This window comes from Ammospiza nelsoni, chromosome 1 (assembly GCF_027579445.1).
Source record: "Ammospiza nelsoni isolate bAmmNel1 chromosome 1, bAmmNel1.pri, whole genome shotgun sequence".
NCBI lineage: Eukaryota > Metazoa > Chordata > Aves > Passeriformes > Passerellidae > Ammospiza > Ammospiza nelsoni.
In genome coordinates this window covers 142,470,565-142,614,743 of record NC_080633.1, presented here as the reverse complement: position 1 = coordinate 142,614,743, position 144,179 = coordinate 142,470,565, and the positions used below count along the sequence as shown (strand labels likewise).

Below are 144,179 nucleotides of genomic sequence, written 5' to 3'. Positions count from 1 at the left end.
GTACTGATAGGAATGGAGCTGTATCCATGAATCTCCATCCTGCCTTCTTTCCTGAGGTGGCTGTGGACACACTGTCCCCAAGATACACTCTGTGGGTGTGTGTACCTGCAAAATGACCGAGACTGTACCAGTTTGTGCCTGTCTACTGGCTCCATTTTCTTCACTTTGCAGCTGAACACTGAGCATTGTTGATTCTCTACACTTTTCCTTTGGTAAAACATATAGAATAGTTTTAAATACAAAACCTGAACCCATTTTTTACCATGCTTGAAAGAAGTTCACCCATAAAATGATTCCTTCTACAGTTGATTATTATTAATCAGCTGCTAATCAAAAAATAACATGTTATATAAACAGACTGCTACCACCCCCAGCCTCAAAAATTATCTTTTGAAAGATATTTTTGCATAGAATTAAAATACTCCTGTTGATAGATTTTCACTTTGCCTCCTCTACACTTCACAGATATCAGTGGAGTTATATATAGAGATGGAGTCTGGCAGTAGGGAGGAAGTATTTCCCAAGGAGTGTGTTGCTGCTGTGTGTTAGGTAAGAGCTGCATACACAACCCTGCCCCTCCAGCATGGGCAGTGGGAGTCTCAGTGGCCTGGGAACACCATGACAGTGTGCACCTTTATCTGCCTGCACTGCCAAAGACAAACTGGACAGCACTCAAATGGGAGAGAAGTCATCATTTCCCATGGGTGGGAGCACTGCAGTCAAGGCAAGAGGCACAAATTGTTGCCAATTCTGCCATTTTCTATAGGATCACAGGTATATAAATATTGAGCAGACAGTCAATTGCTGTGAGCTTTTAGGAGCAAGGAGCTTTAACGTGGTTTACAAATTGTCAATCAGAGTGGGAGTATCAGCTTGGCAGGGAGCTATACAAGATGAAGACTTTATTTTATAGCACAACTACAGTGGACTTGGGAGAAAAGATGGGCAAGAGCAGAGCCTCAGTGTTAATTCAGAGCTCTTGTTCCTCCAGGCCAGCATGTGGTAGAGGGAGATGGGGGAGTGAAATCCCACTGAGGGCAAATAAGAAAACAGAGGATGAAAGTTGGAGCAAAGTGGTGACACAAAGGTCAGAGAGGTCATTTCCATGGGACCCACAGAGGGTTGTGAAGAGATAGTTCCTATCAAATTGATACCATCTATTGTCACATTACAAGCATTTCAGCTGCCCAAAGGCACCCTGAACCCAAACTGATGCTCCAGAGGAGCATCATCCTGAGCCCCTGCTCAGGAGAGACAAAAGTGCATTCACAAAGCATTTTGACTCTTCCTAATAATGAGGTTATAAATAAGGCAGTGAAGTGTCTGCCTTTTCATCTGTGCTTGATTAGGGCTTATTCAGCTTCTACTTTGGAATGGCAGCAAAGCTTTAGTACTAAACAATCCTGCTGAAGCTCTAGGTGAGGACTGGAGGTACTGGGGTACCACACACGTCTGGCTCTGGCTCCAAGATGGGAAGAAACAACTGCAGCAAGGGCCCCAACCTAACATTTCCTCCCCTGCCACAGATTTCTGTGGCCCTGGGCAGTTGCTTAATGTCATGCCTGGATGAAGCTAAAGGCACCTGCCTGTACTTGCTCCCTGATGCTGAGCCCAGCTGCTGAGGGCAGGCCCATATCTTCAGGCAAATTTCAGATGCTGTAGCCTGCCCACATCCAGTTTGTGTGTTGACATTGGTGTCAGCTCCAGCCTGTGCCATGTCTGGGCATTATCAGAGATGGTGTTTGCCAGCACTGAGGTAACAGTTTAACAACATGGAAAATTGAGAACCTTGCCAGGGAATGTTTCCTCAGGGTTTTCAGGCTGAGGCACATCTTTACATCACCAGAGGTGAAATTGCAAAGGTGCACACTCATGTATATGCATAAGTTATATTTAAGGCATAGTTATGAGGTTAAATATAGGAAGTTTTTCAGGTGCTTGGATATATAACAAAGATATTTAGGCTCTAATGGTCAAAGAAATGTCAGTGGGAATGCAATATATCTGTGTATTTGCAGATCTAGGCCACATTGCCTGTCCCAGAGGGATTTTAGTCCCACTAGATGCTTCTCTGCAATCAGGAATGAAGAACCAGCATAAATGATGATGTTCATTTTCCTTTGATCCTTCCCCTGCTTGGCATTCTCTTCCTTTGATAAGGTGCCAATCACTCCCACCCCCCTCCCCCTGTTCCTTTTTTTGCCAGACCACACAGAGGAAGCACAAGAGGTGCTTGCAGTGATTGGAGTGGGCTGATTGACCTTCACAGCCCTCCGTGCCCCAGGTACAGAGCTGAAGGCCATAAATCTCATTCACATTGCCATCTTAATGTGGTTCCTTGAGGCTCTTTAGGCTGGGGTTTGGATGGAGCTGCTCACTGAGTTAATTCATTTTTCTTACTCTGTTGCAGATTTCACCAGCTTACTGATCTATATCTAGGTCAGCTTCATAAAGCATCATTTCTGTTCTAGGGCTACATAAAGTAAGATTTCTGTTCCAGTCTTCAGCTGGGAAGACAGTTGGAGGAGGCTGGATGCCAAATGGTGAGACTGCATGGATCTCCAAGTGAGTGTCAGTCTGTGGCTTTTACTTAGTCCCTCATATAGTGCCTATATATTTGCAAAGACTTCTGAATTGAAGAAAGCTGTGTGTAAGAGACTGAAATTGTTAATGGCTTAAACCTTCTAAAATCATTGAAGGACTTTTTGACCACCATAGCAAACTGCAAATACACAGCTGAATATCTGGGAACACTCAAGGCCACCCCTCCCCAAATATGCCCAATACCTGGAATTTGGATTGTGACAGGAACCTGAGATAAGATGAAGGGGTATTATTGTCCAATCATCACTGGTCTAGGGAGGAGAATGGATCCACAAGTGAGACAGGAAGAGAGACTGGAATGCTGATGGTTCAAATATTCAGGAGAAGCTGCTGATGTGCAGAGGCACAGAGGGTGAGCACAGCCCTCCTCAGGCTCCAGCTGGTGTTGAACGAGGTAAGGAAAGAGACAAACCCTGTGTGGTGGGGAATTAATCTGTCCTTACTCCAGTGACTCAGCTGTGTTACTGCCCTGCCAGGGAAGCACCAGAGCCCTCCCAGGCAGCCTGGAGGTGTCTATCCCTGCTGATGGGCCCCCATGGCCACAATGGACTCAGCTGCACTGGTGTCACAGGCAGCTGGATCTCCTTGGAAGGTGTCAAAGACTCCCCAAATGTCCTGTGGTCCACAACATTACATCACCCAGGGGAAACTCCCTCCTCCAGGGGAGCTATCTGGGCATTCTTATTTGAGCCTGAGTGCATTTAAACCAGAGTTTATATTCTAGGGGTTCCCTCACCACCTGATGGATCCAGTCTGTGACTGTCACTTTGACTGAGAGTGTGACCATCACTTTGACCAGCAAACATTGAAATGGCAGCAGCTGAGCCTCTTCACAAGGCATGTGGGTGGTGAGATTCTTCCTCTCTTATAATTTCCTTCTCTTTCTTATACATTTTCTGCTGTGATGTTTTTATGCTTCTTTATTGTCATATTACTGTAGATAGCAGCAATCAAAATGCCCCCATACCTGTTTTCCTGTGCAACCAAACTGTTCTACAATAAACCCTACATAGGTATAATTACAAACACCCATCATTCAGTGTTGTTTCACTCTAATCCACCCCAAGTGAGTCAGACATTGAGCTATACTGATGGGATGGGCTAAAAGTGTTCAAAATTAATTGCTTTGAGGGGCAAACTCTCCTTTAAAGGTGTGGGGGCTTGGCTGCTGCTGGGGAAGGGCAGAAAGTGAAGAAAAGCAGGTAGAGTCTAATGACAAATGTATTGCTGCTCTGCTAATCATGAAATGAAGAGCTGAAGTGGAATTCTCAGCAGCTGTGAGGTCAGACCTGGCTGCAATACAACCTGTGCCATGAGTGTGACAGGGAGGGAGATGGACTTGGGTGAAGAAGAAGAAAAGGAAGGCAAAGCACGCAAAGAAGAAAAGAGGTTTAAGGCGGAGTGGGAGAGACAGAACATGAGAAATTATCATCAACCCTGATTTACATTTGGTGTAGAAGATGTATGGCTTTTACAGACTCTCAGAAAAGAGAAAATCTGCTCAGAAACAGCTTTATCTGTCACTTTGCAGAACAAAGTTCTTTTTGACACTAGAAGGAAAAAGCCATGAAGCAGCAATTTGCAGAAATGAACTGAGTTCCTATGATCAGCTAGACTGTCAAACCTGTCCTCACCAGGCTCTCTTTCTGCACCATGGACCTCTTTCATGGCAGTTTTTGAATCAAGCAAAGTGTAGCCCTTCAGTGAATTGGAAGGGATGAAAAATTAGAGGTCAGAACAATCTTATTATACATAAGGAAGGAGATTTATGTTTTCTCTGGATCCAATAATCTGATTTTCCATTGTAGCTTTTCTCCATACATGAAATCTTCAAGCAAAAAATTTAGTTTAATGACTATGTAAAAATTTTCCAGATGGTATCTATTACATTGGAAAGTGATAAATATCTCAGTTAAATAAAACAATAAAAAGCCATTCCTAATAAATTCCAGCAGACATCTGCCAATAAGGCAAATCTCCTGCAAGGCAAGTGTTTGAGTTGCAGGAATATTGAAAAATAGAGGGAAAGTCTACATGTGCACCACTATGCACACACACAAACAGCAACAGATATGAACATGTAGGCAGCCATCTTTTGGGGTGTTTGCCAACTTAACCAGCTCCAAATCTGCCTATAATCCCAGCATGCTGAGAAGGGATTCAGCTTGCAGCAAAGATTTCAAAATGTCCCCTAATCCTGTCAGCCTGTCCTGTAGTCAGGGCCAGTCAGTCTTCACAAAGCCCCTTGGTGTGGGAAAGGTAAGTCAGGAACTTACTGAGTGAGAAGGAGTTGTGAGCTATTTCCCCATGTGCAACAAATCATGGTGTGTCTGCAGCAACTGGCTATTAGGGAGGAAGCCTCATTTTCATTATCATTCAAAAATCTTGGAACAAACCCCAGACAAGGATTAAATTTCCTTTCAACAATGCTATCTTGCCATTTTATGAGTCCCAGTAGGTGTTTTGCCGTTGCATTTTTGGTGTGTTTTGGATTTTGTCTTTTTCTGACTCCCATTCTAATTTTCTTGAGTTCCCCCTCTGTAAGGCCATTTTCTTGTTCTTGGCTCTGCTGGGATGAGAGACAGGTCAAGTGCAGGGTCCAGCTTTCCCATGCTGTGTCTGGTCTGTGCATCTGCAGAGGGAATCCCTCTGCCAGGAGCCTGGAGATTGTGCAGGATCCCTGGGGAGAGCCTCTGCTTTCCTTCCCCACATTGCTACCTGCTTGCTCAATTCCCTGAGCTGTGAGGCTGGACAGGAAAACAAGCACAGTGCTTGCTGCTAGAGCCTGCTCTCATTTAGCAGCTGTGAAGATATTTTAGGAACCCAGGATGTTTGAGATGGTTTGCCTCTCTGAAATGTGAATGTTCAGGGCCTTGTTGCCTCATTAAATAATAAAGTTACTGACTGTCAAGTGCATTGAAGACCTGGGATGAAAACTGTCTCCTCTTAAGCTACCTCTGGTTTTATTGTGCTGGTGCTGGCTGCTGGCTAATTACATGGCTGTCTTGAAATTGGGAACTCAGCTCCCCATGGGGACATGCTGTGACTCCAGACACGTGGTCCCTTGATTTTCTGAGAGCAGCAAGCAGCTCAGTCAACAGCTTGCAGCTCAGAGGACAATGCTGCAGCAAGCAGGAACTGTGACTTCAGGATATTGTTCAACAAGAAACAAACCCAGCTAACTGGTTTTCTGTACAGTAAACAGCCTGGTTCCTAATGATTTACTTATTCTGCAGCTACATAGCACTGTGGGCTTGGGTTTGCTTCTGAAGAGGAGCTGAGTGCTCCAAGGTCAGGTCATGGCACAGAAGCACCTGCAGTGCCAGGAGAAGGCTACAGGGATATAGAAGCATTTGAGTCTAAGACACCACCTTCTTTTGGTAGAGTACAATTTCCTTTCTGAATCTATTTCCAGAAAGCAAAAGCTGTATGTCACTGCCCCAAAAGGTTCCTGCTGGAGGAGGGAGTTACCTAAACAGAAGGAATGCTCAAAGAGAACTGTGAGGACCAAACCAGGGTACTGGTTTGTCTGAGCTCCCACAACAAAGCGGAAAGATCCCACCTCAGATGCCAGCCTGTGCATTTCCCCAGGCTCCCCCTTTCAGGTGTCTACTCATGCTTCATCTGTCACCCCATGGCAGATGAAAGAAAAATGCTGCTGGTAAGTTTTTCTCTCCACTGCTGCTGACAAGCAATCTGTCTGTTCCTTGTCTTTAACACTGCTGGAAAGCCCTGCTTGTACTGCTAAAGGTCTTGCAGCTGATATGGAGATGTCTGACGTGTCTGCATTCCCTGGACCTCACGTTACAGTGGGGTTTGACATTTCCTTTGGACTTGAGGTCAAAAGCCATATAAAAATAAAAACCCTTCTTAAGATGATATAGATGAACTTGCTCTGCAGCTGGCCTGAACCTCCTTAGTCTCCACAGCAATCAAGTTAGTAATATTTTATTAGATAATAAGGTTCTAGAATAAAAGCTTCTCTGTTCCCAGAGCCCTGCTGGAAAATAAAACCATCCCCTTTTATCCATCAAAGATCCAGGACTTTGTTCCTGCCCTGTGAGCAGTACTGGCATCTTCCCCACAGGTCAGTCCAGCTTTGAGATCCTGATGAGTGTTACACTACAGATTTGCTGGCACTAAGCACTGTTGGCGTTCAGGCTTTGTTGTCTGTTTTAGGTGGCAAAATGTGACCTAAGGGTGTTGAGAACATCTGGAGGAACTCAGGATAAAAGCTGGATGGAACAGCCTTGTCCCAGTAGCAGCCTACCTGCCAAAGACTCTTCTCCCAAAGCTTTCTCAGTGTGCTGTTGTCTGTTGTCATCCTTATCATCACAATTATTAATAATTTGAAGCACTGTACTGCTTTGAGTACATGTCTGTTCTGGGAAGAGGATCTCCCTGAAGCAGACAGAGTGCACCTGTCTGTAGCAGGAGATGGTCCATGCAGTAGAGAGCTTACAACACAAATGTGTGGGATCAGAGGCTGGGAGAAAGCAGGTGGCAGATCCTCCACTCAAGGCTCCTGTCCCTATATTAAGCTCTACCCTAGTTATGAAACTCAGAAAGCTTTGGTGACCATATGCTGTTAGTAGGAAAGCTCAATTGTTCTCAGATCCTCACAGGATGTTCTCTGCCCCTGTTGCTCAGCTGGTGGGAGTGAATCCATCCATCCCCAGTTATCTAACAGTTAGCCATCTCCTCTAAACTCGTTTTCCATGATCCCAGTATAGCTTTGAGATAGAGATAGGAACATATGGACTCTGTATTCCCTGGCTGCTCTCTTCAAAGTTTAATGAGTGCTTCCTTTGGGAGTGCCCCCCAGCTCATAGAAGGTGCTTAGGTAGGTCTCTAGAATTTAACATCCATAATCAGATTAATTGAGATTATAAACAAACTTGTAGAATAAGTAACAGAGGAAAATGCTGAGCTGCTGATAAGCAAATAATTGCAGAGAAGTTTCAGGAACTCTGGCTGTATCATTTTAGGATGGCATAAGATGAGTGAATTGCTCATGCTATGGAGAAAGGGATGTTTCTTCCCATGTCTTTATGGAGGTTATCAGTCTCACCCAGCAGCAGATGTAACTGGAGCTTTGGACCTTTCCCCCAGGACAAAGCCTGAAGGTTTAAACTGCCTGAAGAGCCCCACTGACGAGTGGTGAGTGGTGGTGGGCAACAGACAACATTAAAAGCCTTAAAAAAAAAAAAAGAGAAAATCTGCAGAAAAAGGCAAGAGCAAATATTAAAATAACCCCAACACTTTAATCCCCATCCCCTTTTAATCTAGGACTGCACTCTATTAGCATAAAAATACCAATTACATTTATTTTGTTAAGGCTTTGCTGAGTAAACTGACCCCTGGCCTAATGCAGTTTCCAGGTGTATTTGTGTTCTACAGAGAGGTGAACAGATGGCTTTTTTGTGTGTGACTGTGTAAGAAAACCCATTTCTGCAAACAGGAGATGTCAGGTGAGTTAGTGAAACAAACTTCTACTTCAGTAATAAAGTTAATTGTGCAGCAAAACAGTGCTTAGTGTCAGGTTGGTTTCCACTCAGCTCAGGTAGATTAATGAACTTTCCAGTGTGTTACTGGAAATCTGAAGGATTTGCTTGTGTTTCTGGATGTGCATCAGAACACATTGCAGGTGGAACCAGGAGCTTCTTCTTCCTTGCTGATGTCCACAGGAGCTGGTTTGATCCAGCCCATGGCAACCCCTGTCCTGCCTCAGTCTGGCTTGGATGGCAAAGAATCAATGATGAATATTTGGAAAAATATAGCTGTGAAATCCCATTCAAGAGTAAAGTTTTTGGGGCTAGGAAAAGCCATTAATGACCATCTCAACCTTCAGTAAGGCAGAGGGAAAGATTTTCTGTTGATTCAGATGCATTGCATTATATCTGATTTTACTGGTAAAATAATGAAATACAATTTTGTTGCTGATTGCTATTAAAATGTATATTTGTATAAAAACATTTAATCTTATTATCTAGAATTAAAATACATATACATATATCTATGTGTTTAAAATGGATATGTGCTGCTGAATATGAGCAAAGATATTGTGATTACTCTCATTTGGCTGCACACATCTTTGATGAAGACTCCGTCTAAGCTTTAGGAGAGGAACAAAAATTTCAAGGGCTCATCCAGCTAATTTTAGGCATTTGCATTATGATGAAATGGCCAACATCCTGAAAGAATCTGTACCTCTGTGCTGATTGAAATGAGGAGGTAGTGATTAACACAGAGATAAAAATCTGCATTGAAGGCATCCATATTTCCTAAATAAATCTGACTGGATTTTTACTGGAACTTTTTTGGTATTAAAAAAAAAAAGGCATTCCTTAGAAAAACCAACTAATGGCATAATAGAAAAGCAAATGCCCAGTTCATGAAAACTGTCCTGAAGAGTTTATAAACTGGCCAGGTCATTAAGGTGAAATTCCCAGGCTCATTTGCCATGCATCAGAAATTACAATGGGAAAAACTCAACTTGGAGTGCTCTGTGCTCCTGGGATTTACTAAACAAGGGCATGCAACTGCCACCTGAAGACTGCCATACAAGCTGCATTTCAACTACACTTCATAGCAATTAACATTTCATTGAGTTAGTCAGAATCAATGTAAATTTGGGTTGCTTTTTTCAGATGTGGAAGGGGTGGGGAGCAGAGAGAAAGCAGTAGAGGCTATGAACAATGGTAAATATACATTACGTGTCCTTGTTATTGTAAATAGGATTATTTCTGCCAAAATCAGTGCCCTGTCTTAAATTAAATATTCAGTCAGACCTATTATTATACTGCACAAAAAACCCTTTTCATTTGTTTGATGCCTCTCTTGAAGGGCAGGAAAATTCAGTGAGAGAGTGGCACAAACCACAAGCAGAACAGTTTTTCCTCTGACTCAAGATAGCCATGCATCACCAGTGTTCCCAAATAATCTTATTAATCTTCAGTATGCAAAGATATTTTTTAAAAAAGGGTTGAAGTGGAAAAAAAGAAATAAAAATTAAAGAGTTGGTGAGATGCTGAAATGCAACATTTTCAAGATACTGCTTAGAACATTTCACACACAGAAGGAATTTTGATAAAATAGAGCTTTGTCCGATGCTGCTTGCTCAGGCCAAGCAGAATAACCTCTTTGTGAAGAGAAGGTTTCAGTCTCATCTGCAGTGCTGAGGTTTTGTTCTCCCCTCCACAGGGGCTTCAGGAGCTCCTGGGGCTCAGAAGGTCAGGAATGTCTCCTGTCCTGCCACGAGTGCAGTGGGCTGGCCACAGGGGAGCTGGGGTGCTGGAAAGAGATACCCAAACCTGCCCTGGTCACTGCCTGCAGGCTGTGGGTGTGAGCACAGAGATACCCAAACCTGACTCTGTATGAACACAGAGATACCCAACCCTGACCTGACTCTGTATGAACACAGAGATACCCAAACCTGACTCTGTATGAACACAGAGATACCCAACCCTGACCTGACTCTGTATGAACACAGAGATACCCAACCCTGACTCTGTATGAACACAGAGATACCCAACCCTGACCTGACTCTGTATGAACACAGAGATACCCAAACCTGACTCTGTATGAACACAGAGATACCCAAACCTGACTCTGTATGAACACAGAGATACCCAACCCTGACCTGGTCACTGCCTGCAGGCTGTGGGTATGAACTTACAGGAGTCTTCTCATTGGTGGCACCCTCAAGAGATGTCCCATGGATCCCAGAGCCAGGAGAGGAGGAGGAGAGCTGGGCATGGCCTGTCCTGGACTCCTCAGCTCAGTGTGGAGCTGGCTCTGGAGGACATGGGACTCTTTCACCCTGCTGTCTGTCCCTGTCCTTCCCTCCCCTGGGCTGGGAGTGCTGTGTGGGCAGCATCCCTGCAGGAACACCTGAGAGATCCTTCCCAGCTGGAGTCATCCCCCTGCTCTGCACATCAAGGATGCTTCTCCTCATCTCCTCCTGCTGCACAGGAAGGGTAATGATGCCAAGTCACTTGTGAAACTTCATATCCAACAATTTTTGGCTTCTTTCTGCTTTCATAAAAAGCCAAGTGTGTCTGACCATTTTCTCTGTTTATAGGCAGAACATGGAAACAAAATCAGGGCCATGTGTTGTGTTTGTTCCAGCAGCTGTGCAGCTCACATTGCAGAATAAACCATATTTATTTATTTATCACTGGCACACAGAGCTACATATGGCAGAGGTCCAGAGCCCCACACAGTAAAGCCTGTATGATATAATGATGCCAAGTCCTATAGCTCCCTCTGGAAGCTTTGGGTCTGTCTTTCTGTGCACCCAGGAGTGCTTGACCTCATGTGCTTCTCCTTTGTGCCTTTTCTTCCACTTACTGCTGATGATGAATTGCTGTCTGACACAGAGAAATAACTAGGCCAAAGTACACTCAGGCAGGAGGGAGCAAAGGAAAATGTGTGTTATAGTTCTGTACATTTTACAGCTGCTGCAGAAGCACAAGCTTTGATGTGCAGTATTTTCAGGAGTTCAAACCCTAGTAATAATTGTGACAGGAGTGGTATTTACCATGTTTTCCTTAAGAGAGATAATGTGAAGTCATCACTGCCATCCAGACTGGCATTTTTGGAAAAGGGCACCCTCTGTCACACAAAATCCCTTGTGCCTTTTGTACACCCTCCCTTGTGCTGGTGGCAGCAGCCCAGCTGTGTACCAAAGGTGCTGCTGAGTCACTGAACCAAAGCATCCAAACAGTGCCTTACTTGAGAGCTACTTGCTAGGAGTGGTGATTCACTTATTTGAGGTCTCTTTAATATGAATTTGAGGGCAATTTAATTACCCTTCTTTCATGAAAGATTTTTTTTTCCATTTTACACTTTTCCAGGAACAGGAGCAGCAGAGCAGCCAAACAATGCTGGATGCTCATCTTGGCAAAGTGCTGTGAGCAGAGTATGCCAGGAATCTCATTTCTAAACAACCACTCAAGGTCTTCTGCCTTTGTTAAAGCTTCCAGACCCCTTATTCTGAAAGCTAGAAAGCTTTTCCTGTGCATAAATATATGTAACCTCCCTGTCCAAACTCGGGCTCTTTGACATATCTGAGGAAGCTGCCCCAGCACTTCCTTGACCTGAATCTGCTTTTCCCTGCTCTTGCTCCACAGACCTTCAGTCACCAAGTCAGTCATCCTGCCTGCTGTTAAATGTTGAAATTCATCCCTTAGTTGTTATTTTGGCAGCATGTGTCCTTTCTGACATGTCTTTCAGCTGGGAGAGAATCAGCTTTATCTGAGCTGGGAACTGCCTGGAGGAACTCAATGTGAGCTCTCAGAGTATTCACACACAGTGGATGAGCATGGCTTGGTAACTCACAGGTGACTGAGTCATTTAGTGGAAGAAGCAGCAACAGAACTGCAGCTTCCTAATTAGCACAGCTTGACAGGACTTGGCAGAGGGCAAAATTCTGCTTATTGGTTTACCCAGGCCCAGATGCATTGTGCAGTGAAAGGTAATTATTGGGGCATGATTGTGTACAGGCTGTGACAACAGTCTCTCCAAGGTCTTGGAGTTCAGACTCATTTTTTCATTTCATATCTGTCTGGTACCTTGCACACTTGTTTTTTCTTATCAAAGAGATTCCAGTGATAACAACATCATCATAATTCATGGCAGCCCCTGCATTTTCTGACATGTATTTCTCTTGCAGATTAAATATCTAGCCACACAAAAAATGTATAAATACATAGTCTCATGGATTAAAGGTGCAGGGAGCTATCAGCCTGGGATGGAAGAAGAGAATTATGCCCTACTCTTTTGGTTTTCTGAATTGCAATCCTGCTGAGCACAGCTGGGAATTGCAGTAAATCCAAACAGAGCTGAAGATTTCAATGTGCACTTTGTCAAACACTGCCTCACATGAGAGAAAGTTTCCCTGGCTTGATTGGAAGAAATAATATTCTGACTGTTTCTTTTAACTCACACAGGGAAATGTAAATAGCCCAGGCCAGGGGTGCCCATGTATGGCTACAGAGCAAATGAATGAGCTGTAAGAAAAGCAGAGAAAGAAGATATTTCTTGCAGCATCAGATTGGAAGTTATAGACTATATATTTTGTGTCCAATAGAGTTGAGGAGTGCCTGCAGATATGTTGAGCAGGATCTGACTGATCCTGAATCACCAGAATTCCCTGACATGGGCTCAGGGGGATAGCTTCCCTTATATTCAACCAACAGAAACAGTGACTTCTACACAGGTCCCCTAACAGAGACATCCACACTGACTACAAAGGGATTTATGGGTGACCAACACGACTGTACCTGCATCTATAATTAGATCATGCATTTAATTTGTGATTTCATAGCTGCTCATACTCAAGAGTCCAACCCCGCCGGCTCTGCCCTCCAGGTGGTCACTCAGGGTGGATTTCCAAGGAGAGTCCTGCCCAGCTGGTTTGTCAGTACAGATCCTGCTTCACACTTGCCTTGGCTGCATGAACTGTCTTACAGATCAAGAGGTGCAATCCTGATGTGGCAATTCTGTCTGTATTCCTTTATGATTTTGATTCTATTTTCTGAACTTGCTCCATGCATTGAATTGGACTGAATGTGTTCAGGCTAACAAGGGAGATTACTTGGACTACATGAAGATTTGGACAGTGAACAAACTCTTTGTAAATAGGGTAAATACGTGCTTCCCATGCAAGACACAAGCCCTTAGGAAAAAAAAGGGAGAAAAAAGCAGTTTTTAGTCTACTTTCTCTTTCATCCTCATCAAAGTAGCTAGCAACACTTGTTACCACTATTTATGAATTGAACTTGATTTAGTGATTTAGCAATCAATTGCCTCCACATCCTTGGAATGGAAGTGGTTAGAAATGAATCCAGGTGGTTTACGCTTCTGGAACTGGCAACCCATCTTAAACAAACTTCCAAACACTGGAATCTTCTTGTGTTATTGGCCACTCAGAAATGACAGAATTATTATTCTGGAAATAATCTCTTAAAACAGAACTGAATTTTCTGCATTAACTCCTCTGTTGAGGTCCTTATCAGCCAGTGGCAGCTTGAGTCAAATATAATCTACAGCAGTCTGAAACTTCAGAGCATCTGACACTTCTGTGCCTGATGGGAGGTATTTTGGGGCTGTGAACTGATGTGAGTTTGGACTCCTTGAACTCAGTGAACTGAGTAGAGAGGAGTGTCATGGAAACAATGCCAATGTCCTTGCTGCCAAGAGGCTGGGGCAGCAACTGAGCATCAGGATAGGGCTTTCTGCTGCTTTTAGGTGTGGCTGAGAAGGGTAAGATTTACTGTGGCACAGAAAAGTAAATCTGTGCAGTGATCACCCAGACCTACTATCACAGATTTTAGTCTCTTTTCAGCTGCTGCCATGGTGTCTCAAACCCCAATGGAGCAATGGAGCAATTCTGTCTCTGCCTTACAGGACAGACAGCCTGGACTCCCCATCAGCCAGATAAACCTGCTGGCCCTTTGTGCAGGAATGCATTCTTTCAAACAATAATAGGGGAGCCACAGCAGTCCTTACTGCTCTCAGTGAGACACCAAATGTAGTATTTAACACTTTAAATGTAAAATTGCTACTCTCTTTTTGTTGTATAGCTTGGTAATGAGAACCTTTTTTGCCAAAATCCCTACAAAAACACTTTTTGCTAGCTTGCCCTGACCTTGCTGTTTCTCCTCTGAATATCATGCTGAGAAGTGGGAGAGCTGTTAGAGGGCAGGGAAAAATAAACAAGCAGCACTTTTCTGTTGGCTGGATTGCTGTGGTGATTTATGCACAGGGTTATCTGCTGGAGCCTAAGGGAACAGCAATTACAGATCTCAGGTCATCAGATTAGCTCTCAAGGGGCCAAAGCTCCCCTAAGAGTGGTGACAGATTCAGCTACCAAGTGCTGCCTTTCATGGAGCATATGCAGTCACTTCAAAAGGCCAAAGGTTTTACTGCAAATGGGATTATTTTTTTACTCTTCTGCAGAGCAAAGCACCAGACACAGCAGGACTTGCCCCAGGGAGTGTCCATTGCTGGGAGGGGATGGAGGAACCGAGCTGCTGCAGAGCCAGAGGGGCTGGTCCCAGCTCCCCCAGCCCTGCCCAGCCCAGCACTGGTGCCTGCCCTGCCCGGGTGTGTTTGCAGGGGTGCAGCAGGATCCAGTCTCTGCCTGCATGCTCTGTGCTGGGCCACCTCCAGCTGGCACAGCTTCAAGGACCCTGAGGAGCTGTGCTGCAGAGCATGGGGAATAAGCAGAGCTTTATATCTGAGTGTACTCAGAGCTCCTGGGCTTCCCCAGCACCAGTGCAGCCAAAATTCATCCCAGGTGCAGGACAGGATCTCTCTGCTGTGCCTTTGCTGTTTGGAAAGCAAAATAGTGCAGCTTTGTCTGTGTGGCCCAATTGTGTAACTGACTGAAAGGGCAGCAAGAGGCTGATAGAAATTATTATTTCTACATGTGAAATGAACTAAGTTAAACCTGACAGCAGTGATGCTGTGAGCAATAATGGGCAGCATTTTCCTTGAAATTACATTGAATTTTTACCACTGCAGCTGTTGAGTTTCTATTCTTACGAGACCCATTCATGCAATGGGCTGCTGGTAAATGGGAGCCACCATGGCCCAAAGCTGGTCCCATCAATGACACTGCAGACATCAGTGCAAAACAGCACTGTGATTTTAAAGCAAGGAAATGGAGCATTTTATTTGAAATAACCAGCTAAAGTAAAAAAAAATCACTTCATAATCATTGGTTGTTTAGTAGGCAATTAACGAAAAGAGCTGTTCATTAGATAATATCATTAAAAGCCAAGGAAACCAAGCATTTTACAGGCACCTATGCAGGCTATTAATTTGCTAATTTCCATTGATTTGTCTCCTTTCACATTTCTGGAATGGTGATTGCCATCCCTTTCCTTGAGGTCTATAAATTATGGTATGCACAGTGCAAACTCTATCAGAGAGTCTCTAACACACAAAATATTCTCTTACTTCATTAAACAATCTAACATTGCCCTAAGCAAACACAATACCTTATGATCTTCTCCTTCATGAAGTCAGGAAAAGTTTTATAGTACATATGGAATTTCCATAGGCCAAGGAAGATGAAAAGCTGGCTCTGATTTTGGAATAAAGTAAATTATTTTCTTTATTAAGCAGGATAACTTGTGTATTGACTGGGCAATTTCAAAGAGAATTAGAACTGATTTCACAGAGGAATCCCACTGGGAATGCCATCTCAGTCTGTCCTGCTCTAACCATTGGTGCTTTTGCAGTTGAGGTTGAGGCTCCTCAGGCTGTTGCAGATTCAGTGTCACCATTCAAATGTGGCATCTGAAGGTGACAAAAGCCACAATGTGTGGACCCAGGGCCACGATGAAAGTTTCCAGCTGCTATAACTGTCCTGATTGATGCAGAATAAGCATCCTTTATAAGTTTACCAAAAGAAAAAGAAACCCCTGTGCTTTTCTCTGTATTTGTGTCTGTGCCTTGAATTCTCTCTCAGACATTGCCTTTAGTAGCCCAAAGCCAAAGAAACACCTTTTCTACTTAAGTATTACTCTGTGGTGACTCTAACAGATGATATGTTTTATACCTGCTATAAACTCTCAAAGTACTTTGGATTCATTATTTCTCTGGGGGTTTTTTCCCTCCTTTTTTTTCCCCCCCAGTGGATAAATTGCAGTTGTCCTGCTTGGTAAAGCACAGAATTTAGATGGTGTCTCTTCATTCAGGCTTGTGATGAGTAACCCCACAATCCCATTTTCAATATTGACTTGAGTAATTTATATCCAAACATGGTGCAATATCTCTTGCAATGTGGATCTAACTAATTTGATGAAGGATGTATGATAAGTTACTCTAATGAATAAGTTCTAAATTCAGAAATACCTGGAATCTTGTCTTGGTCTTGCCAAGATTGTGACCTAGAAGAGATTTGTGGTGACTGGCAGTACTGTGGGAATAATCATTAGCAACACCTTAGGGCTTCTTAGGACTAAAAGAATTATCTTGAGTAATTCAACTTCACAGCACATCTGAGGAGGTGAGTGATGATTTGCCAGTCTCTGAGACAAGGAAAAGCTGAGCTGTGCTAGTTTACCTCATCCCTAAGTTTCAGAGCCCAAACACAGCCCCAGTTTTGTTTGCTAACCTCTCAGGGCACTTCTCACTTACAAGTGGAGTCCATTCATTTAGCTGGCCATGTGAACAGTTTTGTTGTTGACTTGAATGTTTGTTTGGTTTGGAGGTTTTTGGTTTTTGTTTCGTTTTTTTGATCAAATATCTGATCAGAAGCATTTTCCTGCATTAGATGTAAAACTCTGGCACTCAGAACCAAACTCTCTGAACTACATTCCCAGCATTGCCTGCAGGAGTTTGGCAGGGAGCTCAGTGGAAACAGAATAAAATGATATTTCAGCTACTGTAGATTTGCAATAAATAGACAAAGTATGCTAAAAAAAGTGGTTTAAATGCAAATGAAGCTCTGCCTGAGTACAGTTATGCATCTTGAGATGCCAAACTTCTCTGCTCTAGCCATGAAATAACAATAGAACATTTGTAGCATTACACACTTGCCTTGCAGTCCCAAAATGTCTGTGGAACTCAAGGAAGAGCTGGAGAGAAATATGGATCCTTTCTGAATGCCTCATGAGCCAGAATGAAACTTAACACCTCTGTCATACTGGCCTTTTTAAAGGCAGTGGTTTACTCAGAGCTTCTGATCCCAACCAGGGGTGCTGCTCTGTGGTGTGAATACAACTATAAACCAATGAGCTTACTTCCCCTAATCCTTGAGTGGAAACTAATTAATCTTTATAAAGTGAACATAAACTGGAAAGAAATAGAAATACTGGCTGTTGGGACTTTTAGAAAATGCACTATATTTCACTTTTGAAAGCATTGACTAAAATGCAATTTATCAAAATGTACAACCACATTATGAAGATAAATGTCTGTGCTATTTGTGCACATTAAATATCTCCAAGCACATATTGCAAATACAGTAAAACAGATTTTGTTCTGAAATGTTCCCCAGAACAATTTCATAGGTGCTTTGTTCCTATGTCTGAAGAATTTAAGAACAATTCTTTGGTGAAGGTCATTATTCATTTACAGAAGATGTATATATTTAGAATTTGAATTAATAAACAGCTAAATAAATTAATACTCATCAACACTGAAGTTCTTCCCAGAAGAACATTTGCCTTGGCAGGTGTTTCAATTTTAAAAGATCTTGTAATATTTTTAACCCAAAATTATGATATTTATGGCTCAATATGGCTTTTAATTATTTGAACTAATATTTTTGGTGAATGCAATATGACATCAAACCAAAATACTTTCCACTGTCATTGAACTTTTTTTGACATACAGTTTCAAGCTTCCAAGATTTTCAATTATTGCCTTAGTCTAAAAATTACCTTTTTTTATCCCCAAGATGAAAATGAAACTTCATATTTGGTGACCATGAAAGCATGGCTTGGGGGTTCATTTCCCTTCCAGCATAATTTCTCCTGGGAACAGTAAATCTGTTATATGAATATCCTCAGACGTCCAGCAGTGGTTGTGGTGCTTGGCCTTATGTGCCTTGATAGTGGTGTGTGATTTGGGATTGTTCAGTGCTTTACCATCCTTCCACACTGCTCCTGGAAGCCCCTGGATATTGTTCAGCCTGCCAATGACATAAAAGACATGTTTTCTAATAGTATTTAATGTGGAAAACAGAGCAGCTGAATTACACAAAGCAGTGTAATGAGGCAGTAAATCTTATCAGGTATTGCCTTAATAGGTAATGGAAGGTAATTACCTCCAAAGGGATCCCCAACTAATTCATGTTTAGCCAGGCAATTCAGCTCAGGGGCTTTTCAGAGAACCCCAAATGGTGTCACATCCTCCTATGGGCTAACTCAAAGAAACTGCTGCTATCAGCAAGATTTGTGAACAGCCAATGGCTGGGCATCCAGACAACAAGAGTTTGTAGAAAATAGAGTTGCAAAGCTGTTGGACGCAAGTTTTTGTACTGTATTATCTGGGTGTTGCACTTTGATTCTGAAAACAGCCAAAGCAGCACACACTTGGTTGGCTGAAGGGGTGTAACTTGGCCAGGATTACAGCTTTTTGTCATTTATAAAGGTTGTGGCTTTTAGCTCTGCTTTGACAATTTTCACTTCATTTGGAAAAAGTCTCCTGAGCTTTTCATCCATCAGCTGATGTTTGCTCGCAGCCTGGATGTGCACACACAGAGCTGCCCTGCTCCTGTTGTGGCTCAAGGGACTTTTCCTACACAAACCTCAAGAGATCTTGGAGAGAAATGATTCTTGAGGGACAGAAATTGCAGCATGGTGGTGGTGGGCAGCCACAGGCTGTGTCCCACATCTGTCTGCCAGGCTGCATCCCCTTAAGGCATTTATCCATCATACTCTCCATTGCACACCAGAAGGTCCATAAGTGCTCTGTGTTTCTCTGGGGTCATTCAGCCCATTCTGGCAGAGCCCAGCAGGCTGTTCTGGTGCTGCAGGCTGTTCTGGTGCTGCAGGCTGTTCTGTACTCCCAACACCTCTGCTGGTTCCTGCCTGTCCCTCAGGGCTGCTGGGGGTCAGCAGGTGGCTCATCCCCACGTCCCCAGCAATGGCACATCTCCCTTGGCTGCTCAAACAGCATCTAAAACTCAGTGTTCATTGATAACAGAACTGTTTGCTGGGCAGTTTCCATCCTGTTTGTACAACCTTTCTGTTGGTCATTTAAATTGCCAGAGGCTCACACTGTGATCACTTAGCATCTGGTCCTTTAATAACATATTCTTTCCCTGCTCTAGGGCAGTTGTTATATTTGATAGATTTCCTCATTTTCAAGGAAGGGATAGTATGGAAGATTTTATGAAACACATTGAACACAGCAACACTGCCAGGATGAGGATGTCAGCTTGCCCAAAGCTTTCAAAAACATTTTGTTATACCTGTGGTCACTAGGACATAGACATCACTGGTGTCAATGTCACATCCCTGATTATCTGTGCCTCTGCTGGGTTGTGTGGCAGAAGTCTAAAATCACCAGACAAACAGAGGAGGTAAATACAAAACTGAAGGTGAGTTGTCTTCACAGCACAAACAAGGAGAATTACATAGAGGGTTCAAAAGAAACAAGAGAGATTATTTGAACACACAGCTGAATGGTGGGGCTCTCCCTGCAGAGGATTATCTCTGGAACTGGACAAGTGTTTCATTGCAGATGGGAGAAATGGGAATTACAAGCCTTACTCAGCTCCTAGAGTCCCTGGAGCAACATTTCCCTGGAGTTCTCCAGGAGAGTGTTACATTCTGCTTGCCTGACCTTTATCTTACAGCACCTGCTGCTTTTATCAGAGATGGAATAACAAGGTTTCTTAGGGTTTAGCTTCACACACTGTGCTTGTTCTCACCTGTCAGTGCTGCACTGCCATGGCACTGTGCACTGAGAGCCAGAGAGGGAGGAGGAGGCAGGGTCAGGAGATATTTCATCTTTTACTCTGCAATGAAAAGAGAAATCCAATTCATGGGCCTGGTCTGTTATCTGTGCCCAAAATGATGATGCGGTGCAGCCAGGTACACCACGTGGCTCTGCCTGCCTGGTGATGGCTGCACTCACTGGGAACTTGTCAAGGCCCTAAATCAGCAATTGTGGCTGAGCTCTGGAGCAGAACTCTGTCATTTGTTTGCCTGGAGGCCCGTGGGGTGAGCTGGGCACACTGGCTATCAGCATGGCCTCTGCAGCACGGAGAACTAAGGAATTATACATTCCCTTCAGTATTCCAGGAGAACCCTCACCCTGGGAATTCCCACTGCAGTCATGTCCCAGGCAGGTGGCCTGCCCATGCAAAAGGGAATCAAGTGAAAAACATGACATCACAAAAAAGGATGTTGAAAACCCTCTACTGGCAGCATTTCACCAGTTTAGTGCAGACAAGCTCTAGGGTTTGATGCTGCCCACTGCTCTTGATACCAGCTGGGGGGCCATGCCTGAGTTTGGCTGGCTGAGCCCATTTTGCTTCTGAGCTGGCTGGGCCTTGTAGAATGGTACTTGGCATTTTTCCTTTGTGTCTCACTGAGAGTGCTGGATTGTGTGGTTATTTCTAGCACACATTCAGGCTCTCAGCAGCTGTAGGACACAAGCAGTAGCACATGTAAGGAGACTGGGTAATGTGACCTTTTGTTTGTGCCAGGGTATGGACATGAGTTCAGAGGTACAGAAATTACCTTGGACCTTTCTTCCCTCCCTTGTTCTATTTACAGCCTGAGTGTATTTAGGGTAGAGGGAAATGAATCAAAACTGACTTAGACTTTATTTAGCGCTGTAGTTGCAATTCTTGCTTTGACCCCATTAAATATTTTCTTGGAAGATTGATTTCCTTTGGCTCATTTGTTGATTGTTTCACATGAGAAGTCTTCAGGAATTTTACTGATTTCCTTCTTTTACTGCTTTGCCTCTACAGTTAATTTTATAAACTGGTTCTTTAAAACTGTAGGTGGACAGTCAGTATTTCAACACAGCTGATACATAAAGGTGCATACCTGATGTCATCACGAAATGCTATGAGGACTCACTCAACCAGTATCTGACATGTGTGAGCTGAGCAGGCTCATTAAAGAGCCTCTTCACATGCTTTCTTTCATAGGAAATGATGATATAAAAGATGGAATATGAAAGTAAACAAAGCAGTAATATATTTAGGAAGCGTGTATCACTTTTCACCTCAAGATTTACAAGTGTTTTATAAACTACTAAGACCCAAACCTAGTGGGGTGTTATTGTAATGAGTATTGAGACATCCTACTTCACCCTGAGCTGAAAATAGTCCTGAGCATGCTAATAAGTTTCTGTGATAGATTTCCCTGTGGTCAGTGTTAACAGGGGTTGAGATATTATGAACAGGATGGACAGTCCAATATTAAGTAAAAATTATTGTGGTTTACAAAGACAACAAAAGTAGTTTCTTTTCTAAATGCCTCTGAGGAAAATAAGATTTTGGGGTTTTTTTTATTAATACAAATGTTTATTTACCTAGCAAGGGAAAGGATCCCCTTCTTAAAATTCCAATTGTAAATCAAATTCCAAAGCCCATCATATGAATGTTTTCATAGTTTAATTTGTGGGGGAGAAGCTTTCTTTTTTTTTTTAAAGCAGAAGTGTTCACATCATCGTATGATTTCAGAAGGTCTAGTTCTAAGTAAAACACCAGATATTATGACTTTTGTGATAAAATGATAAGATGTAGCAAAAATGACAAGAGAAATATTTATTGAACCTAAATCAAGTCTTGTTCATTATTTTATTCATGGATCAATAGGAGTTTTAAAGGAATATGAATTGCTATAAAACCACGTCACTGGAGGGGTAGGGAAGGTGATACAAAATTCTTGCATAGAAAAGAATGAAATCAGGAGCATTTTAAATTTCTGGATGGGATGTGACATTAACTACATTGTAAAGAGCAAAGGTGTTGTGAAAAAGTTTTGGAAAGTTTGCATTTTTAGTCTCACTGTAAGCAAGACTAGTATTTCTAACTTTGCTATAAATATCTCATCCCAATGGCACTGAACTTCAACAACTGCAAATATGAATAAGGTCACAGAATGATGTTTCTGTCAGTATTTGTTGGTAAACTCATAAGGAGCATGGAACTCTGTCAGAAAAGGGTTTTGAAGTGCCTTTAATAATCACATGGCATCCTTCAGAATTTTATCCAGGCCCAGGTCATTACAGCCTCTACTTGCTGGATTCATCACAAATTAAACTAGTGATAACCCATCAAACATACTACTGATTTTTATTAATGGGTTTAGTACAGTGTTCTCATACACATGATGGGCTTTTCACCCACTTAGACGAGGATATATTTTCTTTTGGAATTTGCTGTATAAAAACTGTAGCTCTTCTACCTATATAAGCCCCTGAGGTTTCTAGCTAGCCAAGGGCTTTTTGTTTTCTAGTTTGATGGATTTTTCTGGCTTGGTCTATCTAATCATGCCTTTCCTGTTACACAGCAGAAAGATCAAGGAATGAGTTTCAAAACAATAAAAGGTCCCTTCTGTCTCTTGACTCAACAACAGAAGTAGACAGCTTGAAAACCTGGAGGCTAATGCCTGTTATTTTATTTTTTGCTTTTTGTTCAGCTGGGAACATTTTTCTTATGCTACTTGACCAAACAAGGATGATCCCCCCCATGTTGTAGTGTGTTCATTAAGTTCATTTAATTCCTCCCCCATTTTATGTATCTGCTCCCCCCCCCATTTTGTGTAAAATGGTTCTGCCCTCCTCAGTTTTCCCGCCTGTTCTATTGTCAATCTGTTCGGTTATATAATTCCTCCTCCCCTTTTTCCCTTATATGTATGCTTTTTCTCCTCCCTGGGCCAAGTCAATCACCCCCCACTCCACCTAGCATTCCAGAAGTTTCTCCTCTTTGGGGGTTGTGGTTGGCTGTGGTCCCGGGGCCCCTCCCATACCCGGTACCTATTGGGCTCTCCACTATGTCATTTGTGTTAAGTTCATCCCCTCTTCTCCCCCCATTGGTCTTCTGTAAACCCCTCCCGGGTCCACTCCTTCCCTTTAAAACCCTTAAGCACCCATTGTTCTTTGTCATTTACTGGGACATCGTGGGCTTTCCAATAAACCAAGTTTAGCCCCCCAGCGAGTGTCCAACTCCTTCCTTCTCGTCGTTAGCAGCGATCCCGTCCGCAACCAGCGCAGGCCGAGGCCTCCCCGCAACTGAGGAGGGCAGAGCCATTTTACACAACGTGGGGGGGAGCAGATACATAAAATGGGGGAGGAATTAAATGACCTTAATGAACACACTACAACACCCACAGTATTCAGTACTTGCTTATTTTATGTGCTGTCATAAAGGCAGTAGGTTTGAAGTGCACACTTTATTGCCCATTTCTCGGTAAGACATGACTCATCCTCAAAGATTACAAAAACTCTACTCACTGCAATTATTTGTGCCGCCTTTCCTCTTTCTGTAGCATTGCTGGGACAAGTCTTGTGCCCACAGCCATTGCCAGCACCAGGGCAGTCAGATGTGCAGCACTGATCATAGCTCTGACTGATGGAATGAACTGTTTAAACCTGCACTACAGCTTTCAAGTTTGCTAGGAATCTTTAATATCTGTGTGAGGTGGCACAGACAGACAAATCTTTTTCATGAGAAGAGGCCTCCATTCAACAGTTCTTCTTCCCACCTAACTTGGTGGCAAGTTCATGGTGCTAATTTCATGGTGTTGGGTGACAGAGATGTGGTACAACCTTCTCCATGTCACAGACAGGTGATACAAGTCTTGATTCAGCTCTGAAATGCCTGTGTTTTTTATATGGAAATGAATGAACCCAACCACAGCATTCCTGTTTATTTGGCTGAACCTTTTACCTCTAAAGAACAATCCTGGTAGCCAGTGATACAGGGAGCAGCTGAAGAGATCCAGTGGTTGGACACCAGTGAAAGGGGCAGCCCCAGTGCACTGCCCTACAAGCAAATTCTAACTTTAGAATTATAACAGAATCACATTCATTTCTTAAAGTGCTTCTCTTGGCAGATGCTTGTGTTCCAGCTTGGGAATCCACCAGCTGTATGGTACTGTTCTGATGGATCTAGCTCTGCCTGTAGCTTGGGGAGGGTTCACCATGGGTAGCACAAGGACCTTGAAGGAGCACACCAGGAATAATCCTCCTTAGTCACAGCCATCCAGCTCAAAGGAGAATGGGAGTCATCCTGAGAGGGAGGGAGGAAAGAGGGGCTTCATGCAGCCTCCCACTATGAGCTGTGGGTTAGCATTATTTCTAGAGCAAATGCTATTTAATCTTCTTTTAGTCAATACATGGACATTTGCTTTCTGCTTCAGTCAGGCATATTCCTCAGGAAGATATAGAGAGCTATTATTCTAAAGCCGCTTGGTCACTTTTCCTTGCACAGACAAAACAGTCAGGAACAAAATATGCTTGGATATTTTGGTAGAAAAATTTTTGAGGAATGCTGTGGAAACTTAAAGTAGCTGTCAGGAAAATACACCAGCTCTGGGCTGCCTACAAAATCCCTGCATATTTGACTCTTTTATTGATGTCTCTATTTTTTTACCATAGATATTGATTCTGTCAATTCTGATTTCAACCAGGCTGCATGTGGGAGAAAAGTGAGGTCTGAGCAGATGACTGACATGAAATGGACAGCAAAGAACTGCATAGCTGTAGAAAGTCCAGCACATTCTGCAGTGCTCTGAGTCTACATGTTATACAGATGCCAAAGCAATCAGGCTTGAGGGACACACAAACATTTAGGAATAGATGTAAAGTATATAGCCTAAAGACTGAAATCCTTGATCCTATGAATAGAAAGGCTTTATTGAAATTTCTATAGATTGGACTTCTTGTTTCCTTCATAATAAAGCAATATTGACAGCATATGTTGGGGGAATATGTAGAAGTCCAAATTTTACTTGTTTCTGCAGTGAAGCTTTCTGCAGAGGAATAGACCAGAGCCCCCAAGGCACAGGGCTTGATTATTTTAAGTGACTGAACAGGAGCTAGGAAAAGATGAGACAATTGTCTTGATAACAGCAGTACCTGTAACCAGAATAGACAGAGTGGAAGCAGTTGTGCAATAGATTTTTAGTTTATAGTTTCAGGTCACAGGTTAATCAATACCTAAAAGGACTTCGAAGGAAAACATTTTTCAGAGCAAATCATTCATGAAAACCCTGGGGACAGCTCTTCAACTTCTGGGTCCTCCAGAAATGGCTTTTCTCAGAGATGGAGGACCAGGCATCAAGCACTGCATGGGGTGAAGCTGATCTGATGGTCCCTTGCTTGCTGTATGTCCTACCCAAATGCCTGATGGAAAAAAGCAGTTAAAATTGCGTGTGCTCATCATGAGAATGTGTTGTGGTGGCATCTAACTTGAGTGGCTCCATCCCACCAAGTAGTGCCCCTCTCTGCTTCTGGGTAGGAAGAGAGAGAACACAGTTTATGGTATCCTGCTTTTATGTACACACCACCTGATTTCTGTCATGAGTGAAGTGAGCCCAAGTTATCCCAGCAGTTCCTGACTTTGCAAAATATTTTAAAACCAAAAAGTTGAAACATATCAAATGAGTGCAGAATTTTCTTATTAAGTTGAAAATAAAGTAGTTCTTGGGTGCTCTGGCAGTTCTAAATCCTAACAGTATTTTTTCTGGCCTGAAATGTTTCTTCCCCAGTTTATCTAGGTCACAGAAAAAGCTAATTCAATATTGCAGCCATGAGTAATCTGCCTGGGTGGATTAATGGACTGAACTGAGCTTCCACCTCTTTCCCCATGATACTGTGTCAAAGACCTTAGTCAGTAATTATTAATAATATTGGCCTACATTCCTGTCTCCTTATGTGTGTATGTGTATATATATTTATATATATGTATGTATAGTTTTTTTTCTGTAAAATTAGCTACTTTTTCGCCTGGTGAAAGGGTTTTTTGGTGTTTTCATTCACAGGCAGACAGCTGGATTACAGGCCATCACATAGAACTAAGGCTCTTGGGCTGAACACAGCACTGCCTGTCTCCTCTAAATTTCAGCCTGATAAGCAGCAAAGCATTTCCTCCATGCCAACCTTTTAAAAGGCAGGCAGAGAGATGTGGGGCTGAAAATCTGGATGGCAGCTTTAACACCCTTTAGGTTCTGCAGTCCTAGGGGCTGGCACAGCGTTAACCCTGTTGGCCTAGGCAGAGCTGAGGAACTGGAAATGTTTCAGTGCTGACTACAAGTAAAATCAGTGAGGCCTTCTCTGTCCTTTCCTTCCAGTGCTGTTTTCCATCACCATTCTTGCCTTTTTTCCTACAGAAAAATGGGCTGATCTGCTTTGCTTGCCAAAGCAGTTGTCAGAGTGTTCCAGGACATGGGCTTATGCCATATGAGCATTTCAAACAGCTGCACTGGATGGAATAGAGCATTCCTTGGGATGGAACAAGTCTTCAAAACAGCCACACAGCTAATATTGAATTTTCATTATCATTAGTGCTGTAACTCCAGTGCTCTATAGGGAAACAATGGCCAAACTTTACAGGTGCCATTTAGTAACAATCAGGAAGGAGATCAGCTTACTACTTGCTGATCTTTGTGACAGTTCACCTTCTCACACACTGCAGCTTCAACCATGGAGAAGGCATGGGACCAATTTCCATGTTTCCTCAACTCTGACAATTATTTTCCTTCTGAAGGGCCTACATATACCATGAAGTTTTCAATAGGGATTGGGGAGAAGTTAAACAGAGGAATTTGGCTAATACTGGAGGTTTTAGCAGGGTGTCAAATTGCTTGACTTTTGGGTCATTCACTTTGGAATGCATTTACACTAGTTGTTTATATATTTTAAGGGACTGAAAAATTAAGCGCAGTCCTTGTGACACAGAAATAAAATCAGGTTTAATTTGATGAGGAAGCAGGTGCTTTCTAGCACTCTTATGCACCAGGGACATTGTGTAGGTACATTGACAGCATGTTGAAGTGTAGCACTCATGACTGTTGTGGCTCACAATTAACTTCATAAATAAACACTCAAATGTCTGTAAATAGGAAGATGATTTATTGTGACATCAAAATGCCTATGAAGAGCTTTGATACAGTTCTTGCATGAAAGAATCACCATTATCAAATGCATGTTTGGCTGCTGCTGTTTCGGGCAGCTAATTTTTCACAATCTGGATGGAGAATTGATGCATTTTTCAATGTTACTAAAAGTTTTCATCACCAGACAGAACCATGCTTTGTCTGCTCTTGGGAGCACAGCCTAAATGTCCTAATTATGTATTTTCTTGTAAACTGGACAGATTTTGGTCACTTGAAATACAGAGGGAAACATCTAACAACCTCTTCAGACTCTTTTGCTTTATCTTTATTTTTGATCTTGTTTTGGAGTGACCTTGGTAATAACAAGAAAGTTATGAGACAGGATTTTTTAAGCCTTATATCAAATATGGCAAAGTTTCTGGAACTGCATTTCTGTCTGTTTGTCAGTGAGTTATTTACTCAAAATAATTCTAAAATCCACCTTTTTCATCAGCTTTGACAAAGATAAGGAGCCTGATATTTAGTAAGTGCCAGTAAGCTTCAGAGAGGTAGAGAAGAGAGAAATCAGTCACTCTCACCTCAGCAATAAATTTGTCTGTGAGAGCTCCTTGGTTACATGCTTGGTTTGCCTCACCAGCTGTCTGCAGGAGCAAGGACATGGGGCAGCAGGAGTGTGCTGCCTAGGGCTTCTCCACTGGTAGTTTTGGTTTTCTCCATCCCTGGAGCAAATTGAAAAATGATGTTTCTGTCTTGTATTCTGGATGAGCATGGCCAGCTTCAAAGCAGTTCCTTGTGCATGGAAGGTTCTGTTAAGGTGGGATACATCAAGCATTTACAGCACCAAACTAAGAGGTAACCTGTCCAACAAGCAAGAAGTGATGTGCCAGAATAACTCCCTGGTAACACAGGCTGGTTTTGTTGACTATCCCAAGCTTTTATTGGCATCATTCTGCTGACAGGCTGACAATTCAGTGACTTGAACAGCAACAGGAATGAGCTGGACTGTGACACATCTGTGACAGCCCTGCCTCCCTGATAACACATGTGGTCATCACCCTTGGTCTGTGACATACTGGCTACACTGAGCACCCTGCTTTCTCCTCACTCACCTTTCTAGGCCTTTCTTCCATAAGCACAAGGGCTGCCCTTTACTCCAGGATGCTGAAAGCCCCAAAAAGGTCACAAACAAAAGGAAAATCTCCAAAGGAACCAAGGAATGGTGTTAAAGTATCTCCAAAGTGGTTTAATGTCTATTTTGTCCATATTTTTGTCCCTAAAGTTTGCAGGCTCTCAGGTTTCCAAAATGTGTCCATGCAAAGGAGTTTGGGTGCCCCAGCTGCAGTTGTCACCATGTAATTCAGCTGAGTCTGGTTACTGGAGAGGGTACCAGAGGTCACCCCCCAATGTGACTTGTAGAAAAGGAGCTCTGTGTTCCCTTGCTCCTTTGATCATCCTCCAGCCCCAGATGTCTCTCTCCAAGAAGTAAGGGAAGTCAGAAAAAAAAGTCCTCTATTTCCCAGATCTGCACTGGAAAAGAGCAGCCTTTTCCTCCCTGTTTATTCTCAGCTTTATGTGTTCAGAGACAGAGCATAAGTTCACATAGAAAGCTCATGTGTTTTCCCTAGGAGAATAGGAAGGAAGGATCAAACAGAGCTCTTCCATGACGCTGGGCTCTCTCTCTCCTTTGCTGTAGTCTGAGTCGGCTGCTCTTCCAGATTTTCTGTCCCAGTATCATGGCACAGTGGCTAAAGCAAAGCCCTGTTAAAATGGTTGTGTTAGGTCTGGCCAGGGCACACAGCTCAGGTGGGGGGATCTGCAGCAGTGTTATGAAGCTGAAGCATTTTGATTTCACTTATAATGCCTTTCCAGAGGTGAGTTTAGCAAAGCTTTATTCCTTCCCTGCCTTCATCTTTCCTAATGGGATGTGCAGCCTGCAATTAGGACCCACCATAATTCTGGCCCATATCCATCAGGTCCATGGATGTGCTGCAAATAACACCACCAGCACGGGGAAGCTGCAAGTCAGCAAAGCTATTTCCAGGAAAAGAAATTTCCCCTTGCTCTTCTGCCCTCCCAAACTGTCCTCCCAGAGCTCCTTCGAGTGGGGTGGCAGAGCCCTGGGGCAGGCAGCCAGAAATGCTGTCAGCTCTGCAGCTCTGCCCTCTGCCAAAAACAAATCAGGAAACCTGCAGTGAGTTCAGGAGCTCAGAGCTGACACAGAGAGCTGAAAGGACTTTGCAAAGCAGGGATTAATTTCTGGCAAAGGATGTCTGACATTCATGAGCCATTAAAGCTTTTAGATATAAAAAGCACTGGCCTGTTTTATTAAGGGTGAGCCCAGCTAGATGGCTTTCTTTGCTGTGGGAACTGAAATGAACCCATGAGTGAGTTTTATAACTCTGCTTGATTGCCGTTTCTTTGCTTGCCCTCTTCACTGCATGTGCTTGGGTCAGAGCTGAGTGACATGAACTGGCATTTGTTCCACATCTGGATCCTGTCACTAGAAATGAAGATATTTTTAGCCTGAGTTGAATCATTGCTATTCTTAGATTTTTTGGCTGGACCTTCTGCTGTATTCTTCCTTCTTCTCTATTTTATATTTCCTGAAGGTTTTTTTGCTTTGTTTCTCCCAAAGCTCACTAATGAGGATATTGGGAATATATCATAGCTAATAGAGGAGGATGTCTTGGGATCTTGGGATTGCTCTGAATTTTAAAAGACAAGAAGAATAATTTGCAAGTCTTTCTGTAAGGAACCATCATCACTGAATTACTGGGGAGGTGTGTGTGTGTGGGGGTGTTACTCTTAAAATCTGTCCCCAGATTTTTTTCTTACAGGTAGGGTCTAGTCTTGACTTGCTTGGAGAAGGAAAAGCATAAAGGTAAGATAGATATAGATCCTGACCTCTTAAATGATGAAAAGTGAAAACACAGGAGAAGTGAAATTATCAGAGAACCCCGAATGCATCTGCACCACCACCAAACCCAGCTCTTCTCAGCTGGGAGTGAGGTTGTCTTTGCCCTGTGTCTGCAATTGTTCTTGCTCCTATTTTGCCCACCACTCTGCAGCCTTCTGAGAGAGCTGGTAGTTTGAGACTGTGCTGTAGGGGAAAACAAATAATCTGATAACATCTTTTCTTTCCCATTTTTTTAGAAGCAGATATCTTAAATTAATGCCAGAGTTGTTATTTAAGGTCTTTTTTTGGTGATAAGGTGTTAAGCATCCTCTAAATTATCTAATTTAAATTAGTTGGGGGGAGAGATAATTTTACTGTAACTGGTTATAATAATATGTAATAATAAAGTTGATAATAATAGTATGCACTGCTAAGGCATGAACAGGAGTTTTCCTGAGCTATTGCCATGCCATGAAGCTGCCAGCTGCGTCCATCCCCTGGCTTTATGGCAGCCAAACACTAACAAGGAAGCACCTGGGTGCTGTGCTGAATTTTTAATGCAGAGGCACAACAGCTGCTCCCTTTTAGCTGCTCAGCTCAGTGGCTGTCTGGGGTCACTCAGGCTGGAAGGCAAGGAGAGAGCTCAGGCTTGCCCTCCCTCCTCCCACAGGGCATTTGGAGCCTGGGGGTGATTATGCAGATCCCCATAAGAAAGGGACTGAGCAGCATGGTGACCCTCAGAGCTGCCTGTTTCCTACCCCTTGTCCATTCATCAGGAGATTCACCTGCCCCTACCAGGAGCTCTGGGCAGTTTGTATTAGCAGCTACAGCTGCAGGAATAGCACCATACCCAAATAAACATCTCCTTTCTCTGGCTTCCCCATTTTATGCTCAGCTGAGATGCACTGGTGTTCAATCCTTTCCTGTGCCTAGGATAGAATTTCCCACAAAATCCACAGAACAGAAATGGGGAAATTATCCTTGTGGAAAAGTTAATTTTCCTTCAGAAATTAGGAACCAAAGAGTTTGTTGGAGACACAGGTGTGTGCAAGTAACTTGGTCTATGTAGAAGAAGAGTTTTCCGAGCATTATAAAGAATCAGAACACTGAAGATGAGAGGTCTCTCTTGGCCTCACAGGAGGCTGTCTGGGAGCCCCTTATGGCTTCTGCAGCCTCTGCAGCTGCAGGCCCATGTGTGTCAAGGCTGCAGATTGCACAGGCAGCAGAGCTGCTTGGCTGGAACAGCCTGTAGGGCTTTATCCTGCTCCTCACAAGCAGCTCTGTGGCAGCTGCCTCCAACTCAATGAACCTCCATGCAAAATCTCCAGGTGTGCTGGATGTGGGTCGCTCCAGCTTCAGCAGCACCCCAGTACATCACCCATCCTCTCAGAGCATCCACTGATCTGAGCACAGGGCTGTGGTCTCCCCTTAACCTGTTTCAATCTGACAGATTGAAATTGTTCTTCATAGGGAAATGATGAAAAATGACACCCCAAAAGCAGTCTAAGATACCAGTCTTCCTTTCCAAAAGGCTGTTACAAGCAGAAAAAATGAGAACAGACCTTGTACTGACAGTCACGTGCTTTTGAATGTCTGCAAAAAAATTCAAGAGTAACTAGATTAACAAACACATCATTTTAAGCAGTGTGCCTGCCTATGTGCATATGTAGCTGTGTGCATTCTTGTTTTCAGGTTTCTAAATTACAAAAAGTAGCAGAAAATAAGAAAAATCTTACAAGTTTTTGTGTTTACAACATGACAAATGCAGATACTTTTCTTCAATTCACATTTCTGCTTCTTTTGTTATCCTAAATAGACTTTCTTTCCTTTATGCTGTAACAGAAGTCTATAATCTTACCAGCTACCTGGACCAGAGAGGAGAGCACATTAGCTGCCATTCCTCATCAAATCCCAGTGGCAGAGTATGGAAGTAGGCTGTTTCTTGTGCCACAGCAGTCCTTTCAAACAAACTCTTTGAGAAGGAGAACACAACAGTGCATTACATGAAATTGCTTTCAAGGTAGGAAGAGCAAGATGTGCAGCTAAACCAAAGTGTGCTGCTAAACATAAGAATAGATTTGGTGCTGTTGTGTCACCTGACATACCACTGCAATAGAATAACAGTGCATCACTGCTTCCCTAACTGGCCAGCCTGAAACAGATGTAGCTGTAAGACAGCTAGCTGCTCTGTAAGACAGCTGCACAAAAATAGATCACTTATTTCATTTTAATGCATCTAAAATTATAAAGAGCTGAGCTTCAGGAGGGAGGCTTCAGTTCCACTTCTCTGTATTGGAGGGGATCAGATTTCTGTGCTTCTGAAGGTTTGCTGCCCACTTATGACCCTTAGCAATTTCCCACACCCTACCCCAATCAGCTGTAGTATTTCTATGTGTGAAGATTCATGAAAGCTTGGGATTTTCAGCTGGTGTTTGATTATTCAGCCACTTACTCAAGAAGGCAGCTGGAGAGAAGCCTGAGGGCATTTGGGACTGAGCTGTGACCTGACAGATTTCAGATGCTCACACACAAATGCATCATCTTAATGTGGGCCTTGGTTTGATGGGCAGGGAGAGCAGGCTTCTACCAGAGCTGCAGCATGGGAACAAAAGCAGAGGCAGTTTCCATGCTGAGTTAGTGCTGAGCTAACCCTGCACACAGCAGCAGAACGCAGGTTTCATTCATTCTCTCAAAAACTCCATTTCCAAATAGAAAAACAACAGAAAAAATTCAGCCAGTCTTGAAGAGAAAATAGATCTTTATAGTGCTATTGTCTATCCTCTGTCCTCCCACAGAACCCACTGGGAAAGCAGCACTTCTGTAGGTATCACAGGTCTCAGTATGAGGAGCCTTGGGTGGCCCTGGGTGGCCCCGTTTGGGATCTCTGAACTCTCCAGTGATCAGATGACCGCATTAAACACAGAAGGGACACACCAGCTCCTGGTCCTTCTCTAGTCACACAGTAAGCCCTGGCTGGTGGCCTTGAAATGTCACCTGGTCCAGCCAGGGAGCCTCGATGCAATTATGTGCCCCTGCCCTCATCACAGCCTGAAACCCTTCAGTGCTGGGCTCCCCACAGCCCTGCAGGGGCTGTGACTGTGTGTGATCATTCTCGCTGTAAAAAATGGCTTTGTTACATGGAGATGAAACCTCTTCTTGTGCAACCGTACCTGCTGACCTCCTCTCCCTGGGGTGCCTCTGTGAAGACACTCCCATCCTCTTTACAGCTTCCCTTTAGCTATTCAAATAGTCTGATGAGTCTCCCTCCGAAGACTGAGCCATCTCTTCTTCAGGGTGAAAAGAGCTATTTCCTTCCACCTTCCTTCACAGGACAGGTTCTCCAGCACTTTGAACATCTCTGTGGCCCTCCTTTGGACCCTATCCAGACTGTTCATGTCTTTTTTGACTTACAGGAACCAGAACTGGACATAGTAAATGATCTCCAAGCACAGGTCCATCTCATCTTTAACTATTGTCCTTGCTTTTGTTGTTATTCCGTTTATGACATTATCCTCCATGTACAGCAGTATTTCATACACAAGGACTGCAAATGAAGATGAGAATTTGAAAAATTGTCCACTTGAGGAAGTTTTGAAAGTTTGCAGAATCTGGGAAATACTCAGTACATAATCCCTCAGAAAGTTTGGGTGAAAGGTTATTGTTCTTAGCTGTGAAATGACACTTCACAATTAGAGCTGTAATGGCTCCAATTTTAATCTTAATGTGCTTTTAAAAATGCACATAAACATTTTCTCATACTTAGTGTCAAGTAGTAACTTCTGAAGCAGCTTCAGGGTGGTCTTGATAATGCTTAAAAATACACTAATCTCCATTGCAGAATAAGAAGAGTGAGTAACTTGTGATAAATCAGGAGAAAGCACAGAAATGCATCTTGAACTTGTCAAATAGCTGAATTATAAACATCCTTTTCATAAGAAGTTAGGATTTGAAAATGTTCCTGAGAAAATATTTTTAACTGATGTGTCTTGAATGTATTGACAAAGACTCTGCTTATTATAAAAGGACTGAATCTTGCACTTAATGAAAATACATTAATTTGGAAAAGATAATTTCTCTCCTCAAGTCAGTTCCATAATATTTTTGCTGCTGCAGCATCTTGTTGTAAAGAATTTCAGTAAGGTTGAATGTCAGGTTCAGTGCTTGTCTCTTTCTTTAATACATAATTTGGTGTTTCAGTGCTGAGAACGTCTCTAATTAAAAGTTATTTATGTGGCATAGAAAGCTCAATCACCAGATTTTTTTTAATAGATAAATTAATTCAATCACTTGCAATTTTGGCAATTAGTTAGCATGGAAATTAAGATGATCCGCAGACTACAAATTCACCACTTTGCCTTCCTACTCTTCTCTGGCTTTCCCCAGATCTTTTAATCATCAGGTTGTGCAGGCAACCCTCTTGTGCTTGTGCCTCTGCCTCTTTCTTATTTCAGGCTTTGAGGGTTTTTTTCTGGTGTTCTCTTGAAATCCAATGTCACAGTGCTGCTGTGCTGCCAGAGATACCAGTGCAGCAAATAAACACCAAGTGAGGTTTTCTCCACCAGTTTGCCTCTAATACATCAATATTTGGGATAGTGTGTGTGGATCAGGTCTCCCAAAAAAGAGAATACAGCTTGAAACAGAACTGAGAAAGGCAACAAGGACAATCACACTGCTTTAGGAGGAAAGGCTTTAAAAGGGATTTCAGTCTGGAATGAAAACCAGAGTGGACGTGACAAAAGAGGAAAGGATTCATTCCTTCTCACAATCTATGCCACAGGTAGGACTCAGCTAAATTACTAGGGGTAGGTTTATAACAAAGAAGAGAACAAACTGCTTAATAGGAAATGCAACTTCACAGTTGGGCTTCCTAAGCGAGGTCAAAAGTTAAAACAGGCTCTGAAAGGGAATAGATAAACTGGCACAACAATGAGCTATGAGCAGGTACTAGACATGCTTATCTGGGTGAAGCTTCTGTCTAGGACATCATCAAAGTACTGCTTAAAAACATTAAAATTATTTCAGGATGGTTAATTTGGACTTGCTCCACTCTGGCTCTGAAGACTGAACACCCACCAGCAGTGGGAGTGCTTGGGGAGCTGCAGGAGAACAACTCAGATTTTATTTCAGCTGAAAAGCTCAGATCCTGTCCAGCAACACTTGGGGACACAGACTGAAGCAGAAAAGACAATCAAGAAATTTTTTTTCTGCAGTGCTTAAATGTGAACGACAACACATGTGAAGGCTCACCATTATATAGTTATGGACAAAGCACCATGACTTCAGTGGATTCACTTTCTTCAGGAGGAGAGCATGGAAGAAAAAATATCTCCCCTCATCAGTATTCAGATGGATAAATGCATGAAATGCACTAAGTGCAGCTAAATATAGGAAATGGCCTAAACATACATTAACACTGTGGAGCACCCACAGAGGTGCTCATAATGACCATGTGGAAAATGGCCTTTGAGTGAAAAATTATTTTCACTCTTATGGGTGAACAGTGGGTTTGGCTTTTAAGGCTGTCACCAAAGTTTCAAATGTTGTACCTGCAGGAAGCTGCTTTGCTGTTATATGTCTCCCTCTCTTCCCCATGCAACAGCAAAATTTTGAAGGGTCACATACAAATATTCACTGATTAACAACTGACTGAGGATTAATTGCAGGCTTAGAAATTCCCTTATTTTAAAACAACACAGCACATGAAAGCTTCCTTGCTTTGATACACCAGAAAAGGAGAAAGAAAACAAAGGAATTTTGAAATTCTGAAATTTAATCCTCTTCGATAGGAAGATATTGCTGCTGTTCACAGTTAGTTTACCCCACATGTTCTTGGAGCATAAAAAAAAAGTGTTTGAATTTTAAAATTCAAAATATATGTAGGAAAACATGTTTTCATCAGTTGACTGGCTCCTAATGCCATAGTGACAGTGTAGGAAAAAAAGCTGGAGATTTTTCCTGCTTTGTGAATTCTGTTTTTCTGGGTTTTTAGTGGGCTGCAGTGACATTGGTTGATGAACAGTTATTTCTCTCTGAGCATCACTCTTTTTCTAGTGAGGGTAAATTGCATTTTGAGATGTCAAGAATCTGTCGACTCTTCTGATGTTGAATTTTATGGTGTTGATCCTGGTTTCCAGTTGATGTTATTTAGGACATTTTATTTCTTGTGTATTTATAATATCACCCTTTTTTTCTGTTTTTATAAGTCTCTCCTCCATGATAGAGGAAATTGTAAATACACAATGTACAGGCTCAAGCAGCAGAAAGCAAGCAAAGAGATGTTAAAATATTTATATGAAGTCTTGGAAGAATTATGTCAGGGACTAACTTTTTTTTTTTTTTTCTGGAACAAAGATTTTTTAAATGCAGCCATTCACTTCCTGGGAATGTTCTCCTCACCTGGAAATGTTCTTGGCAATGTGCATTTCTAAGAAACATGAATCCTTACAGGAGTCTCACTGGATTTGCTCTTAATTTGCTGATCAGTTAACATGAAAAGGAAATGCAGGTAGCAAGCTAACATTATTCAGTTGATTGCTATACATAATTTTACATTAAATTGATGGTGTTTCTATAGAAATGTTAGGAGGTGGGAACAACATATGAACAGCTAGGTTAAAAATAATCAAAAACCATCTTAAGCTTCAGAACTATAATTTAAGCACCCAGCTTCTTGTAATAAAATGGTAAATAAAAGCAAATGAGAACAGACCACAAGGCAGTGTTGCAAGACTCCCGTCTGCTTCTTAGTGAGCAATCAGTCAAAAAAGCATATTAAAGATTGCTGATGAGAAGCAGTGTTCAGAATAACTGGTTTGCCAGAATTATTTCTGTTCTGTACTCTTGTCAAAACTAATCACAAATGTTATTGCAGTCAGGAAGGAGGGAGAGAATCAGCGTTAATTTCATGGGGACAGAACTGTTTAGATCCACAGATCGTGTCAGTTCACTTCAGTCTCTGGGAGTGAGTAAATCTATTTCGTTTTTCAGCTTTTTCACAGAGACAGATCAGTTTAACGCTTAGCACATATCCCAGCTGAATTCTGTAACAGCTCCCTCAAAGCACCAGGTACTTCTGGAGGTTCTTATTAATTTGCTTTATGAGCACTACCAGGGAAACAACAATTCTCACTGCTGTTCTGCAGGTGGGTGGCAGTGCCACAGGCAGGGGAGGGACTCAGACACACAATCCAGGCACTGTTTCAGCAGATCCATGGTCCTTCTTCTCACTTTGGAGACTGTGCCAAATGTGATGCAATTGGATTTTCCTTGATCCTGACTCAGACACCAACCCCTTTGGGACTGTTTCACCAGAATATCTCTCTTGCAAAGATGTATCATTACACATAATGAAGCTAAGGCAAAATTGTTCAGTGGTCCATTAGTGCTGGAAATAACTCTTCAGGTAAATGCAGCAACTGGTCACAACAGTAATGCTCTTTTCAATCTGCCTGGTAGGACCCTGATGGAACAACAGCCAATATTTTTGCAAGCCCTTTCCTGCACCTTTTGGTAGTACTGCTGGATGGGAAAGGCCAGAGAGAGCAGCCCAGCCTTGCAGGAGTTTCACTGTTCTTTGCAGTTGTGTAGACATCAGTGAAAGCTGCACGCCTTAGATCCTTGAAAATGTGGGTCCTGGCTCTTTGCAGCAAGAATCTATAGTTTCAGTTGAATTTAATTAAAAATACAGATCTAATCATATCCCTTTCTTTCTCTGTCTGTTTTCCCATCTGGGCAAGTCACAGACACACTTTTAATGCCTTTTTGGTTGTGAAGTCCCGTGTCTAATTCAAGTAGATTGATTCCACGACTGGAGAGATGGAAGGAGGAATCCAGCCTGACCTGTCTGGCCTCTGTGCTACCCCTTCGCTGCTCATCCATCCTCATCCTGTAAGCTTGCTCAGAAGTCCAAATGAGAAATATGGTCAGGAAAAACAGGCTAAGTTTTCATGGGTGATTGATAGAACTGCTTTGACTAAACAATCCATTCAGAAGGGCTGGGTGTTTTCTGACTCATGCTGGCTGCTGAGATGCATAAAGAACTTCAAACTATTAATTACTGAAGAATCAGTCAAACTGAGAATTGAAGTTCCCACAAGAGAGACAGCAAAGAGAATATAATAAAGGAGCTGCATGTCCCCTGTTGATATGTGTGTTTGAAAGGAAGATGTAAATGGGTTTTATATTAAGAATAACACAAAATTTCCATCATTTCATGTCTGATCAGAGGGACTGCTCCAGCTTTTGGCAGTTTGATTCTTTTGTCATCTGAGTATATTCAGCCCTTCAAATACACAAAATTGGCCCAAACAGAGGCAACATGCAGAGTGACCCTGTCTTTCTACCATTTTGGCTTCATGTAGGAGAAAGGGCCTTTTTCTAAACTGTCAGCATGATATTGTAATTCATTGTCTGAATGAATTTATTCTCTGCTGGATATTCAGCATTTCTAAGGAGGAACTGAGGGAAATAATTTTCCCATGATTAAAGGATTCTGAGATGTTGTTGAACATCCACTCCCACAGTGTAACTTGTCAGGCAGACTGTAAACAAAGACTTAATTGTTGTTGACTAACTCAAACTTTTTTGAACATCCATACGGGATGAACTTTTTCCATGCTGAAAAGGTGACTGTAAAAACTAGCAAAAAGGAGGCAACGCCACCATTCAAAATGCAGTGTATGTAATTCATCCATGTAAAACCATGTGCCTCTGCCAATGAATCCAGCACCCTGCACCCTGCACCTCTGACCTGAAGCACAGGCATGATTTTGAGCTCTGTGGAACATTTCTATGTATCTGCTTCTAAAATACCACAAGGATTGACCATGAAGGTTCATGAGACAGTTTTATCTGTCTCAGTAAGAGTTTTTTTGGAACCTCATTGCCTATAAGTCTCTTGCTCTTGCTAGTACAGGATAGCTGGGAATGTAGTGTACCCACCACAGGCTATTAATTTAATAAGTTTCTCCTGAACAGAACCCAATAGATTTTATTTTTTTTTAATAAAGCAATAACATTGTTGAAATCATCATTCCATATGCCATTTCATAGCAGCTATAAAACATAGTGCTAAAGTATAAAACTCTGGCTATAGAGTTGGGGAAATGTACATCATCACATCCTAGGTTGATAAGACTCTAATCCTTGTTGTTGATGAGTTTTGGATTGCTATAAACCTTTCATTTCCTGATAATCTACAACTGGATGTTGTCATGATTTATATAAAATGCAGGAAGAAAAGGATGTAATATTAGCATATTAAAATTTATTTACCGTTTGTTTCCACTCAGTTCCACACAGTGAGAGTGTTGTTTTGGACTACTAGATACCATTCACCAGGGATTTTTATCCCTGGTGAATGGTACTTAGTAGTCCAAAACAACATTCTCACTGTTTTGATCTGGGTCCTGAACAGACAATTGATAACAAAGTGGTTGAAGGCATTAGAAAAAGCCAAAGGGGAACTTTGTATCAAAAGTAAGTGCAAAATTTCAGTTTGTTTTCAGTTATTATTCAGAAAGATGTTGGAAATGATTGACTAGTTCTACATCCCATCTTCTGGTGGCTGTATTCACATACCCCTAGTTCCTGACTTGGATGGTTGTATTTGACACAGACCAAGCTCCCTGGTCTTTGCTGCTTGCAGTAAAACTTAAAAAATAATGTAATGACTCTAGTATCAGACAGAATGTAAATTAAAAGGACATTTTATTCCTAGATGTAATAGCTAAAAGACGTTGTTTGTGCTTATGGTTCTTGGGGTTTATTTGGTTTTGTTTTGTTCTTTTTTTAACTTTTGGGACTAAATTCAGAAAAATGGTCCCAAAGTGTTAATTTGGAAACCATTTGGATGAGAGCTCTTTATCCAGAGACAGTGTATGCAGTGGTTATAAGCTCTGATCAATTCTTCATTCTATGAAAAATTCATCTTGCTGCCTAGAAAGGACCACAGAGAGCTCTGCTGGTGGTGCCAGATCCTCTCCTCCCAGTCTTGGGGCAGCTCTGGAGTGCACAGCCCAGGGGGTGACACTGTCACTGGAGCTGTTCTGCATTCTGTCTGTGCTCACACGCCCTGCTACATCCCAGCTGAGGACTCATACACAGGCAGGCAGGAGGAATACATCAGGGCCTGGGAAGACACTTGCTCCTTTTTTCTTACCTAAGATTTTGGCAGGAGAAGAGCTTTGTGTCAGTTTACAGCCTGGTTTGTTTCCAAAGTGAAATCTAACCCCTTCAAAATGATGAAACCACCTGTTTGTCCAAAGGCTGCCTGGGACATTTTTGTATAAATGGCAGCCTCTTAGTGAAACTAGGCAGGGTACCAGCACCATGAGGGGCTGCAAAGCCCCCCATAATGATGACAATGAGGAGGTGATTTGTTCCTGACACTGGCATGGCACACATGGCTCAGGGCAGCCCTTTTTAGAGCCTGTGGAAGCAAAAATGTTTGTGGAAGAGATCTTCTAGGGGAGGCTGGGGTAACACAACCAATAGAGAGTGGGGAAACAGGGGACCAGGTGCAAACTCATCAGAATTTCACCCCTTCTGCTGCCACCACACAGCACAGAGGGAAAAACCTTAGCACCAAAAAATCTGATCTTCCAAATTGCTTGCTACTGCAGTGGTTGGTAATATGGGCCATTAAATGGCCTCAAATGTCTTAAAAATCACATCAGCTCCCAGCTGTATGTAAGACTCAATGACCATAATGATTTTAGTACCTTCTTAGTACCTTTTTTCCCCATCTGTAAACCAAAATTAGTAACACTAAGCCTAACAGAAGATGTTGTGAGGCTAAATGAACTGTTTCTCATCAAAGGATACAGTTTAGGGCCACTGCCTTTGATAATGCTGTGCTTATACTCCTCACTAGATTTATCCCAGTGGCTTTTTTATCTGATCTCTTTGTGTTGTAGATGTTAGATAGAAAATAAATGGAAAAATATTTGCAGCCTGAAGAGTAAAGCCATTGTCAGTTTTGCCAACCATTTAATAAACAAGAAAGTGATAAATCCCCAAAAGATTATTTAGAAAACAATAACAAAAGCTAATGGGATTATTTTCTCTTCCCATCTAGTTTTTATTCTTTTAATGCATAAATATTAAATTCAGCAAAGACCGGTAAATAATTTGTTACGACAGTCTGAATGGATGGAGCTTAGACTTCCTCCTTTGGTGCGCGAGGGCGTATCTGGCCCGAGTGTCCGGCTAGCCGCTGTTACGAGGGAGGTGGCCGACACCCCCGGCGCATATACTGTCAGCCCCCCTCGGCGTCTTGGCCTCGGGCTGAGCTGGCTGCGCGGTGCGGACAGAAGCGCGAAGGAACGAAGTCAGAGGTGACCACAGGCTGGGGGCTAACTCCGATTTATTGAAGGTTCGGTGACAGGAACAGGTAGGGAGGGTGCCAACCAGCAAGTGGCAAGGTATGAGGGGGGAGGTACAGTTTTAAAAACAAGGGGTGGAGAGAAGAGGGGAGCCCAACTAGCCAATCGGGGAAGGGTACAAACATAATTGGCAAGGAAAACGAACCAATAAATACAACATAAAGGAGGAACCCCGGGACCACAGCCAACCACAGCCCCCAGAGAGTAGAAGATTCTGGAAACTTGGGAGGAGTGGGGGGTGATTGACTGGGCCCAGGGAGGAGGGAAAACTTACTTATAAGGGGAATGAAGGAGGGGTGATTACATAATAAGGAAGATTGACTGTTGAGGGGGAAGGGGGTAACCAAGGAGACCAGCAGTCAGGGGAGGCAGTGGCGGGAAAACCAGGGGAGGGAGGAACCATTTTACAGAAAACTGGGGGGAGAATACATAAAATGGGGAAATAATTGGGGAAATTAAACAACACACCACAACATCTCCCCGTTTCTTAACAAATAAAGAAAAGGAACAAAAGAGTCCATATAAACTTAAACTTCGAGGACCCGCGGCTGGTCCGGCCAATCTTCGCTTTCTTCGAGCTGGGGCTCGTCCGCCCATAGGTGGTCAGCGGGCGGCACGATTGACCCCTCCTCATCCGCAGCTACTTCGGCCTCCGAGGAGAGGTCCCCCAGCTCGATGTGCTCCTCTGCGGGCATTGTGGCATGGTTGACACTGGGCGAAGTGGCTTTTGATATCAGTCTTTGGACCAGACCGCGGATCACCATGATGAAAACTGAAAAAGCAACCAAACTCAAAACAACCTTAATAACAGATTCTAAAATAGATGTGGCCCACCCGCTCAGGCCCCAACCCTTGAAAAGGTCCCCCAGCCAGTCTGATGTCTCTTGCTGGACTTTATGGACAAGGTCTTGCAGCTTGCGTATGGATTGTCTGGCGTCCTCGGCTCGGGTGGACAAGTTCAAGCAGCAGAGGCCCTCAAACTCCTCACAGTGATGGTGGTGGAGCAGCAATAGAAAATCAATCGCTGCCCTGTTCTGGAGTGTCGCCTTCCTCGTAATTTCCTCGTCTGTAAGGAGGTCGTAGAGCGCGGCTGAAGTAAAGTTGGCTTGTTTAGCCACCCAACACTCTAGGCGGCCCAATTCACCTAGAGCCTTCGCCACCGATACCCAAGGCAATAAAATGGTAAAGGCGACGGACTTTGAATGTGACCAATGAGTAATTTCGTCGTCACAATTCTCTGTGAGATCCTTAAGATCTCTTTTGGCTCTGCCCAATTCATCTGTGACATTATTTCTTTTCCAATTAACAATTTGGGTCATGTTGGGGGTAAACAGCGTCAGCCGGCCAAAAGTGCACGGCCCTCCGACCAGGCCAGAGGGGATGCCTGCCCACGCTCTGTCTCCGCAAATTAAAAACACACCCCGAGGAAGGGAGTAAGGGGTCCGGCCAGTAGTGGTGGGGCCAAGGATTTTCAAAACCGCCTGACACCACTGCCTGGCCTGGTATTCCTTTTTCGTTTGGAGGACTACCTCACTACCCTTCTCTACGGGGGTGATACCATAATCAAACTGAAAACAAACAGAGGCATTGGCGGAGCCGAGCAGGTGTAATTCAGTGGGCTCGGAGGTTGCAGGAGCCAGCCTGAACACTCCGTCTCTCCAGGCATTTGAGGCGTCAAAACTTGGGAGGATAGTGAGGCTCCTGGCCAAAATCGGGTAAAAGGGACGTTGGAAGGTGGGAGGGAACTCGCCTGGAGAGAATGGGATCCCCACAAGGCAAGACGACATCGGGTCCTCTGCTGCGCCGGTGTCCAGGCAAATACTATCTTGTCCAAGGGATTGAGCCAAGGCACGCCAGACGTTGACCTTGGGCTGGGGGATGACCCACGGCTCCACGGATGGTGTCAGGAGCCAGTAGGTGATTACAAAGATGGTCAGCACTCCAGGGCTTAGGGCCAGCGGTGGCAAAGCGGGGGCCATTAGGGAGATGGAACTGAAACGACAAAGAAAGGTGAGAGTATATCAAAACTATAAATATGGTTCCTCCCCGAAAAGCCAACTTAAATAAAACATACGAGGGGATAAATCAGGGAGAGGGGGAGAACAGGTGGAAACATGGAGGAGAAGGTCCAATGGTGGAGGAGAGGCCGGAGGGGAAGGCTCTTCCTCTACGGAGGGGAGATCTGGAGGAGCAGATGACAGATGGTGGGGTCTCCTCCGTCGCCGCCAACACGCCTGCCGAACTTGCGGTACAGTTCCTGCTTTTGTCCCCTGCTTCGGGACGAAGGGCCTTACCCACTTGGATGGAACCCACTTGGGACCTGAGGGAGTAGACACACAAGCGTATCCCCTCCCCCAGGTCACCAAGTCGAAGGGACCCTCCGTCCGCCAGGTCTCCGGATCCTTAACTAGAACCGGAGGCCTGACTTTGGGCTGCAGCTGCTGGTGGCTGCCGAAGTGCCGAACCACTGGAGGATTTTGGCTGTCGAAAGAGCAATTAAGGAAGTTCAGGGTATACAATGCTCTCGACAGCCGGACGTGGGGGGTCTCCACCTTCATCGCCGGTTGTTGTCAGGACAGGGTCTTCTTAAGGCTCTGGTGGGCCCTTTCCACCATGGCTTGGCCTGTCGGGGAATAGGGGATGCCGGTCTTATGGACTATTCCCCATTGCTGCAGGAAGCTCCGCAGCTCCTTAGAAACATACGCAGGGCCATTATCGGTTTTTAGGGCCCTAGGGATGCCCAAGACAGCGAATGCCTGAAGCAGATGCTTCTGAACATCCGCTGCCTTCTCCCCTGTGTGGGCAGAAGCGTAGATGGCACCGGAGAAGGTATCCACTGAGACGTGGACGTAACACAACCGGCCAAAAGATGGAACATGTGTTACGTCCGTCTGCCACACCTCACAGCTCGCCAGGCCTCGAGGATTAGCCCCCGAGACCACGGTGGGCATTTGATCTCGCTGGCATTGGGGACATGTGGCCACAATCGCCTTGGCCTGGTCCTGCGTCAGATTGAATTGCCGAACCAGGCCGGGCGCATTCTGATGGAAGAGTTGGTGGCTGATCTTAGCCTGGCCGAACACATCCGGGAGAGGGCCCTGCGTCACAGCAGCCGCGGCCAAAGAATCGGCACGACGGTTGCCTTCTGCAATAAACCCAGGCAGATCTGTGTGTGATCTAACATGCATAACGAAGAACGGATGCTCGCGGTGGGAGACCAACTCGACGAGCCTATTCAGTAAATTAAATAAATTTTTGTTAGAAACCTCCTGAAGAACTGCACACTCAGCTCTTGACACTACACCGGCTACATACGCAGAATCTGTTACCAAATTAAAAGGTCCTGGGAATCTCTGGAATGCCCTGACGACTGCGTCCAACTCAGCAATCTGTGGAGAACCCTCCACAACAACAACATCGGTCTCCCACTGCTGAGTCTGAGGATCCTTCCAAGTCATCACTGACTTGTGGGATGCTCCAGACGCGTCAGTAAAAACTGTCACGGCATCCAATGGTTCCCTACTTTGGACCTTTTTGAGAGACAATTTGAACTCCGAATTAAATAATTTGTGGGCCGGCCGATCAACCGCGATGCGCCCAGTGTAGCTGTCGAGTGCAAACTGAAGGTATTCATTTGTTTGCAGCAATTCTTCGAAGGTTCTCAATTTTAATTGGCCCGATTCCAATTTAATTGGGATGTGTATGCATGAAAAATCACACCCTGCCAACTCCCTGATCCTCGATCTTGCCTTGAGGATCAGTTCGGCTACCAACTCCTGTGGCCGTGTCATCCTTTTGGACCTGTTGTGGCTGAGGAACACCCACTCTATAATTAAGAGGGGGTCACCCAGGCCCTGGTCCTTTAGGTCTTGGTCCCACTGGTGTATTATGCCATGGAGGTGTGGCAGCTTTCCCAGTACAATAAATTTGAATGGCAGGCCCGGATGGTACCGATGGGCCTGCCTGGCCGAAATAGTCTTTTGTACCTTCTCCAGAGCCACCTCTGCCTCTGGGGTGAGAGTCCTAGGGGAACTAAGCCCCTCTCCCCCTTTCAACAAATTGAAAAGGGGGGCTAGGTCTTCGGTGGGGATGCCTAGCCAGGGTCTCACCCAATTTAAAGACCCACACAGTTGATGGACATCCGCTAGGGTCTGGACTTTCGTCCGAATAGCCAATTTTTGCGGAACAATGGTCCGCTTTGTGATTTCGAGGCCCAGGTATTTCCAAGGTGGCATCCGCTGAATCTTATCCTGCTGGAGCTCGAACCCTGCAGCAACCAACGCATTGGTTGTCAGGTCAAGCGCATGGGCAAGTAGACTGTGGTCGGCCGCACACACGAGGATGTCGTCCATGTAATGATGGATGATGACGGCATCCCCGAGGGCTGTACGTAAAGGTGACAGCAGCGAAGCGACGTACCATTGGCAGATCACAGGGCTGTTCTTCATGCCCTGTGGTAATACCCGCCAATGATAGCGCTTGGCCGGGGACTCACGGTTGATTGACGGCACCGTGAAAGCAAAGCGCGGGGCATCGTCCGGGTGAAGGGGAATTTGGAAGAAACAGTCCTTTATATCAATGACGGCCAGATTCCAATTTTGGGGGAGCATTGCTGGGGATGGCATCCCTGGTTGGAGAGATCCCATGTCAACGATTATATCATTAATTTGGCGGAGGTCGGTCAGGAGCCGCCACTTATCCTTATTAGGCTTTTTGATAACGAAGACCGGGGAGTTCCATGGAGACATGGACTCCTCGATGTTGCCCTTCAGTAGCTGCTCCTGCACGAGCTCGTGGAGCGCCTTTAATTTCTGCTTGTTAAGTGGCCACTGTTGGACTTGTACTGGTTTATCCGAAAGCCAATCCAGCTTCCAAGTCCGGCGCTCCTCAGTGGCCACTGCCCGAAAAACCTGGGGAGCCTTTGGCAGGTCAATTCTGGCCCCCCACTGGGCTAGCAGATCTCTCCCCCAGAGAGGCTCGCTGTAATCCAAAACAAACGGGCGTACTGAAGCCAATTGCCCGTCTGGCCCCTTAATTTGTACAGTGCTCCTTGATTGTTTGGCCAATTGTAGACCCCCGACACCAGAAATCGTGCCCGCTGCACTTTGCAAATCCCAATGTGACGGCCACTCCCGAGAGGGAATGATCGTCACATCTGCACCCGTGTCCAAGAGACCCCTGATGACCTTACGATCCCCGCCCAACGAAAGCTGGCATGTCAGGCGGGGCTTCTCCCTCCCTACGAGCTGCGCCCAGGCCACCGACGGAGGCGATGTCATCTCCGCGCCGCTATCCCAGTGGTCTTGGTCAGGAACGGGGATGGCCTGGGCGATGACCTGTCCCTTGGGAAGGAGAAGTGGGGGTCGGACACAGTACAGCCCTACCGCGAAACGATCCCGGTCGGTAGTGACCAGCCCGGGGATAATGTGCACGTCTCGCGGCGTGTGCTTTGTGTCACCGATGACAGTCCACCTGCAACGTCCTAGTTTCCTCCAGCGACCCGGATGATGGAGGTCGACAGACACCAGCTGGATGTTACTGTTAGGGATGTAAAAATCCCTAGTTAGCTGCAGCCTGTAAGGGGAAGCAGAGGACAAGGTGTTAAGCGCAGGAACTGCACCACAGGTATTTGTCACATCCGATAGTTGCGTCAAATCTGGCAGAACGAAGTTTGGCGGCGGCACTCCCTTATCTTCCTCCTCCCCACGTGTTGTTGTTCTGCCCGCCGCACTTTTGTCTGCGCGCAGGGAGGGGCTGCGCTCTCGTTCTAGTTTTTTTGTAGACTTTTCCCTCTCCCTTTGCCTCCTGAAATTCAAATAGTCCGCCCTCATGGGACACTGGGGCATCCAGTGCCCCATCTCGCCACACAAATGGCAGGGGTGGGTGTCTGTCGTCCTTCTGCTGGGCCCTGGTGTCGGTGGCCCAGCAGCGGGGGCAGCCTCCAGGTCGAACGGCTCGGGCTCTGGGAGGTCGGCAAAGGCTACGGAGCTACGGCGTGGGCGCGCAGAGAGTGGAACGTGAGCCCTTACCGCCTCCATCATTGCCTCCACCGTGGGCTGGGGGGTCCGGGGGAGAGTGCGAATTGCCTTTCGGCACTCCGCATTGGCGTTGTAATATGCCATTTTTCTTAGCATGCACTCTCTCTCCCGGTCCCCAGACACCTGCGCTTCCACGAAACGGTAGAGGCGTTCGATGAAGGCTAAGTAGGGCTCCTGCGCGCCCTGCCGCACTTCGTCCTCCTCCCATTGGGAGGTGACTACTGCCAGCCTAAAGAAGGCTCACTCCGCAGCCTGAGCCGTCTCCACTAGGTGTTGGGGGAAAAGAGCCCGAGCCTGGGCTGCCCCATTTGCCCATTGCCCCTCGCCCAGCAGGTGTTCTTCTTGCACTATCAGACCATCCGCGTCATGAGACGTGGTAGGACTCCCCCAAAGGTTTGGGAGAACCTCCACAATCTCCCTCCTCCACTCCGCCACCCAAATCCGGAACTCCATAGGGCCGGTTAAGCTGGAGAAGAGAGCCCTAAGGTCAGCGGGTACCAGGTCTCCCCGTGCAAGGGCATCACGGAGCAACCCCCGGAAGTATTCAGACTCCCGGGAGTAGTCCTTCTGCGCCTTGCACAGTTCCTTGATCCTGGCTGATGGTAAAGGCACCCACTGCGCCAGAGAACTCCCCTCTCCGCTTAGGGTGTACGAAACCGGGGCGGCTTCCAACAAGGGCGCCTGTCCCGGCCTCCGGTCATCCACTCCCCCCCCCCCGGAACACAAAGCGTGGGAACCGGAAGGGGAGGCGTGGGAACCGGAAGTGGAGGAGGTTGAGGCGGGGCCTGACAGTGAGGCGGGACAAGGGGGCGGGCACGGCACACCACCCCTCTCCGCCCCCTGGGTGGAACATGGGGGCGGAGCCAAACATGAAGGCGTCACAGGGGAGGGGTCTGCGGGGGGCTGAACTGGGGGAGGAGATACAGGAGGAGCAGAGGGAGGAGTGAACGAAATGGGAGGGACAGGGGCGGGATCAATAGAGGGTTGGACCGTGGGCGGAGGAACATAGGGGGTAGAGGGAGGAGCAGAATATGAGGGAGGGGCAGCCGAAAATGAGGTTTGGTCAGGGGGGAAAAAGGGGTTGGGATTAGGGAGAAAGGGGTTCTGGGGAAGAGAAGGGGCCCTGGCGGGAACGGCCACGTGGCCGGCGCCATTTTGGGCACCCTGGGAACCATCTTCATAACCTTCAATGAACCGAACTTTGGGTCTAACAACTGGGGACTTGGGGGTAGGGACAGAGGGGTCGGGAAGAGGAGAAGCCTGGCCAGGGCTCCTCGAAGGGGAAGGCCGAGCAGGTCGAGGGGGAGCAGGGGCAGGTGGAACCCCCTGCTTCTTTTCGGCCTTTAAAATCCCCCTCGAGGGCTCTTGCCTAAGGGATGAGGGAGCGGAATGAGGGACAAGGGCAAGCGAACGAGGGGAACGGGGGGACAAAACAGAACTTGTGGGCCCTTTCTTCGGCTCCCCTACTGGGCGGAGAGTGGCGAGCACAACACCAGCCCAGTACGCCACGTTAACCAGCTTTGCCTCCCCGGACTTCACTGCTTCGTTCAATTTGGCTACAACGGCTGTCCAAAAACGTGGCTGCTTAACAACTTCCGAGGAGACATTGGGGAACTTCGAAAAGACCCACTTAACTAACAATTTTAACTCAGGTTTGGGCGCCTTGTGCCCACCAGTTAACAATAGACCTTTAACATAATAGTAAACCTCTTTTTGTTCCTTTCCCAAGCCTGCACCCATGGCACCTTTCTAGCAGCAAAAATTTTACTACTAGAAAGGGGGAAAGGAAACCGATGGCACTCCCCTCTCGCCCGGGGAAAACGCAAACTAAAACAACAAACCGCGACCAACGAGCCTTCGCCCTCCCACCACCCCGAAGTCCGGGGAAAAGGTGTGAGGGACAGGGAATTAGGGTGGTGGGTCCGGCCCCCGCGTCCGGGGAGAGTCCGGCTCCCACGGGAAAGTTAAAACAACAAAATCTGGGTGATGGGGAAAAGGGTGGGGGGCAGGTCCCCAGAGCAGGGCCCGTACCCCTAGGGAAGCGTTTAAAAAGGCGAAGGGGGAAGCCCGGGAAGTCCCCAGGGAGAAGGGGCCCGGACTTACCCAACTCGTTGGGGCGGAAACACAAACCGAGGCGAGGGGGTCTTCGTTCCAGGAGTCGTCCCGAAGGGTGCCTGGGAGTCCCGACTCCAATCCCTAGGGAGCGCTGCCCTAAAACGGGCCTGCTACTACCTTGGGGTAGGGTGACGGCCAATGAAATTTGCAAATCTCAGTCCGAGGGGTCCGGTCCGTGGTCAGCTGTCCAGATGTCCACTTCTCAGGCCCCACGTTGGGCGCCAACCTGCGCGAGGGCGTATCTGGCCCGAGTGTCCGGCTAGCCGCTGTTACGAGGGAGGTGGCCGACACCCCCAGCGCATATACTGTCAGCCCCCCTCGGCGTCTTGGCCTCGGGCTGAGCTGGCTGCGCGGTGCGGACAGAAGCGCGAAGGAACGAAGTCAGAGGTGACCACAGGCTGGGGGCTAACTCCGATTTATTGAAGGTTCGGTGACAGGAACAGGTAGGGAGGGTGCCAACCAGCAAGTGGCAAGGTATGAGGGGGGAGGTACAGTTTTAAAAACAAGGGGTGGAGAGAGGAGGGGAGCCCAACTAGCCAATCGGGGAAGGGTACAAACATAATTGGCAAGGAAAACGAACCAATAAATACAACATAAAGGAGGAACCCCGGGACCACAGCCAACCACAGCCCCCAGAGAGTAGAAGATTCTGGAAACTTGGGAGGAGTGGGGGGTGATTGACTGGGCCCAGGGAGGAGGGAAAACTTACTTATAAGGGGAATGAAGGAGGGGTGATTACATAATAAGGAAGATTGACTGTTGAGGGGGAAGGGGGTAACCAAGGAGACCAGCAGTCAGGGGAGGCAGTGGCGGGAAAACCAGGGGAGGGAGGAACCATTTTACAGAAAACTGGGGGGAGAATACATAAAATGGGGAAATAATTGGGGAAATTAAACAACACACCACAACACTTTGGGCTCTTGGATGAGACCTAACAACATGTGTTTGGGTAAAACAAACCTTCCAGAAACACATCTTGTTCTGTGGAGGTTTCCAGAGAGGCAGAGGAGTCTCAGGTCCACACTAAGATTTAGAATGAGAGAAGCTTACAGGTAAATATGAGATTTTTTCATTGCTAAATATGACCCACCTCAGCATCAGGGACTTTCAGAAAAATACATTGTGAGCCATGAGAGTTGTCAGCTAGAGGAATTTTAAACAACTGATGCTCACTTCTGTGTTGCTTGTGAACTATTCAGCAGGTGTTTGCACCTCTAGTCTTATGAAGACTTTCCACTTTTGTTCCTGACCATTCCCACAAGTGCTCTCTCTGACAGAGAATGTACAACTCAGATATTTTGCTTGGAGTAATACCAAGAATACATCCCCTGCCAATTTCAAGCAGGTTGGTTTTATTTTTTTCCTTTTTTTATGAAAATAATTGTTTTCAACAAGGGATGTATATGACAGATGAATAAAACAGTTTTTGAGACCACATGAAAAATAGATCCTAACAGAAATGAAAAATGCACCCATAAATTATCTAACTAACTTGTGATGTTTTGGTACAGATGGAAAAGATAATGGGCCATGACTCTCCTGCCTCATTCCCATCTCTGGCACAGCTGCAGGGTAAGGACAGTGGGACCATGTAGCTTGCAAGAAGGGCTTTGCCACAGAAAGGCTCTCTTCCAATCAGAGCTGTCCTGATTTGGAGGCAAGGTCATGACTCCTGTTTCTAATTCTCAGCTCTGGTCTGTTTTTCAGAGCTAGCCAAGTATCACTTCATGGTTTACTGTGGCTGGTTGGAGATGGCTGTGTGAGCAGGACACCTTGAGCTACTGCATGGCAGGCCCTGCTCCAGCCCTCGAGGGCAGAGAAGGCAGGGAGTATTTGCACATTTTCTCCCTCTGGACTGGATGGCTGCATGATTTTGGTGTCAGATTTGGGGCATGGACCAGAATGGCCCATGACAGATATTAGATCCCATGCAAACAGAATGAAAAGATGGCACTGGGTGGAGAGGGCATTGTTAATACATAATAATGTCTTATTTTGCTCTTTGTGGTCAGTGCTGCAGACTGCAGACACATCTGTGTGAGAAACTCACTTCAGCTGCTGCTGAAACCACATTTTCTGTTATTTTCATATTCAGTGGTCTGGCTTAGACCACACACAGACTACAAAATGTGTTATGACACGTGGCTGTTGCTGCTGATTGATCTTTGGTTTACCAATACCACAAAATTTCTCCCCAGCTTCCTTCAGCTGATTTATAGTGTGGAAGAACAAGTTGAAGGACTATTCTCATTGAGAACTGAATTCTCATCTTATTGTTCAAGTAGATTTTCAAGATGACAGTCCTGTGCTTCCTCCACATCCTGCAAGGATAGGAATGGCTCTTTTTTTACAAATATGTGTATTTGTCTCTTGCCAAGCCATCCATTGAGGATCCACATGGCCCTGCAATCAATCATAACCTGTGCTAGAAGTAGATTTTTTAATGGATCTTCTATGTTGAGCTGTATAATTGATAATATGGTGACAAGACAGAAAAACAAGAAAAATAAATGTAAGCCTGCTTAGGAATCTATGTTCCTTAGAGACTTTGCCTAATTTTCTGAATGCAGAGTAAATTGTTTCTGTCTGTAGATACAGAAAAGAATTGCCACATATACAAATGATTGCTGTAGGTGAAGGCTGGATTTTTTTCAGGAAGACTGTCTGGCTCAGATAGCAGCCAAACAGTGAAGATGGAGAAAAAGTCCATCTTGGACAGTTGAACTGTGCAAGCTGCCACACTACAAAGTAAAACCCCAAAGGGGAGGCAGCAGGTCAAAATTCAGTGGAAGATAATACAGACCAACTCTAGGCACAGATAAAAAATCTTGTCCCATTACTTTCTGACTGATAACACACAGTTATTAGTGGCCAAGTTTATTAAGGTTTGTCAAAATCACTTTGGATGCCCACAGAACATTCTTGACTATTGGTAGTCAATGAAGACAGACCTGTGGGGAGTAATCCTGCTTATTTAAGCACCATTGCAAACAGGAAAAAACTGAATATTAAATTTTTCTAGTCTACTTTTCAGACTTCTGGGGTGTCTACATGATGCAGTCCAGTGGAGATATGGATACATAGAAGCCAGTATTTAGTCAGAAGAATCCTGGCTGTTAATCCTCCCAGTTAAAGCTCCTTAACACACTATGTATCTGGACCATGAGTTGCTTAAGATCATTTCAGATCATCTGATCCACATAAAATAAGAAAAGATTCAGTGATTTTTCAAGTACCTGTCCAAAGACTGGAGATATGAACACAGGTGTGCACCAGAAATCCCACAACCTCAAAATTCCATAGTTAAGCCTATAGAACTACTATCACAAAGTCATGCTGATTTTCATCAGTACCTTTTATTATGTTGGAAAGTACTTAGAGGATAAAAGTAATTTAACAGTAATCATACTCTGAAATGGAACTAAATTACTTGAGAATTTTAAAGCTTTTCTTTAAGTTGAACTCCTTCCAGTTTATGCATATTATTTTTCCTTTTGGAAACATGCAGAGCAACATAGCCCTGACTTCAATGCACAGCCAATACAGTCATGAGCATGGGCTGTAAATTTTGTTGTGCAAGTGGGGTCTGATCTTGTAACCACTGAAGGTGAACAAAAGTATTTGTTAACTGTGGTGTGCAGGACCATGATCATGGGTACCTCTGAATGGGACTTTAGATTTTTCCCTCCCACTATCACTCAGCTTTTAAGACTTGCAGGGCATAAGTACACCAATTTACCCACTTTGGAAGTTCCAGTCAATTACTGTGAAAGATACTCCTTTCATCAGTGGAATAATGTGGCAAGAAAACAGACTACACATTGTAGTTTAGGTTTTTGAATCATGTCAGGAGAATTCACACAGTCTGGACACACTGCTATAAATCTCTGTTGCCTTCCCCTCCCAGGAAGAAACAGGTATTTAACAGATTTGAGGAAACTGTTAAAATCAAAGGATTGAATAGAGAGCATTTCCCCATCCTCCTTGCCCCTATGCTGCTCCTCCTGTCTCTGGGATGTGAGAGGTAGCAAACACCAGCCCCTTCCTCACCCAGGCAGCATGGTTCAGAGAGGCTCCTGGTATCTGCAGGCTTCTGGCCCTTCCATCTGACATGGGAATAAAGGACTTAAGCAACTGACATCAGTGGAGGATGGAGTCCCACAGAGCTGCCTGACTCTGTTTGTGCCCCTCCTGCTGCTCCTGTAGGATTTGGCCCCTGCACTGCTCTCTGTGCTGTGCCAGCGGAGAGTGCCCATGTCCTTGAGCAGCTCCCAGCTCATTGCCCAGCCCTGTGTCCCTGTGAGCTGGGGCTACGTGACCTCCACACGCCTTGGGAGAACATTTGATACTGCCCACACGGCCTCACTGGCATGGCAGGGGCTGCCAGCTTGTGATCAGAGTACTCTGAGCTTCCTGGGAGCAGTGGGGTGAGGGCCAAGGGGCTTGTCCTTCTCCACCCACCTTGGTGCAGACCCAAGGGAACTGTAGGAGTGTCAGGGGGTAGGACGGTCGGGACGGATGGAGACGAGAGATCTCTAAAGCCAGGTTGTGAAACTTGTGGTTTATTGTAAAGATGTGGGCGCAGGGACCCTGCTTGGAGATGCCAGCTGCAGCTTGGAGCCTGCCTGAGAGAAGAGAGGGGTAGAGAGGACGAGAGAGAGAGGGAGGATGAGAGGGTAAGAGTGGAAGAGGGTAAGAGAATAAGAGAGTAAAAGGGTAAGAGTGTAAGAGAGTAAGGTTCCCATTACAATACAATAAATCTTCTTCTGTGTTGAATATTCTAATTCTCACTAACCAATCTAGTACAATATACAAATCCTATAGCATTTACATACAGCCCGTAAGAATCATTACATTACCATGCTGTGTTACATTTTAAACCCTAAAAACTACTCTTTGGACCCCTTCTGCCAAGCTAGTAGGGTCTGCTCTTACCCTTGTACCTGTCTGCAAGAGGCTATTGTTTCATCAAAAGGGGATTACCTTCAGTCCAGCTACACCATTGTTTTTCAGTTGTTCAGTAACTAAGGGATCTCAGAGCTTGCTTTCATTTCAATCTCGCTTATAGTTTCTATATTCTCAAAATCTTTTCCAAGGCAATCATATTTATAAGGCTTTCCTGTTTCATCTTCTCCAACAGGAAGCCACACAGCTGATGTGTGACAGCCTCCAGAAAATCCTTTGAGAACGGGGAAGTCCAACCACAGAGGCTGGGCCATTGTTCATTGGCCTCTAAGAAAACTCAAACCAAACAATTGTACAGTAAATACATGTCATTTTCCAGATGGACATGTCATCTTCCTGTGGGCTCTGGGGCTGGATTTGGCTTGCCATGAAGACAAGGACGCCCAATGCTCTTGTGAAGCCAAGACCCTTGTACACAAATTGGAGGCATTACAGCTTTTCCCAAGATATATTAGGTCTTTAAAATGCAAAACATAACCCATGTCTCAGATGATGAAATGGGTTGAGCAGCTGGAAAGAAAGTCATCTCTTCAGGACTATTAAAGCAGGAGCATTTAGATACATAAAGGCCATTGAGTAAAGGCCAGCAAAAGCTCATCCCCTGACAAGCTGCTGCCTAATTCTGCTACAATTTTTGTCTCTCTGAACCCCTGGACTCTGAGCATTGCTCATGCACTGAACACTAGAGGCTTGGTGTCTCATTGTACTGTTGCAAGGTCACAGTGATTTGGTACTAAAATACCTGGGGTGACTGTGGACCTGCACAGCAGCTGGACCCTGCAGCAGTGTGGGACCAGGCCATGTGTATTCTGGGGACACTGACAGCCTGCAGAGGTGCCCAGGTGGCCAAGAAGGCTGATGGCACCTGTATCAGCAATAGTGTGGCCAGCAGGAGCAGGGCAGGCCCCTGTCCTTGGCACTGCTGAGGTGGCACCTCAAATGCTGTGGTCAGTTCTGGGCACCTCGGTATAAGGAGGACATTGAGGTGCTGGAGCATGTCCAAAAAGGGCAGCAAAGCTGGGGAAGGATCTAGGGGAAATTTGATGAGGAACAGCTGAGGGATCTGGGGTTCTTTGCCTGGATAAAAGGAGGCTCAGGGGAGGACTTATCAATCTCTTCAACTACCTGAAAGGAGGCTGTATGGAAGTGGAGGTTGTCCTCTTCTCCCAGGTAAGAGGTGACAAGACTAGAGAAAATGCACACAAGTTGTGCCAGGAGAGTTTTAGGTTGGATATTACAAAAAATTCCTTCACTGAAAGGGTTGTGAAGCATTGTACAGGGTGCCCAGGGAGGTGGCTGAGTCACCATCCCTTGAATTGTTAAAAAAACATGTAGATGTAGCACTTGGGGACATGGTTTAGTGGTGAGCAAGACAGTATTAGGCTAATGTTAGGATTTGAGGATCTTAAAGGTCTTTTCCAACCTAAATGATTCTATGGTCTCGGTGTTGAATCAGGACATAAAATACTTTTGTCAATCCAATTCCTATCTTTAGGTGTATTCTATTGTGGGGGAAGGGTAGATATAAGTTTAATTGTGTTAGGAACTTACGTCTTAAAAAAGGAACTCACTGTGCTGTGGAAAAACGTCTAGATATGGACAACATTGGAACTAGACTAGTGAAGAGATTTTTGCTTTTATTTCTAGAACATTAGTCTCAAAACAATCAAGACATGATGTTAACAGCTCACTGGTCTACACAAAATGTCTCCTGAGGGTGGGATGATATAGAAAGACATAAAATCATCTCAGTCTAGATATCAGCCAATCATACACAGAAAAACACATATTGACACGCATTCTATCTAATCTTATAAAACACACGTAATGATAGTTAAAACAAAGACTAGTTCATAGGAGACAAAGAACAGAGCTCTATTCATGCTAACCTTCTAAAGATATACATTAAATAACTTTGTTGCCATCCTAAAGCCAATTCTACAGAGGCCTATTGTTATTTGTCACGTCTACTGCTTGGGAAACTTTTCTGCTTGCATGGGAAGCTTTTCTGCTGTATCTGCAATGCTAACAGAATTCCAGTCTAAGGCCTACATACTTATTTAACCATTTCCTAAAAACCCTCTAACTTTATGGATTCCAACATATTCTTGCTTTTTCACAGGGTGACATGCTTCTGTATCTAATGGTATGGAATTGTGCAGGACACATTTTATGCTTTTTTTTTTTACCCTTATAATTGCCTAAAAGACTAAACTATCAGTAGGGTAGAGCAAATTTTCCTTTAAGCAGAGACTGAGCAGTAATGAGAGACTGAAAAGGATTTGAATGCTGTTGTGAACATTAAGTTCTTTCTGCTCTTTATTTAAATTATAGGTAAGCATGTAGCCAGGTAGATGATTTAAGATACAGAAACCATAGACTTTGGGGTAATGAAGGCTTAGGGCTTGGCTTGACCTGAACTTATGTGAAAAATTCCCTTTCAACATTTATTATTGTCTTGAACACTGGGATTGGGCTGTGCTGAACACTGAGGAAAAAACCCCCAAACCCAACTACACAAAACTAAACAAAATCCCTGCTGGTATAAATTTACCATCTGGATGCAAATGACATTGTGCACAGACCACATGCAGGCTGTCTCCTGCCTGTGTTCAGAGCTGAGGTTTTGGTCCTGACCTCAGATTTTCACCTGGATTCCCACAGCTATTGTTTCTCACCACATTTGTAGAATCAGAGGAAAATTCAGTGGCAGGGGATTCTTGATTCTGTAAAGTGTGCCACAAATGTGTGATTGTATGGGATGCATTAGAAATGAATTATATTAAAACCAGGTTTAAAATGTATTAAACAAAAAAGGAGGTAGTGTTTCAAAAGGGATATATACACTGCAATTATACATAGCCCTTGAAATCTCATTACACTCCCCATTTGTGTGCTGTGTGAGGAGATCTGAGCAGATCATGGTGTCCTGTCCTGGCTGAATGCTCAGTCTGATCCTGACTGAACCCTCACTCACTCAGAGGAAACATGCATAATAATTAAGAAAAAGCAAATTACTAAAACATTTCAGATGTGAAACAAACCAGTTGTTGACTTGTGCTAAAAATACTTTCATGGTTCACACATAGGACCATGCACGTGCCCCACAGGCCCAGGGTCATGTGAATGAATGAGCAATAATGCTCAAATTACCTTTTCCTAATGTATTAGGGGAGTGTGGCTGGAGGTATAAACCACTGTGAAAGCAACCAGCATTTGCAAACTAACACAATGAACAGCTGTGGTTTTTCCACTATTAAGTCAAGCACAATTGCAAACTACAGTAATCAAATATGAAGATAATGTTTAAAATAAGAGCAGTGGTAGGGAGTGGAAAGAAAATAGGAAACAGAGAAATCCAGTGCGCTCTGTAGCCTGGAGGAAGGCAAAAGGAACTGGGACATATTTCTGGATTTTGTTCCTTTATGTCAGTCAGTTCCAAGCATCATGTGCTGTGAGGAACCAGAGAAACAGACATAAAATAGCAACAAGACCACAAGGTATGAGGAAATGTAATCCACAGTCCAGAGCAGGGTAGAACTGGGAGGTGTGACTGGGAGGGGTGTCAGGGGCTCTGGCAATTCCTTACAGAGAGGAATTCAGCCAGTTTAAAAATAGAAGTTGTCAGGCAAAACAGAAAGTCCTGGAGACAAGCAGGTGGCTGCAGCAGATTTTTTGTTTGAAATGATAGGGTGGAGGAAAATTACCATCCTCATCCAACCTTTCTGTTTCTTGAGATTGAGAAGAAGCCAGGAAAGTTCATGGAAATCTCTTGCCTCCCCACTGAGCACCCCTTTTCATGGAAAAATTAAGATAATGTGCAATATGAACCATTGCCTCTTTTCCAGGTAGTGCATTGGGGTTCTCTTGGCTCCCACAGTCTGCAAGGTCACTTAGAGGCCAGATACTCTTCCCAAAGTAAAATGTAATTTACTGCCTGTGTCAAAGGCTTTTTTAGTTTCTCCAGGGCTCTGAAACACTCATCCTCATCCCTGCTAGCACTTGGAGACAGTTGCCTCTGGCAAGGAAGGAAGGGATCTATTCCTGAAGTAACCAGATTATGTCAGAAATGGGAACAGGCAGAGGCAGACCTACAGCAGCCAGAGCAATCCATCAGTGATTCCCAGGGGCTCTTGACACACAGCCTCTGTGCAGGAATTTGCCATCAGTGTAACCAAATAAAGCTCCATGCACTGCAAGAACAAAGCATTTTCATTGATTAGATGCTACATGCCAACCAATAAACACATTGCCAAAGTACCTGCTTTTGCAGATAATTCTTTTTAAAAAGAGTGGGCATTGTTTTTTGTGTCAAAATTACCTCTGCTGTACAGGGAAAGATACATCATTCCTAAGTTTGAATGACAGTAGTGCTTGTTTCCCTATCTGAGCTCCTGACACTGCCAATGGAGAGAAGAAGCAGTTTTAAATATGATTTATAGAGTGTGTTTTAGACTTCAGAGTGACGTCATGGACAGTTGTAATCACTGTTAGGAAAAGCCAGGTGAGTGTCTCTGACATACTGCTCTCCACATCTGGTCCCATGGGAAGGAGCAGTTTAACCCAAGACACCTTGGCCTGTGTGGACCAGCCCTGCCCAGTACCTTTAACCTCCTGCCCACGTGGACATGCTGGTTTATTTAACCTGCAATGTTCTACAGTCATCTGGGGCAGCATCCCTGATCTGATTGAGCCAGCAATGGGAGGATTATGGCCTTTGGGGCAGCAGTGCCCGAACCAGGTCTCTTTTCTGGACTGTTGTATTTTTTTATTTTCAGGGATGCCTGAACACCCCACATTTCACTCCCCAAACAGCAACAGGGACTGCCAGAGCTGTACTTTGCAGTGTAGCACCAGGAGGACAAGCAGTCCAGTCTTTTCTTGTTCCTTTTCCTGATCCACTTAAAAAGGTATTGACAGCAGTGTAGGAGGCTAAAAAGTTCTGAGACATGGATAAATTGCCCCCAAATCCTTTGGTTTTCAGCTGCACACCCTGATATTCTCTGGTGTGTAGGTGACTAATTTCCACTTGGTTTGTTCTGTAGATCTACCCTGCTCTCTTTGTCTTTCTCCTGAAGCTTCTTGCAATTTCTGCTATTCATTATTCCATAAAATATGTTCATTTTGCAAATTTATAACTGTTCAAGGGGGGTTATGAAAGGCATGCAGTAGGCCTGAAATCAGAGTCTGGATATGACATTTCCAATTAATTCCCATCCTTTGAGTTGCTCAGAAATGGCAGTTTCCACCAATGGGAAACTCTAGTATTTCTGACCTTGTATTTCAAACTGAAAAAACCCAAACCAACCAGAAAATCTGAAATCTTATAGCAGTAAAGGCATTTTCACCTGTGGCTGTGTGATAAGAAATTAAGAGAGAAGTCTGAATTCTACAAAACAAATATTTTTCAAAGGAAAAATGTTAGTCATGATATTTTCAGCCATAGCTAAATGAAGTCTATCTCTTTATTCAGATCTAAATTTCTTCTCTAAATTCACTTGGCAGGATGCTGGCTTAAGAGAGATTATTTTGCCAGCATGCTGTTCTGCAGCATTTTCCAATTTTGCTCAAATAGGTTTTTCCCAGACAGCCCGTGGGCAGGTGGTCTAAACAGGACCATATATATTGTGAGTACCTTTCCAATTTGAAAGAAAGTTCAAGTTAATTTGCTATTGCAGTGTCTATCTGGCAAATGACTTCTAGTCATAATCTATGCTGCTACCTTCTGTGTTTGTGCAATTAAAAGAAGATGATCAATCTTAAAAATGTCACACTGTAATGGCAGTAATGACTTTGTGTTCACATTCAGGGGGGATGAACACTTTCCCTGTGCTTCCTCTCATGGTAAAGAAGTGTTTTTGCTCTCGTTACTGACTTTTCTGTGACAAAGGCAGGAAATGTTAGATACATTTCTGGTGTAAACCAATGCAGTTTATAAAGAGACAGATTTGATTAAGGGATTTTGAAGAGGTTTTCTCCAACTGATAGAAAATATGAATATGAAGCCTCAGAAGTGCAAGACAGGATACAAAGGGATTTTGCTCACTGCATCTGCTACTGAAAGCAATATGTATGCATGTGTTTCCCTACTCAGGATGCAGAAGGGAGGAGGTGTAAAGATCCAGTTATTAAAATTGTTAGAGAGATGCCTCTGCCCTGATCAAGGTGCAAACAAGACCATATGCCCAAGTCAATGGTATGGATTGTATTTAACAGTAAACGTGTGTGTGTGAGAGAGAGAGGAAGAAAAAGGGATTGGGGAAAAGAAAAAGAGAGTGATGGAGAGACAGATTAAGTAGAAAATATCACCACTCCCAGGATCCTGACGCTGTCCTGTTGATCCTCTTCTGGTCTTCTGAGTGCTGGGTGTCCTGCTAAACACAGAGTTCAGTGGATTAATCTATGTTCAGACTGGGTGGGAATACCCAGTACCTCACTTTGTTAGGGGGAAGTTTGGAACTGTCTCTTGCAACATCCTCAGGATCTGTTGCATCATTGGGCATCACATGCAGCCCTGTGGAATGAGTCTGGGTGTGCTTTGGGTGTTTCTGATGGTTTATGACACCTCCTCAGCTGCCTCTCACATAAATGTCCTGTGTGAATGTGGCCTTCCCAAGGTGGAGGGTTTTACAACAGAGACACTTTCTGTAAGGCAGGATGGGTTTTCACTCCCTCTGACCAGAGGTTACACCCCACACCAAAAAACTTTCCTTGTCTGCAAAGCTGGCACCAGCAAATGAGTCTGTGAGCTACAGCCCTTCCCACCCAGAACCCAGCCAGGGCTGATGGTCAGGACAACTGCTGGGTTTGGCTTTCCTTGTGGATAAATTCTTCTCCTTAGACCTGGGGGGGTTTGATTCACATTCCAGTTCCTATCAGGAGGTGTATCTGAGTGGGGAGCAGGCTTTGCTGGTTGCAGCTCCTTTAGCAATGTTTAGGCTGATTACCATAGCACTTCAGTATCCCACAGGGGGTTTTATATTGTGGGCACTAGAACAAGAACTTCTTGAGTATCTTCTGGGTCCTACCAGAGGCAGAGCACTGCCAAGGAAGCCAGTCCCATGGGGACTGTTCAGCCATCACCTCACTTCACCTCTGTCCTGTCCTTCTAATATTTCCTCTGTGAGCAGTGGCTGCATGTCAGGGTGAGCTCTGTTCAGGACAAGGCTTGGCTGGCACCTTCCTCCCACTCCATCCTGCAGAGGGATTTCACTGGTGAAAGATCTTTGACCTCTGCTCCTTTTCCCTTACTTTCTTTCTCGGTCTGCTTACTGTAAGTTCAGTCCTAAGGGAAGAAAAATGTCATTGTGACACCTGAAAGTGAAATGAATAATGGTAACTCCTTTTATCTGAGATTTTTGTGCTCCTCAAGACACTTCAGTGAAGTCTGTAAGTTGACATCTCATTTTTCTTTGGCAGGGGTCTCTGAGGCAGAAGGGCAGAACAAGGACTGCAGGGCAGTGTCTGTGCCAGTCTTCAGACACTGGCTAGGAGAGGAACAGAATAGCGTAGAACAGAACAGGATGGAACAGAGTATTTTGGTTGGAAGGGACCTACAAGAATCATGTAGTCCAACTGCCTAACCAATTCCTGGGCTGACCAACTTAAACATTTTGTTAAGGGCATTATCCAAATGCCTCTTAAACACTTACAGGCTTGAGATATTTACCACACCCTCCAGGAAGCCTGTTCCAGTGTTTGGCCACTCTCTTGGTACAGAAATGCTTCCCAGTATCCAGTCTAAACCTCTCCTGGTGCCCCCTTGAGCTATCCCCATTGGATCTCAGGGTGAGGATTTCAGCCCTCTCCCCCTGCCCTCCTCAGGAAGCTCTAGCAATGATGTTGGTGCTCAGCTGCCTCTTCTCCAAACCAGACAAGCTCAGAGTCCACTGCCACTCCTCACAGGACATGTCACAGGATGTGCCTTCCAGCCTTGTTTCCAGCTTTGTTGTCCTTCTCTGAACACGCTCAAGGACTTTGACTTCCTTCTTAATTGTTGGGGCCAAGAGCTGCACAGAGTGCTGAGGGTGAGGCCACACTAAGAGCCTCAAAAGCAGGATAATCACCACTTTAGATGTCTCCATTTGAACTAGAGACCTCAGCTTCCCTTCCCAGGTGGCAGGCAGGATTCATTGTGCCTGTGGTAGATGAGATGAACGGCTCCCATTCCTCCTTATTGATCACAAAGGTAATGCAGCGATGACAAGCTTGGCAGCAGATGTCAATGCTTTAGAAACTGATGTGCAGTGAGCTGCATTTTCTTCATTGTGATAAATGTCACATTCTCTAGCATTACTTTTGATACACCATCAAGACTACCTGCTGCCCTGTGATAAATGCCATGCTCAGACTCAGCTCGGATGAGACCGATGCTGTTTGGTCTGGGGGGTAACTTTTAGGTCTTATCTAATGTCTTTGGCAAACTTTGTAATTGAAAAGTTCCCCAGGGCAGTTGACTGCAAAGGACATTTGCCAACCATAACTTGTGTAAAAGAGTGAGAAAACAAGATGAAAGGAGTATTTTTTGGTCTTGATATCACTCAGAGTTAGAGAGCTTTAGAACCAGTTAGCCTTGATTAAGGTGAATACACAGAAAACAGAACAAGCGATCAGGAAACAACTTTGTAGTGTTGCAACTTCTGACAGATCAGTCCTTCCTACCCACCACATTCCAGTGTACATCTCTCAAGAGAAACAGTTTTTCCAATTGTGGGCTATTGCCAATCCCGGTAAAAAATGCCTTGTTCTGAATTACCACAGATTATCAAATTTACTCAGTGTTAGCAGCTTCACCAGAATGTTTTGGAAAACAGCATTTGTAGAACTGGAATTTTGCAGAACCAAGATCTCTAGGTAGTAAGAAAATGTAATATTTCTTTTCACTTTATTTTCAGTTTTACAGTCTTGCATGATAAATGGAAAGCAAATTAATCCTCACTCGTTAATCTTCCAGTAGAGAAAACCCAAGCCATATCTCCAGGGTAAACAGTGTAAAAAGAGTCTTATAAGATGATGAGACTCCTTGTCTCATCAGAGCCAGCTGTCTTTGGCTGGGAGGAATTACAGTCATTCTGTCTCTGCCTGGCCAGCCACTGGGATATACATCTTCTTGAAGCAGAAACTCTCAAACCCCATTTGAGTCCCTTGTGATAGACATAGTACCACAGAAACCATTTATCTATGCCTTAGAGGGCCACTTTGATTTAACTAGGGGAAACAGTGAGATAAATTATTGTCTTATTCTTCCTGATTAAAGAAACCCCAAATCTCAGATTTAATTTTAATGGAGGGGGAGGGAGAGGTATGTTTAAAGAATCATATCCATTTGGCTAAATTAATTATTGAGATTAAAAGCTCTGACATAATCTAGCAGGAAAGATGATATCATACTGGGAAGCAAATACGGTATTTGAAAATCAAGACACTTATTTGCATATATGCCATGACACAAAGATTAAGGACAGATGGCTTCTTGATCATCAATTCAGTTTTCCTCTTGTCAAGTCTTACAAAGATGCCAGCTTTGCAGGCCAGGTAAAAACAAAAACAAAAACACCTATAACACTAAACTGAAGTGTAAAGAAGGATTAGGTTTGGTTTTTATATCAATCTTGTGATTCTCTGTGCAGGATAGTGTCAGTTCTCCCTGAGCCATGCTGGGCTTGAAATCAGTTAATTGTGTAAGTACAGTTTTTGGCTATTCCAATGTCAACTTCAGATGAGCTCATACTTAAATTTGTATCTTAATGGGAAAGCAAACAAATATACAAGCAAGAATGCAACAACAGCAACAACAAAAACTGAGAGGAAGTGCCAAGCCCAGAGGAAAATGATTTTTGTATCTTCTCTTCAGTCAAGTCTGAAAGTCCATGTGCTGAGTTTTCCAGTGGACCCACATTATCTTACAAGGCACATAAGCCTCTCTTAGCAGGAGCAGCTCAGATCTGATAGAGCTGCTCTCTCATCTCAGTGCTCATGAACTGACTCAGCTGTTTTACAGGATCATGCTTGCTCTTCGTAAAAACACAAGCAGAACAAGGAGTTTTAGAGCTCAGGCTTTGCTTGTTGTCTAAACGTCAGCTAGCTGATTGATGGAATGGATTCCTTTGTTATCCAGAGTGGGCCTTCTCTAGACCTTACCTGCTGGCCAAATGTGGAAGCTAAGACTGATCATGAACCTGGAAATAACTGGATAACGGTATTGGCTATTTTCAGAAACAGGTTTCTGGAAAGATGGACCTGCCTTAAGTTGTGGGTACTGAGCTGAATCCTACAGAGGAGACTTTGGGGAGACATGTGCTGATTTCAGTAGCAGCTGGACTGTGCCTAATTTTCCCAATGAATTATAATGGAGTATCCAATTTAACTGGTGTCTCATTTTATATATATAGGCCTGTAATAATTTAAAAATGGATATGATGAGAATATGAAGGAAAACAGAGATGTCCTGTGCTGTTATATTCACCTCCTGTATCCCTGTACAGAGGGGACATTGCCTAGACAAACCAGTGTGTGTGAGCATGTTGGTCAGGCAGCACAGGAATAGGTGCCCAGGCTTCCAGAGGACTCTTCCAAGATAAAAGGACCCAAATCAAGGAACTGTATTAACTGCTGAGAAGTTTGAAATGCAGCAGGAATAGAAGAACCTTACCTGATGTTCTGAAAAGAAACAAAAAGGAGAAAGTTAAAACCTCAAAACTACAAACCTACCATCTTTCTTTCAAATTGTTCAATTGAGATCAGTCATCTTTTCCTCTCATTCTGTGCTTTACTGCTACAGCAGAGAACAGATTTTCCTTTTTGCAGCTCTACAGTTTCCTGGTTTGCTCTTGAGTCCCACCCTTATGCATCTTTGCAATATCTGTTCACTACTGTAAGAAAATACACTGCAAGAAGTTGCATCTATTGCCATACTCTGCAGTCCCTGAGTTTCATGAATTTGAATTCCTAATGCTTCTAGAATCCACATTTTCCAAACATACAACTTTCACTTTTTCCTGGGATAATCCACCTTTTTTCTCTGCTCCTTCTTGAACATTTCATTGCCTTTCACCTAAACTTTTGAACTTCTGCTGATTTCTTTCCTCCTATCCTCAAAAGTAAGGGAAAAGAAGAAAAGGGAAAGAAAAAAAAAAATAGATTGACATTTTTAATAGCTGAATTTTCTGGCTGAAGACTGCAATGCTGCAAACTCAGAGTAAAAAGTAAATTTCCCAAATTTCAGAGTCTCAAAGAATGCCAGATATTTCTCACTGAAAGAAATTACATATAAAGACCTTGGTGCTGTGAAGGAGGTTTTTATTGGCATTCTGTCCCTCCTAAATCTTCATTGCTGGAGAATTCTGAGCTCTTTTGTCCATGGTGACACATGAGGGATTCATTTGCTTTATGGTGCTGTGGGCAGTGGGTGTTGTGTGACTCAGCCTGGAGCACACGGTGGGGCTGAGCTGAGCCTCAGTGCCTGTCCCACAGGGTGGCCCCTCCTGCCACCTCCAGGGAAGGACCACAGCCTCTCTTTTCCCACAGGACAAGGGCACAGAGACATCAGCATTGACACTCCAGGAAATGGGCTGTAAGAGGAGCAAGGAGGAAGACGAAGGAGGGAAAAGGTTAGCTCCAGAGTTGAGCATTGCTCCAAGTAGTGCCTGAGAGAACACAAGGGCACCATTCTTCTTTACACCTGTGGCATTTGTGGAATATGATTCATGAGTCACACTGAGAATTGAGGGTTGAGCTCAGGACTAGGGCTGGAGAGATGGGGCCAGTGCTGGAGCCCCAGTTCTGGGATAGTGAGCGCCACCAGCTCCCTTCATGGACTTCACTCAGTCATCTATCAACTCTTCCATGGTGGGTCACTCCCAGGGCTTGCTTAATGCAATATCACACTTTTTTCATAAAAATCCTTTGTGTCTAACCCTTTAAATGTGAATTAATATGTAGCTATATCCATTTAATATCCACTTACAATTTCCCTCTAGAAAAAATAACATCAATTTCACAACCAGTATATTAATTAATATAATTAATTTCTTCCACTAGTAGAAACCAGTTTCTCTTACACATGTCCTCTGTTCCAGCCTTGGAATATTTTCATGCTGCATAGGCACAGATAAAAAACCTGTAGCACTCTGTAGAAAATATGGGAAAATACTAATCTTATTAAACCAAAGAATACATTAAAACAGAAAGTTCAAAAAAGCTTCACTATGGTTATTACTATGGTCAGTCAAGGTGCAACCTCTCACAGTGGAATGCTGCTATCATTTTACTGATTTAAATAGAAATAAAAAGAACTGAGTGAAATTTTAAATGGATTCAAAAATCCTTGACCAACAAACTTCTACTCCAGAATTGCACTTAATTAAGTCCTTAATTTCTTTTCATTCACCACTCTCTGGATAGCTGAATCACTGCCTTTTATTGCACCAGAGGAGGGATCATGAAATAATTTATAATAATAATCAATCTTCTGCCCAGTCTGTCACAAGTAATCCACCACCAACAGAAGTGAGAGGTTGAGTTTGCATTGAGACAGTCTTTGGGGGATGCTGTAATTTGGTACATTTTTTGTCTGATCTACAAAGTTCACTCAATAATTGCTATCTGACCTGAGGTCAGGATAAGACGTGGAATTTAGATGACATGCAAATAAGTCATGTCTGCCCTTTCCTTGGTCTTTGAAGCTCTCTCTGAGTTAAGTTTTTTCCTTCCTATCTCCTCTGCTCAGATTCTGCATATAATAGTCCATAATGTCACTCTGCATATAATGACATGTTGGAGTAAAAAAGATGTTCTAGTGTCCTGACACAATAAGACATGTTCCACTCTTCAGTGTATTGTGCACTCCCAAAGTGCCTTTCAACTGCAAAGCTTCAAGAACAGCCTTATAGATCCACTGGGATTAGCAATGGAGAAAATAAACTGATTTTTTGACCATTTTGTTCCTTCTCCACGGCTGGCTGCAGAGCATGGCTAAGAAGCAGGGACAGCAGAGCAAGGGACTGGATCTGCCTGACTCCCCCACCTTCCCCAAGCAATTCAGCTCAGCAGGTCACACCAGAGTAATTATTAAGGTGACTTTTGCAGTTAGACCACACGGCCCCTGAGGTCACCCTGCTGCTGCTGTGTTCAGCAGGAATGAGGTCTCAGCTGATGCATTTGGATACATTCAGAATCAACGACTCAGAAACAATAAAAGGGTCTTGAAATATGTCAGGTTTCTATGAGGGAGAAAGGAGTAATACCCACTTCCCTCCCAGGATGGGTAGGATAAGAACCAATCAGGGAAAAATGAAAGAAATCACATATTGGAAAGCAGAAAACACTTTCTGTGAGAACAAAAGATGTTCTACTACCTACTCACCTAATCTGAACACAGGATCTAATCCCAAAATTTAAAATTTGCTTTATAAACACTTGTAACATTGTTCAGTTGTAACTATTCAAGATAAAATTTTCCAGCCTCGGAAATCTCCCTGGGCCTGAGCTTTAATGAAACTTTCAGCCCAAGTTGCAACAAAAGTTTATGATCTACCACTTCTCTTGGCTCCATTGCTAAGTTGGACTGGAAGGATTTGGGTTGGGAAAACGGCAGTCTTTGCTCTTCCCAGTCATCCAATCCAAATGGGAGGAGCTACTTTAAAAAAACCCCAAACCTCAATACATACCCAACAGAATTTGTATTTTGTGGTTATCAAACAAAAGACATTGCATTCAGTGGCTCGAGCTCAGCCCCTTCAAATAAGTGATGTTTCAGCAGGTGAAGAAGTTCCTTCTATTGGCACATTTAACAGAATGTGAAAGGTTCACAAGGTCTTTAATGACTCACATGTGGTTTTTTCTCCCTTGTAAATGAAGTGAAAAAGTGATGTAAGTGTGGCTACATCTCCAATAATTGGTATAGAGCCTATCTCAGGCCCTTATCTCTGCTTACTTCAAACACTCTTCTTGAATGTGGAAACTGAGATGAAGCACAAACCTTTGCCATCGATTTGATGTCAGTCTGCCAGGATCACTAAAGCAGCTGCTGCTATTGCCAGAGTGCTGTAGAAAGCTTCTGCACCTTCCCCTGTCTGAGGGGAGAGGGTCATTCACATCCTGCCAGCCTTTCTGCACAGGACCTGCTCCCTGCTGCTATTCATGGAACCAGCATCCAGCTTCTGGGCTGGATTCATGATGAAAGGGGCTTTTTTTAAATCAAACACCTATTTGCAACACAGTTTAATTATTCAGCTAGTTAGCTGTAATAATAGTAATTAGCAGATTGGAAGAGCCTACTCAACCTCTGAAGTCTCTGCAATGAAATTCCTGTTACTGAAGAACAGCAATGCACTCAACCCCCAATAGGAACGCAGGAAATTTCTGCATCAGAATAGTGAAAATGTGACAATGATATCACCATTTGAAGAGAAATGAACAGATATCTGATACTGTCCAAAAGAGATTGATGGAAAAGTGCTGTGATGATAGCAGGGTAGTGGTATTTTTCCTTGGTGAAATAGAGAGGTGAGATAACTCCTACTTTCTTTGTGTTATCTCAGATAGGTCATGCCCAAGCATGGCTGGGATGAGGCAGTGCAGCCCATGGGGGGGAGAGAGAGAGAGAGAGAGAGAGAGAGAGAGAGAGAGAGAGAGAGAGAGAGAGAGAGAGAGAGAGAGAGAGGGAGAGAGAAATACCTGCTGGGGCAGCTGTGCTGGGCCTGGACAGCAACCTCACAGAAAATACATTCTGTAGGAGGAAAAACACGAGAACACGAGTGCTTTGAGGAGTGCCTTGCATGAAACCTTTCATTCCCTCAGACAAGGGAGGCATGTGCCAAGGGCAGACAATGAGAGAAGGGTGCTGGAGCTGGAAGCTGTGCCCCAGCTGCTGGAGAGGGACTTCTATCTGGGAGCTGGCCTGGGGAGAGCTGCCCAGGAGCTGCCTCTGGAGCTCTGCAAGGGGCACAGCCTCTCTCATCCTGGCTGGCAGGTCCCAGTGGTGCTGCTGTGCACTTCTCCAGCTCCCCTGGTGCACAGGCTTCTCACTTTCCCAAGAATTCTCACAAGGTGAGGCAGGGAGGGGAACATGGCAGGTTTCGTTCAGAGAAAAGATTACAGAAGAGAAAGGCAGGATAAATGAACCCAAACTCACTTAAATGAACGCATCCTCAGATCCTATCTCTGCAGAAACCTCCTTCCCTGGAAGCTGCTGAGATGCCCTGAGGCTCAGAGCAGAAAGGAGTTCAGGCACTCCTCTTCCTGAGTGCTGCTATTCAGGGTTGAACCCTAAAGGTGTTTGAGCTCTGAGGTCTTAGCCCTGACCAAACATCTCCTGTCCCTGCTGTGGGGGCTGTGGCTGAACTCTCTCTTGCTCTTTTTATGTGTGATGGGCCCCCTTTCCAACTGCACCTGAATTCTGCTTGCTGGTTCTTCCCTGTGGCAGGAAGGCAGCATTGGTGGCTCAGATTGTTGTTATTTTGGACCATCTGCTCTAACAAAAAACAGGCTCCAAAATACAGTCTTGGAGGGATAATGTGCAAATGTATCGGGGGCTCTCTTTTCCTCCTGGGCAGCCACTCAGTTCTAGAGTCTTCTTAGGCTGAGGCTTTCCTTTTGATTTCCTGACTCACACTTTATGGGATGAATTTATTGTACTGACACCATGGGAAACCCACGCCCTGCTGAGCTTTGTCTCTCTGCAGGGGCTGAGAGCCACATCACTACTGCAGAGGCTGGAGTTGTCCAAAGTGCTCCTTCCCACACCTGCCCACACACAGAGAGCCCGCTGGGAAGTCAATATCTCTTTATTTATTGTGTTGTGGGGTACAGAGGAAGCAGCTGGAAGGTTTTTCCTTAACTTGGTCACTACCAGAGACCAAACTTTTTCTTTGATTTAAATAACTATGAGAGCACACTTTCTGAGTGCCTCAAACTCTGTGAAGGGTTTTACCACCTCCCTGCCTGTGTCAGTGTGCTTCCCTCTCCCCCTTTTCCTGTTTATGCAATAGCCACTGCTGGTGGTCATGAAGGCCACATCTGGCTTAGAGGGAAAAACAAGATAATTAAGGGCCATAAATCTTGTTCAACAGCCAAGGACTAGTTGAGCATGTGCCAAAATAGAGCAGGCGTGTAAATCTGACTAAGTCAATCCCCCTAGTCCATAAATAGCAGGCAGTCCAGGGTCCATTGGATTCTCCTGCAGGGCAGCAGGCTGTGTGACATGATCTCCCTTGTGCAGGGATGCATCCTTGATGTAGATGTTACACCTTGAGGCTGACAGAGGCTTGCATGCTAAACCCTGAAATCTTACCTAAGGGACATAAAGAATTGTGCCATATAACCCTCTAAATATGAATGGTTGACTGAGTCTGGGACTAAACTTGGATCTGCACTTACATCCCTATCTCCTAACCACAGAGTTTTCGCTGGTAGGGCTATTAGAGCAGCTTGTTCTGGGTCAGTGCTGCTGCACAGTCTGAACTCAGGAGCTCTCTCTCCAATGGCACTCTGAATTACTCTGCTGGATACTGTTTGTTCCTTCTTTCAGCACTGAAATGCTCTAGACTAGGAGGGCTCAATTCTGCAGCCCCTGACTGCTAAAATGTTTTGTGGCATCTCCTGCCCCATCTCAGTGTGTCCCATAAGGTGTTCTTTGCAGCCAGAGCTCACATCCAGGCTTGGATAAGCATCTGCAGGTGTCCTGGTGGAGATGGGCTGGTGAGATCCTTGCAGCAGGTGCTGCAGGAGGGGTGGTGGGGTGAGCACAGGCTGTGGCTGCAGTGCTGCCCCACCTCACCTGTGCCAAAGGGCCTCTCATGAGAGCCCTGCCCTCGTGGCCCCAGGGTGATGCCCCTCCATGCCACCACTGCTTCAGACCTGCCCCATGAGAGCCTGATGGGAGAAATGAACTTCCAGGGCTGCAGCTACACTGCAGGAGTTTAGAGAAGATTGTTTTGGTTTTTATTCCAGAGAGGTTTCTTGAGGGTTTTTTTCCCCCCCAGCCCTCATGTTGAGTCCTGCAGTACAAAAGTCTGGAAATGTGGAATACTGGAGCTTTTGTATAGCAGAGCATTTGATCACAGTGGCTCTCTCTTTTCTGTGCATTCTGTTTCCTCCAACATATAAAACTGTGAGAAGCACATATATTTGATGAGAACCAACAGACGATTTTTTCCAAAGCCTTCAGCAGCAAAGTCACTCACTCTCAGTCTGCTGACTGTTTGAAATCCTGCAGTCCCAAGCCCCACACACACCAGGAACACAACTCCCACTGTGCTCAGCAAGAGCAGCACTGCTTTCCTGTGTGATGCTTTGGCACACAGTCATTTCAGTTTAATGTTTAAGCTGTGCCAGGGATGATTGACCACACAAGCCATATTGTCTGTTAATTAGTTAATTGAGCATGAATGCTGTGGCATCCCAATGTTTCAGGGGCTCTTTTCTGATGCTGGGTCTCATTATCAGGGCTTTGCAAGGTGTGAGCAGGATGCATTGCAGCTGCACACAGCTCAGCAGATGCCTTGCAAATGCAACACATGCCCTATTTGGTTTGCTTCCTTTTCAGTGAAGTATGTAAAGTAAAACCAGCTCACAAGGATTCTTGAATAAAAGACCTCATTGGCCTGTGATGACAGGTATTTGGATGGATTAAAAAAAGATCACAGTAATGCACATTCATATAACAAGAGCCTGATAAAAGCTCTGAGTTAATGTAATTACAAGCAGTGCAATCAAAGAACTGTCCCATATGAAGTACTTGCCAGCTGCCCCAGGTTAAAAGAACATTTTTTGTTGATAAATTTGCCTTGCTCTCTCAAAAGCACTGAAAAAAACACCCCATATTGCCTGCTTTTCTGATACAGTGATCATAATTCATTTAATTCAGTTACAAGAGAAACTGGCAGTGGTTTTGAATCAACCATAGCCTCTGAAAAACTTGTAAAATATACTGAACTGCCTACAGACTCATAAAGCTGAGATGAGACCAGGTCATGTAGGATTGAGCTATTGCTGTCAGACCCTGATCCGTGCTGAGGAGCCCTGGCATCATCAGAGCCTGTCCTCAACCACACATCCCACAGGGCAGTCTGCTCCTGTTGGGATCAAGCTGCTCTCAAACCTGGAGGTAGCAGGATCAGCTGGGAAGTTTGGAGCTGTTCCTCCTTTGTGCTTCTGCTGTGGTTTGGAATGTGCAGAAGCTGGGTTCCAGGTCTGGGCTGCCAAACCTGCTCATAAAATGCATTTTCTGAAACTAAATTTCACTTTTCCCCAAGCAGGCAGGTGTCCCAGTCCCATGGACAGCAGAGATGTGAACCCCCTGATTTTATATTTTAATTTAGAGCCAATACCTGAAGAAAGTTGATAATACAGGCTCAGTAATTAACCTGCTGTGGGTACTTGGCCTCACAGGAAGCAATGATGAGCACAGATAAATCAAGTGTGTGTCTGCTTTCCATTGCTTGTGGAAGAAGAACCTGTCCATCAGTGTTTAAAATGAAAGAAGACCCCAAGAGGTTGCTTTCTTCCAAAGAGGGAATGACTTATCTGCTCTTGCAGCAGTGGGAACAGGTGGCACAGGGGAGAAGAAACAGGAGTTTTAGAAGGCCACTTGGCAATGGTGAGTGTTTAATTTTAGTATGAGTGAGAGCTGATTTGGAAACCTTGTCTTGTGATCAGGGACTGCAGGAAAAACTTTGTGCCCTTGAAGGATGCAGAGGAGAGGTCTGGAGGCAAGGAGTCACCCAAAGGTAATGAACAGGTAGGATTTGTATCACTTGTCCTTCAGCCCCATTGGATGGGTTCAATTAACAAAGCAGGGTGTGACCAGCAGGGCTTGTTAAAGGTTGCAGCCATTACAAGACCAGACTCCAACACAGAACTGACATTTCTCTCACAAGGTGTCAGTCCCCAAACCTGTCTGGGAGTCCTCATGGGGACTCATGAGGAACCTCCTTACAGGGTAGCAAAATGAATGGGAGTAAATTCAAAGGCAAACTTTTTTGTGAAGCTAATGAAATGTAAGTTATTGCAGGCATGAGGGTTTAGTTTTGTATGCAGCAGGATAATTTTCTTCCCATGAATAAATTAGCATATCTGAATAATAACCAAGCAGAACAACCTTTCAGGCACTTATCAGACCTCTTTTATTCTGTGCCTAAAAAAGGTTTTGTGTGTGGCATAAGCAATGGACTACCTGGGATCTGACACGGACTGAGATGCCACAGGGAATTAAATCAGCACCTCAGTGACCACAGGGGCAGGAGATCTATAGGTGCAACCTTCCTCTGTGGCTCCTATGGGAAGAGCTCCTTGGAAAACCTACCATCTACTAGGAAACAATTTGCCCAACAGAGTAATGAAAGGCTTTGGCAAGGGGCAGTCCAGCTACACAAGATCTCACACTCTGGAGTGTTTATGATACAAGCCCCCAAAGATTGATGGAAGAACTCAGCTGCTGCTGGGTGGGCAGATGACTCTGATGGCTCGCAGTCCAGACAGAGACACTAAAACCAAGTTTTCATCAGGCTCTGCTTCCCTTTCCATAAATCCAGCTGACTTCTCAAACCACTAAATGGAAATGGAACCACTAAAGCTGATCTATAATATTTCAGCTCCCAAACTAGAGATATTGTGTGGGAAAGTGAGGTTTTTGGAGAAAAAGATGCCTTGGCTCTTGACCTGAGGGTCTGTAGGGGCTCTACAGTCACTTGAATTTTAGAGGACTGTAATACAATTTGAACTACAAATATAGATCTTCACAAACTTTCCTTTTTTATCTGCCTGCACAATCTTTGGCTTTACAAACTGAAAAGGCCCTGACCGGAACCTGTGGAGACAGTAGAAAGCATTAAGCCTTTCCATCTTTCCTTTCTCCATCATAGATGTTATAAAAAAAGAAACAAATACTCTGACAAAGCATCCCAGCTTCAGTTTCCAGTCTGAAAAGTCTTTCCTGTCCAAAAGTCCAACACTATTTCTACAGCACGTGTTGGCTCCACCCTGCAGAGGTCTGTGGTGGGCATGTCCTTCAAGGGCACCTCTATCACCAGTGGTAGATGTTGAGCCAGAATCACATGGACAGCCCTGGTTATTCAACTCCTTATCATGGCCCTGGGAGGGAGTATCAGAATGCCTGGCTTTGAAACCCATCCTCCATAGTCACATTTTAAATACCCAGTCCATGAGTGCTCCTCACAAGTAGCTGCTGCAGCTCCTTGTGCCAAGAACAGAAAGACCTGGCCATGGTACATCAAAATCCAGTTTCCAGAGCCATGTGCAAATCCACTTTATGGTCATAGATGCTGATGGAATATCTGTGTGAGCTGAATACCATCAGCATTCAGTCAAAGCAGAGCTTGGGGCATGCAAACCATTTCCAAATACAGATAACCAAGGGGAAGAAATGCACTAACTGAGCAGAACAAATCCTCCTAAAGTGTTGCTCTTATTATCATTCTTTTCTTAATATATTGACTTTTCTGCACTGTCTTCACCACAGTTGTGTTCCACACACTGAAACAGCCTTTGAAGCTGCTGTGGTGTAACACATTTCCACAAGTTGTGTACATCCATCTGCATGGTGGGTGCCAGCCCCAAAGAGCCATCAGTTGAAGGCAAAGCTGCTCTCATGGGTGGAACTATTCACACACCAAGAGCCAAGAGCATATTGACAGTGTCAAGAGGCTTTTGAAAAGTGTTTTGTTAAGTGCTTTGGTGAGGTTTTATTGCTATGGCTAATTAAAAGTTCATCACAAGCAGTAAATGCAGCCAATGTTTATTTGCTGTACAGCCATATTGACAGGCCAGTGCTTTGTCAGGATATTAGAGCTGTGTGCTGGTTCCTGGAGAGGATTAACTATTGCTTATCTGTCAGGGAAAAGAAACATCACTAACAAATAAGTAAACAAACAAATAAATCCTTTCTTGGCTCATATGTTGTATGAGCCTTTGCATTTGGCTCTTTTCCTAATATTTTTCTAAAATCTGTCATTAAGCAGCAGAGCAAAACTAAACAGTGTGTGCCAGCATGCTTTGGGCACATAAAACCTGTCTGGATTTTCTTGTGCCTGGAATATGTCCCTTGGCCCAGCAGGAGCCTGCAGCTGTAAGCACTGCTCATGGGGGCGAGGTGCCCTGATCCAGGATGAAGAATGGAGAGGAAGAGCTTCCAAAGGAGGCTGCAGGACCAGCTGTAGCCACCTTGGCTGGAGGTAGAAAAGTGGGTGAAGGATTCCTCTGAGATGTCCCAGAGTAGCTGACTGCTCTGGTTCAGGGATTGAGGAAACACAGACCCTCAATGGATGAGAACTTCAGAGAATGACAAAGAACTAAAGGAAAAGGAATCCACTGGAAGAGGGTGATGACAGTACAACTATCCTGTTTGACCATCCCAACCAGAAGTGTAAACATCTGACAGGTTTCTGGTCTGTATTTGTTCTATAATTTTGTACATATCTTACCATATTTCCCAATCTCCAATGATTCTCCAATGATTTTGCCCACTAGTGGATACCAAATTTCTGTATGTGCCTGTCTTAAAAGACACTTGGGTAAGAAATCTTACAGTACCTGTTGATATCACCTACAGGTCTGCTGTGTTTTCAGTAGTTGAATGGTGAGGGAAAATGCAGGCTGCACATGGCATGTAAATGGGAGGAGATTTCCCTGCCTTCTGTCAGCCTCCCCTTCGCTCCAATTTGAGGCAGCAGCTGCCTGCAGTGCCCTTGCAGCTTTCCAGGAGCTCCCTGGCAGGAGCCAGGTGTTTGGGAAAGAGCTCCAGGCACTCCTGCAGCAAAAGGAGGAGGCACTGCTGGGAGCAGTGGGTCAAGCACAGCCCTCTTGAAGAGCTGAGCTGTGATGGGCAGGGAGCTCTGGAATGCCAGGGTGCTGGAATTAGCCAGGTAATGAACTGGCAGTGCCATCACAGAGAGTTCAGCCAGGGCCACTCTCCAGTCAGAGAGAGGGAAGGAACATCCATAAATCCTTCTGGCTTGTTCCTAATGAAGGAGGCCTCTGTTCCTGATGTGGAGTCCTGGAGCCATGGCAGAGGCATCCAGGAAGCGGACACAGATTTCTGCTCATCAGTGCAGCTCTGATTAGTCTTCATAGCTGCTTACAGAAGTGCTTGAAAGAGAGGCTGTCTGGAAGGGTTTTATAAATGATCCTTTCTCCATAGAAAATACATGAAAATTTATTTGTTTGCTATTAAGACAGATTAATTAGAAAATGGAAAGAAGAGGTGGCTGTCATATTCCAAATGTCTGGGAGGCTGGAACCAGATCTTGGGTTGAGCTCTTCCCTAGCCACAAATAGCTGATAAAAAAAGTATAAATTAGTCTGGAAGTAGACAGTGCTCTGCACTTTGGAGCTGATGGCAAGCAGGATATTCAGCCAAGATGATAAAAATCCCTTTGGAGCTGGCAGCTGGCACACAGAGCAATGAAGAGCTCTGCCTGGCAACCAAAAACCTTTCTGTGACTAAAATATGAAGAAAAAAAATTCTCATATCACCTTGTCAAGGGCTTTCTTTCTTCCAAATATAAAAGTCATTTTAACATAGTCATTAGTCACTATGAGACCAATCTGCTGAGTCCAGTGCAGTTTGCAGACTGGGAGCGAGGCACAGAACATTCTGCAAAAATCAGGACAGAGCATCAAGAACAAACAAGCAGAGTAAGGACAGATGAACACAACAGCTGCCATGCAGCACCAGGATCTCTGACCTGATACAAAGGAAAAAATTCAGATTCATTGCCTTTTTGGCTGCCACAACATATCCAGTCATTAATAATTATCTCTCATATTTTGCACCAGAATAGTTTTATTTACTCTCACTGGAGCTTTTAAGTTGCATTTCCAAAATTCATGGTATGATGAAATATATTAGGAGAAACAACATTCTGTTTTCTGGTTCATACAGGTTCAGTTGCAAAATAGCACAAAACTGGAAAATGTGGTTTCAGAGGAATATGTCACACATGGTGTGTGAGCAGAGACTGCACCAGACAATGGCCTGCTGCAGAGGGATATGAGATGAAGAGAGACTCAAGGGTGATCAGCACCTTTTCACATCATTGTCTTGCTACATTCAACTGGGGCAGATTTAACCATGTAATTGTGTTTTAATTTCTAGGTCAAAATAATAGTTTCTAAAGGAAAATAGAACAGAAAAACTCACCCACTGCGGTCCTTTGCCACATGTCTATACTCACTCACATATCTGGATAATTTAGTTATATTTATTATATATTTGGAAAATGAAATTTAGAAGGAAAACAGAGTCAGGATCTGCGGGATGGAATAGGGATGAGATATTTTCAGTTTGCCTTTAGCCTTCTGGCTCTGTCATCAATGGGATGGGGAAAAGGCACTTCTAGAGCAAGTTGTCCCATCCAAAATAAGCCTCTAAAATGCTTTTCAAAGGTGAGATGTCTTGTCTGGGGAAGTTTCACTGATACCCATTTTCCGGACTAATGCAATTACCTGTGGCTCAGGGCAGAGGAGAACAGAGGCTCATTGCACAGCCTTGGCAGGCCAGGTACAAGCAGTACCAAACAAGCTTCCTTATAAGTGGCTTCTGAGAATTATCAAGCTGTCTGATTTTCTATTCCTGCACCCTGAGCTTGGCAGAATTACCAGCATTTATAGGATCTCTTTGTGTTGCCTTTTGATGCTTTGAAATGTGCAAAGGGTGCTCACACTTTGTGTGAGGGGTGCATGGTGGAAAGCATTTTCACAAATGCTGTTTTTACAACAGATCTAACTGTGGGTGACACTGGAGGAGATTTGGATGGCTATTCCAAATTCATAACCACTCATCTGAAGGCCAAGTGGAAACACTGAGTTATCAGCCTTGCCTTGTGCATGACACGGGCAACAACATTTTATGTACTCTTAATTAGGATGAGGATTTTCACATTGACAACAGTGTAAGGTTTTATTCCTTGTTTTCTTTAATACTCCATGGTTTGTTCTGTTCTGCAGTCCATCTCTTTTCCACTGCTCTTTGCCTTTGCTTTTCAAGCAGCAGGATTTCCCCTGTTCCCTGTCCTCTGCAAGGATCATTTGTTACCACAATGCCCGTGGACAAGTCTTCATCTTCTTGATCCCTCTTCCCCAGAGATCACCAGCACATTCAATTTGCAGCTGGAAAAAGTTCTTTCAATCTCTGCTACTACATCCCTGTCATTGGTACTTAGCTCATTTATGAGTGTGTGAGATGTTTTTGTAGAGCACAGCATTTTTACTGAGAGGAGCAGGATAAATTCTACACAACATCAAATGAGACAATTTAACCTTGGAGTTCTTTTAATAATACCTTTTATCTAAAAATAATGATGCCATTATAAGATTATTAAAAACAGTTAAAAGAATTAATTACAAAACTATGCAAAGACCGTATTATACATTTATCTTTGTGTAAAGATTTTGACCTTCACATTTAATCATACATCTGTAACAATAAGCACTTGACTGAGAAATTAATTTCTGCATAGCATTGAAGAATTTACTCTTGAATTTAATTTTAGGTGCATAGCAACACTTTCAAAAATAATGTCAATAAAGCTGCAGCAGTGAGGATGTACATCATTAATATACACCATTAATGTACATGAAGGATAATGTACCTGAAGGATGGGTCTGAATGAGCATTCAAAGAAGACATTCCACTATTCTGAGAGCTCCAGTTTCTGATGTGAATAGTTACTTTTCTTTTTACAAGGAATGAGATGTGTTTAAGGTTAATGAATTCTTTTTGCCTTACTTATTTTTAGCAGAAATTTCCTTATTTGATTGACTAAAATCAGAGCCATGATCTACCCTTTTCCTGTAACTATCCTTTCACTAATTGCACCTGGCAATGTGTAGATAAAGAGAACCAGGAAGATAACAAGAATAAGCAGAATTATGCCAATGATGATGTACTTCTTGTAATTCTTCCAGATCAGGTGATACAAACACTTGAAAGGGTTTACAAACCAAGAGAAGGATGTGTCTGGTCGGCTAAAGGGGAAGAAAGAAAAAGAAAATATTTTGTTAAGGTAAATCCATCTCTTTCCAAAGTTATCACACGGCAAAATATATATTTGAGTCTAAAAAGGACCTTTAGCTCCTTGGAACTCACTACAGGGATTATGGGGAATGTCCATCCATGTTTCACAAGCTGTTGGGTCACTTTTCTTCCACCCATTCCCCGACCCAAGCTCCACACACAACTTGTAAAGAAATTCCAGCTCACACATCATAAATACTTCAATTTATATCATGGTACAGGGTTCAAAATTGAAAACAAGATCATGATAAACCCTAAAGAAGAAATGCAGGCATCATAAACTTGAGTACAAAAGCTTTCTAGTGATTTCAAGGAATTTACCATCACAAAAGCCACTACAAAATGAGCCACTACAAAAAGTCTGATTGCACAGTGATAGTCAAGGTGCCATAATAATCAGAGCCAGCTCAGGTTGGGCATGTGGCCCAAAATGGTGTATTTTCAGAAGGAAATGTAACACAGGCCTCGAGAAGAGAGGAAATGATGAAATGAAACCAGGATGGTTTGCCTGTGTACATAAAGAAGAGCCACCTTCTTCCAGTGGAGAATATCTGCCTCCCACAATCCAAGTTTTTCCAGATGTTGCCCCCTATTGGATACTCCTCCATACCCAGAAGTTTCTTCCCACTACACAACTAATTTGACTACACACAGAGAGGAAAACAGTGTTCTCTTTGGGAAAAATGTTGGCCTGGTGTCTCCTCTGGCATGGCACCTGGACTGGGAGGGCACTGGGCTGCTGCTCCAGCAGCCCTACCCAAGGCAGCACCTGGCAGCTTTCCAATGGGACGGCCTGATAAATGCAGTGGGGCTGGGCAACATTAACACCTGCAAAACCTGGGCAGGTTGTCTTTCTTATCCAATGTCACTGGAATTGTGCAGATGGTGCACCAATGAGGAGAATGAAATTAACTGAGGGTCACAAGCAGCTGTGGCCATGTCTCACTCCAGAAAGGTGTTCTAGGAATTTAAGTCTTATCTAGTGAACTCAGCATTAAGCCAGTGGAAGTGAATGCCAATGTCACAGAAAGTCTGTGAATGTGAAAGGCCAACTGAATGTCTTTTTATGAAAGACTGAGCTTTTTATTGAGGTGGAAGTTATTCAGAAATAAATAATCAAATTAGCGCTCCAGGTTAAAAGGAATTATTAAATAACTGGACACCCTGAAGATTAAAACTACTAGAGTAACAAGACCCTCAGTCTGCATGTACCAACTGCTTGAGTACTTTTCATAACCTTTAAAGGCTGGAAGAAAAAAGAAAGCCAGACTCTTGCTTATTTAATTTGTTTCCTTTTGAACGAGGGCAATAGAACCCATTACCAGTTATAGCAGTGCATTTATTATCATACACTGCATCCGGAAAGGCATCGTGCCTTGATCGGCAGAATTGAAGAGATGAATGATCTCACAGTGCTTTGGCCAGCAGGAAATTACACTCATTGAGCCTTATTCTTTGTTTGCATGCTCCTCCCCCTAGTTCACAGACATTTCATCTTTGTCCACCTTTGCTCTGGCACATTATTGAGTCTGCTACTCTCTGTAGCTCCTAGAAATTTTTTTTTGTTTTGAAATTATTTTGTTTCTTAATTAAAAATAATAATTTCACAAAAAATCTGAAAATGTCTCTGCTTCTCTGGGTGTTCCTACATCATAAGCAAAAAAAAAAAATTGAGTGAATCTGCAGTACTGGCATAGAGATCTGGAGGTCCTGAGAAAAGAGGTCCTTGAGATCCACTCCTTCCTGAAGAGAACTCATTTGAAGGGTAGAATCAATTATTTTTTATCTCCCAGCTGCATGTATGAACCACATATTGCATGATCTGTGGGCACTGAGCTGGTAAACTTTAATATCTTTAATGAAACTGAGGCATGCTATGTCTTCAACAGTTAATTTTCTTTCAAGTGAGTGAGTGTCTAGCTAAAATAAATTTTACTGTTCAGATGCTGATATTGCTTTAGTAACCTTAGGATTTATTCTGCCTAACTTTAAAGCCTGGGTGCTCAGTCTACTCCTTCATGGGCTGCCTGCATGTGGGGAGGAAGGACCTTCAGGAGGCCAAGTCATCTCTTTCCCCAGCTCATGTCTCAGGATATGTGTGCTAAGGAAATGGGAGACTCCTCCACCTGTACCATGGGCAGCTACAAAAGGAGCCTGAATGTTTTGCTTCCGAGATGGGAAGTGTCAATGACACTATCCCCACCCTACTTTTGATTTAATTGAGGCATATATCTCAGTTATGAGTAGAATTATGTTGAGCCATATGTTGGCTGTGTATTCACACCAAAAAAACCACTGATTGCTCAGTGCAAGTGCTGGAGGAAGGCTCTGATTTTGTGGCTTCTGGGTCAAAACACCTCCAGGCTGTGCAGCAGAGAAGAGGCCACCAGGCTGGTGACAACTTTTTGGCCCAGCAGCACATTTGCAGATAAAATGCCCTTGGGCTGAAAACACAAGGGAGCCCAAGGCAGCCAGGGGTGCATGGGCTGGGTCTCAAAAAATGAGAGGAAAATAAGACAGTGCCTTGTGCATCCTGTGGACAACCTTCTGGACATGTAATCCTTCTATTCCACTTGACACTCCCTCTTAAAACTCCCTAGGCTGATTGCTTTCCACCACATGCATTTCAGAGCTATCCCAGTCCTCTCTCCTCTGAAAGAGGCACTTCAGTTTCCATTACTGGGAATCTTTCAAGCAGACACCTGTCAGACAAAGCTCATCCTGCCTTTGGGTAAAGGGGCTGGTTGAAGTGATTAATTCAAGTCTTTCCAAGGCTGGTTTTAAACAATGCTCTGATACCTCTGATCTGATAATTCCTTTATGCTGCTTCCTCCTTTCTCATGTTTATCCTGAGATGTATCTCAAAGCAACAAAATTAAACAGAATGTGTAGTCATTACCATTAAGATTAGCAGTTGATTTTTAGAAGCTTTTGTAGCAGGAAACATAACATCAGTCTCTCACACTCTTTTTTTTTTATCCAGCTCATAAAAAACTGCTCAAGTGTTTTGGTAGAACAAAGCACTTGAGCCAAAATAGATTAAAAAGTAACTTTTTCCTGAATGCAAAAAACTCAGCTGATACTTTTTAGATGTGACAAATACTGAAAGATAAATGGCTCCTTCTAGATCATTTGCCTTTGTTAAAACACTTACAATGTCCTCAGAAAAAATAAGCATCTTCATTCTTTGAGTATGAAGAACAATAAAATTAGAGATAGAAGTCACATCCTTTGTGTGCTTAAAGAAGGGCAATGATGCTGGTGAAAGGTCTGAGCACGAGTCTTGTGAGAAGCAGCTGAGGGAACTAGAGATCTTCATCCTGGAGAAAAGAAGGCTTCAGAGGAGATCTTATTGCTCTTTACACCACCTGAAAGGAGGCTGTGGCCAGTTGGGAATTGGTCTCTTCTTCCAAGTAACAAATGACAGGATGAGAGGAAATAACCTCAAGTTGCTTCAAGGAGGGTTTAGATTGTGTATTGGTGAAAAATTTACTGACCAAAAGGGCTGTCAGGCACTGGAACAGGCTTCCCAGGGCAGTGGTGGAGTCACCATTCCTGGAGGTATTTAAAAGATGTGCAGATGTCATGCTTAGAAACATGAGTGAGCAATGCACTTGGAAGAGCTGGATTAATGGTTGGACTCAATAATTTCAAAGATAATTTCCAACCTAAATGATTCTATTATTACTATAATAAATATAATCCAACTGATCTTTATAGGTAACCAAACTGAGATGTTGTCTGTATGTGTAAGCTATGATGATTTAAGATGTTATCATGTGCCAGGTCAGCTATGGAATGAGCTCATGTGTGAATTCCAGCTGAGCCCAAACAAATGCTCAGCAATGCAATTTATTTAGGCTTCCACAGAAAGGCATTCCAGCAAAACTGAAGGTGCTGCCAGCAGCAGTGCCATGCACAAGCTGCACAATTTCTTGCTGAAGGTTGCAGCAGGAAAGAGAAGAAAATCCAGCAAGGTGTCCTGCAAGGAGGTCAGGTGGTTGCCCTTCCCCATCTCCTGCTGAATGCCCCTGCCCCAGCATGTTTAATGAGTTTAATGATTTAATGAACTCCTACTCACTTGGGTTTTTCCAAGGGCTCAGGCTCCTTTCGAGCTTTGCCTACTGGATTCTTCTCAGCTTCTTCTGCTGTGACCAAGTGAAACTCAGCTTCCACCTTGCCCTGGATCAGAGAGAGAACATGTAAGCATCCAGTCCTGGGTTATTATCACTAATTCACAGCAGGATTTGTCTTGTGGAGCAATGATGGAACCAATTGAGGGCAAAGGAAATTAGTTAAGGAAAATAAGGTAGTCTTTGCAGCTGAAGAGAAAGCACAAAGGAAAACCCAGGCACAAATTCCTGACTTATGCTCAATGACTGTAGGAAAGAAAGGTCATATATTTTCTTCCAGACCTGCAAATACATTTTCTGCTTCTTAAATTATTGTGTAATTCATCTGAAAAAAAACCATGTTTTCTATCTATCACACATCCTGGCAGAACTGAATGTCTGAGCTGGAAGCTGTGCTGGTGACACAGACCAGATATAATCCATCAGCAGGGGGAAATTCGGCCAGTCACAAGTGCTGGAGCCATTGACCTGTGAGGTCTCAGCTCACAAAAGGAGGCTGGGATTTAAAGAGTCCAGTTACAATTCAGAGTGGATAAATCAAATCAGCTTTATAGAACCTGTGATGGATGAAAAACAGACAAATGACTTTACATATATTTGCAATTTTCCTACCCTATACCTTTGTGGATGGTATTGATTTGAAGTGTTGATCTATGTCCACTGGCTGTGACTCAGCACAGAACAGGGTTGAAAGAAGGATGCCAATAAAAGTTATAAATGTGGAAGCAAGGGAGAGATTAAAGTGGACTGGGAGAAAGAGAATCAATTGTACTAGAGTGTAGAATAGGGAAGTAAATCTGGGATTTGGAAGTGGAGTTCATTCACTAAATCCATGGAAAGCACACGGTCAACTTCAAGCTGAATAAGGCAATGAACTTGAAGATGGTATATTTCATTAAAACATTCTTTTTGCTGGAAAAGACAGAAATGTGAAGGAATGGTGAGCCTTAGGAACACCCTTGGAGAATCAATGAAAGTTTAGAGACAGGGGAAGAAGCCCCTAAAAAAGAACCAAAGCAGGTGAATTTATAGAGGGATATACTACTGGAAATGAGTAGCTGGTACCTCTTGGTCTGTGTCCCCCTAGGGAACTGAATGCACCTGAAAAGGCACTTTAGTACTCAGTTACCTGGGTTCTTCTGAACAAATATATGGAGAACCACTAAAGTATTTGGAGGAATCTTATGGGTTGCCAGTGGTGGCTGTTCAAAATCCAAAATTAGCACATTAGTCCCAGAGCAAAGCTGTTCATCTGTAGTGAGCTGCTCACCGTGAGCTCCCCAGCCTTGATGAAAGGCCACCAGCCTCTGATGCGCTTCTGCTGAAATATGGAGATCTTGTTTTCCTCACTTGCTGCCACAACTGTGCCCAAGTCACAGCTCTTGGCTGTCTTTGCTGCCCGAGGGAACCCATTCAGGTCCAGCTCAAGAGTGCCTGGAGAAAGAAAAAGTTTGACAACACTCAGGGAGCAGACAGACACAAAGACATTCAAATAGCAGCTTCCAGGTGAGATCCATAGAGGAATTTAGCAGCTGAGGATCTTTCTGTACTGTCAGTCATTCATTTGTATTGCTCTGGCATTCTCATCTGACCTAATTATTGGCTTTACAAGAAATGTGCAAGTTTGCAGTGTGGTGCTTCAGAAAGAGAAAAGCAAAAGTTGGGGCTCAGACACCACTCTGTGCATTCCTCTGCAAAACACAGGTCTGGTGAGACCTCAGATGGAGCTCAGGCAGGTCCATTGTGTACTTACCCAAGAAATCATCTGAAGAGAGTCTTTCAAAATCCCACACCTGAAGCACCAGTTCAGCAGGTATTTTGCGTTCTGTCTTCTCTAAGGAAAATATGTTTTCTCTTTTGGTAACCACCATCTGTTTCTCTGCTGGGAGGTAGTGGAATGGGAACACAAAGCGCCAGTTGAAGTTGCCCTCTCCTGTCAAGGAATTGTAATGTACATCTGTCTCCTGTTTGTCCTCTTCCAGGCCCTTTATCCACCTACAGCAAGCACACAGTGGAAAGCATTGCTGTCACCAGGGGATCTTGAAATGCAATTGTTGTTTGGTTCCAGACCTGACCATTTTCTAATTCCTCCCTCACCAGTAAGAGACAGCAGAATGTTTGGCATGGGGACAGGCAACAACAGTCCTGGCTTGGGGGATTCTGGGACACAGGCTGATGTAATGGCCAGTGGTGATCAAAAGCTGAGAATGAGAATGTGAATTTTATTTCAATCAGACCCCAAAGCACCACTTGTCCAGCACCAGTTTGCTATTGGCCAGGACAGCTCTCTTCTTTGGGACAGGCAGTGGTGACACCATCAGTCATTTATCCAGCACTAATCACCCTTTATTGATGTTTTGTCACACTAATAAATTCTGTGTCACTGTCTCAAGACTGATATCAGTGCTCAGTATTAGAGCCTAAATTTTTTGCAATTCCTGTTTGCAGTTATAAACATGGTGTTTATATGGCTGGAGAAGTCTCTCTTGGTTTTTTTGTGATTTCCTCTTGGTTTCTACTACAGTGTGCACAATATCAGATGTGCTGTGGTACAAAGGACAACACTTTCTTAAACATAATTTTCTCATCTGAAGAGAGGTAATGACCCAGCTAAATGTGTTTTAGCTCTGTAGATGATTTATCACACCTTGAATAAAGATTAGTGGTTTTGTGCTGTATCCAAAGAGATTAGTGTTTTTGTGCTGTATCCATTTTCTCCTGTAACCCCAATATTTCAAAAAGAAATTGTGAAAAATGGTAACAACCTGAAACATGGCACTGCCCCAAGTGCAAACCCATGCCTGGTGACAGATACAGTGCCACATGCACTGTTTGAACATAATGAGATTTGTGTCTTCATCATTAAGGCACAGAAGCAAAAAGTGTCCCACTCCTGGCCTCTCTGTCAGACCACTCTGGCACTGATTGTGATGTTCTCATCACACAGCTAAGCACATGGGCTGGGTCCCTATTTAATTCCTCAAATTTGTGTTCTCAAAGCTACTCTGCTACTGCTCTGAACACACAATTCATATTGGCATATTAAACTTTCTCTCTAGAAGTGGAAAAATGGCCAGAAATCTAAGACCAGTCCGGAACCTGAGATTTTCAGTACTTTGTACTACCACTTATGTCTATAATTTCCTCCAAGCCCTCCCTGGTACCTGTATTCAAATCCTGCTCAGAAACAGAAAGTGCAAAGCAGTATTCCAAAGCTGGCAAGGAATTAAGAAATAACCTGCTACAATTTCAGGGAAGGAAGGAGATGAAGAGCAGAAAGTGCCCATGTGATGTTCTTCTCAGCATGACCATGGTCATTCACCCACACACACTCCCCACATGAGGTTAGAAAATATTTCCAACAGAAATAGCTTGCCAAACACCTCCTTTCTTATTTCTAATGCAGCTATAATGCTCTTTTCTCTGATTATGTCAAAACTCCCTGCATCCCTGTAAGCTCTTACAGTTCAAATTCTGTAATTATTTGATCTCTGTACTAAACTGTGAGCTTGGTGCTTGTTGTGTGCCATCTCTGCCTGAGTAGGAACTAACTCTTAGTGTCATTTCAGTTACTTGATTTTCAGAGGAAATAAAACAGGGCAAAAAGTGAACAGTATCCCATTGGGGTGAGTAATTTTGCCAGGCATTTAGTGCAAAGTGCAAAGGTCACAGAATAGCTCATCAAATACTCTCACAACATAATTTTTTCCTCTGATTTTTGAATGAAATATTGCATGTTATTTTGAAGTGTGAAGACCTTACCCTTTTACATAGATATCACTTGATTTTTGCCCCGTAAAGATGTTTTCATCTTCTAGAATGACATCCTCTGTATTCCAGATTATTACCCTCAGTTCATAGCTGAAAAAGAAAAAAAGGATTTTGTGTAAAGCCCTGGTCAGGCACTAATGCCAACCTCTATCAAATCATGTTTTTTATAAAGTGGGAAATATTGTGTTTGTGCATCAGTCTCAGGCCTCTTCTGTTTACAAGAGTCTGGTGATAGAGTGGGGAGTTGGTTCCCCTCAGCTCATGGAAAACAACAGGGTCACTGCCAGCTTTGGAAGGATGGACAATTCCTTGCCTGTCATATGTCTGTTCATTTTCAACTTTTTTCACAAAAATACTGCAGTGGAACAAGACAAAATGGATCTAAAAAACTTCATCAGAGCTGTCTCCAAAACAGTGATCAGCTTGCTAATAAAGAATAGAGCTCCCTGAGGGGTGCTTTTTAGAAGAAATGCCTAAAAAATTGCATTTAGTGCAATCCAGGACATTAAAGGGGAAGAGGACTGCTTGGAGATATTTGCATTTAAGCAGGTACGATCATCTTTAGAAGCTACAGTAAAAGGAATTAAAGTTTCTCCATCCTTTCCACTCCCTATATGCAAACATTTTTGGTGGCCATCCAAAGCTCACAAAACTTGAGCTGATACACAGATATTGCAGGTGACATAAAAATTTAATACTGAAAAATGTAGGTATTCCTTAAGTCTTTGTGGGCTTGATTAGTTTTAAATCTTTTTGGATTGGAAAATGCTTGTTGTTAAGAAGTTTTATAGAAAGTTGTGGTTGGAAAGAAGTAATTGCTACATGGATTGTTTGTTTGTTTGTCAAATCAAATAATATAGGAATAGTACCTGCTGATGTTTCAAACATGAAATTGTCAGAAAAGGCCTTGCTAAAATACAGGATGGGCTGAGAATTCTGTTTCTCATGTTAGTGTTTTCTTTACAATATTCAATTAGCTTGAACAACTATGTGCAGTAGTGCATGTAAAGAAGCATAAGGAAATGGGAGAAGGCTATTCCAAACAGATCTCTTCTATCTGTTGCTGCTTTATGTGTTTCTTGATCTTATCCTTGGACAAATTGCTGGAAATCCAATACATGTAATGCTATTGCAGCAGATTAAAGAGCTCAGCCAGGGTCATGGAAGTTATCTCAGTGAAAAAGCTAGTGAAACTAGAATTAATTCTTGCAGCTCAACAAGCAGATGATAACATCAGAATTACTAGCTCTAGTCACCTGTAATCTCTTTATTATAAAGGATAAAGCGATAAAGGATAAAAAAGGATATCTTTGTAAGAGGTGTGTGATAGCTCTTGCTGAAAAATCACCAACAGTTCTTTGAGTAGTTTAATGGAGGAAACCAAACTAGAGGCTCCTCTTTGATTTGACGTCATGTGAACCTGAGAAAACTTTCTTCAGGACTGGAGAGGTTTGTTTTAGTAGTTCATTTTCTATTTCTTTCCAGACACTTAAGAAAGACTCAGTCTTTGGAGAGCTATTGCCACTGTGGTGGGAGGAAAGCACAGATTATTACCCTTTGGGTTTTCTTGGTGAAATGTCCACAGGAGGTCCTGGCAGAGGCATATCATTAGGAAACATGTCAACCCACATCTGTACACGACCCTTGAAAACAAAGAGATAAACATCCCTGTAACCCCATTTCACAGAGGATTTAAAAGGCTTTCCATGCAGTTCTGACATCCAAAATCACCTCTTCCTCTACAAGCCCCAACCAGCTCAATATCCTGTAACTATGGTTTAATCTATGAACTTTCTATACAAAATCTTTTTTGTGCACATATTCTTTCGATCTTTCAGGTATTTGGTGAAGTTGAAATAGAGCTCAAACACTGTCAGCTTCAAGGTAAAATCCATGAAAAACAGTATGTGATGAACAGAAAAAAAAAAAAAAAAAAGAAAATCAAGGTTTAGATACAACCAGAGGTTTTGTTAACTTAATAAAATAAAGCATTTAAAAGAATGACAATTTGCAGTTCCACCTTATGTGATTACTGTGGATTTGGGTAAGTGGCTGTGTACACACATGGGTGACAATTTCCAGGTTAACACTGTGCAAAGTCTCACATTTGGTGCAGCACAGCAGTGCTGGCTCCATTGGTTTGCTGTTACAAATAGAAACCACAATAACTGGAAGGAATGAAAACTGTTCCTGGTCTACCATCACCACCACCTCTGAGCTGCTCTACCTGCTCCATGCCTGGCTTATCCTTGTGGTAGAGGGGCCTGGTCTCAATGTGCTCTGGGACCAGTCTGTAGCCAGCTCCAGGGATCTCTTCCCAAGCACGTAAAACCTTTAGGGAGAGATGTTCATATGATTCAACTGGCTCCTCTGAAGGAAAGAGTAAAACAAAAAGAACAATGAGAGCTGAATTATAATATTGAACCCCTTGGTAATATGTTTCATTAGTTATTAGAGGCACTCATTAAAAATTTGCTTGAGTTAAGAGGAAGGTTTTATGCATTCCAGCCAAATAAAGAAGGGCCTTGAAATACTTCTAATTTGCATAAATAAGGGGACCCATTGGGTTAATTAGAAGATTAGTACTCAGGCAGCAGTTTTCCTGTAAAATGCAGCAAATCATTCCACTGCTACAGCACCAGTTTTTAACAGAAAAATGGAAGAGACATGTCAGTTATTCTTTTGGCAGAAAATTGCAAATTTTTGAAGCCTGTGAAAGACAAGGAGTCTTGTCTCTGGATTTGACAAAGCTGACAGTAAATAGGCACTAGAAGTTAGCTATGCCTCCTTTTACTCTGTAATGGCAACAGCAAAGACCTTAGGGAATTGAATCACACCTCAGAGGAAGAGAGTTGAAGTCCATGGGCAAGAACATTTTCACCTCCTGACCCTCTCACTTGGCCACTGGAAGGGATAACCAGAGAATCCCAGAGAATGGCTCCTCAAGGAGGGACCAGGGCTATTACTGAAAGTAGGGTGGATGTTAGAAAGCAGAGAAAGCCCTTTGAGCTCTTGAGCTTCTCTTTCCTCCCTTTTTGTGTGGGCTCCACACAAAAGGAGCTCAGACTTTTGACAAGTGATATCTTCTAGATTAGAAGATAGTGATTAGAAGTCCCTAAGTGAGAAGAAGGTTAAGATTTATTTGTGTCAACAAATTGTTATCACTTTTCCTACGCATGTTGCTATATCTGAATTACTGATCATTGGCAGAAGACTCATTTGGAATTTAAACAGTAGGTATTAAACCTCCTTAATGGCTCAGAGATTGAGGAAGGATGATCTTGTGGTTATGAATCTTGGTTCCCTCTTGTGCACCAACATCTAATTTTAGCCAGCTAAATGCCATGTGTCTAGCTGCTATTCAGTCAGGCAGCCTCAGTAACAATGACACAGATTATCCTACAATATCCTGTATCCTCTCAAAGAAACCTTTCTAAAGATTTTTTTTTTTTACCTCTGAAGATGCATATTGCTTCCCATTGGCTACAGATAATCCTAGACTGTCTAGGAGTAGTGGACAGGCAGCTGGACTAGATGATTGTTGTAGGTCTGTTCCATCCAGACTATTGTTATCCTATTCTTATCCTATCCTATCCTATCCTATCCTATCCTATCCTATCCTATCCTATCCTATCCTATCCAGCTTCTTTGTTCCTAGAGCAAAGTTAAATTTTTCCTTCCCTTGCAAGTTAAAGCTGGATGGATAATTATAATTTTCTCCATCTGTACAGTGGAAATGTAAGGGACTGCTTTCCCTTTTCAGTATGCCTCTAGAGCTCAAATCTGTGGCCTTTGTTGGTTTTACAGATCCAAATGATGGCCACCCCAGTAATCCATCAGGAAATAAGGACCCAGATGTACTTGTCAGAACAGCAATCTGGAGAGAAATTATGTTAACTCTACATGCGATAAACTATTTCTGTACAATATTGAAAAACTTGTGTACATAAGTCTTTTGGTCTTTGCCATCTGGTTCTATATTTCCCTGCTTCTGATTTACATCATCTTATCTGACATTGGTTTGTCTGAAGCCCATTTTAGTGAACCAGAATCTTGATTGAGACATCCTGTTGCTGGTAGTCACACTCAGTCTTCTGTTAGTGAGGAAAACAAGCAGCAATACTGGAGTAAAAAATCTCTTTCAGGCTAAGAAACCAAAAATGGATCAACTCTTCTCCCTTCAACAGTGCTTCCTTGGCAGCCTTCCACTCAAGGTGTGAGCTGTATTTTGTAGTTGCTAAGAAGAATTGTGTCAAAGAAAACCAACACTGAAAAGGGACTGGAGGTTTTCTTACACTACCCCAGTGTCCACTACTGTCTCTGAGAGCAGCTCCTTTCACCCCCCTTGAAAGGCAACATCCTCACATCTGTTTTCCTTATTCTAAGTACAAAACTGAGTCATAGAATGGTTTGGGTTCAAAGGAATGTTCAAAGACAATTTTGTTCATTCCTCTGCCATGGGCAGGGGCACCTTTCCCTGATGACTCTGTCCCACTCCCCCCCAATGTGACAGGGACACTGGAGGTCCCCATTGCCTTGACCTCCTTTTAACCAGGGAGATCTGTCAGTGAGTTACATCATGGATCCATGGACCTCACAGATACCTGGATTTACAGAGTGCTGTGTCAGAAGGGAAACCAGAGTGGCAGTAACCAAGAGGAGGAAAGAACAACAGAGAGGAAAGACAAGTAGGTAAGGTAGGACTGGCTGGTAAATGGCCTGGAATATAACTGTGGTCAGAAATTTGTCTGACCTTGAGTAACTCCCTTCAAAATAGTATTTCCCTTCCCTCTACTTCTCACTTCTTGGGTCTGTCTATTCCAGTGTTTTAATTTAGACAGAGAATACATTCTTTGAAAGACTCTTCCTGACTTCATATGCTTTGATATTCTGTGGGGAGGGATTTCAGAGCTTGCACAGACCAACACTAAGCCAGAAAACATGTTCCAAGAGGGTCCCCCACACTCCAACCGATCTTGGACATCCCATCCTTGGGATCAGGTAGGAGCTGGTCCAACATATTCCCCAACAGCCCCCATGAGGATGTCAATTCATTCTCAGAAGCTGTTTCACCCTACAGATTCTTTGCAATTAAGCTACAGCAAAAGCTCATACAGACACAGCCTTCATTGCCAGAGTTACAGGAGTGTTTAAGAGCAGACACAGGCTCCAGTAATCCATCTTGGCAGTTCATAGCACAACAGGGCTCCAGATACATCTGGGCAGGCTCCTTGTACTGCCACAATGCAAAGGGAGGATGCTGAACTACTTTGTTACCGTTCTCATCTTCTGTGAAGACTGTCTGTCCCTTGAAGATTTTTGATCCTACTTGTATCTCTCCTGGCCTCATGAAGGGTCCACTGATTCTGTAGTCCTTGCACAGCTTGGTGAGGATCTCACTTGGCTTGGTTGCATCTCGCCATGCATTGTACCCTTCTCTGCAAGGAGGGGACAGAGTGAAAATGGCTGAGGTTTCCTTCATAATAGTGCACTGACAGATCAGGAATTTCAATGCAGAGGTTCACTTTGTGGTCAGTGGTCCTGATACCAGCTCAGTCAAACTTTTCCTTTGTCCAGCACTGCTACTCACTTGAGACACTGCCTCTTTCTGCTCAGGTCCTTGGAGATCAACCACTCCTTTCCCTTAAAACACAGGAGAACTGAGGCAGCCTTGCTACAGCTTAGATAAAGTAATAGCATGGGCAGGCCTCCCATGAGGAAAAGAAACAGAGCTTGTTCCCTGTTGTACCTAAAAGATTTGAGACTACATGTGCTGTCTCCATTCAAGGAGAATTATTCTGCAGCTCTCAGAGGCAAAGGAGAAGCTCAGGTTATCTGAGACATGTAACAAGCACATGAAGAAATATCTCACACTGGAGATTGAGCTGGCAAGGGAAGCTTGGGGTTTGGTCTGTGTTCCTGGATTGCTTTTTGACATTTTCCACCCTTAGTTTGTAGAAAAAAATGAGAAACAATCATAGAGGTGTCCCAAACACACATCTCCCAGGTTAGTGCCCTGCCCCAGGGCAGCTGAGTTATTTTAGGTTGACTTTCTCTGCATTAATTATTTTTTATGTGCAAGGTCCTTGGGAGTGCAGCTGTCTGGCAGGGATCAGAGGCTCAGGCTCACTACCCCATGGCTCACCCCATCACAGAGGTTGTGTCAGCAGCCTCTGCCCCTGCTCTGCTCCCCCAGTGCCTCCCCAGCCCCACCAGCCCTGCTGCAATCACTGCAGCTGAATAGCAGAGAGCAAAGGAGAGCCCTGGCATGATTTCTCTGAGAGATTTTTCCCTTTTTGCCTGTCCATTTGCCCTTTATGCCTGTCCAAAGGCAGTTTATCAAGCAGGTATGTTGTAAACATCAGCTGTTTACTATCTAAAATACTTCTTGAACCAACAGTGCTGTTAATTTAAAAATATCCATTCCCCACTGAGGCTGGCAGCTACCCAAAGCCACCTCTAAGCTCTTAGGTGAGTTTTAATTAAAATACCCTCTGTGACACTTCTGTGCTGGATCTGGAACGCATCTGTAATTTCTCCTTTGAGTCAAGTCACTGACTGTGAGCTCTGCTGCTGCCTGAAGTACTTACATTTCCTATAGAAGTACTTACATTTCATATTGACTCTGTAACCCACAGGTGGCTCGATGTCTGCTGTAGAAACGATTTTCCAAATCAATTTTAGTCTCTCCAATAAGATCATCTGTCCCAATGAAGTCATGGTCATAGATCAAGACTGTGAGCAAGGAATCCTTGGGGAATGTAGCTTGTATTTCAAATGATCTACAGGAAAAATTGAGACCTATGTGAAGGCAAATCACTTTTGAAACCTCAAAGGCTAGGCTAATTAATGCCATGCAAACACTGTGTGAGTGGTGCCTCTTCTCATACACAGTGGGCTTTTTTTGTAGTGCTTTTTGCTTCAGTTAAATACATGAACCTGCTGCAAACACACAGTGCAAAAGTGTATTCTTTCCCCTGCTCCCCTAGCACCCTGTGAACACTCCTAAGATTTTTCCTACAATCCTGAATCCAGTAATGCTAATACAGCTGAATGCAAGGGTTCTCACACATTTTTCAGAACCCCCAAAAGGGACATCTAAGTATTTTCTGTTTTCTTGCAAAATATTGAATATAGGAATTTGGGAGCACACAACAAAATGATCAGGCAAAAGTTTTAAATAAATCTCAAAAAAGCAAAGAGCTCCCTTTTCACTTGGTGCATGTTTCAGGAATCAGTATTGTTGAGATGTGATGCGAAGTTGAAAATATAAATGTGATTGTAAAAGGGATTTGACAAATTAGTGCAAGACAGAACATCCTGATCACAACACTGGCTCCATATTTCTCCAAAGCACAGAAAAAATTGAGCTTTGTCTCTTGAAAGATGAGGTTTTGTCTCTTGAAAGATGAGTTTTCTACTTTTCCCTCTGTTCTAGGGTACTTTCAGTCCAAAATAGTGTCATTTTTCTGTCTTAATTTCCTCCACCCCAATTTAAAATATTTGCAACCTTCTGAAAATAGGGAAATTTACTGGAAAAAAAAGATCACAGCTATTAGCATTAAAACTATAAATAACTATAAAGCATTGATAATACAAACTGGATCTTTACTGACAGCTTGCCCCTGGCTGTCTGAGTTCAAAAAACTCAGATGTTCTAGAATTATGAGATTTATTTAGCACTCTATTCAACCTGAAACAGCAACAAAGATCGTGAAATCACACTTTACTCTTCTGATATTTATTTTGCTTTAAACTTAATGATTGCATTAATTTTCACAGACAATTGTCATTTGTTACCTCATTTCCTCTCACACATCATTTTGCAAAACCTCTCACAGATTGCATTACTTGGTATGTTTTGATGAGTATGAAAATGAAAAATTTTATTATCATACAGTGTGAAACCAATTCCCAACGTTTTGACCATCAGAATTACAAAACAGAATTGACCATCAGAATTACAAAACATCCAAACAGGCAGAAACCAGCATATAGCAAACAGTAACAGCCACAGTGATAGCAAGAGATAAAGCACAAATTACACTGAATACAAAAATAAGTCATCACTGACCTTCCAAATATGGGGTTGAGCTGCTTGGGGATGTAGTTCTCCCTGTCTTTGATTTCTGTGTTGCCCAGCCTCAGCACAATGTAGGGATCTGACTTCCCATCTGGATCAGCTGGGCTGAGGTTAAATGCCTGTAAAGAAGGAAAATTGTGTCCTCAAGGAGTTTGCTTAAATACAGCAGGGTCCCTACAGAGGACTGTGGTTTTCCTGCCTGGTCCTGGTGTTCTGGAAGTTCAGGGACTTTGTCTGCCTCATGTAATGTAAAATTTGGCCTGAGGCTTTCTAGGCTACTTCAAAAACAAGATCTTGAGTGTTTGCAAAGCTGGAAATGTTGTCCCATTGCTAAGACAGAAAAAGCTGAGCAGGAAAGGCAATGCCAGAAGAAGCTGGGTGCACAAGTGCAGGTAGGATTCAGGAAAGATTAACCACAAATATTGCTCCAGAGCCTTGAACAGTGCAAACCAACTCTTTATAGAATCACAGAATTAAGGTTGGAAAAGATCTCTAGGTCCTTATATTCATTCAGGAAGTAAAACTATCTGTTTATATTTTGTTGCCACAATCTCTCTGCATGCCATCATTCTGTCTTAGATTACCTGCAACTCTCTTGTTTCTCTGAAACACCAGTTTCTTCTACCCATTTTACCTCTCACAGCTTTGTTTCTCATCCTGTGCTCTGTATTTCTACCTTTACTGAAAATTTATTCACTTGTAGAACTTTCATAGTGTGCTACTCATAGGCCCTCAAAACTACACTACCATTTCCCCCTTACTGAGGTTTTGTTTAAATGTGTGTCATTTTTAACAACTCTACTCATTAAAATTGACTGCATTTGCATATTGTGGCTGGAACAGGTTATCTGTACTATGCTAGTTATGTATCCAGAGCTTTTAGTTTCAACAAGTAGAGTGATTCTCCAATCTTGCAGAAATCTCCAGATTTATTGTGAGGGATATATGTAACATTTTCTACTCTGAACACACATTTCTACAGTATGAAACTTTGTCTGAAATATGACAAAGAAAAAGCCCAAACCCCATGGATGAGGATTTTCAGAAGCTTAAACAAAGACATTTAAGGTAAACTTAGTTGAGAAGAAAAATCCAAGTTAATTCAAGGTTAAAGGAGCATCTGCCTACTTACTGCCACGATATAAACCCTGATGAGCACCTTGACAGGGTGGTTTGGGGGGATCCCTTGCAGGATGCGGGGCTGCCCCCCATCCAGCAAGCTGCCATCCTCAGCACTTGGGTATATGCAGAAGGAGCCCTGGAAATACATGGAATTTTATCTCCCTTGAAACCAGATCAATTGCAATAAAAAACAACCCTTTGAATGAAAAAACCGTAACTCATGCAACTTATTTTGTGGTAGCCCTCACAGAGAACCCAAACTGCATTGCACCAAACATCACCTTTTAACATGTCTGTTCTCTCCAATATGGTACTATCATATTTAGATATTTACAAGGAGTATCTCTGTGCCTATTTTAAACTAATACCTGTAGGTCTTCCAAATCTAGTTTTCTTATCATAAATATTTTAAAAATAATATTTTTACCTTAACTGTATATTGGCAAATTAATAATTCCATTGAGTGAGTTTCATAAGAGTGTGAGAGGGATCCAGCTGTATTTTTGCAGCTCATATGAATCAATACTGACTCATCTTGCTGAGTAGCTCACACTGCCTGAAAGCACTAACAAGTCATTTGGACAGAAATCTGCATTGCAATCTAATTGAGACATCAATGAGTTTAATCAAACAAATCCTAATAACATTACTTAGGCTTTGAACTTTTCAGATTGCCTGATGGAACCCTGGATAAGGCTGTAGCTGTGAGGGCCCACACTTAAATTACACAAAATTACATGTAAGGTTCTGTAACTGAAAGTGTAGAAACCAAATTGCATTAGTGAAATCTGGACTAGATAATATCTCTTCTTCCCCTTCTGGAATTTCAAACTCCTTGTGATTCCTTATCTCAAAACAGAAGTGAACAGCTGCTGCTGGATGATGCTTTTTTCTATCAGATGATGGGAAAGGAAAAAACTTTACTTAGATATAATAAAAATAATTCTATTTACAACAGACTAGCAATATTTATTTCTTTCATCCCTGGCATCCCTGAAATATGTATTAAAACCTAAAATCTCTAAATTATTCCCCATTTAATTAACATCAAAGCTTACCTTAAATTTTCCTATTATTCTGTCTTCAGCATCAGCATGAACTTCATCATTAGATTTTCCTCTGAAGAGCTGGAAAGTTTTCACCCAGTCCTCAAAGTTATTAAATTCACTCTCCAAATCTCCTTCATAAATCTTTGAAAATAGAGGAATGCTAAAATTTTGTGGTGCAGTGAATATATTTATAGCAACTTTTTTATTAGAGAATGAATAGAAATTCATTTTGACCCAAAATGCAGACTTTAATAAAAACCAAGGTTTTGCAGAAGTCCTTGAGGAAATAAGTTAATTCCCCATTTAAAACAGGACCAGTTTTGTCCTCAACCAAAGGCTTTCCCCAGATACTGAAATAACATTAATGCAGCAGGTGGAAGTGAATCTGGAGGGGCCAAAATGAACATTTGTAGCCACTGGTGTGAGTGAAAAACTGTGGATGTGCTGCTCTTTGCTTCTGTTTCCTTGCTGCAATGTGCCTATGTTGAACTGACCCATTCTATTGGGTTAATGCATCAAAACCTGAGAGCAAAGCAGAAAATAGTAAAGTGCTGTGGGGACAGAGCTTTAGGATATCTCAAAAGACCAAATAATTCTTCAAAGAACATGTTTTTTCAATACTCTCCCCCAGTAATTTATCAAGCATTAAATGGAAGGGTCTATACTGCTGCCATCTCTTAAAAAATGGAAACAGCAGTTCCAAATTCCCATTTATTCAGCCACAATCTAATCCAAACTGTTCTAATCTTTTCAAGCCTCTCATCTCTCCAGGCATTTTGCACAGCCCATATAGTTTTCTTTGAATTTCTTCTGTCATTACCCAATCAAATCTAAGCTGAGTATTATTTCCCATCAGGGAGGGTGCACTACCCATCACAGTAATGCTTTACACCTCTTTTTAAGGACATTCTTAATAGGCTGCAATATTTCTAACATGAAATTTGGGATTTCCAACTACAGTATTTTACATACAAACAACAAAACTGAATTTCTCTGAAGTTTCTCTGGGTTTGTCTACACCAATAAATTCTATGTCTTAAACCAAGCGGGCCACACCATGGTCTCCTCTGTGTCACTTGTGCTGAAGAGCTTTATCACTATAATTCATTGTATTTTATTCATTTTAAAGTGTCTGAAATATGTGTAAGGAGGGTTTGCCAAACTGTGATGTCAAACTTTGGAGAGACAGTGAATAACAACAGCCTTACCTCAGCCTTACTTTTCTCTTACCTGCAGTGTTGCTAGGTTTGGAGTTTCCTTCTGCATCCTTTTCAATGTCTTATCCTTCTTCTTTTTGTCTGGCTCATCCTCTATGATCAATGCTATGTGGTCAGAAGTCTGCTTATCTGCAGAAATTTAATGACATTGTCTATGTTTTAGTAAGCAAAGTACATAAAATGCTTCACACAGGGATGCAAAGTACATTTTTTAAAGATTCCTCCTTGCTTTTTCTCTATTCCTCTACTGCCAGACATAGGGATCCTCTCTTTTACCACTGGTGCTCCCAGGCAGGGAGGTGGCAATTTGTGCCCTCTGTGGCTGCCAGTGCTCATAAAGAGCTTGCTGGGCCAAGTGTGGTGGTGCTGTGTATGGCCCCCTCCCCAATGGCCACCTCCAGACCACCCTTCTCCTCCCTCTCTGACTCCTCCCCAGTCCAAATAAACAGATTTCATCAGCTTTCACATAAAATTCAAGGTTTATTTAAAATTGAAAACTGTTGTTTAGGCTGACAGCTACTTCAGATATCAGGATGACTGAAGTCCTTCTCTGCTTAATGATATCTCAAAATAGGGTGTATTTCACCTGGTGAAAGCCTGGAAGTGTGAGAAATGGGAGGAGGTACACCAGACTAAAGTCAGATTCCAAACACTGAGAGGGGATTTCCCAACAAAAAGAGGCTGAGCCCTCAAAAGTTACAGTGAGATGGTTCAGTTCTTTGGCTGAAGTCTGGATTTTGAGTTCACTTTACTTTCATTTTTTTGGAGTAGTTCCTGTGTGTTTAACAGCACTAAATATTTAATGTCAGAGATGTCCTATATGTATAATGCTTATCATCGCAGGTGAAAATTTGCAACAAAAATAATCAGAAGAGAATTTACAATTTATTTGACTGACAGGAAATTCATGTTAACACAACCCTGACTGTGAAGTTTTAACCTACCCATCATCTAATCAGCTGTAGAGGAAAGAACCCAGTACACCAACAGTACTCTGTTACCAGACATTAATTGGTGCCAGCAAAATAGTACAAAAGTGACACTAGAGACAGTATTGGTGCAAAATATTAGAAAAATGCAAATAATTTACTTACTGTCTTCAGGTTTTCCTTCACTGGAAAAAATTCCTTTTGCCTTTCAAAAGAAAAACACGATGGACAAACTCCTCATTATGAGTGTAATACCGAAAAGGAATTATTCAGCAGTAAATCTGCTTTTACAACATTGCTCATCTGTGAGAGTTCTGGACATGCTGGGTGACTCACCTTTTGCATTTTGAGCACAGAAGCATAGTATTTTGACCACCAGTCAATGACATTTTCAGCTGATTCATCTGCAATGGTTCTTTTTCTCCTCTTTGTTGACCGTCGGATGGATTTTTTAGTCTCCTACCAAACAATGGCAAAAGCACTAGAACTGATTAAAACTGATCACCTGACTCATGGCATTAGCATGAACAGCTGTATACACAGAAAATTTCAGCCTCCAAAAGTTAAACAAAATGCAATTTGAATTCCTGTCTCTGTCTTTTATTCCAAGACACATTGTAATCACTGTATTATTAAAGCTATCTCTGTATTTTCTACTGACTCTGCCATGACTTTACACATTGGAGACACTGCCACAGGAGCAACCCATACAACAGGCAAATCTACACAGATAATAAATAATGATCTTTCAAGGGATGCAAACATTCAGATACAAATTGGTTTCTCCAGCTTGAACCTGCAAGAATTTTAAGAACCTATCAGTGGAAGTAATGAAATTCTGTGGGGTCAAAGCTGCATTGTTAATTAGTTCTTTTGAGGGCCAGCAGGATAGCGTGGGTATCAACATCAATACCCAAAATCTCTAAACCTGGGGTCAACAGGTTATCACTTCTTAAGGAAGGGCTGAAGTCTGCAAGACTGCAGGAGGGAATAGCTGGTGCCTTCAGCTGTACCCACCTTGTGCTTCTTCTCTTTCCCTGGCTCAGAGGCAGAGTGCTCTGGCTCAGTGGCAGGAGGTGCTGTGAGGGATGGGTCTGGCTCTACCACTGTCCATTTACCCTGCTCCACCTCAGCATAGATGCCATCAGCTAAAAATGGATCTTCCTGAGGTAGTTCAGCAGGCTGGGATGACTCAGGGGAAGCTGAAATTGAAACTTTGCAAGTTAGGTAAGATTTTGCAGAAATACTGTCATTGCATTTGATGATCATCAAATAATTGTGATTAAGGGTTTGATCCTATGCTCAACACAATAAAGCACACTCCTAAGTGTAAACCTCTAAGAAGGACCTTTATCTTTTTATTTGGGGTCAGAATTGAGCACTTACCTTTCTCAGTTTCTGCAATGTCTACTCTGTTAGGTGCAGCTTGAAGACCTAATGGGGTTTTACATAGGAATTGCTTAAGACAGTTGATGGTATGTGTTCCAACAAGAGTACTCCTCCCAAATGCTCTCCAGTCAACCACACAGATGCTTAGTGGTGGATGCAAGAGTTCATTTTCAGGCAGCTCCTAGTGCAGGGGACAGACAGCAGCCTGAGAGAATTGCTAGAGACCATAGAACATGCCTGGAATATTTCTCATGCCCAGCAATAAGGCTTCCACTGTTCCCTCCCTTCTCTTCCTTAGCAATGAACATATTCATAATGCAAAATTAATTCAGCATAGGCAATATGATTTTGGTTTTCTGCAAAATCTAAAAATTTTGTTCTTTAAAATACAATTTTAACTCTTTAAAATACAATTTTAACTCTTTAAAATACAGAGTGGACTGTACAGACCATGCTGCTGGGATGAATCCCATGCTCTCATATTGAAGCATCTCTTGTTAGAATAAACTGGCACAATCAGGAGCGTCCAGAAGGATGAAATACAGTGTTGGAAGTTGTGAGTCCTAATTCCACTGTGCTTTGTTGAAGGCTCTCTGCCCTATCTGCCTCAGTTTGCCCAACAACGAGATGTGGGCCCTGGGTGGTTACATGCCTTCTAGGATGAACTACCAAGAGGAAAACAGCTCTTAGGACAGTACAGTAGGAGCTAAAAATACTGTAGGAACTGTACTTCAGTACCCATGTTATTGTTTTGATATACTTTTCTCAAGAGCAAATTGAACAATTTTGTTTTGCTGGTGACTGCTTCTGAAAGTGCCAGCTCTTATAACCAAACCAACAGGTGATACAATAATATGCAGTTCATAAAAGCAGGTGTGACTATGCAAGAAGATCCTGAGCTCAAAAGCCAGAAGTTATCAATCCCATTAATAACCCAGTAACACACAAAGGAAAGTTGCAAGAATGGAAAGACAACAAAGGAAACCAAATACTACCCAGCAAAATTAGAAAGGAGAAGGAAAAATAATAAATATATTTCTGTTAGCTGCCCACATGTTCCAACCTATCAGTAAAAATCTGATTGCAACACATTTTCTTATCTACATGGGACTTAATATCATCTTCTTTTATCATATGGTTGTATTATTTATCATATTTATCATATGGTTGTAGCAGAAGTCTTTTAAAGTATTTTCAAATCAGCTTTTGCACAAGAACTGATATCCCTTAGTATTTAATCAAGACACAGAATAAATTATTTTATAAGAAAGGAAGATTAATGGTAATTAACACCTTGTCGGACCAGAGAACAGACAGGCAGCATGCTGTACACACCACTTCAAACCAGTCTGCCAGGCCAGTGAAATTGGGGTTTTTCTTGTAGCTCTGTATGACAGAGGATTTGACTCCTTTCCCTGCACACTCGATGAGAACCTGGGGCCGATCCACGGACAGGAGCTGAACTTTCTTCAGCTCTCGAACGCCCCAGAACAGCACCTGTGGTGTGCAGAGAGAAACAGAGAGGAACAAACTCTGTCAGCCTGCAGAAACCCTGGCTTGCCATGGGCAAATGAGCTGACAGCAGCTGTGTGAAGGCTGCAGAATGAGTGGCAGTGAACAGTGAGGCTGGGCAGCATCAGGCATTGCAGTGAGAGGAAAAGCTGCCACTTTTCCCAGCTTTCTAATACCAGTCTACTTTGGACACAAGCTGCACAAGGGAGAAGGGCAGGGAAGGTGTAGGCATTGGTACACAGGCAGAAGGCATTGTTTGGCTGAAGTCAGAGACGAAGCCTGTGAGGCAGCTGATGCCAAACTGCAGCTCCAGGGGTGCCATTTGCCAGGGGAAGCTCTCCATCTCCTGTGGACACTTCCTTGGCTGCACAGAGCTGGATCCACCAGCCTTGCTCTGCCACAAGAGAAGTGCCAGCAGGTCAGGACTGAGACACAGCCCCACTGTTCCCCTCAGTGGAAGCACAGCCTTGCATGACCTCATATGCTACTTCCATGTGAATCATATTGATCAAGACTGTAAAATCATCAGTTACTGCTACAGTTCAACAAGATAATAAAAGGAAATGAGGTTAGGAAAGGGAAATAGCCAAAGTATCTCACCTCCACTCTGTATTTGCTTAAAACAGGCCGTATGTTAGCTGGGACTGGGTAAATCTGGCCAATATCTGGTGGATCCAGGGGGGGAAGTCTGTCTGGATCTGACTCAGGAATCTGAAAAATGAAGCAGTTGTAATTCAGGCTGGTTTTTGCACAAAAAAAAAAAAAAAAAAAAAAACAGTATTGGAAGTATCTGTTGATAATGGCACATAGAACACACTAATTCAATCCCTTTTATAAGACAAGCTGCAGAGCAGAACTGGTGTGCTGTGAGAGGAATGTGATTTGAAATTCTTCCTCTCATGCTGTGATGCTAAAACACATGGCAGAAAAAGTATTCAATCGATTTGGTTTATGTGCCTTTCTCAAAAAAGGCTCCTTTTACCTAGTAGGACATAGTTTGCCCTAAAGACATGCATGTACTGAAGCACGGTAATTCTACTTACTAAAAATGGAAAGCATGGTAATTCTGTTTAACAAAAATCCTGAGCAAAACTGCTTAGAAGGCTTCCACAGGAAATTCTGGATGTGATCCTCTCTGCACCTTGTGACTCAGCAGGAAGGCTTCTCTAATGAACTTTGTCTGAAGCCCTCACTGTCTCCTGTGACACCACTATGAGGAAATATTCCATGTGGTGTTAGATTTCACCAGACATAATAATTATCATGATTAAAAGCCTGTTTTATCAGTAAGACATGTTATGGCATTCCACATTTTTCCCATTTCAGATTTCAGAATAAGCTGTTCTAGGTTTTCAGCAGTTAATTTACCTTTAGCTGATAGCTCTGCAAATTTCAGTGAAATTGCCTGAAATCCTGGCATGATAGACCCCAGTCCTAAATTTTCCTTTTGTCTTGCAGCTGGAAACCATGCAATATTTCTTTTAATATAGTAGGGGTATCTAAAACCTCAACCTCCCTAATCCAATCCTTATTATTCACCTTTTCATTTCCCTAAAAGTGAAAGCAATATGGGAGCTTCAAGGCTGGTAATCAGGGCCCTGTGCTACTCCAAACAGCAGCTCATTGCAATGGCAGTGAGATTTTCACAGTTTCTCAGGGCAGAGCAGGGTTTAGGGCAGGGCAAGTGACAGGCAAAGAAGGCTGACAGCCTGTGAAGTGTGGCAGGGGTGTGTGTGTGGGCAGTGGCCTCTAACAAGGGGGAAGGGGTGACAGGAATTGCATGGGGACTATGAAGCCCAATGGCTCGTAGTTCCTATTAATTCAAGATATCACGGACTCTGATGCCATGGCAGCTTTGTGAACCCCAGGGTGTAAAAGTGTAATTGTTGAGAACGTCAAATTTACCTCCAAAAGCTCAAATGTGGCAAGAAGGTCTCCTCCTGAAAGACTTCCACAGTGCACTGGGTGATAACAAAGTTTTGGTGGTTCATAGTTTTGATGAGCAAGTCTCACCACAGGGGCAGCCACTGTAGACCCAATATATTCTGCCTTACCCTAAATAAAGGAGAATACAGGGGTCAAATGCATTTGGATTTCACAATAGTTACAGGATCTGAGATGATGCAGAGTTAGTATTTATGAAAAAAACCCTTCTGAAGGAAAGTCCAAGGTAAGATACAAGGCAGCTATGAAGAGGAAGAGCTGAGTACTTATTAGCTCTTCAGTGTATCCAAAATTTCTGAGGTCTGTATTTAGTCAGTGAGACTGCATCAGAGTCTGCATGGTCTTGACCAGGACTTAGGTACAATATTTACAGCAGAGCTCAGGGAGCCTGGGGGCAAGATGCTTCTGATTTCTGTAAACTGGTGTTTGGGAGCAAGATTCACTCGGGGAAAATAAAAGGCCACATCTTTGCAAGGCCATGTAGTGAATCTCAGGGCTGTTCTCAGATGTTAAACTGCAAACCCCAGTAGCACTGAGCTCTCTTCAGCAAGGTGATCCATTTAAAGCCTATTCAGTGACTCAGCTTTGCTTTCATGCTTGCAGTAGGTTGTAAAAGCCCAGGTTTTTAGTGAGAAGAACTCTGAGTTTACCACTGCATCATCATCGTACAGCTCGATGACAATCTCTGGTGGGAACTGGGCGATCTCCTCTTTGTCACCGTGAACCACAATGTTGTTGAAAAGCAGGGTCTGGTTCCAGGTGGGGGACAATGTCTGAGAAATGATCTAATGGAAGAGAGGGATTATTTATTGAGTTGTTTGGTTGAGTACCCTTCAGCAGGACGCGCTCATCTGCTGGTGACCTCCTTTTCCACAGCCTGAGCAATGCCATGGCTGAGACACCACACTTTTCAGCAGGAGAATATGAATCCTTAACTATGAGGCTGGTACCTCCAATTTCTCCATTTCCCTCTCTGCCTCACAAATCCCTAAAAGCATATCAATACATGACAACCAGTCTGTGTAGACAAACTTCAGTATTAAAGTTAGAGGAAAGCTGTTGCTTCAGGAGAGCAGGCTTATGCCAAGTGCTATTAAAATAAAGTTTTTCCCCAACTGAGGCCAGTTTTCACTTCTCCAGGGCACATTTTTTCAATCTTATTTTTAGTTCTGTGTAACGACACTTAACACTTTATGAAAAGGAAAGAAGATATTTTCATGAATCACTCATAGGAAATCAGAAGTTTTTAATTTGTTGTAATTTGAATTAGGTGGATGCTTATAGCATTTCCTCATAGAGAATGTTTTACCTGCCCAGGCAGAAAATATATTTAACAAAGATAACAGTTAAAGAGGAAAAACATGCCAACTGCAAAATTACTCATAACCTGCTCTCATTATTTTGAATGGAAATAAGGTTCTTTACCATTTATTGGATCTTAACTGACACTTATGAAAATATGCAAGTTATCAGCTGCAACATTTTATTCAGGCAGTGAATAAACTTAACACTTCTGTGCCTATAAACACATATTTTTCTGGGGCCAAATTCTACTTTCCAGAATCTGGTGCATCTAGACACTGATTTAATTTGATTCATTCATCATCTTCTATTAGAAGTTAAAATCACATTACAGGAAAAAATCAATTAATAACCCTGAGGCAGAAGTAGCACAAGCAGGCATTTACAATTTAGAGAAGGGTTTTTACTTTTTCTCCCTTTGGCATATGCAACAGAACTTGCTTTGTAACAGAATAAAATTTCAGAGGAATATTAGAATTAATTGAAACAGTTTTCTGTGAAGTTTTATGGGGAGGGGCTGGATGGGAGGGTTAAATATTTTTTCTGAAGCAAGACTGCATTTGGTGTGAAGCAAGACCACATTTGGCTCAGCAAATTCTGTTTGTGGCATGATTGTCAGAATTCCTGCCCAATTTTATCTCCAGAGTAATTATAAAGGGCTCAGGACCTTTGAAAGTCTCCATGTTCTGTGAGGAACCATCCTCCTGCTCACTTGCCCAGGCTGTACCTCAACCCTTCTTGCTGAAACTCTGTAGAAGTTTCCATTTCTCTCTAGAGGCCCCACAGGAGCCCATTTGATCCCTGGAGTTTCCAGAGGGAGATGGGAGATGCCCATTCCCTACTGGGCATATTTTAGCAGCCTTTAAGTCTCCCAGCTCTCTGTTTTCAGCTCATTCCCATTTTAAGGCTCTACAACCACCAGTGGGCTTTGCCATATTCCATCACCAAGGGCTGTGCTGGCTCACATGGCCACAGGAGCCAGGGAAAAGTTTTCACTCTGCTCAGTGACTGAATGCACAGGCTGGAGGAAAAGAGAACCATGAGGGTTCATCCTTATAACCACACTGATACCTAGCAATGACAACTGTCCAAATTCAAAACACAGAAATAAAGATGTGAAGAAAGGAACACTTGCTACAAAAGTCCCAGTAATCCCAGAGAATCTGATATCTGAGCTAAAATAAACTAGTAGTGCTGCACCTCTTATTAGAGTAGTGGGTAACATGTAAACTTGTGCCTGTTTGCAGAGCACTTTCAAGATCAGCTCTTTAACAGCAGGCATCTAACTTTTCCTGCTAGGTAGTTCCTTGCAAAACCAAGATTTTCCCTTTTCATATCTTAATTCTTAAAGAAAACCCAAACAAACCAAACCCAAAAAACCCAAACCATTTTCAAAAGAGTTTTCAGTACCCAAAAGAGGCTTTGGAATTTACCTTTGTGGTCTGGCAGTGTGATGTGAAAGTAACTTTTGCAAAAGGATCAGAAAGTCCGGTGCTGTCAGCAGCAATGAGCCCCCTGGCCTGGTACATGTGGGCTCTCAGCTGGAAGAGGTGCAGGGCTGCATCAAGGCAGAGAAAACAGCAACATCAGCTCCATGAAACTGCAGCACATGGGCAGGGGGGAGAGTCACCAGCTGCTCTCCAACCAGGATCTGACAAGGGGAACTGTTGCTGGTGCTGTCTCACCAAAGAAGCACCTGAGACACTCAGAAGTTGTGCAAGACATCTGAATTCACCTGAAATCAATTATGTAGGTCTCTACTGCAGGGCTATTAAGTGTCAATTTTTATTGGCCAATTTTTTATTATCTGCCATCACTCTTATGCACTAGGCGTTCTACGCATCATCAGGAGAACTCAGGGATGCTTCCTCTACAAGGAGACAGATTCATGGGACAGGGAACAGAAATCCCAAGTGAACAAGTTCCTTCTTTCCCTGACATCTACAAAGTGTCAGTGGCAGAACTGATGACTTGGCAATGAAGCCAGCCTTTTCTGATGAAGAACCAAAGCCATTGTCATTTTAGAACAGCTACTTTATACAGGGGTTGTGCCACAGTGAACCAGAGCTTTTGGGGCCATTTCTCTTAATTGTTAATGGGGAGAAGAAAGAGTGCCTTACTTTTATACAGCAGGCAAGCAGAGGAGGGCAGCCCACTGTGCCCTGAGTTAGTGTTAGATGATAATTCAATCTCATATCCTACAGGCAAATTGTCCATGGCACTGTGGGCATAGCTGCTGGGTCCAAGCCACAGGTAGATGTCCACCTTTGCTTGCACAGTCCAGCCCAGAGGGCGCTTGCCTGGGAGCTGAAATAAAAATCCAATGTTACCAACAAGCTCAAGAGAGATGGCTGGGTGCTGAGTAAAATAAGGAAGCATTCTCTGAGCTTGGCATTTCTTCACAGTGAGTGGCCCTGAAACTCATTTAGCACAAGAATCTTCTGGGATTCTCAGGGAAGGAATTAGTAGTTTGCTCAACTAACAGTCTATGTAAACTGCATAATGCAAATATGCACAGCTTTGTACAGACTATCTTACAGCTGCACACATATAAGTGCTATTTTATCCCCTACTTTGCCCAGGCTTCAGCCCACTTTCCATTTCATGCATATCCAATAGTTAGTCCCATGTATTACTAAAAGTATTGTGCCATTGGGCAGGTCAGAAAACAAAATGTTACTAGTCTTGACTTATTATTCCCTTTTTCTTCCTTCCCACTTCATCTTGATCTGCTAAGTTCAGAGTTCAGTATTGTCTGTTCCTAAGGTAATTCCTGATACTGAAGGGGCTGGATAGTTATTTGCAGAATATTTTATTTCATGCAGGCAAACAGTACTTTGCTTAGCAAGCACCTATGGCAAGTATCTCAGGACCTTGAAAGTTTTTATGTGTTCTTTAGCTGTGCCTTATGGGAGTATTCTCAGAAGTCCAAGGTGAAAAACCACTAAAAAGTCATTATATGAAGTTACTGCTGTCTGGAGTATTTGGGTTTTTCCTGATGGTCACAGTAACAATTACACTGCACAATATTCCACTCTAGGACCTACTGGTCACACTACTTTGTAGGCTTATATCCACTAGGGCTTTCCTTTATCATGAATAATCCCATAACAGGTTTTTTGCACATATATTGTGCAAACTTAAGCATGTTTTAAATAGAAAGTATAAATAATTCCTGTATTACCTCTGAATACCTAGGTTTCCTCACTGAGTTGCTGAGTGCTGATCTCTCACCAGTCTTCTCACAGGCTTTCATGTGCTGCATTCTGATGTTTTTGTCAGCAAAGAGGCTGTACCTTTTCTATTTGTTTATGAATACAGCCATTGATGAACAATGTTCTATACTTCCCATAACAAGTAGTGAGGGAATTAATTACTCATACATCAAAAGCCTGGCAATGATAGAGTGACTAAAGAATGACAAGTATAAATGTTACAAGCAAATATTAATAACTGATGGATACAAATCTGTACATAATTTTTATATTACAAAGATTAATCTGTAAAATACTGTCCCTGGAAGAAATCTGAATACCAAATTCTCCCCAGGCATTACCTGTTTGCAGTGTGCCACAGACTTACCTTCAGGAAATGAGTTTTAATCTTCCCACAGTCCTTGCCTCTCTGCTCTTTTGCTGGGGAGTAGAGGATGTTTTTTGCTGGGACTCTGGCATATGCAACTCTTTTGTTGTTGCTGATCATCCAGATGAACACATCAGGCACTGTATGCTGTGGCTGTTAAATGAGGCATATTGAACTAAAACTGAATTCTTTCTTTGAGCCACCAACATCATATTTTTATTGAAGCACTCTTTCTAAGAGTAAGAGCTGATGCCCTCACGGCTCCTGTGGAGTGGCAGATATGCCTCTGAATTAAATGTCACTTCAGGCTTTGCAGTCCGTACCTCAATTTCTAATACAGCTGAAGGTAAAGAGCTTTATAGAGTGATTAAGGATTACTTCATAATTGCAGGAGAAACTAAAATTAAGAATGTGGGTATGTCTCTGTCCCAGAAAATAACTTAACCACAGACCATGTAAGCAACTACCATGGAAATACCACCAATTTCATCTATACCAGCAAACCAAAAAGGAGCAGGACCAAGCTCAAACACTGGCATGTGATCATCTTTTCTGCTTGTGACAATGCTCAGTGAGACTGCCTTGCCCTGTCCCATATAATGTTCCCCAAACAAAACTGTAAAACAGACCAGCCAAGGGGTTGTTCCCTGAAGGAACTGTAAGCAGGCCCACTCTATTTTAAGAAGGAAGAGAATTTGTGTGTAGGATGCTAACCAAGCGACTGTGCCACTTGCTCTCTGTGCCAGGGAACAGCCATGGCCCTCTTTGGTTTGCTAGCACAGGCAGCTCTCAGAGGCACAGCTTTCCAGAGGCTGGATTTTGGCCCAACCAAATATATAAATTTTTCTGTCATTCTCAGGCTAAATGATATAGGCACCCCAAGCTCATATCAGTCCCAATCCATACAGGTGTCCATAGAGGTGGAGACATTTCATATCACAAACCTGGCTTCTCCAAGCCATCATGTATGGAATGACCCTATTTAAAAAAAAATATCTGTGGTGCAGCCTCTCCATATCACACAGCCCAGTATTTCCTACCCTGCTTTGATAACAGCTCCATTTAATGCAAAAGATAATAAGATCCAGATATCTGAAGGAGAACTCTTTGGACAACCAAGCCAGAAGTTATTATTCACATGGGATTATGAAAATAATTTTTTTCTGAATTCTGTGTGGATTACCTCATCAACCAAGAATCGAATTTTGTCTATAAAGCTCTGAGTCTCACGGATCATTTCATCCACTGGCATCTTCTTTTTCTGCTGCTGAATGATTCCCTTGGCATCACTGGACATTGCTTCCTGCAGTGAGGAAAGACAATATATACTTTTCATCTGTTATCAAGTAGTTTGAAGTGGAAGAGAAACAGTCTTTGATTCAAGTTGAAAAGAGAAGATGGGAGATGCTTTGTTCAATGTTTGTCTTTGTTTGCCTGTATACTGCATGTATGGAAGTCCCAAACAACATGTGATTGCCACCTGGATATAATGGGGTTTGATCCAGACAGAAGGCACAATCTTTTGTGCTACAAAGAGTAAAAAAAGGTAACAAATATTCAGATGACCTCCACATAGTTTTGTTTCTTCTCACTGGTTCCCTGGAGATTACTAGGTCAAGTGAGGTTCTCCTTCTAAGGTCCTTACAAAGGCCAGACTTTACTAGTCTTGAAGTTCAGCATCGCCACAGCAGTAAATCTGTAAAATTGTAAATTTGGTGCTTTTCCACTGAACTCAGCATCATTCCATTTTAAGATGCTTGGATGAGAAAAATAATCTGATTATTATAATGCCTTATTGGTATTTAAAAACAACACCTTCTGATTGATTTTAGTGTATCTGACAGCTCTTTATTAAGTACAATGGGATTTATTAAAATAAATGCTCATGGATACTATATTCATATGAATTACAAAGCATTCCCATATAGGGCAATCAAATAGAAAATAAAATAGAAGAAAAAACCCCAAGCAGTGTGCTTTCAGTAATCATCATTGCATCAATGCTTATAGGAAAAGAACAGCACATACCAGCTCTTGCTTGAACAGCATGAGCCTCTTTTTGTCCAAAGCAGTGCAGTTCAACCCTCTGGGCTTCTTTTCAGCAATGACCATGAACGCCCTAGGACACAGGAATAACAGGGGCTATAAATCTGTTATTTTTTTTAATGTGAGAATACTAATGTGCTAAAATACATTGGAATGTTCTGTGTCTGCTGTAGTACATGAACCAGAAGACAAAGGTGCTGAAAATCTCTAAAACATCATGTACCTATAAGATTAAAGGAATAGAATCCAAAACCTCGGCACCATACTTCCCAGAAATGGATTAATAATATCTAGAAATAAGGGCTTATATCTATTTTGAGCCCAATCACGTCATTTGACACAGAGTCCACTGGATCTATACCAATATGTGACATCCTTTGTTTTTATATTAACTGTGGTTGTTGTTTTTAGTGTATCTATCACACACTTTATTAAATCCTACTTATCACCTATACAACGTATTCTTAGAGTTCTGAAAGCCAAAATAATATGACAATGATTGGCAGTCATCTATTGTCAATATTGAATATGGAAAATAACAATAAATATTTCCTCTGTCTAAATAGAAACTGCAATTTGGGAAGGTCTTTGCTTTTACAGCAAAATAAATAAAATATATAGCTTAGTAAGTTTACTGTACTTTTTAAAAATTATCATCGGTTTCCTTGTCTAGCCTTGAATTTGTAGCCAACATTAAATTTAATTTTCTGTATGCACCTAGTAAAGGTTATTACCTGCTTTGATTGATAAAACCATTTAGGGTCTTCTTCATTTTCTCCTCAGCTGCAGTCTCTGAAACCTTGATCAAGTCCTTTACTTGCTCTAATGATTCTTCCTATGAAAAACACATGAGAAAGCCATTATGCACAGGAGGGCACTTTGTCATTCTGTCGGTGTTTCAGTGCCATTTATGACTAGCAAGAATGAGGGAGGTGATTTTGTGCCCTGACAGGAAGAACCTTTGATATATCACTACACTTGAAGTGCACAGAGAAAAGACTCCAGCAGCATGATATATTTTGACCTTTTCCCAGTCTTTCCAATTACTTGTCCAAGCTATTACTGCTTGGAGCAACTTTGTGTTCTTAGTTCTTTGAGGAAGATCAATAATTTGGAAACATTATCCTCTAGGTAGGAGAAAAAAATAGTTCTTGGTTCTGTTTCTAATCCTGATGCCTAACTTTAGCAAGATGCTGGAGTTAACATCTTAAAATTCATTGGTCACTTGAATCCATACGTAAGGTCCATCACAAAACCTACTGTTATCCATGAGGAATGGAGTCTGTTCTTAAAAGCTAAAATAAATATCTGGATTTTCAGCAAGGCCTGTGGGTGTTCGGTGTACTGACAAACATTATGTCTCCACATTCCCATATTCAGATGTTTAATATTCAAATATCTGAGTTCAAAATGTTTGGTTATAAGTCATTGTCCTCTCCTGATACAACCTGGCATAAGTATGACTTCAGCATTGTTCCTCATGAGATATATATGGATAAATGAGGGATGAATCAGAATCTTAATCAGACTCTTAATTGAGTGCCCCACATTAAAATATTTAACACTAGGAGTCACTTAAAAAAAAAAAACAAACAACAAAACCTACTTTTTTGAGACTGTTGATAGTCAACTTTAAACAAAAGCAGAAAAAAACATCATTATGGGAAAACACAGTGACTAGGACATCAGAGTGACTGCCCATCAGATTATATGCTTTTCTGTCTCTGTCAATGTTTTATGAAAACTAGAGCAAATATTGTCCTTTAATGACGCCCCAGTATAAATATAAGGCAAGAAGACATTAGAGAAAGAGCCATAGGAGACAAAATTACTCTGTATCTCATAATTTAATTGTTTGAATATTATTACAAAGAATAAAACATTGCTGAGGAAGGAAAGCAGACCTATGGCCAAAAATAATTGTGGTTAGGAATACTTGAGCAGCTCTAACAGTTCAAAGAAATTTGGGAAAAGAAAGTGTTTATATCAACTGCTTTCTCACAAAATGAACAACAAGAAATGCAGCTGGGAGAAAATTCTGAAGGCCTGATTTGGAAAGTGTGGCCTCTCACTGCTGTACTTTGCTGAGTACATGAGCCTGGGAGGATGGCTGCCCCTTACCAGGTGATCTGCCATTTTCTCCAGAGTGTTGGAGGAGTACAGCCTGAAGGTCTGGCTGCCCCAGTGGCTCCTCACACAGACACAGGGCTTCCTCTCCTCGTATGGCAGGTACTGGTAGTTCCTGTGGAAACAAGGCAGGGAGCAGGTCATGAAGGGGACAGAGCAGGTCAAGGGGACGCAGAGCAAAGAGAAGTTGTGTGGTGCTCTCACAGCACAGAAGCTGCAGGCACAACAGGATGTGTTCTCACATGCTAACAAGTACATTTTGCTTGGGAATGGCAAACACAAACATCATTTTGTGCTACCAGTGAGATCCTTGAAGAGAAACAATTTGAAGTCAATGGATCTAATTTCAGTGCTTTCCAGGGTGGGAGAAAAGCCAAAAAAAAAGGCATGCAGGAAGCTCTTAAATACTATTAATGGTGGGAAACTACAAGGGGGAAAGGAGCAAAGATTAATATCTGATCACATCTTCAAAAGCAATGGTTCCACACACTGCACAGTGGGAGAGCCATGTCAGAGTCTCAACACCATATTCCTTTCACAAGATGCTCTTTTTCAGAGTTTGTGGAGACTGACATTCCCTATCAGAAACTGATCTGCAAGGCCTGCTTAGTAAAAGTAATACAAAGCTCATAATAACTCAGTGATAAAATGCATCCACTGATCTCTCTTCTCACACTTTTGATCTTAAATCCAAGGTCTTGGTATCCAAGGTACTCCGAGGTATTGATTCTTGTATCTCTGCTTTCTTTGTGGGTTCAGCTGCAGGAGTGACTTGCACTGGAAAAAATGAGCAGGAGGCCAGCATACCCAGAGTCTCTGCAAACCTGCCACAAAGCTGATGCTTTGATTAGATCTGCAGCAGGTACAATGCCAAGTCCATGAACCCCATAAGCACATTGTCCTCCTGTATATAAATACTAGAGCTTTATGAAACTTCATTGCTCAGCCACACTGGATTTAGCAATAGAGGTCTCCTCATTTTCCATACCAATGGTGGGACAGTGGAGACCTTTTCAATGTGTATGAACATTTGCAAACCACTTCATGTTCCTCTGGCCATGGCTCAAATAGCCTCAGATAGTCCCAGTGATTTCAGATAGAACTGAAATCCACATGTTAGATCACCAAGCCAAGACCATGGAAACCAAACCACTTTTTGCTCTTGAGTGTCACATCAATGACTTCAAACTTCCACACATCCCAAAGAGGTTTATGTGTGAATATTTTCTGTTTAAAAAGATTACTATCTTCCCCATAACATCATTTGACTGCCTTATGTGATATCAAAAGAGAAATTTCCACTAACTTTCTCCTCAATAACCTACAACAAGGTGAGGATTACCCATTGAATTTGGTGCAAAGCAGAGCTACACAGGCCTTGGGTGTCATTACTTCTGGTGTTTTCAGAAAGAAGAAAATCAATTCAACCGTCTCCCCAGGCCTGAACTTCTTAACCTGAAATTCATAGAGCTTATGAACCTTTTTATTGGATTTACTAAGAGTATATAGCCATGAAAAATTCAAATGGAAAACTGAAAATTCAGGTCTATTATTCCCACTATTACAATTTTGAGGAATTGCTTTTTCAGTTTTAGCTTATACTTAGTTTGAGTTTTAACATATGTGTGGAAAACTCCTGGGAGTTTCATGGTGTCTGCTTTAGAAGTCATATTACTCTGCTTGTTCCTTTAATTAGTTCATGTTTTTAATCTCCAAAATACACTTTCCTTTTTGTTTTCTATTGTTCATTTATGAATCTAAAATGCAGTTTTTCTAAAGTACTGGATATCCCATTAAGTACTTATTAATACTAAAAATATCCAGTGGCGAGACCACCAAGACATAATTATGGGAAGACAGTGAAAAACTCATTAATTGGTATCTGTGGCTGACCAAACTCTTTTAAATACCACAGGAGGAAATAAAAGATGCAGCATTCTACATAAATTTGAGGAAAAGGGATCTTTAATGAGAGAAAACTTCAATAAGTCCAAGTGCCGAGTCCTGCACTTCGGCCACAATAACCCCCTGCACCGATACAAGCTGGGGACGGTGTGGCTGGACAGTGCTCAGGTGGAAAGGGACCTGGGGGTGCTGGTTGACAGTCGATTGAATATGAGCCAGCAGTGTGCCCAGGTGGCCAAGAGGGCCAATGCCATCCTGGCCAGTATCAGGAACGGTGTGGCCAGCAGGAGCAGGGAGGTCATTCTTCCCCTGTACTCGGCACTGGTGAGGCCTCACTTGGAGTATTGCATCCAGTTCTGGGCCCCTCACTTTAGGAGGGACGTTGAGATGCTTGAGCGTGTCCAGAGGAGGGCAACGAGACTGGTGAGGGGCTTGGAGCACAAGCCATATGAAGAACGACTGAGGGAGCTGGGGTTGTTTAGCCTGGAGAAAAGGAGACTAAGGGGCGACCTCATCACTCTCTTCAACTTCCTGAAGGGTGGCTGTGGTGAGCTGGGGGTCGGTCTCTTTCTCTGGGCGACAACAGATAGAACAAGAGGACACAGTCTCAAGCTGCATCAAGGGAGATGCAAGTTAGAATTAAGAAGGAAGTATTTTACAGAAAGAGTGATCAGATACTGGAATCATCTACCGAGTGAGGTGGTGGAGTCATCATCCCTCGAAGAGTTCAAAAAAAGACTGGATGTGGCACTTGCTGCCATGATCTAGTTGAATTGTTAGAACATCGGTTGGACTTGATGACCTTACAGGTCTCTTCCAGCCTTGAATTTCTGTGATTCTATGATTCTGTGAAAACTTTATTAATACTGGAGCAAGTCAAGAAGCAAATAGCTGATTTGAAGAGTGATTCATTCTTTTACAATGGTTCTTAAATCTAAATTCTTGTTAAGGGAAAACTAAAAAATCCCAGCTTCTCTCAGGGAAGATAATAACCCTCTGCATGTACCCAAATTTGCAGTTCTGTTAACAAGGAAAGGCAACTGTCTTTCCACCAAGCACTGATAGAAAGTGCTTTTCCCCTCTCTTTTTTTACTTGCTGCAAAACCAGACTTTTTTACCATGTTATTTTCATTCTTGTTTTCTTTCATTAACTCCTATTTCATCTAAGTGAGCCATTGATTGCAGAAAAGAATAAAAGTGCATTTTAAATTTAGAGACATCCAGAAACCAAACAGATCCAGGTCAATGTTTTCCTCCTGGTCCTTATATCTGTAAACTGCTTGGCCTTCTAAAGTTAGAAGTGCCATTGGCAGTCACCAACACCAGGGATTGTTCTACCAACCAAAACAACAAAGAAAATATTTCTTCTTATTAGCATCTTTCAAATGAATTAAACCTTTACAATTCTGTTTATAAGCAACGTTATTTGGAAGAACTGTTCTGCATGTTTTCATCCATTGCTCCATTTATTTTCTCAAAGCTTATTTCTTCCTATCTCTGTTACTACTTGCTATTTAAGTCTGTATCTATAATTATTAGCTCTAGAAAGTGTTCTGGGAAGGCAAATCTGTTCTTTGCCTTGACCAGATTTCAATATTTCACATGTGACATTGTGCTTCTGGAGCTGGACACTGGCTGGGTCTTACTTGTGATCACAGTGTGGGACCCTAAACCAGGGATGGCACTGAAGAAATTGCATTTTTCTGAAGCTTTGCAATGTACAGCTGGTGTAACACACAACACTCTCAGAAAGGATTCAAGAGCCTGTGAGGCCAAGATTAGATGCACATAAAATAGCTCAGAGCCTGCTCACTTCAGTGAAGACAAGAAAATTGTGAAAGATGTAATTGAGGACCTGAAGGACTCCATTTCACACAAACATTTAATGCTGCCTGCCTAGGTTCATCCATGAGTCCCACAGGATAATAAAAATAAGAACCAGAATCCTACATGATGAGGTTTTGAAACACAGATCCTCACCTGTTCCCCCCTGTGATCAGTGGCTTCTCAGGGGGTGTGGTGGATACCAGGGGTACTCCAAGGTCATGAGAAATGTCATCTTTCCCATCATACAGAAGGCTTTCTTCTGTTTCTCCACTATGTGTCTTCTTTTTCCCTCCAGCTCCTGCTGGCACTCCATCAGTAGTATTTCCAAAGTTACCTAGAGACCCAGGGTTACAGGAGATGTCTAAACTGGAGGTGGTAAACATGAATGAGGCTTTAAAAAAAGAAAATGGCCAATCATGCCAGTGGAAAATCTTTGTCCTCTCCAGTTCATTCAGCTGTTTTAACGACACCACAGCTTATAAAGGTTGTGACAGGTTTTGTTTGTCTCTGGAATGTCAGGTTCTAGAGCAGTGCTTCCTTGCCAATCCCATGTGACAAATACCTAACACATCCCTTAGTGATGTGATCCTCTGACTGCTGGCCCCCAGGACCTTCAGCTTTTAGTAAAGAAATTCAGAAACCAAAACAATACTGCTGTTGATATTTCTATACTCAGGAGCCCTGATATGGGTTCACACAGAAAATGTGTGTTCTTCATAACATATGGATGATCATTTCAAAGTTTGATCTCAGAAGTGATAAACTCTTTTTCAGACAAGTAAATTTTGCACATTAGGGTTGCAGAATTAGTAATAACAATGCTTTGAGGCCTCAGCTTCAAGCCTAATACCAGACAACTCTGCTAATAATACAATCATCTTCCCTAAAAGGATTTTGCCTTAAAGGGTAATTATCAGCACTGGGAAAGAGGTACATCCATCAAACTGATAATTACAGATCTTAAAAGAGAGGCAGAAAACATTCCCTGCAGGAAAAGAATGTGCTGAATCACCCCGTATGACATCCTGATCTGGATTTTTGGTTCAGCCTTTCATGTGAATAATGAGAACTGGCCAAGTTTGGGTCCAAATTTCAGCTACACAGGAGGCTAAGAGATGTTCAGGTCCAGAATTCAGGGCCAGATTCATCTTTAGTATTAATTCTGACAAGAATCACTATAATTCCTTGCCCAACTATTTAAATGAGTTTCTTGTCATTCTCAGCTCAGCTTCCTGCTAAGTTTCAGCAGGAATCAGTATCCCTCCTTGGATTCCCCTGTTTTTCACAGCATCTCTCCCTGCACACACAGCCCTGTAGCTGAGCACAGTCATGGACATGAGCACTGAGACTGGAAGTGCCCCTGTGCACTTGGTGGGTCTGGTACAGAGAGAACCAAATCCCTGCAAGGGAAATGAGACCCATTCAAGCTTCTCTCTTAAGAGGAAGTTCTTCTGCTTTGAAAATATTAATGAAAATGTCTTCATTTTCTCTTTAGTCTGCTTTGAGGGATAATTTAGCTCCATGATGAGGAGCTCATGGAGTTTGGTCCTGCTTTCCCCTGAAAGAGGAAAGGACTTACCAGGAGGACATTAGGACAAGGTGGTGTCTGCAACTTGGGTCTTGGCTGTACCTCACCCCCCTGCCACACTCACAGACCCACAGGAAACTCACTGGGGTTGGCCAGGACAGTGGACAGGGATCATCCCCCACAAAGGGCTCCCTCACAGCCAGGGGCTGATCAAATGGAGACATCACAGAATGAACTCTGTCTGAAGTAAATTATCTGAGTTTGACCTATCAAGTGATTAAAAGGACAAATACTGGCTAAGATGCTGTATATACTGAGGGAGAGGATTTGCATTAATACAGGACATTTGGGGAGCAAGACAGATAGGCATCAGTATGTTCAGCTTGAACATATCTATCCAGAGAAATGATAATCAGGGTTAACTCAAATGTAGGCTCTGCTCTGAAGCTGAGCCCTGAGACACATCAGTCAGTAACACCTACCATCCTCCTGCTCCTGAGGCTCCCCCTTTCCTTTGGATAAAACCTTAGCACACTTACCAACAGAAACCTCAAAGGTTATTGGCTTGTCCCCAAACTTCCTATCAATCATTGTGGCTTCAAAAAATGTCCCAAAGAGAAGGAATTCTTCAAATTTCTCTTCATAGATCTATTGGAGAAGAAGGAGGAAAATGTTGGCATTTGTTTTACCTTCTACTCTTTTTTTACAGCATGAAGGAAAAGTGCAATGGTCTTTTGTTGAATGCTAGGCTCTGTTTACATCTATTGGAGACCCAGCATCTGCTTGTGCCTGGCATGGACTCTCAGTCAAGGAGGGCCAGCCAACACTTCTGATGCTCTTGGGTCATTAACAGCAAAAGCTATTAACCCCAAGCCAAGCCTAAGCTCAAAGGAGATATAATTTATAGTTTGAGTTCTCCCCAAATTTACACCCCAACTGTTGTGGCCTTCCCATCCAAACCCTTCTCACTTCACAACACCTGCAAACTGAGGCCCATTAGGCAAGATCAGCCCTAATTCTTCTGCAGTGTGAGTGAGGCAATGAATAAAACATCAGCTATGCATGAATATTTGTTTCCCTGACTTCTGCAAAGCAGAAACAGTTTTTGACACAGCCCATGATCTCTTCATTTTGAAAAACCTTTGCTATACATAGCAAAATATCATAGGTCTTCAGTGAAAGGATTAGCAGCATCATATATCAGAGTCAACAGCTCAGATTGCAGCTCCAGAGTAACTTTAGCTTTTTATACTTGTCCAGTATGAAACCCTAATAAAGCCAAGGCTCAGAGACTATGACACATGCATCTATCTCCCATTACAAAGAAAACAAATTTTAATATCTTCTTGCAGTCAGAATAGGTTGATAAAGTTGTGCTGTGGGGATGGATAATTTGCTTCTGTTGTCTCAGAGGCTCTATGAGACATTTTTTGCATTATTGGTAATGTCTCCAGTTCCCGCTTTTCCTTTCAGAGAGTGGTAATACAATTACTGCCTACTGGAGCACAAAGTATTGCTGAATGTCAAAACTAAAAGAGTATCAAGCATCACTGTATCATGCTATTGCCTTTTATGTATTCTCTATTTGAAACTGAGAAACAGCAGCTGGAATTAAATCCTTATTATTACTATTCATTTTTGTTGGTGGGTGTTTCAGCAGGGTTTGTTTCTCTACCTGGGGTATTTCGCCTGGCCCAAGAACATAGTGACTGAGCAATTCAAAATAATGGATTTCTTGCATATAAAGGAAAATTTATATGGAAATAAGTTTCTTTGAATGTCATCTCTATTAGTCTTCAGAGAAGAACTGAGAGACAGAGCTAATTTACAACTACATGAGTAAACAAAGTAACAGTGGAGCACAAGTTATAAGTGGCTTGCAATTACCCATGCCAGTTTTCTGCTCACATACTCCTTGACCCACTCCAGCCAGCCCTCAGGCCAGAAATTCCAAGGCCAAGGAAGTGAACTTCTCAAGGTGAGGCCTCAAGACCAAAGAACAATTGTTCCTCTCCCAGTTACTTGTAGAGATGGAGTGGAAAGACCAAGAATCAGAACCAATAAAGGACACAAATATCCTAAGTGAGCTGGAACTCCCACTACAAAAGACAAAGTTTTTGATCAATGACAGAGAATCACAGAATCATCAAGGCTGGAAAAGACCTCTGAGATAATCAAGTCCAAATTTGACTGAACGTGCCCACTAAACCATGTCACAAAGCACCACATCTACTCATTTTTTGATCGCTTCCTGTAATGGTGACTCCACCACTTCCCTGAGGAACCTGTTCCAAAGCTTAACCACTCTCCTTGTGAAGACATTTTTCCTAATATCCAACCTGAACCTCCCCTGGCACAACTCACGACCATTTCCCCTTGTCCCCTTGCTAGTTCACTGGGAGATGAGGCCAAGCGCCCGCTTGCCACAATATCCTGCCAGGTAGTTGTAGTAGATACAGTGAAGGGGGAGGAAAATTGGTTATGAGAATATTTTTTTCCTATTTATTGGGTAAAAAAAAAAAAAAAAAGAGCTTGCATATGCAGCAATTGTTGCTGCTCCCAGAGAGTGATGTGCTGGAACTGAGAATTAAAGCTCAAACATTGGCTCAGCTCCAAAGCCCATGCACCCTGCCACAACTGCCCAACCTTGTCCAAGCCCCACAGTGCAGATTTTCCCATTATGTAATCCTATACAACAGGTGGAATTAGGTGAACAACATCAGTTACCACTGGTTGAAACTGAGCACATAATTTTCAGCTCTTCCTCTAAAGGGATTATCAGCCTAACACTAGCATCACATTGGCAATGTAGTAGTAAAGGAGGAGACTAAATCAGGCTAGACTGTATCTGTCTTTCTGCATTTGCACAGATTTTATGTCAGTGATTCTCTATTGACTTCAATTGACAGCTCCAGATTTTCTTAAATGAATGCAGGAAGTCAGGCTTTGTAATTCCCAGCTGTCCACACTGGTTCTCTGTCCATTGGCAGATATTATGTCAGATAATTTTCTAGTAGGAACATGTGGATGCAGCTAGAGCAAAAGGAATTATACAATAGGAAGCTAAGTTTTATGAACACCAAATCCTACTTGAGAGGTTTTTGAGTTACAGGTACACATTAATGCTGCATTTGTGCTGAATTATTGTGGGGAGGTCCCAAGACTGTGAAAGTGTGGAGAAACTGTAGGGAGCACAAAAAGGAATTTTATAAGGCTTGACCCCAAATACACACAGCAGTGCCATTCTTGGAGGTTTAGAGACACATGACAACCACTCTCTTAATATCATACTGACCTCTAAAGGTACATCAAATGGCTCAACTTCCACTTCAGTTGAGTTCATCTTGTCTGAAGGAGAAGCTGACTTTCGGTCCTCTCCTGCTTTGTCAGTTTTGTCTTTTCCTTTCAGTGCTTTATCTTTAGATGACAGTTTGATATCCTTGATAATGCTTGAAAACTTGGACTCACGGGCTCCTCCTGAAAGTATCTCCACAGCAATCTCAAGGAAGAGACGTCCTCTGAAGGAGACCCCTTCTCCAAAACCTTCATTAAGCTCCTGATGGTCATCAATGAGGCTGTGGTTCCTGGGTGAGCCATAGAGATTGATCCAGGCAGGCCCAAAGGTAGGCAAAAACCCTGGAGATAAAGTAACGTTTGTGGCTTTTCTGTTGGGTATTAGTGTTCTCTCCTCATTGTCTGCTCAAAAAATCTTGCCTCTAATACCCCAAAAGCCAAACCTGAACCCATTTCTGGGCAGTGAGGAATCATTTCACACAGAGCACTGCTTTGCCGAGCAGTTCTTAGACCCCAAGAAACCTCTGTCAGTACCCAACCAACCCTGCCGGGAGGTCTTTCTCAGAAGGTGATGGTACCACACCTTCTGGGCAGGAGGTCTATTGCATCACTTGAAAAAGAGCTTGCTGCTGCAGACTACAGACTGGGACATGATGGGAGAGGATGGAGGCTTTCTCCTGTAGGTCAAACTGTTTCAAGTCTGTGTTACTCAATTTATACAAATTTTTCTTTTATCTTCTGGTTAAGGACTGAGATGCATATTTGGATTGGCAGGTTTAAGGAATTACTGTGCTTTCACTGAGCTGTGATAACTGACCATGTTCCACATATACATCACACAGCATAAACAAGGCTATACAGGTAGACTCAAACATCAGTGAAAAGACTCCAGGTAGAGAGTCTCTCCTCAAATAGAGCATAAGACACTAGTCCATGGTGCCTCCCTGGGCTGAGGTTGCACCCAGCTGAGCCTTACCTAAACACTTTGCTCCAGTGGGTAGATCCAAAATACAAGCCTGCTCTGCCTTTGATTTTTAGTGATTTTCAGTTTGTGGCTTCATTGCTTAATAGAAACTCACATGAACTATAAACGTACATCTGTCATCCCCAATGGATTAGAGCAGACTATTGTCACAGCCACACAGATGGTAACAAATTATGCAGCAGCCCTTTAACAAGAACAGCAATGTCAGACCCTCCATGTGCCAAGCACAACGTAATATAATGTGAAATTAAGCAACAGAAGGTGTCTCAGAACCAACACTTGAACTCTGGACACCTCTAAATTAGGATTAGCCGGTGCCAAGATCCCATGCAAGTAGATTTTACCTCAAAGGTATATCCTGGAACAGATATTTTCCCCTTTACCTTTGTCACCATCTTGTTCATTTGATATTTTCTTCAAATCAATGAAGTGGGTAGCCAAGGCCACATCATTCATGCTGCCTTCATCCCAGACCTGGATTTTGACTCTCCGACAGAGCGGAGGGAACATTTCCTTGAAGACAATCTGCTCGTGCCACACAGGATCTGCACAGTTCTTTTGCACTGTTGTCCGGCCCTGGAATGGAAGTCCAGCCAATTTAATTCCAGAAGGGTTGAACTCTGGAGAATGGCACTGAGTACAGCAGCAATTGCACTTAGCAGCATCTCTCTGGCCATTTTTAAAGCACAAATACGCTCTCTTGAAAGTACTTTGGCTTTTCTATTAGCTTCTTCATTTTGCACTCCATATCTAATAAAAGACCACATTATGGCTGAAGAATTCTCACATGCACAGAGCAGAGACTAAAATCTAATACTTCAGGACCCTTATTAACAAAATGTATCTGTAAAGCCAGACTGGCATTTCTTCTACAAACTGCACACCTTCAAATGTCTTTTGAAATATCTGGGCAGTGATGATGCAGTGCAGTTTTTTCATAAAAGACTAAATTCATTACAGATTCCAGGCTGTGTGTACCAATGGGATTTCCTTAAATGAGGCAATTTATCTAGCATAAACTATGATTATTGTGGTTCATGCTCTGGGTATATGCCTGTGTGCAAGAGGGGTAGGTCCTGGCTACCCCTAGCTGTTCTTCCAAACCTAAGGAGATGGCAGGACTGCGTCACAGTCTGTACAGTCACTGGAAGTGGCAGGATTTACACTCTCACATTAAATGGAGAGAACTGAGTCAGAAAACCCACCAAGCCTCACTATAAAACCCTAATTTGCACACCAGTGTGCAAACTCACATCAGTGACCCATTCCTGTCTCCTTCAGTCCTCTATTGAACCTGAGGGTGCTGCATGTGTTTGCCTGGTTTAACCCACAGTAGTACTTTGCAATTTGGATTCAGTACTAAGATCCTTGTTCTCATGCCTGAAACATCTGAAAAGGACTAACTGGAGCTGTCCCTAAGGCTTCCTTGCACACAGAAACCATTGCTGGCTTAAAATAGTTTCCATTTTGATTCTTTGTTTATTTGCGCCAGTAATCAAGACAGGCTCTCTGACACAGGGTTTCATGGTGCACCCCAGGGGAACCAGGCCCTGGACCTCCCTGCATTCCTCTTCCACCAGAGTCAGAAGCCTCTCTAAGCAGTATCTGTCACACCATGTTTGATGCTGAACTTGCTCTAGGAGCAATGAAGCCAGGCAGCACTGCCAGTCTGTTAAATGTTTACTCTAATCAGGAAAGCTGAGAGGGTCCTGAATTTCAGCAGAGTAATTCAGAAATCAATACATAGCCCTAAAAGCCTGATTGAACCACATTCACTGATTTCAGCCCTGCCTCCTTATTTCACTCAAGGGAGACCAGAACACAGCTCTCACCTGATCCCATGCTGTGTAAATCACTGTCTTGTAACTCAGTGTTTTAGTGCTACAGAATTCTCTTTCCCCTCCTGCTGCCTGCCTGTAACCTACTGCCGTGAACCTGATATTAGATCTGCTGGCATTAAATGTCTCCATTACTTTATTTCTGCATAATTTAAGAACTGAACATTTTCTGATGACCAAGATACATGTTTACCTAATTTATGTAACACTAAGTTAAAGAACATCAGCATAATCAACTGCCTGTAGCCCAGCTAATAGGAAATAAGGCCTACTTTTGTGATCAAGAGGATCCCAATTACCATTTGACCTGCAAACATGACCACCACATAGGGATCCACAAGGTCCTTACTGTCGCCTATGAATGCTTTGGTGACATTGGCCATGATGCTAGAGTTCATCTTTGGAAGTCCTTCTGCTTTGTAAATTCTCACATAAAATCTGGCCCATGGTCTTTCAGATGGAAAGCCTTTGGGGATCAAGAGATTCCTGGAAGGAAAAGAGAAGCTGTTGTCTTAAAATTGAAAACTTGGACAATGAAGTGATATTTTTCCCGCCAGCACTGTGATCTTGGGTTAGCATGAATCTGAGAAGACACAAAAAGGTGTATGAATTTGCTTTTTCATCTGAACCACTACCAATCTTTTACCACAAGAAAATTATATGGCATTACTCAGCAAACTTTTCTATGTGATATAGAATCAGGTCCAGCCAGATAAGGTTCTCTGGGCCTTGTTCAGTAAATTCTGAATATCTTCAAGGACATAGATTTCCCACTCTCTTTGGGCCCCTGTTTCATTAGACCATATCGATGGTAAAAAACAATCTGTTCTGAAATTTCATTGTTCTAACCTGCCTCCAAAGCCTCTCATCCTTCTACTGAAAAGAGCCACTCATCTGAAAAGAGCCTGTCTCTGCCCTCCTCATGTATGATGAAGCCCCTTTGAGTGCTCTCCTTTGGGTTCAAAAACCCAATACCCACCACCTTTCCCCATAGACCATGTGCTCCATCAACTTGGTGACTTTCCACAGACTTGGTCCAGGATGTCAGTACTGACCAGAAACATTGCTCAGGTAAAATTTAAAGTATGCTGGTAGCATATTTACCACCTTGAACTTCTGTATTTTACAAAGAGAATGATAACGTACTTGAGTTTACCTAAGGATATGGAAATATCCACACGCTCACATCCAAGAGTGGACAAGGAATAGGTTTTCCTCATATTTTTTCTTCTTGCTTCACTGCTTTAAGTAATCATTAGTTGGTTTCAAATCAATGGACATTCTGCCAGGGGTCATTTGGAACTTAGCCAACAGGACTTGGTCAATTCTATCAGCTGCAGAGAAGTGACCCTAATGTGCCCTTCAATTTAGATGAGAGGATTGTAAAAATTCTTTGAGGATGTGAGAACAACCAGGTGTACAATGCTATCCTGCAATTAACCCTGAGTTAACAAGGAAAGGATTGAAATGAGGGCAGAGACTTATTGAGACACCTAGTAAGGAAGAAAGCAGTAAATAACAAAAATTATTGCAGTACTTTTCAATCTGTTCCTCAGTATCAGCTGTTTTCTGTGTGGCTTGTATTGCATCACCTTTCCCCGTCACACTGAGGTCACACTTCAGGTACCCCTTGGCTCCTGTCCTAATGTCAGCAGGGTCTGTGAGAAGTGCCCACTTGTCACAAAACTGATGACCTGTAAGAAGGACAAGCTTAAACACTCAAATAGAGGATATAAAAACATACAAGTGTCTTCCTCTTCACTCCTGGAAAAGGTACATCAAACTATGTTTGTGCTGTCAGGAGAATTGTGCTGAAATATATTTGTTTACCAGACACTTCTAGAGGGTCCAAAATATTTTGTGATCAAAAAGGCAAGCAAAGGATTGATCCAGAGCTTGTCAGAAACAAGCTCATTTTCATCACTCTTTACTGAGATCAATGAGTACAGACCAGTGGAAGCCTGGGTGAGATTTCAGCAGCTGAACTGAGGCTGAGCCCTCATGAGGAAAGGCCACCTCCTTGATGAGAACTCTCTGAAGTACTCAGAACTCCAGCAGAAAACCCCTGCTGGGTGCTGTGGCCACTGTAATGCTGGCAGACAGCTGAGAAAGGGAAGGAGAGTGGACAGCCATCAGAGGAAGAAGAATGAACCAGAAGCATCTTCAGCTCCATCTTTCAAGGAGGAAAATGTTCAAGACAATTCCCCCGCAACAGCCCTTGCTGTAATTCTGTTTCAACAACCCCATCAAGAAAGGTCCTAGGATCTCATGTTAAGTCATTGAACATCACCTTGGGTGGGTAAAGGAGTGGGAAGGAGACACCACAGAATACCAGGGATATGAGCTCAAGATCAACCCTCAGCCACCACCCTCCTGTTAGGGTGTGAGCAGGAGATACAGGACAGAACTCAAGACTGACACAGCTTGAACATGGATGTAGACTGCTCACTGCAGATAGGCCATTCCTCTCTGACTCTTACAGGAACCCTGCAGAGAGGGTGGCCCAAGCAACTCTACACTCTTGCTATAAGTGTGTGACATCTACAGCAAGTGGCCTAAATATGTTCTTTCCCAAGGAGGAAGAAGAGACCAAGGAGGAAGAGAAAAAGGCACATGTTTTGTGGATGGTTCTAAAAAACTCCAAAAGAGAAGTAGGTGATCTTTTCTTAGGTTCAAATGTCAGAAAGCACCGAACAGCTCTGAAGATGACAAGTCAAGTGGACCTATGGTCACCTCTTTGTCATCTTCTCTCTCCTGTTATGATCTGCTTCTCCTCTTGTCTTGTGCTCTCCTCACCATCCTTCCCCTCTCCATCCTGGTCTCCCTCCCTCTGTTCCTTTTACCCCAACACAGGTGAAAGAGCTTTGGATGCTCTGTAGCAAATGAGTGCAGCTGGATTTTGTAGAATATTCAGCTGCCCACTCTGACCACTTAAAGAAATACCACCCTTGAAAAGTGCTATCCACCAATGAGCAGATTGCCAAGGTGTTTTCAGTGCTGAACTTCTTTCTAACAGTTTGGCTGGTACTCTGCTATCCAAATAAGAAAACAACTCTCCCAAAAGCTTTAAGTTGGAGTAAACTACAACCATCTGAGTGGAAAAGCAGCACATCTCCCTCTCCTCTCCTGCCCTGCCTCAAATCTCTCTTAGCAGACAAAAATGGCATAAAATGCATCACTCACCTGGCTGAATGTACACTGTCCCCAGATCCACTTTAAAGGAGCCTATCAGCACACTCCCAATCAGTTTATTGTGCATAACCTGTTAGAAAAAGCTGATTAAAGAATGGCACTATCTCTCTTCACAGTCAGCCCAAGAAAGAGCATCCAAAGATCACATTTAGTTCAGAGGCAATAAGCATCAACACCCAGCACCACCCAAAACTGGGGGCACATAGCCACAGCAGATACACCAATATTTGAAATATGTCTTTTACCCAACATTGTGCCTATTTAGAAAACAATATAATTGCATCTGAGTGGAATCACACAGGTTCATCCCAGGTCCCTGGGATAGAGTGCAGGAATTAGATCAAGATTAGAGCACCTGCTCCTTCAGAGCAGGTGCATTTATATTACTTATCCTGGCAGTTTTAGCTAAATCATAATGAATATAAACACATGGGATGTAACTGGTTTCAGACTAGGCTGCAGAAATCCTATCACTGTGCAATAGCTGAATTGCCATAAAAACAGAGTACGCTCGGAGGAGAAAGAATGAGTTTCTTGGCAACATTTTAATGTACACATAAACCAAGAGAGTCATTTCTAATCTACCCCCCACGATATTAATGAAATCAGAGAAGTGATATAGATGTAAATTAGATGGCAAGCAGGCCCCAGTGAGTCTGTCTCTGTATTCTTCCTGCCAAGCGATGAATTTAATTTAATTCAAATTTAATTAATAATTTTCAATTGCCATGATTCCCAGACCTATGTATTTCCGTTTCTTGTTTTCAAATACTTGCATGGGGCTCACTTTACAGACAAGGCAGAGGCTTCTTCTAATGGAAGATTTGCTCTAGAGCTGTATTTCTCAAAAAATGTGTCTCACCTGGTTTCAGAACAGCTTAAGATGTTGAAACCTATTCCTTGTTTTGGAAAAGCTTCTGAAAGAGGCCAAGTTTTCTGGAGCACCTTGCCCAAATTGCAGAGAGAAACTAAGCTCTTTCAAGTCTACAGAAGTTTAATCTAAATATTGGAAGTAAACAATCAAGCCTTCAACAGCATTTCAGGAGTCTGGAACACATCACATTCTCTCTTTGGACCAACACATTGTAGATAAGGATATTTCTGGATAGGAAGACTTTTGCAATTTTGCACTGGATTGGTCATGTGACTTTATTTTCTACACTTTTCAAGAGCAGGAGACATACATTTCCAAATAAATATCACTGACACCTTCATCAAGATTCACCAGAAAATTCAAGAAGTTTCTAATTGCAATATAATGTCCTTCCCTGTTAAGGGCCTATGGCCACTATGCCACTCTGACCTGAGGAACACACTCAGCTGTCCTTGGTAATTCCTCACCTCAACACAGAAGCAGTTTCTAGAGCTGAAAAATTAAGAGTGGACAAAGGAACAGTTTTACTTTACTATTAAGCTGAAAAATTAAATAACCTCATGTGGAAGAGGAATTAGTCTGAAGTTAGTGCTTCATGCACAATTACTGCTTTTCCTCAATCCCTGGTGCTGTCAGGTCCCATCCTAGCCCTGGACTCTCCCTCCTGTGAGGTTGGAGTACAGCACACACAGGGCTGGGAACAAGCCTTGAAATCTGTTGGGCTTCTCCCTGAAGCCAGGCAATATTACAGCTTTGGAGGAATATGTGGGAATGCCCAAATCAACAGATCCAATGAGGGTAGGTTAAAGGGGGAAGAAGGCTGTAGCCTTTCTGTGGGGAAAAAAACCCACAAGCTTCTTTAAGACTCAAAACCAAGATGAGGGTGTGTGGTGAGTCCAAAGTGGTGCTGTCTCACTGCTGTTTGCTCATTTCCTCTCCATGACAGCCTGTCCAGAGATTGTTAAATGTTAAATGTGTAAAAGTCACTTCTCTGTCCCTGAGGTTTGCTTCGTGAAAAGTAAATGCCCCTGTTCCACTGAAATGATGCAGGTTTCCACTCCCTGCAGTGCAGGTTGCTTTTAATGCTGAGGCAATACCTCACTGCTTCTATCAAACACTCTACATCTTTCCTCATCATTTTTTTTCCAAGTGTATTTTCTTCGAATGCAACAAAGCAAGTGAGCATGAAGTCTATAGCAAACGCCTCTTGTCTTCTCTGAGGGAGAACATCACATCCACACCATATCTAATTAAAGATTTGTGTCTTTTCACACTTGACTGTAGATGACTGAAGGATTTTCGTCAGATTTTGTGAATGAGCACAAATATGCATAGTGTTACACTGAGGAATATTTCAGTAAGGGAGATACAGTTTTAGCTCACAAGAGCCACCTTAGTTTAACTATGGTATTACCACAAGTTTGCTGAAATGTACAGGAAGATAATAATGAAGGAAAAAATCTAGTAATTAGCAGGTGCTGGGAAAATCAAGTGTCTCATTTTTCTCTCAAATGCAGGGTTTGAATACAGCTAGACTAACTACTAGACTGATGGACAAGGGCACTAACTTTTTTGTTTTCCTTGAGCTTCCATATGCAGATAAGTTCATAATGGAGGCCGCTAATCTTTGCTTCTTCTTAAGTAAGATTCATTCTAAGCAAGTGCTGCGAAACTTTCCATCCCTCAGGGTTTCCTTCACCTCCAACACACATATTTCCTCCTTTATTTCTATTCCCCTGATAGTTTGCATTCTCCAGAACTATGTTGCAAGGTAATGAATCTCTTTTTTCAGTAGCATATCTGAGCACTGCCCAAGGTTAGCTCATTGTTGTTACTGAGCTTTCTCCTAAAGTCATTTTTACCTAGAAGACCTTTAATTTCTTAGTGTTGCACCTTCATCAGCTATAAATAAAATAAGTTTGCTGAGCCTGATGAAACTGTGCAGATACACAGCAGGTAATGGTGGCGCGTTTTCCCACACTCCCATTGCAGTCAGAAGAAAGCTGGCCTTTCCCCCTCCACCACTGGATATATGGAATCCTTATCAAAAGAATGTGAGATTGGAAAGACTGGCCATATCTCAGAGAAAATAACTCTACATCCCCAATGGCATCAGCAGCACACAGGAGCTGGTGCCTTGGCAGTGTGCTGCTACACAAACCATGTCTGAAACACCCATGGGGCCACAGGCTGTGATATGTCACAGCTGTGAGGTGATATCTGCTCCCATCCCATTGCCAGCCTGTAGAAAATTCTGTCCTCACAGCTGAGATCAGATCTGCAGATACCTTATGTAGTTCTGAATTTCATACATCTGAGCTTTGAGCATGGTACAGTGGATGTTAATGGAATTTTAGGATTCCAACTGTTAGTTTACTCCCAGCACTGAAAACCTAGCTGTCCAGTTGTCCATGTGTAAATGAACACATTTTATTCTGTAGCTGGGAAAGTCACTCTATTGGCACCTCAGAAAAGGAAGTAGAGAGTGATGTGTCCTATAGCTCCTGAGCACTGCTTGTTTCTGCCAAGCTCAACCAGCACAGATCCTTTCCTTGTGTAAGTTATTGAAATGGACAGAGCACTCCAGAGAAAAAGAGCTTTTCCTGCAGCAACAACTGTTGCACTGTTTATTGCCAGAGAAATCTCTGACAAAATGGATGGACTTTTAGCAAAAACAAGAGTTCATGAAGGGCACAGCTGTTGGAGTTTCCAAATAATACAAATACAGCACTGTCCAGAGTCTCATGAGATCTTTAATTCCTTAGCAGCTTTGCTATATGTGGTGATGAGTTTTGGAGAAGATAATTAACATGGTTCCATAGACTTGGCCTTCCAAACTGCACATCACTATCCAATGTCTAAGCCCAAGAGCATGTGTGTCTTCCATCAGGACTGTTCTGAGAAGTCACAGAAACATGGAATCATTTCGGTTGGAAAAGATCTTTAAGATGGAGCCCAATCATTAACCCAGCATTGCCAAGTCCACCACTAAACCATGTCCCCAGCTGCTACATCCACATGCCACATTCCCTCTGGGGATGGTGATTCCACTGCTTCTCTGGGCAGTCTATTCCAATGCCTGTCTACCCCTCCAGTGAAGAAATTTTCCTAATAGCCAGTCTAAATCTCTCCTGGTCCAACTTGAGGCCAATTCCTTGTGGAATGTCCCGTCATTTGTTACTTGGGAGAAGAGACCAAGCCACACCTGTCTCTAACCTTGTTTCAGGTATTTGTAGAGAGCAATAGGGTGCCCCTGTAGTTTTGCTGGGACTTTAGTTGCAATGAGCAGTGGAAGCAGCAATGAACTCTTGGAGAGCACCCCCATGCTAATAGCAACCAACCAGTGACACTCAGGCAGCCCAAGAGCCCCTGCTGAGGAAAAGTGTCTGCATTAGTTTAGTTTCATTTAGTTAGAGACAGTTATATCTGAGGAACTGATGTAAACAAGAAGTTCCAACTCAGTCATCTGAATCAAGTGGCAGGCTGAAAATTAGATGGATGAAGGTAGTGAGAAGAGAGAGCTAAGATGAATTTCTCATTCTTCCTTGCAGTTTGCTACAGCAGCAATGAGTGTCCCTGAAAATGCAGACTAAATCTTCCTTTTGGGTATGTTCCTTCAAATCTCTACCAGCTGACTCCTCCTGCTTATCCTCTTTTCTATCCTCTTTCCTGTACTTCATGGTAACTTTCTAGCACTCTTGGTACTTAAAATTATTTCTTTTAAACTACATTAAGAATCATTTAGATTTGAAGTGACACAAAACCAATGACCTTTACTTACTGTGTTAAGGTTTCCTGGGTACTTACAGAGATGTTGATTATTTTGTCAAACAGCAACACCTGTGGTCCAACAAAGTCGAACACGAAGTACTGTGGGAAGAGGGGGCAGCAGATGAGAACCATCCCTGGGCAGGCAGACAGTGCTGTCAGCTGCATGGCTCAGGATTTGTGTTACTGCACAGAGCCCAGGTGAGATGCTGGGGGTGCAGGGGGGCAGTGGTGGGCAAAGCAAAATTCTCTCCTTGTCCCTGATGTGTTACTGCCATGGCCCAGACTTGTTTTCTACTCTATTCCTTGCATGGCTGCATAAGAGTTGCTTCACAAATGCCCATGGGCCTCAGTCTGCATCAGAAGGCATTGTCAAAAGGGACAGGAGGCACAAGGAATTTGGTTTTGGGGGTTGTTTTGGTGTGATTTGTCACTAATTGGAGCAAACATATGTCAAGGAAAGGCTGAAAGCATGAAATAGTAGAAAAGGGAGTGGAGGTGTGGGGGGGTGCAGTATAGACAAAGCTCCTAAATGGATGATTTAAAAAACTGCAGTAGCAGCGGTGGTAAGGCAGAATGTGCTGAGAGGGTGGGAACAGGCTGGACAGACCTTGAGAAGAGAAAGAACAAACAGATCTAAAACCCAAGGGAGCTATTGCTGGTGCTTTGTCTCCTGGAGAGACCTGCCTGCTCAGACAGGTGCTGTATATTTAATTCATCCCCTTATGAGCTACCAAATGGCAGAGTCCATCCAGAAGAACCATTGAAGAAAGTGTCTTTTTTAAGAGAAAGCACTTACTTCATTGTAGAAAGGGGCATTTGTGCCTTCCTTTACTGTTGTTTGCTTCTTCTCATCACCTATCTCGATGATCACCACGGGGTCGATGTTCTCGCCCACCAGCTGCCTGGCCTCGATGATGGTGATGGCAATCTGTGGGGCACAGGGACACCATGGACACTCCTGGGCTCAGGTCCAGCCTGCCTGAGGAATTCACAGTCACACAAGGGCTGTCACCCCCTGCTCACCTGGTAGTTCTGGGATTTCAGCTCCTCTTCATGAATTCTGGTCACCAGCTTTGCCCTGTTTAAATGACAGAAGAAGTCATTAGACATCTCTAGGCAAGAACTGGTACTTGTGCACACATTAGAAAGACTTCTCAACACTAAATGAGTATTATTTATGGCAGACAGTTTTGTTGTGAACTGTTAGGCTTGAGAGAGCCTAAGCAGAGACCATCTCTGGTTTTCTCATATACTCTTTGACAGGGAAATGTTTTGCATCCACACAAACCAGTGCAGCCACCTATCATAGCAATGATTTCTCTTGTTGTTCCCATTAGGTTTGACTCCATTCTTCCCTAGACTGCATTCCTCTCCTGCATGAAAAGCACAACTACACAAGCTCTTCACTGTGGACATTGCAGTTCCCTTTGGCTTGTTTTGTTTAGCAGAGCTCCTTAGCACAGCTGAGGCACGCTCAGGATCAATTTCAACTTCTCCCTGCACTGGATAGCACCTGGTGATATCTCTGAGCTGACAAGTGCATTCTACTCTGTCATGTGGGAGAGCAGGAGTGAAGAGATCACTGTTGTCAGCAAAGGGATTTTCTGTCAGATGTTTTGTTCAAGGGTTCCCCTTCCTGGGAAACAGGGATCTGGAAAAGATGTATAGGGGGATGGTAGGTAAGATACATGAAGAGGCACCTTTTCCTATTTGGGCTTAAGGATCCAAAAGCACTAGACAGAGCATCACTGTTCACAAGGTCTTCCTCTGCCTCTTCCTGTCTTCCAAGAGTGTCATGGAGAAAACTTGCAATCTCATCATGATCACCTGATGAAGAAAACAGACAAGGAAGTAAAACCCACATTTGATTTCCAGTAGCAAAAAGCTCACTTGAAGAAGAGCAATGAACTCATCATCATGAACTGAATATTTTATTTATTTGGGTGTCCCAGTTAGAGGTATTCTCGTATTGAGCAGCATTGATTACAGCAGCAGCTCCCCTCCTGTGCAAAATTTCCCAAATCCATGTGGCCGTGGCCACTCTCCTCACCCTGTGTGCACTCACAACAGGCACACACACACTACTGAGTAAAGCTGCCAGCTTTATTGAGCCAGCCCATCCAGCCATCACAGCAGGCTGTGTATTTATGGTGCTTCTTTCTAAAAGAAGCAAAACTTCTGGAGGAATTACACACTTGTAGTAAATTAGCTACCTGTAAAGTAGGAAAAAAACTCTCAAAAATGTGCCATCTCTCTATGGAAAGAGACAGGCTGACATTTTTAGTTTACTGTACCAGATAGAGCAGTGTGAACTCACCGAACCTGAATGTGAACTTCATGAAACAGTTAATGCAAAAGGAATTAGCTCTTTGTTTATTTGGGAGTGATAAGGAGTTTACTGCCAGTTTTATCAATGCTAAGCCTTGAGACACAATTTAAATGAGTTCACATGAAATCAGATCTAATATAATCCCCCTACCACCTGCTCATCCCTGTTGAAATATTGATTTATGAGGCTTACCCAATGCATCTTTGTTTGCAATAGTCAGCCCTTTCTCGCCTTTTTTCTTCTTCTTCAGCTTCATGCCAGCAAACAGCCCCTTTCTGAAAAAGTAAAGAAAATTGATTAGTGCAGTGTTTTCAAACTTTTCTCTGTACTGGATTCTAATTTAACTCAAGGAGTTGTTAAGAGGGAGTTTTGATTTCCTAGCAAGATCATTATATTCTGAATTTCCTTTTATCGACAGCAAAGGAGAGAAACAAGAGAAAGCTCTGACTTTTTGCTTCATCCAATATAGTTTTGGTTTTTTTAATTTGGCCATGTACAGACAAACATAAAGTGACAAGAGCCAAAACTTCTGTTCAAACCAAGATGGCAAGATGCAAAGAAAGGAAATCAAAGATAAGTTTCCAATCTACTAACTTCCCACACATGTAGCTCATTCCTTATGCCTGTGATTGATAAGACCAGAGATAAAAGGCAGATTAGAGGATCCAGAACAACAGCAGTTTTCCACTGAATTGAGATAAAGTCATTTGTGTAAATACCTTGGTCAGGACACCCACTACACCCATGATATCAGTGGCACATACACTGCATAATTGAGGTAGTTCTCACTCCCCTTCAACAGCAAAGCAATGAACAAGCCTGAACAAGGTTACTCCTCAAGCTGTGTTAGAGAGGTGTTTCTGCCTAGCACCAGTTCTTCCAAGAAAATAAATATGCCACATGTTTCAGAGGGAGAAACAATCTATGCTGCTTGAGAACTTTGTGCTATTAACTGGACTAGCAAACAAACCAAGTGGTGACAGGAAACACAAAGGGTTTCATATAATAGCAGCATTTTTCAGGTTCTTTGTTGGCCACAAACATGCAGTGACAAATATTCAGCAAATTTTCTTCTCCCTGTCATCAGAGGATTTGTTTGCCTAAATTATTGCAGGTATAAAAATTTACCTGCAGAAGCACACAGTCCAATGAGCCAAAACAAGCAGGCACCTACAAGCTGAGTAAATCTGATGGTGACCAGTGCTCAAACATCTGAAATCATCTGCAAACTCAAACTGTGGAGGAAAAGATACTGCAAACTGGAAAGGGAAGTTGGTAATGTTTAAAGGTTGTACCCAGAGCAAGCAAATCAAGTTTACTGGCCAGCCCAAGAGGAATGACAGCAATGTAGTGTACAATAGCAGAAAATGTACAACTTATTTGTGCCAAAGGATCCTAAAATCTGATCAGTATGAGTGGAAATGTAGCACCCAGACAAAAACAGACATCAAGCAAAGCAAGAATCAGAGAGTGGCTGCAGGAAGTGGCCATTAATAAACGTGATGTGTTAACTGGGCTGTCTTCCATGATTCTTATGTTTACATAACACTCGAAATTGCCTAAAGACAGAACTGGAGAAGGTGCCACAGGGTAACAGAAGGAGAACTGGCCAAGCTTTGGATAACTGCATGGTGCCAAGAGCAAAATCCCTCTTTGAAGTAAACCAGATTTCAGTCTCAGGTTTTTATTCTGTCAGAGGTTTGGGCACAAATGGCATCAGGCTGCACCTGAGCTCTCCTGCACCCCTGACCCCAGAGGTTACCTTATCCAGGATAACCATGCAGAGATGTGTCCCTGAGCCCTGTCCCTGACCCCAGAGGTTACCTTAGCCAGGATAACCATGCAGAGATGTGTCCCTGAGCCCTGTCCCTGACCCCAGAGGTTACCTTAGCCAGGATAACCATGCAGAGATGTGTCCCTGACCCCAGAGGTTACCTTAGCCAGGATAACCATGCAGAGATGTGTCCCTCAAGCACCAGAGAGGCAGCAAGCACAGGTCACTTGCAAGGCTCAGCTATGGGAACAAAGAGTGTGGGTGTGTTCAGCAGGAGAGCAGGGTGGCATTCTCTGTACATGGGATTTGCCAGAGAGAATCGTCTGTGTAAGGGTCTAAACTAAGTAAATTAAGTCTTCAGGGAACTGAATCAACCAATCCTTCCCAACAGGCTGCATCACTTTGATATGTAAACCACTTGTCAGCCAGTGTCAGTGTGCACACCTGTAGGAATGTGCCCCCTGTTGACAAAGTAACCAACCTATCCTTTGTCTCCTTAAAAAAGGAAAAAAAGCTCAGTTTCTGTCCTCAACTTAGTAAAAAGACATCTCATAAGATCTTTAGGACTTCACCTCAAACCTAGGGCTGCCAATTGGACAGAAGCCAAAAAATCCCACCTGGGTAATTCACTAGAAAAAGAAGAGAACAAAGGAAATCATTGCTTTTGTGAAGTGTTTTAACAAGAACAAAAACCTCTTGCCCCTAGCTCGAGTTTTCACTGTAAGAGCTTTGTTATTTTGCCTTTTATTAAAACTTTTCTGTTTCTAACACTACCTCAGAAGCCATCCTGTTGATTTTATGCCATTCCAGGTAGCAGAGCTATCTTGGATGTGATGGCTTCTCTGAGAGCTCATAAGACCTGGCTCGAGGAGAAAACCCATCACACACCCTAATACTGTGCACATGGGTAACATCCACACTGCTTAATATAACAGCTAGGCATCCTCAAAGTGTTCTGTGGAAATGCTTTTTATGGTAGACAGTTTGTTCTCATGGAAGGAATAAAAAAAGTAAACTTTCTTCCGATTTCCACAAAATATTTTCCCTGCAGTTTTGACATAAATTCTGAAACTGCTGAAAACTTGAAAATCATTTCATCCCTTCTTCCCCAAGATGGTGTAAATTTTAAAAAGATAAAGTTTGGACCTTCTATGCAGTTATACCAGATTTGAGAATGACCCCAAAGTTATCCATACCCATCTGTATCCCTAAGAAAGGCATGAAACTTTGTGCCACCTCTAGGTAAACCCCAAAGATATAATGAGGAAAGGTCTCCCATGTTCCCCCAGGACCTCCTGGCTACCAGTGAGGCACAAAGATGGGAAATCAGGAGAGCCTTGGGTGCAGAAAAACTCATTCACCTGTCATGGACCTGTGGGGAAGTTGGAGGTTGTTAGTGTTGAGGCATTGCTCACAAACTTCAGTGAAGATTTAACCCCCACATGATACATAATGCACAACTAGAGGGTTTGCTCCTTACTGAATCCTACAAGTTAATTTGAGATAGAATAAAGCAATTTCATGCCCAAACAGAAGGCAGATGAAAGAATTCTAACAGGCTTCAAAGAGATTTCCTGTTTTAAGTGCTTTGATTAGAAGCAATTAAAAATCAGCCATCTCAGCTAATCAAGAACATTTCTTAATTCAAAGAAGACTGAGTGTCCCAGCTCCTTTCACATGGGGATTGTAAAAAAATCTGAAGTCAGGAGAACTTTTTCTTTTCTGCATATGCACAGTACAATATGGACCTTAGTTTATGAGTGTGATTCATTGGGGCTTCTCTGATATAAATAGTAAATAAGAGTGGGACAGCAACCACAGCACAGCATTTGCCTACACTCAGACCATGTTGAATTTGCACATCTGTAAACACAAGTGTTCATTTCCTCTTATCAGTGCCACAGGTCCACTGGGTCTCTGAATTAATTTTCATACCTTGAAAAAAAGACTCACAAATTTCATTCCCCTCTTGTCAAAGTTCATTAATGGCAGCGTCCAGCTTTCAAAATTGCTTTCATGCTCTTTCTTTTCATCTAAGCTGTCCCATCATCGCAGAGGCTTTGTGATCACTTCTTGCACAGCATAATGCTCTCTTAGATATCCAATAATTGCAATTTGCAGTCTAATTTAAAGGAAAGTTGGCCAAAAAAAAAAATCCACTTCAGAGGTGTCAGCATGTCAGCATGAGTTCAAATGACTTTACTGAACCTCAGAGTTCCTCTACATTGTTTAAATGTAGTATTTTCTTCCAGCAAAATATTTTCAAAAGTCTGAAAGTCTGTGTGCTTGAAGAGTTGTTTTAAGGGGAGACTGGTTTCCTGCTGTGGGAATGGTTACAAGCCACGCAGAGACAAATAGGCCCTTGTGGGGTGCAGGTTATCTGCCTCACCCTGGACACTCACTGAGGGGTGGCAGGAAACACTTCTCCATCACTTAGGAGGCTGGAAGAATAAACTGAGCCATTGAAACACAGGATGTGTAGCTCCAGGAGGGCCCTTCTGTCCCTCCCTCAGAGCCCCCTCTCTGAGCAGTTTTCCAGAACTAGTTCAAGAAAAAACCCAGACTTGGGCTCAGCTGCAATAGACCAAGACATTTGTCAAGTTCCATTTCTGTAGCCTTGAGATGCCCTTCCCTTGTGCAGGTGTGTGAGCTGTGCTCCTGGTGGGCAGAGAGGAATGAAACCAGGGAGTGAGAGCTGCACACCAGATCAGACACAGACACAAATCCTGTTTCATCCAGCACATCCCCCAAGGCCATCCAGCTCTCACATGGACAGGCTGAGTGAGCTGCCAGCATGCTCTTGGCAGCAGAAAGTCCTCACTGGAGCAGCTTTGCCCTGCTATTCCCCCCAAATCCCTTCCTCTCTAGAAGCAGCAATCTCAGCAAACATTTTGGAGCCATCAAACTTATTTAGTTCAGGGATGATCAAAGGCTTGTGCACCTCAGCTCTGAGGCAGCCCCAGTGCCTCAAGACTGTAAGCCACGGGCACAGTGGTTGCCTTGGCTGAGAAAGCAGAAACTGAAGAAAGAGGAAAAAATACTTCTGCCTTCCTATACATGAACATAAAATTTGATAAGTGGGTTTTTATCTTTTGATTTTTGCATTTTCTATGATGTCTTGGTGGGGTTATTATTCAGCTCCTTAAAATTCAATTCCACTTCTTTCAATGTAAGTTCATTTTCAAAAGAGTATTTCAGTAGATCAAACAGTACTGCACCAGGTGAATAATTACCTACATGAGTAGTTCTAATTTCCATGAAATAAACACCAGTTCTCTAAGTCATAAAAATGTTACTTCATTTCATTTCAAATGCAAAAAAAAAAAAAAAAAAAAAAAAAAAAGAAACAACAAACCTGAAATATAGGAATGACTCTTGGCTCATTTTAACACTCCCACAATATGAACTAGTCAAGGAAATTATCTCATAACTTAAATCCCTTTTTCCAAAGAATAAAATATAATTACAATACAAAGATGTGGCTTCAAAATGAAAAGTCTACTAAATCTAAAACAGTCACATAAACACAGTTGGTTAATTCACAACCATTTTTTATTAAGACAGTATGTCATTTGTGATAATAAGTGAAGTCCCAGGGAAGAAATTTTTTGCATTACATTTAATTATTAAGGAAGGCTGAATAAAATAAATTCTGTGATCTTGGGCATATGGAAAGCAAAAAAATCTTAATGAGTGGTTAAAATGTATTCATTTCATGCCTTCTTTTCTCAGGATTATAGAAGTTAAGGGAAGACTTCACCAATTAATTCATTTAATTCAGTCTGTTTCCCAGTGCAGGGTTGCTTTGTTCAGTCCAGATACTGTCAGATCCTTCACCATGCTTCAGCAAAGAACCTCCCTTTATTCCCAAATCCATTATTTCTGATGTGGTTCTTTCAAAGCTTGAAGCTTTTACGAGCTGCCTTTACTTGTTTGCACTTTTCCTGATTTCCCCTTGGTTCTGCTGTTTTGACAGGTCCAAGGATTATCAAGCAATAGGAAATCTTCAGCTCTTCAAGAAGGTGAATTCAGAATCCTGTATGACAAGCTGCAATTTAAAAAGCAGTGGCAGCCAAGGTATCAGTTCTGAATCTTAGGGTTTTTCATATCTATGTGACACTGTGACTTTACATGTCTTGTCTCAACTATTAATATCTCCTCCATAAGAAAACAAAATTTCAAGTTGACAATACAGTGGTCAGGATTAGTTACACACTGGCTATGTGCATTCAAGAAAAAGCTCTAAAATAGCTATTCAGGAGAAATTCTGCTGTCTTTGTGGGTATTTCTGTGTAAAACTTCTGCTTCTTGCACTGCAGCAGTCAAAACCTGAAATCAGCCATTAGATTAGCATAAGAAATTAAATTAAAATATGAAAGGGAACCTCTTATTCCACTAAATTACTGCATTCTGGCTACAGTTGGCTGCTTTGTATTCCCATCTCAAAAGGAACCTAAAACTCAGCAATTCAGAGAAAACACTGTGAAGTGTGATCAAAAGAGGGTCCTGGTAGAGACTGTTTACCCTGAGAAAGAGATGATAGCTTGTGCTTTTCAGGTGGTACAGTAAAAATAATGAATTATCCCTGAGAAATGCTGAACTGGCTACCAAACACAAGAAGATGGTCCTGGAGTCACCCCTGGTGGTCTCTGAATTAGCAGCTCATGTGCAGCATCAGTAAAAGCATCCACACTGTGCTGTCAGGATGGGTGTCAGCAAGAAAGGTGTGAGTGTCAGCTTGCCTTTAAATCACTGGTGAACCTACACAAGGTCATTACACAGGAACACAGAATAAATCAGTTTAATGTCTCATATTCTGTGCACAGCTTTGGTCTCCACATCTCAAATAAGGCAACAGGGTTAGAGAAGGCACAGAAAAAGGGTGGGAAAAGTCAGTTTATGACAGACTGACACAGCTGTAACTCTTCATTTGGAGGGGAGATGACTGAGTGGGAAAAGGATGAAATTTTGTAATTTTAAACTGGCAAATAAGGTGAAAGCAAAGCAGATTCTTACATAGTATTACACACAGTACAAGAATGAGGATGCACCTGATGAAACAAGACTGAAAATACTAAAAGGACTGGATGGGGATGTCTCCATTAATACTCATGGTAAAAATGTTCTGGATGCTCAGGAGAATGGACACAGAAAGTGCCCAGGCTCATGTGCTATCCCTGAATATCCCACCCTTTTGCCACTGCTGGAGAAGAGCACAGTGCCAGATCTGACCTCAGGATGTTTCTCCTGTTCTGGTCATTCCCTGATCATAAATACCAAATCCATGCATGGCTGGGTCACCTGGCATGGATTTGAATCAGGTATGGATTCATTATCATGCTTTTGTCTGAATGATCAAAGCATACAGCATAAGCTTTTGCCAAAATTATACCTAATCCAGCATAAAACTGATAGTGAAAAAACAAATCCATTCTTGGAGCACACTTGAGCAGGGAGGTGAATTCATTCCCAATTATCAGAGTCTCATGTGATCCCCATGTCTTTGAGAAACATCTGGGTTCACTATATTGTTTAACCACACCTGAAGTGTTCTTTGGAAGTGAGCTGTGAAATAATGAGTGACATGGAAAGATGGATAGAGAAGGAGTGTCTCAGTTTCACCCCCAGACCACAAAACCACAGCACTCAATGACATTATCAGGCAACAAGTTTAAAACAAATGAGGTTGTGAACAAATTAGGTATTCTTCAGTGAGACACATAAATCAGACATTGCATAGAAGGCCGTTGAGTTAGAGAATTCAAGGAGATTTCAGGCACATTTATAGAGTTTGTGGGAAGAGGGTCTGATATCCATCCAGCTCATAAACTTCCTAAGTGTATGAAACTGCTGAGGGCCTTGCTCATACCTGTTTCATAAACTGTATTTCCAACTTTCCACCTTTAGCCCTTCTTGGGGGGCAGAAACTGGTTTGACAGAGCTGCTTCCATGCTTTTCAGCATTTTTATTTAAAAAAAAATTATTCCCTAGATGCAGAAGAAGAAATACCAGGTATACTGATATGCATTCTGAGCAACCTATAATTTGAGCTTTTGAATTGTGCCTGGTTCTGCTACAAATGATCTAAAACTCCAAACTCTGAGAAGGCTGAGAAGAGCAGCACCAGAGCAGCACCAGGGATGCCTGCAAGCACTGGCTATCCACCCTGGCACACACAGCCTTGGCTCTTCCAAACCTTGTCCCTCCTGCAGAAAACCAAGGACTTTGCATTGACATTTAGCATCCTTATGCATCATGATTCAGGAGAACAAGGAAGCCACATCCTGAACAGATGCAAATTAGTGGTTCTATTCAATGACATTTCTCATGTCAATACACAAGAGCTGGGGAACAGATCTACTAAATACTAACACAGGCCTACAAAATAAAGAACACAGTTATTACATGCAGAGAGGTCCTTTCTTTTGTTCCTGCACCTCTTAGAGCTCTTTATTCCCTCTACAGGGATCTTGATCCCTCATCTGCTGAACTGTGGAAGACTTCCCATGACTTTGTGCAGTTAGAAATTATTAAAGACAGCACAAGGCATTATAGACTAGTTCTTACCAGGAATAATCATCACACCCCCCAGGAGCAGCTAAAACAAGCATTAAAGGACTTGTTGATTTTCTCTTCCTTCAAGAGAAAGTCTTCAGCTATAATTAGCTGAATTTAATTTAAAGCTTGGAAGAATTTCCTGAGGGTATTAGACATACCTGTGAGACTGAGATACCACTGTTGAGGGCTCCATCCTGCTGCTTTTCTTTCAGTCTCTACCTTTTACATGGTGAATGGGCTTTCCAAGCTTATAGAACCAACAGGCTGGAGAAGAGCTCTAAGACCATCAATTCCAACCATTAACCTGAGAGTGCCAAGCTCACCACTAAACCATGTCCCTGAGTGCCACATCTACATCTTTTAAATACCTCAGAGATGGTGACTCAGCCACTTTCCTGGGCAGCCTGTTTCACTGCTTGATAACCCTTTCAGTGAAGAAAAAATTTTAAATATCCAATCTAAAACTTCCCTGGTCACATTTGAGGCTGTGTCCTCTTGTTCTATTTGCATTTAAG

At 42.9% G+C, this 144,179-nt stretch overlaps 1 protein-coding gene and 1 long non-coding RNA gene across 3 annotated transcripts; one reads left to right on the top strand and one right to left on the bottom strand.

Annotated features, from left to right (window-relative positions):
* Window positions 1-2,228: 2,228 nt before the first annotated feature.
* LOC132084588 (uncharacterized) lies at window positions 2,229-3,453 on the top strand. Of its 2 annotated transcripts, XR_009420084.1 has the most exons (4): window positions 2,241-2,284; window positions 2,472-2,565; window positions 2,860-2,998; window positions 3,329-3,453. It is a non-coding gene; the product is annotated as an uncharacterized LOC132084588 (long non-coding RNA). The 2 variants fall into 2 exon arrangements; XR_009420083.1 differs by having other exon boundaries at window positions 2,229-2,284; window positions 2,472-2,998.
* Window positions 3,454-79,068: 75,615 nt separating this feature from the next.
* FER1L6 (fer-1 like family member 6) lies at window positions 79,069-143,857 on the bottom strand. Its single transcript, XM_059478555.1, has 41 exons — window positions 143,823-143,857; window positions 135,525-135,607; window positions 134,704-134,830; window positions 134,027-134,081; window positions 133,800-133,931; window positions 133,040-133,102; window positions 128,350-128,428; window positions 126,704-126,860; window positions 125,466-125,652; window positions 123,712-123,904; window positions 122,345-122,685; window positions 119,589-119,697; window positions 117,675-117,855; window positions 113,784-113,904; window positions 112,397-112,497; window positions 111,645-111,735; window positions 110,800-110,919; window positions 109,617-109,769; window positions 108,155-108,341; window positions 107,468-107,592; window positions 105,383-105,517; window positions 104,694-104,843; window positions 103,389-103,499; window positions 102,612-102,773; window positions 101,274-101,457; window positions 100,905-101,089; window positions 100,224-100,346; window positions 100,053-100,092; window positions 98,972-99,087; window positions 97,751-97,882; window positions 96,703-96,828; window positions 95,562-95,689; window positions 94,099-94,269; window positions 92,765-92,925; window positions 89,715-89,857; window positions 89,042-89,130; window positions 87,479-87,577; window positions 85,470-85,711; window positions 84,987-85,150; window positions 83,665-83,765; window positions 79,069-79,534 (listed from the first exon to the last, which is right to left on the bottom strand). The coding sequence occupies exons 1-41, from the start codon at window positions 143,855-143,857 to the stop codon at window positions 79,348-79,350; spliced, it is 5,589 nt and encodes a 1,862-aa protein (XP_059334538.1). The 3' UTR covers window positions 79,069-79,347.
* Between the last annotated feature and the right edge of the window lie 322 nt (window positions 143,858-144,179).

Excerpts from the sequence above, each read along its gene's own strand:
- FER1L6 (XM_059478555.1), bottom strand. The coding sequence starts at position 143,857 with ATGGAGCCCTCAACAGTGGTATCTCAGTCTCACAG. Across the intron at positions 103,500-104,693 it reads CCACATTTGAGCTTTTGGAG|ATTCCTGAGTCAGATCCAGA; the intron begins GTAAATTTGACG and ends TTCATTTTTCAG. Across the intron at positions 100,347-100,904 it reads GGAAAGAGAAGAAGCACAAG|GAGACTAAAAAATCCATCCG; the intron begins GTGGGTACAGCT and ends ATTGTTTGGTAG.